The 144,179-nt window shown below is 39.3% G+C and overlaps 1 protein-coding gene and 1 pseudogene across 2 annotated transcripts; one reads left to right on the top strand and one right to left on the bottom strand.

The window, feature by feature from the left end:
• Window positions 1-71,211: 71,211 nt before the first annotated feature.
• Window positions 71,212-126,316, bottom strand: LOC125172712 (60S ribosomal protein L13a-like; annotated as a pseudogene).
• VCAM1 (vascular cell adhesion molecule 1) lies at window positions 117,751-136,076 on the top strand. 2 transcript variants are annotated; one of them, XM_047871150.1, is made up of 9 exons: window positions 117,761-117,989; window positions 118,519-118,794; window positions 121,017-121,337; window positions 122,595-122,861; window positions 126,209-126,484; window positions 128,302-128,622; window positions 129,501-129,767; window positions 131,262-131,528; window positions 135,021-136,076. In XM_047871150.1, exons 1-9 carry the CDS (start codon window positions 117,899-117,901, stop codon window positions 135,179-135,181), a joined length of 2,247 nt encoding a protein of 748 aa, XP_047727106.1. In that variant the 5' UTR covers window positions 117,761-117,898; the 3' UTR covers window positions 135,182-136,076. The 2 variants fall into 2 exon arrangements, with proteins under 2 accessions (XP_047727107.1, XP_047727106.1); XM_047871151.1 differs by lacking the exon at window positions 131,262-131,528 and having other exon boundaries at window positions 117,751-117,989.
• The last annotated feature ends 8,103 nt before the right edge of the window (window positions 136,077-144,179 follow it).

Here is a 144,179-nt window from a genome sequence, read left to right as displayed (position 1 = left end):
ACCTTTAGATACTGTGCTTTCCAATTTACTTGAACAAAAATTTTGAAACTCCTCAACTAATAAGCACTGGAATTGCCTGGTATTAGAATATGGAAATGATGCCATTTACCCTCCATTTTACTAGGAGAGAATCGGCTTTCTTTTTTATTTTCATCGTTATTGTTGTCATCACCTCATCATCAAAAGCATCATCCCAAATTATCGGCCAACAGCTCAACGCAGAGCATTGAGCTACATATAAATTAGCTTTTGCTATTTAACAAACTAGCCCCAAATCTAACCTGTGTGTTAGAAATTTGGATGGGGTCATCTGAGTGGTTCTTATTCTGGTCAGCTGAACCCACTCTTGAGCCTGCCCTCAGCTGGCGGCCCATGGTCCACACACCTGTGTGACATTTCACTAGCCATTGGCTGGGCTAACAGTTGGATAAGTGGGCTAGTCTAGGTTTGTTCACATGATGGTGATCTCAAAGTCAAGTTTCTGCTTCAGCTACATTTGCTTGTGTACATTATGTACAAAGCAAGTTACGGGACCAACCCAGATTTAAGGGGTGGAGGAATATAATCCATCTTTTGGTGAGAGTATCTTCAAAGTCACATTGCAAGAGTGTGGATACTGGCAGGGAAAGGATTTGTGGCGCTTTTTTGCAATGGACCACAATCACTGATACATCATCCTTGTTCTTAAGGGTCTTAAAATCTCACTACGGAGCCAGAACATAGGTATGAGCAAATAACTGGCTCCTTTATATATGTGCCAATCATGTAGAACAGAGCAGGGAGAGATCCATGAGGTCAAGATGGCTTCACTGACAATGTGGTATTTAGATGAGTGTAGGTGAGGCAAGGGCATCGCAAACACAGAAAAAGGGTAGCGAAGACATTGCATTAGTTTTCTATTGTTACCATAAAAATTACCGGAAGCTTTGTGGTTTACAATAACTCAAGTTTATTATTTTACAGTTCTACAGTTCAGAAGTTCAGTATAGTCTCACCAGGTTACAACCAAAGTGTTGGCAGGCTGTGTTCCTTTCTGGAGACCATAAGAGAGAAATCATTTCTTGCTAATTTGTGTTGTTGGAAGAATACAGCTCCTTGCAGTTGTAGGACTGAGGTCTGTGTTTTCTTGCTGGCTTTAAACTAAAGCCTATTCTCAGCTTCCAGAGGCTATCACTTTCCCTGGCTTCTGGTCCCCTTCCTTCATCTTCAGAGCCATCAGTGGTAGGTTTAACCCTTCTTACGTCTATCTCTGACCTATCTTTCTGCATTCTTGGCACTTTTTAAGGAATCATGACATTAGATTGGGCCCACCCAGGTAATCCAGGATAATCTTCTCATCTCAAATTCTTAAATTTTGTTTTAATGTTTATTTTTGAGAGAGAGAGAGAGAGCGTGAGCGAGCAGGGGAGGGGCAGAGAGAGAGGGAGACACAGAACCCGAAGGAGGCTCCAGGCTCTGAACTCTCAGTACAGAGACAGATGTAAGGCTTGAACCCACAAGCCATGAGATCATGACCTGAGCCAAAGTCAGATGCTTAACCAACTGAGTCACCCAGGTATCTCACCTCATCTCAAATTTTTTAACTGTAATGTTAATACAAAGTCCTTTTTGTCTTGTAAAGTAAAATATTTACATGTTCTAGGAATTAGAACATGGCATCTTTGGGGAATCATTATTCTGCCTGCCAAATGCATGGAAACAGGACTGTACATGGTGTTCCTGATTGCAGAGAAAAAGTTAAAATAGGGAGCAAAAGGTAGAAGGTAAAATTGAATAAAGTAGTATTCCTTCTACTTATCCTACTTTGGGGCCAATTTTATGACTGGTCTATGCCTTTGTAGGCCTACGCCTTCCTACTGAACATAAAAATGTTAGGACTCCTTAGTGATTCTGAAACTTTTTTTTCATATCCTTGATAATCAAAAAATGTATACCAAGTTTTAATTTTTAGTGTTTGTATTCTAAAACAATAGTTTTAAAAATATAAAATTATAGGGGGCACCTGGGTGGCTCAGTAAGTTAAGAGTCGAACTGTGGCTCAACTCATGATCTCAAGGTTCGTGAGTCTGAGCCCTGTATCAGGCTCTCTGCTGTCAGTGCAGAGCCCACTTTGGATTCTCTGTCTCCCTCTCTCTCTGCACCTCCCCCACTCATACTTTCTCTCTCAAAAATCAATAAACATTAATAAATATATATATAAAGTTATACTTCAAATATTTCAATATATGTAAAAAGCGACACCTCTACTCCCTGTATCAGTCTACCTGATCTACAGGCCCCTCTGTTGTCTTTCCACTCCCCTACACCAGGAAATAGGATTCTCTATGTGCTGATGTCATGTTTTAGCTGACGACTTTGACCTTGTCTATATCACTTGTGATACAGGAAGTGACCTGACTGATAGGAAGTGCACCCTAATCTTTAGGACCTTATATAAACTGCATTTATTTTGTGGACTCATGCAGCTCATTTTTATATGACACAAACATATTTACAAATATAGTTTAAAAAATATGTTTATATGATGCCAATTTCTTATTAACCAGTTGCATCACTGTGGAACATCATGTCCCAGACTCATCATCAAATTTTTGTTTTGTTTACTTTAGGCTGAGTTTCCTCTGCAAGTTCAAGTTTGCAGTGTCTTTACAAAAAGTCTGAAGGACCATCCCTATTCTGAGGAATAGCATCTAGCATCCCTGTAAAGGCTCTTTGAACCTCTGAGTGAGGTGGAGATTAAAGGAGAAATGCTTTGTCTTAAAGACTGTTTTCTTTCTTCGTAAAAGCCATCAGCCTTACTTTACTCTGAAAAATGTTAAGAACAAGAGAACTCATTTGCAAAGATGAAACTCTGAAAGCATAAAGGAATGGTAATTTGCTGTAGCTAAAAATAGACCCCACCTTGATGCATTTACATCAGGTGGGCTGTGAGCAGCGCTGTCCAGGCTTCTGCAAGGGGATGACGTCAGAGCCGGCAGTCAAGAATCAGATTCAGGCGGTTTTAATGTGCTTTGCTTCTAAGTGATACACATTTTAGTGAGTTCTTCTTTAGACTCTCCCCACAGACATAAGGGGAGGCATAATTATTCCATTTTTGGTTCCAGGCATTTATCGTGAGACTACATATGCCTTTGCAAACTATACAGTCGCAGTCCCTGACTCCAGGGGACTTAGGTCCAGGAGGAGAGAGAAACATAAAACAAATAATTACACATTCTTTCTTTAATAGCTGGGATAAGTGACAAGAAACAAGAATGGGAAGTGCCATGAACACTTATAAAAGGAAGAACTAAATTAGTTTGGGTGTCAATAAACGCCTAATAGTGTGGCATTTAAAAGACCAGAACAGTGAATAGAAGTTAATCAAGTGATGCTGGTGGGGAGCCAGATGAGAGGGACGTGAACTCCAGGTACTGTCCAGGCAGCAATCTGCAAACTCTGGGCTGAAGGTCCTATTTCCGCTTTTCACTTAACTTCCATCCTTAACCTGGAAACGGGAGACCCAGGAGATTCTAAAGTGTCTTTCCAGGCAAAGGCAGACATTCCTCCATGGAAAGCTTCCTGGGGGAAGCAGGAAGAGACCCCTTGTGCCACTCTGTTAAATTGCTTACATCATCACTATTCATTCATTTAAAAAAAAAATATTTATTTATTTTTGAGAGAGAGAGACAGAGAGAGCGAGTGAGCGAGCAGGGTAGGGGCAGAAAGAGAAGGAGAGAGAATCCCAAGCAGGCTCTGCACTGCCAGTGCAGAGCCCGACGTGGGCTCGAACTCACAAACTGTGAGATCATGACCTGAGCCAAAATCAAGAGTCAGATGTTTAACTGACTGAACCACCCAGGCACCCCATCGCCATTTTTTCAAAGAATAGTTTTCACTTTAAAGAGATGAGAAGTACAGAGACAATATCTCAAATCGTGTTCAATTCCAATAAACATTTCACATTTTAAAAATATATTTTTAAAATTTTCAAGCCAATCTTTGGTGTGATTGCTCACCTAGCCTATACTACACTTTGACTCAATGGCCACATCCTGAAACTTGTTTTATTCACCTGGAATAAAATCTTAACATTCAAAGAAGCTTCTGTTTGACTACAATCTTATGTCATTCCAGATTTCTCCTTGGACACTATGTCTATGCAAGTTCTTTTATTTTATTAAAACTTCCCTCCATTCCTGGAACTCTCCATATTTTCCCAATAGCCCTTCCTCCTTCAATTTCTTTCTGACCCAGCTTAGACAACATGGTCCCTCATTTCAAAACCCCTCGACAACACCCTCATCTCAGCTTGACCCATTGTATTCCTTTGTGCTCACCTGGCATGAACTCAACCATGCCATCCAAATGTTGGCTTTCTACAGCCCTGTATGTAAGCTGACAAATGTTCATGGAAGGAATCACACAATCATATATGAATGCTATTATGAATCCATAATCTTAAGGTCTGAGTCAACTATCAGACTGACTAGGCAATCTGTCTATTTTTCCAATGTCAGCCTTATTCACATTTCCCACTTCACCTTCCTATTTGTTCTAAGCCATTTTTTTTTATAAATTTTTTTTCAACGTTTATTTATTTTTGGGACAGAGAGAGACAGAGCATGAACGGGGGAGGGGCAGAGAGAGAGGGAGACACAGAATCGGAAACAGGCTCCAGGCTCTGAGCCATCAGCCCAGAGCCCGACGCGGGGCTCGAACTCACGGACCGCGAGATCGTGACCTGGCTGAAGTCGGAGGCTTAACCGACTGCGCCACCCAGGCGCCCCAGTTCTAAGCCATCTTAAGGGGACTCTTGCTTCCTTCCGATCATTTCTACTCATGCAACTGCAATGAGCTTTCTAAACTTAACCCTGATCATTGCATTTCTCAGGCAAAACACTTTGAGGATTATCCACTTTCCTGCCTGAATTCCAAAGACCTTAGCATGACTTACAAAGCTCTTCATGATCTGGTTCCTTCTCCAGCATCTTTTTCTCCCCACTCAGCACATGCCTTGCCCACCATGGCTCAGTCACATGGATAATTCACAAATTATATCATTCATTTAGAAATCAGGCAACTCCTCCTTCTCTACATTTTCTGGCTTTAGGAAATTGTCTCTGACCTCCTAAAACTGAGTTAGGTACCCTCTCTATGTGTTCTCATAGTCCCTTGGGTTTAAGCTATAACTCCTACCTTGCTGCTTAGCAATATCTTTTTTTCTTACTGTTTTGTATGCTTCTGTAGGCCATAAATTCCTGTAAGTCAAGGGCCATGACTTGTTCAATGACACATCACATACTACATAATAGACACTAGATAAATGCTGGAAGAATGAAAGAGAGTCAGTTGACACTGGGACACTGATCTCTTCACTGAAGCCATGTAATCAGGTAAGTTCCCCATTCCCCCTTCCTGTGTCTTCAGCCTGGATCCTTCACACCAGCACTTCAATATGTTCAAGCTGATTCCATGGCAAAAAAAGTCTTGTGATAAGGTGTCTCCATTTAGCTACTGCTTTATTTCTCTTCTTACCTTTGTAGCCAAGCTTCTCGAAAAAGGTATTTTCTCCTGCTTCTCTCCTTTCTTTTGTTCACCCAACCCACTTTTTGTTCCTCGAGTTACCTGACTCTCTTGCTTATCAATGACATCTTTGTTGCCAAATGCAGTGATCATTTATCTCACTTAAATTCTCTGAAGCATTTTACACCATTTCCATACTTTGTTGCCATTCTTTCTGCTCCTTTGCCTCTTTGGTGACTCCTTCTTTGTCTGCCCAACCCTTAAACACTGGTTCTCGCAGTGTTTTCAGCCTTTGTCCTCTTACATTCTCAGTGCACACAATCTCCTTGAGGGGTATTGTCCATTTCAGTGATTCAAGCAACCATCCATATCCTGCTGATCTTAGCCCAGATGTCTCTCCAGAATTTTAAATCTCTATTTACCATTGATATTGAATACACACTCTTGGATGTTCCACCAATCCTTAAATTCAAATTGTCCAAGGGGTGCCTGGGTGGCTCAGTCGGTTAAGTGTCCGACTTCAGCTCAGGTCACGATCTCACGTTCCGTGAGTTCGAGCCCGGCAACGGGCTCTGGGCTGATGGCTCAGAGCCTGGAGCCTGCTTCCGGTTCTGTGTCTCCCTCTCTCTCTGCCCCTCCCCCATTCATGCTCTGTGTCTCTCTGTCTCAAAATAAATAAACGTTAAAAAAAAAATTAAAAAAAAAATTCAGGGGCGCCTGGGTGGCGCAGTCGGTTAAGCGTCCGACTTCAGCCAGGTCATGATCTCGCGGTCCGTGAGTTCGAGCCCCCCGTCGGGCTCTGTGCTGACAGCTCAGAGCCTGGAGCCTGTTTCTGATTCTGTGTCTCCCTCTCTCTCTGCCCCTCCCCCGTTCATGCTCTGTCTCTCTCTGTCCCAAAAATAAATAAAAAACGTTGAAAAAAAAATTCAAATTGTCCAAATCTGAAATAAGGAAAATTCCTCCCCAAACTATATTTCCTATGTTTTCATCTTCAGTAAATAATATCACAGCTATTAACCCCTCATTCTCCTTCACCTTCTATTCCTGTTCCCACAAACAATCCCAAGATTGTTTCCAATCCAAGATTTGTTTATACCCCCCCCCCAAAAAAAATTATCTCTATTTTTTACCCCCTATGGTTTCCATCTCTCTAATGAGATTACGCATCTGATTTTGCATGTTGCCCATCGTTTCTAGTAGAGACTTTAGCATCTTAACTATTAAGTTTTCAGTTTCCGCATTGCTTTTGTTTCTTGGCAATGTGTACTTTTTCCTATGCTTCATAATTTTTCTGTTGAAAGCTGTAAGACAGGAGATGCTGAGGCAGATTGTTTTATACCTGGAAATGGGCATACCTTTCCTTTCTGCTAGGCCTTTGGCATGGAAATGTGAATTAATTTAGTTAGGAATTAAGCTAGGTTTGAGGCTTGCTGTTCCTAGAGTTACCCTCTGCACCACAGACTTCAAATTCCTCTAGTGATACCTGTGTTTCTGGTGGGGCTGCTTTGTCGGTAGGTTTTCACAATGTTTGCTGCAACCTCAGCTTCAGGTCCTCCCTCTGCACTCACGGTGGGCCTGTCTCCATGCTCTTGCAACTCTCCCAGTGGTTTTCTGCTGTTCCTTGTTACCCAGCGTAACAAACTTGAGTGGGAGATGAGGGGAGTTTCCTGTTCTGCTGATTAAGCTCCAGGTTTCAGCAGGCAGTATGTCCCTGGGTCTTAAGGATGTCATTTTTCCAGCACTCCTGCCTCTTCCTTAATTGTCATTCTCAGGGGCTCCTTCCCTTTGCCCTGGAGTAGCAAGTTTTTCCTATAGCCTTCCCTAACTGCAGTGTGCTTTCACCAGAGCCCCAAGGGCGACATTCCTTCCTGCCCCCTGGGACACCAGGAACTGTCAGCTATTTTTCTCTTACTTTGATTGTTCTTCTTTCCTGGCTTATGTTTCATGGGGTTTTAACATGCTCACATCTTTGTCCTGACAGCCAAGCTTCTGAAATGAGTAGTCTGTACTCCCTGAATCCACTTTCTCAGCCCTCCCTCGCTCCCGACACTTTCCAATCTGTGACATTTCTCTTGTCAAAGTTTCCAGTGGCCTTGTCACATAATCAAATAGACTCTTGACTGTCTTTATCTTGATTGGTCCATGGTCAGTGTTTGGCACTGTTGACTGCAAGCCTCACAGACTATACTTGACTTTTTGCACCTTTCCCAGAACATCTCTACAAAATAATAACTGAGGAGTGGGAAAACAAGTGCCAAAAGTGTAACCAAGCCAGTCACACTTCAGTAAGGAAACATCTCAGTCCAGTATTTATAATGCGGCATAAATCGTTCTTGAAAGTTAAAGATGCAGGTGATCGGAAACATCTGGCTATAATAAGCAAGTACTACACGGTGGAGTCCAAGTGGGAGGGCTTTCTTTATTTATAGCTACTCTCATTTACTTATCATTCATATGTGCTATGTTAATTTGAAATTTGAATTTGAAATTCTGATGTAATGTGCTTTTTTTGTAGTTTGAGTTAATGTGGAGTTAAAGTCTTCTATGTTTTCCAACCCGGAGTCAGTGGCTTAAGTTTCAAACATGATCTCTTTGCCTACGAATTCTTCTGAAGCCTTATGACTCCTGTATGTTTGTTTGGCTGTTAATCTCTAGGGGTTCTTTCTGAATGTCAGTGACCAGAAAATAATATTTCATTGAGCAAAGCTGCCATTATTTATTCCTTTTGACACCAATGACCACAAACTGCCTCAGCACATAAAGATATTTTTTCTGACAAAGAAGATAATTAACAGAATGGGTTTCATGTTGAATGCAAATTAATATATAATTTGAGAATACCGTTATTCTTTTGTCTGTGAGTTGATACTTCAAAAAAAATAGATAGGTGGGACAGTGGCTAAAAACACTGCCTTTTGAGTCCAGTAGTCCCTGGCTTCAGCACTTAAATAGCTGTGTGACCTTAGGGAAATTACTTAACATGTCTGAGCATCATTTTCTGATTTGTAAAAGCAGTAATTTATGGGATTTTTATAGTGTCTGAATAATAATTTTGCCCAGTGCCAGACATATCATAAGCACTAAATAAATGGTGCCTATTATACCTCAAAAGACAGATATCTAGTATATATCATAAGGCATTTACTATACCAAAATGAAATGGCATGAATGGTCAGGGATAATTCAGCAACGCATCCCAGCCTCAGGCTTGCCAATTCCTCCTGGCTTCAGGTTAGTCAAATTTAGCCATAAATATTGTCTGGGAGAATTAAAGCTAGTACTTCCATTTGTTCACAGCAAAATTGAGGGGGAACAGAGATTTCCTGTATACCCTTAGCCTGACACATGCATAGCCTCCTCCATGGTTAACATCCCCACCAGAGTGGTACATTTGTTACAACTGATGAACGCACATTGACACATCATGATCATCCGCAGTCTATAGTTTATGTTATGGTCCACTCTTGGTTTTGAGCATTCTATGGGTTTGCACAATTATATAATAACATGTATATGTTACTATAGTACTATACAGAGTATTTTCACTGTCTGCTATGCTCTTCCTATTCATCCCTCTAATCCATCCCCAAATCCTTGGCAACCACTGATTTTGTTATTGTTTCCGTAGCTTTGCCGTTTCCAGATTGTCTTAGAGGTGGAATCATACAATATTTAGTCTTTTCAGATTGGCTTCTGTCACTTAGGAATGTGCATCTAAGATTTCTCCATGTCTTTTTATAGCTCGATAGCTCATTTCTTTTTAGTGCTGAATAATAGTCAATCGTTTGTATGTACCACAGTTTATCCATTCACCCCTGAAGGACATCTTAGTTTGCTTCCAAGTTTTGGCAATTATAAGTAAAGCTGCTTATCAACATCTGTGTGCAGGTTTTTGTGGACACAAGTTTTCATCCACTTAGGGCGAATACAAGAAGTTAAGCCTGACCACAGAGAGGGCTTACACAGGATGCAAACCAGCCATACATCAGTGGGAAGAAAGCAATTATTACCTTTTTTCTATTCCAGGCAGTGTGGTGGCTTAACACAATCCATTTTAAAAGTTAAGAAACTGAAGCTCAGTGAAGTTGTCAGGAAGCTAGTAAGTTCAAATTCATGTTCACTGACTCCAAACACAGTGCTCTGAAACTTCAGTGAAATGGCAAGAAAGATTTGTCAAGTTTCTTTCACTTCTGGCTTCCTTTTGTGATATAACACATTAGTCCATTTGCACAGACAGTCTTCTCACTAAAACAACAAAAGGCTTCATGGCGGTTTTGATAGGCGTAAGCTGGGAAATAACAATAATTCTGAGATTTGAACTCTGGATGAACTTCACATATTTTTAGCAGACTTTTGTGGGTATTTAGCAGAGGCTGTTACTGTTTTTGATTAAGACTGGAATTTCAATTGCATTTTGGATTGTAAAAATGTATTTTCATAATTTCTTCCTTCTCCCACCCTTCCCCCCTCATTGCTGCCCATCTTCTGCACGATAATTCTTTCATGGCCGATGCTATGGGTTACTTGGCCAGAGGCCATACCTGTTAGAGGCTGTGGCATCGGCGGCTCCGGCAACAATGTGCCAGTTGGCTGGCCTTCCCTCTGAGACCTTCCCACATAGATTAGTTTCAGATGGAGCACTGTAAGTGTAGGCTCTGGTTGGAGGAAAGTTGTAAATAAAAATGGCAGCCTGTAATTTCCTCCTGTCTTTTGTTTTGAGATTTGCAACAACGTTATGTGAGATGGACCTTTACTTTCTTTTCAAGAGTAGCTATGCTCTCCTTACCAATGTATTTTTTCAACTGGGTTCCTTACCACAAGTGCTGTCTTGCATATCACCTTAGGAGTAAAGTAACTTCATTAATATTGCACTTTCGGAAAAGAAAGTCTGCATTTTACTGGTGTATAAAAGTAGGCATTAGCTTATAGTATTGAAGGATGCAGAAAGTTAGATGCTCTATGTAGAGAAAGAGTCTCACAACGAAGGTTATAAGATGGCTACACACACACACACACACACACACACACACACACACGTGTGTGTGTGATGGGCAGTCATAGATGAAAGCAAATTAAGCAATTGCCTATACCACCACATCTTGCTAGACCTTAAGAACACTCGCTTCCTCACTATGGAAATACTGACTTTCGATGATTGTCTGTGGACATGTCACATTTTATTTATATGAATACAATTAAGGTAAATTTTATCATAGAAGTGAAAGTGATTTTTTCAGTTGTTTTTAAAGTGGAGACATTGTGTTTGGGGATTTTCACCTGCAGAATCAATGGAAGTGAATATTATAGATATTCATTTAGAATAAATAGATAAGAAATTATTTATCTAGATAGAATATAAAATGTTTCTTATAGAAGGCTCTCTTACAAATGTGCCTGCCAAGCCACTGTTTAGGCCAATTAGATCCCACAGGAATATGAACATTTCAGTTTGTCATTTCCCTGGTCCATCACTCACCCCTGAGAGGCTGGTTTACCACAATTGCTGAAACTTGGTAACTAGAGTTTAAGGGAAGCTTCATAAACACATCAAATCAAACGAAACCCAGTCAATCAAATCTTATCAAATTAAGTAAAATTGTTCAGTTAGTAACTAATAGTCAACAATAAGGATATGGCCATTAAAAAGATGTTCAGAAGGAAGTGAACATGACATGAACATGACATGTAATAAGACAAGAAAAGGAAATAAAATATATACAGACCAGGAAAGAAAAAATAAAACTGTTTACAGTTGGCATGATTTTTTTTGTAATTCAACATTTTAATAAAATCAGAACACATATAGCACAATGTAATGCTAGCATCTAAGCTCATACAATAAGCAGTCACTACAGCTACAGTAACTTGAGTTTCAGTCTTTACATTCAGCAAGCTTAAATCCATTCTTACATGATTTTTGAAATCTTATTTATTCACTGAAAATATTTCTTGCTGATAGAGCTTGTTCTAATGCTATTGTTGAATGTAAAAATCACTGATTATGCCAATACAACAAAGATAATCACGTTTGAGGATTGAGATATACCAGGAATTCACTGAAAAACAATACACACAATGAAACAAAACTCATGCAACAAACATTTGAGAATCTGGACACTTCAGTGTTTTGAAGTGTTTCATTAATAACCTAAAACAAGGGTATCAAAACCTTATCATGATTTAATTCTAAGTTGCCAATTTTGTTTTTACTAACATCAAAGTTATAGCTACACTGTCAATACCAGGTCTGCTTAATTTGACTTAAAATTTTAGTGTGATTTAACATTGAAAACTCGTGCTACCCTGAAATATGTAATTTGATGCATATGGTAACATTTGATATTCAAGTACCAGTGCTTTGGGTCAAGTTTCCTTAAACTTTTAAAGAATAACTTTTAGGCTTACAAAAGTAAATATTTGTCAAGATGCTCAATAAATATTACATAAAAATAACAGCAAAACATATCAAGAAATCTGAAAGAATTCCCAAAGAATTGGCAAAACAAAAAACAAAAACTCCTGGAACTAACAAGTAATTATGGCAAGGTTGCAGGATATAAAGTTCAAATACAAAAATCAATTTCTTTCTTATAAAGTAAAACTGAACTATTAGAATTTGAAATTAAAACACAGCACTATATATATTAGCACTAAAAAATGAGAAACTTAGGTGTAAATCTAACAAAACTCTGATGAAGGAAATCAAAGATCTAAATAAATAGAGAGATATTCCATGTTCATGGATAGGAAGACTCACCGTTCTCAAGATGTCAGTTGTTCCCAGCCTGATCTATGGATTCAAACACAACCTCCTCATACCCCCAAATCTCAGCAATTTATTTTGTGAACATTGACAAACTGGTTATAAAGTTCATGTGGGAAGGCAAAAGACCAAGAATAACCAGTACATTCTTGAAGAACAAAGTTGCAGGGCTGACGCTATGCAACTTCAAGTCTTCTTTCTATAAAGCGACAGCAATTGAAACAAAATTGGTATTGGGGAAAGAATAAACAAATACATCACTAAAACAGAAAAGAGAGTCTAGGAATAGATCCACACAAATATAGCCAAATGACCTTGGCAGAAGACCAAAGACAATTCAATGGAGAAAGGATAGCATTTTCAACGATTGGTGCTGGAATAATTGGTCATCTGCATGCAAAAAAATTTTTGTCTAGACACAAACCTTATACTTTTCATAAAACATTAACTCAAAATGGGTCATATGCCTAAATGTAAAACACAAAACTATAAAACTTCCAGAAAATAATATAGGAAAAAAGTCTAGGTGACTCTGAGTTTGACAATGAGTATTTAGATAGATATGGAAATCAAAAGCCATGAAAGAAAAAAAATTGATAATAAGACCTCATTAAAATGAAAACAATAACAACAACAACAACTTGTTCTGTGAAAGACACCGTGAAGAAACTGAGAAGACAAACTGGGAGAAAATATTTGCAAAATATATATCTGACAAAGAACTTGAATCCTAAATATAGAAAGAACTCTTAAACTCAACAATAAGAAAACAAATAACCCAGTTTAAAAATAAACAACAGATATAAATAGACACCTCACCAGAGGATATACAGATGGCAAATAAGCATATGAAAAGATGCTCTGTAGCATATATCATTAAGAAATTACAAATTAAAATAACGAGATACCACTACACACCTATTAAAATGTACATAATCTGAAACACTGATAACATGAAATGCTGGTGAGGATATGGAGCAACAGGAACTCTGATTTATTGCGGGTTTATTGCACAGCCACTTTGGAAGACAAATGGGCTATTTCTTATCAAACTAAACGTATTCTTATCAGATGATCCAGCAGTTGTGCTCCTTGGTATTTACTCAAGTAAGGTGGAAAATTATGTCCATTAAGAAAGTTGCACATGAATATGTATAGCGGCTTTATTTGTAATTGCCAAAACTTGGAAGCAACCAACATGTCCTTCAGAAGGTGAGTGGATAAATAAAGCGTGGTCCATCCAGACAACAGAATATTACTCAGGACTAGAAAGAAATGAGCTGTCAAGCCATGAAAAGATACAGAAGAATCTTAAAGGCATATTGCTGAGTGAAACTAGTCAATAAGGCTACATACTTTATGATTTCAGCTATATAACAAGCTGGAAAAGGCAAAACTATGGAAACATTAAAAAGAGGAGTGTTTGCCAGAGGTTAATAGGAAGGAAGGGAGGAATGAATGGATGGAGTAGGACATGTTAGGTCAGTGAAACTACCCAACATGGTACAGTAATGATGGACACATGTCATTATGCGTTTGTCAAAACACTACAAAACTGTACAAACAAAAGTGAACCCTAACATAAATTATGGACTTTGATAGTAATGTGTCAATATTGGTTCAGTTGTAAAAAAATTTACCATATTCATGCAAGAGGCTAATAATAGGGGAAGCTGTGTGTGTGTGTGTGTGTGAGTGTGTGTGTGTGTGTGTGTGTGTGTGTGAGTGAGTGAGTGATAGGGGGCATAGAGGTAGTATATGAGAACTATGTGTGCTCTCTGATCAATTTTTCTGTAAACCTAAAATGTCTAGTCTATTAAAAAAAAGGTATCAGAGGTTGTGGAAGGACAAAAGCAGGTGATTTGGAGGTGAATGCAGTTTGACTTAGAGGCTCACTAGCTCTGACTGTAGCTTACCTCACGGCCTTAATTGGCAATGTGGCTACTGCTTGTGCCTGGGAAGCTGACCTTGCTGCTACCAATGGCCACCATAATCAAGCAACTCTCCCTAGTGATGAAGTTCCTTTCAGGAAGTCTGGGGAGAATCCTTCCCCCACAGGTATCACACTGCTTTGGGTCCTTGAAGCTACTGGGCTCCTGTCCTTTCTTTTTTTTTTTTTTTTTTTTTTCAACTCTGGATGAGTTTTCCAAGGACGGGGTCAGAATGTCAAGATGACTCTAGCCAAGGCTGCTTGTAAGAGCCCCTGTCTCTTCTGAAAATTAGCTATACCCCAGGAAGCTCTTGGTATCTCATCCTCAAAAGGTTAAGTTTATTTCTCCAACCAAAACTCTCCTTCACTTTTGTGCTACAGTTTTAATTCCTGGACCTAATTGTCAGCCAAAAATATCAATCATCCTTTACAAAAAGAGGAAAAAAAGTTTTGAAAAGGGGTCATCTTTGCTGTTTCTTGAGAGAAACCCTAACATTTCCTAGTGGCCCTGGTCACTCCTATGGGGACAAGTTGATTTCTCTCCTCCTTGGACCCTCTCAAGAGACACCACACTTACACACTTACACCTTTAACCTTTTATCCTTTTAAAAAAAAAACAGGTCTTTTCTAATAGCATCAAGAAATATTTTGCGTGAATTCACAGAAACTGCCCTTGGCCATTGAACTTCATGATTCTGGATGCCCCTGGGTCTCTTTTAATACCCTGCTATAGATTTATTATTTGTTAATTAACTTACACTCTTCCTAAACTTAATTCCTGTGTGGCTTCCATTGTACAATTATGAAACTCATCTCAACAATACAGATCAAAGTGTGGAAGCCGGCCCTGGCCTGAGACTTGGTTTACTTCCCCGAGTATACCAAACTAGTATCATCTTTCTGCTGTAGACTTCCTCGTGGGAGATTTTTATCTCTAAAACCTGACTATTGATCCAGGGGTTAAATCAGAGGTGATCTGTAGAAATATGGCCCATCTCTTTAAACACTTCATTGATATTTTGGGCAGATTTCTCTCATCTAGGAAATAACAGGTTGTGAAATACTGTGTTTGTAAAATCACATATTTGTTTGAAATTCAAATATGTATGCAAAAGTGAAAGTATAAGGATGTAGGGTGACTTTTACGTGGCTGACAGGTGGAATCAAATGGAAAAGTGAAACAGGGCCCTCCATAAAAAGGGCATGACATAGAAACAGGGTTTCAACACCTCAACAGGTGTTGAATAAAGTCACCAAAAGGGAAAGGAAAGGAGGAGAGAGAGGTCTGGTGGTCCCTAGGAAACAGGCCAAGACTGCAGGTGTATGAAGAGCTGGGGGGCCCAATGGGGGGGGAGGTGCTGAAGGAGGGGGACCAGGCCGCAGTCCAGGTCATAGAAGAGAATGGAAGAGAATGGAAGGTAAATGCTCTAAACATAGAGCGGCTCTGCCGTCAAACATAGGGCGTTGTGTTTGGTGTAACGCAAAGCTCCTGGATCCCAAGAGCGGGTAGGAGGCACGGCCTGGGAAGGGGAATTGGGGGCGAAGTGCATGGGGTTATGCCTGCACCCCACCCCCAACCAGTGCATGGCTATTCAGAGATACCAGACGTGCCAGGAGCAGGAGAAGGGAAGCAGGCCGCATTGAGGGTGGGTGGAACCGGCCTGGGGAGATAGGGGGACGCGTCTTGTGCTGTTTGCAACTAGGTAGATACTGGGCGTGCTAGCATGACTATGTAACCCGAGACACCCACAGATGTCTAGGTTTGTGGATTTTGATTTGTGTTTCACAGTGAACTCAGGCACTCACTCCCTGATATTTCACTCCTCCCCTCACCCCCACACCATCACCTCCACCCCTTCCTGGGCCCCACTGCTGCCAGTGCTGCATCATGTCACATTGAACCTGTGTTTGCCTCTGTCTAGCAGGAAGGACAAGTTGCCAAAGACAAGGGGGCCCAAATAAGGTTTCCCTCTAAGTGAATCAGAGATCTGAAATGCAGAAACACTGGAGAGGAAATACTGCGTTGAAGAAAGACAGTAGGAGGTCTGCCGCGTTTCCCTTGTTCTCTGGGCCTGCTCCTCTGAGATGGGGGAGGTGATCCCGGGTCCCATGTTTGTTTGGATGGGGAAGCTCTAGGGACCTCTGTTGAACAGGCTGTTCCCAATTCTAGGGCAAGACTGCTGAGACTGCAAAGCTCAGCCTTTAAAATAACATCTCTCTGGACAAGGATCTCTGGGCTGGGCACAGGGCCTTGCATATTGGAAGGGGACAAAAGGTAACCACGAATTTTGAGCTTAGCAAATGGGGAAGGCTTGTGAGTGCCAGGAGTTGCTTTGCCAGTTTTTAATTCTTTTTTTTTTTTTAGGAGAAAAATGGACAGTTTTTATACGTTGACTTAGTTGTTAGCAGATTCTCAGCTATTATTGTCACTTGTGGAGAGTGTCTAGAGAAACTGAGAGCTGATCAAAAACTAATGATTGCCAGGGGCTCTGGATCCAACCTGGTATCTCTTTCTTAGTCACTTTTGACTTTGCAAAGAGATGTTTTATTTAGGGTAATTGGAATGCTATTATATAATCTGTGAAACTTTGGGCAACTATTTACATTTCTGAGTTGGTTTCCTTTCCATAAATTGGGACTAAAAAAGGTTTGGTGTGAGAAATAAATAAGATCTGCAAGTAAAAAACCTAGTACATATGAGGCACTCAATAAATGCTAGTGTCTTCCTCCCTCCATCTCATATAGTAGTGGACTTCTCCAATCCTTTCTCTTTGTGAAGATTTGCAAATAAGAACGACAGGAGGAAAGTTGATCTACAGATCTGTCTATCTGTCTGTATGAAAGAGAGAGATGTTATTTAACTTTGTTCCCAGTGCTTTTCTGTAAATGTGCATGGTAGGTAGTAGGGGAATGATGAAATCACACACTGAACATTCAATGCCTTCAAGGAGCTTCCAGTGTGGTAGAGAGGATAAGGCAGGACATGATGGGTGTTCCATAAGTGGGTAAACACTAAACAGTCTGGGAGTGTGTAGGAAAAGTAAGGTCATTTCCGGTTGGAGTGAGCACAGGAGAGGGACAGAGGGAACCAGTATTTACTGAGTGATCACCAAGTGCCAAAAGTGTGGTATGAGCTTTTATATGTTGTTGTATTAATCCTCACAAGAATCCTGTGTGGTACATATTTGTAGAACCATTTTATGGGTTAGGAAACTGAGGTTCTGAGAAGTTAAGGAACTTATCTGAGATCAATCAATTAGTGACTGGTGGAGTTGGGATGCGAAACCAGTTTTATCTGATGCCTCTGCTCTTTTCTTTACTCTGCCTGCTCTGTTTTAAGGTATTAGGGACAGATGATAATTTCAGACAAAGTGGCCCTTTTTCCTGGGTGGAGATGGTAGAGACAATAGAGGGTTCCCTCTCTTGAAGGGGAGAAAAGAACAAGGAGAAAGTTGTGGACAGGACAGTGTATTCTTACTTCTGCTCATGGAATTTTATCAAGGTACTATTTCCATGAGGCAGACCCATCAACAAATAGGGTGTTTGGACAATCCAGAAGCAGTCTATGGCTTCAAAAGGAAATGCCACTCAATTAAAAACAAAGAAGGAAAAATGAAGGCACTTCTGCCTGGCATAGTCACCTTAGAGCCAAATCCCAGTTCTGGCTCTGCCATTGACTTACTGAGGTTCCATGGCTCCAGAAACCACTTTTGTTCTCATGTGCCTCAGTCAACCCTTCTTTGTATTTTTTATGCTCCAAATGGAAGTGGGTTTTGTTTTGTTTTGTTTTGTTTTGTTTTGTTTTAAGGAATCTCGTTGACTTTTCTCCTCATTATTGTTGCTATTTAGACTGCAGGAACAGAGAGTCTCCCTGGACAGTTTGGAGCCACTCCAGGAATGCTATCCTTCTCTGAAGGGTGTTGCTCTGAGGAGGGGAAATGCTTGCTTTTCAAAAATACCTCCTTTGAGAGGCCATCAGCTGCTTCGTTTTTGCTCAGTCAGGGAAATTTCATCCTCAGATAAGGGATTTGAGAATAGTTGGCTGTGATTACCTAAAACAGTCCACAAAGACAAATGTCCAGAATATAGCCACCCCCATTACAGGAGCCAAGGTCTCTTTGTTTTCACCTGCTTTTCCTGCATTCTTATTCTGTCTCAATCTCCTGCCTGTCCTGCGTCTGGAAGGAATCACAGCCATTGGAAGTATGCCTGGAATAATCTCTCAAAAATCAATATATCCTGTGCCTTTTTCTTTCATTCATTAATTTGCTAGTTTGTTCATTCATTTATTCACTTATCTGAGTAGAATTTTCTATTGTTAAGAAATATGTGTTACATAACATCATTGTTTTTCTAACCACAAGTCATGGAGAGGATGCTGACTTCCTTTGTTTTGTTTCTCTAAAGACATGTGGAAGCAGAGTTTTTAAAGAATTAAGTACTTTGATGAATGGCATTTTTACCTCCCTCCATTATGAGGTGGTTGGGGCTCATTTAACTGGAAACATTTGATACTAAGTATGAGCCAGACGGTTTTCCAGCTTAGCTCCTGCCTCAGGATCTGTGGAAGATCAGGAAGAATTAAGAGTGTATAAAGTGGACAACTAATAGGTTCAGGCTCGAGTGTGCCAGCTGGAATCCACATCCATCCAGCCCCCAACTAAGAAGGGAGCCATCTTGGGGTGCTTGAGTGGCTGAGTAGGTTAAGCATCCAACTTCAGCTCAGGTCATCATCTCATAGTTCGTGGGTTTGATCCCTGTGTCAGGCTTTGTGCTGACAGCTCAGAGCCTGGAGCCTGCTTCGGATTCTGTGTCTCCCTCTCTTTCTCTGCCCCTCCCCCTCCCGTGCTCTCTTTCTCTCAAAAATAAATAAACCTTAAAAAAATTAAAAAGAAAAAAAGAAGGGAGCTCTTTTTCTGGCAAATGCACACCCCTGAGGGTTGTGGGCCAGTCTAGTCTGGGCGTGGATTGGTCTGAAGATGCAAGGCCCCTGGTGTGTCTTTCTCATTCTCCACATCTCCATTAGTCAAATAGTCACATCATGTGGTGTTTCTTTGTTAAGAGGTTTTCCCTTAATTATGTCCCTAATACATCCTCAGGGAAGATGTTGTTATAAAGACTGTGAAGAGAGTACATCAAGTTCTTCATTATCAATGGTATATTATATATAAAGAGAGCATTTGCTTATACCCTGAAGGGATGTAAGGGAGATTTTATATTCATTTATCAAATCAAATGTCAGCCAGAATACCATTTTGAAATAGAAGTGACTCAGTGCAGTGAGCAGGCCCCAGGCGTAAGTGTGAAGTAGCTAAAGTTGCTATTTGATGTCTTCCATCATTTCTGCTTTTCTCTCTCCCCCACTTTAACAGTACCCTCTCTTCCCACACTACCCTGTACTCATCTCTTTCTCTCATCTTTTATATCAAATCTCCAGTATCCAGAAATGACCCCAAACCTATTCCCTTTAGGGGGTACAAATGACCCAATTTGATTTTTCACTCCTGGAACTTGGAATGTAATAAGATGGAAAAAAAGGAATGAAGACTCAGATGTAGACGTTCATACCTCTTGGAACTGGGTGGGAAGGTCTTCAAGGGAGGAGAGCTTCCCCAAGTCCCCAGAATCAAGTGGTATAGGTGATCTGACTCACCCTTGCTGTTTGCTTCTCAGCAGCATCTGACACATTGACAAGTCCCCTTTTTATAAAACCCTCTCTTGCCTCAGATTTTCCATTACCATACCTACGGCTCTCCCAATTTACCATCCAGAGCACCTCAGATTCTTTCAATGGATCCATCTCCAATCAACCTCATGTCAGAGATCAGTCTCAGACCTTCTTTCTTTCTCGATACTCTCCCTCCAGGATGCCTTGTCCACTCTCATGGCTTTTGTGCAGATGCCATGTAAATTTTTACATTCAGTCCCCTGAGCTCTAGACTCATTCAAATGTCTAGTTGACATGTTCAACTTAAGATACTAAATCAAAACCCTTGCCTTTTCTCTCTAAAACTTGTTTCGCTTCCCTACCGGTTTTTCTTATCTCAATAAATGGCACCACCAAATGCCTGGTTTATTGCATATGCCTAAAATCTAAGAGCCATCTTTGATTCTTCTCTTTTCCTCTTCTTCTATAGCCATTGCATCATCAAATCCTGTCAATTCTACTGTCTTCATGTATCTCAAATCCACCAGCTCCTATCCATCTTCATTGCCACCATCCTAACTTATGCCACTATTCTCTCTCCTTGGCCCCTGTGATAGGTCTCTAGCTGACACCTTTGTCTCCTCTCTTATCCCCTTTCCCACCCTACCAAATTCTTACTTAACTGAAAAGCAAACATGTAGTGGTTAAGAATGAATACTCCTGACTCTGCTGCTTTACGCACCATGTGAATTTAGGCAATTTATTTCAGTTTTCTGTGTTGCAGTCACTTCAGTTAGAAGTAGTAATAGCACCTATCTTATAGAGTTATGATAACTAAGTGAATTTTTTTTGCTCTTGAAGTGAGTAGAATGGTGTCTAACATAGAGAGATTTATTAATATGTAAATAAAATCATGTTACTCCATACTCGAAATCCTTCAATGGTTTTCTCTGTACTTGATATAAAATCCAAGCTCCAAAACAGAACCTCTATATCCAGGGTGGCCTGGGCCGGCCTTCCACTCTGACTTCATCTCAGTTCACTCTCTTCTTTCCTCACAGCGATCCAGACCCGTGGGTCTTCTCTCAGTTTCTCAGGCATGCCAAGCTCCTCGTTTCCTCAAGAAATTCTCATTTGCTGGTCCCTCTGCCTAGAAGCTCTTCCAATGCCTGACTCCTTCACCTATTTCAGACTCCGCCTGAATGACACGCTTCTTAGCAATCTCTTCTGGCCACCCTATTTAAAGTAGGTTCCCTTTTCTCTACCACAGACACCTTGTTTGTTTCCTTTGTATCATTTCCTTTGTTTGCTTTGTATCACAATATTTAGCAATTTTATTTATTTTTGTTTCCTCCCACTCCTACCAAAATGTAAGCTCAGTGAAGACAGGACCATGACTGTTGTTTTCATTGTTGGAACAACCATGCCTAACGCAGTACCTGTCATACAGTAAGTGCTTAATATTTACTGAATAAATGGAATGAACCACTGTTAAGCCAACCTTGACTTTCAGTAGAAAGTCCAGTGTAAACTGGAATCCGAGTTCTGCAGGATCGATCAGATAATATGCCAACAAGTACTGGCCACCTGATTTGCTTTGTTGTTCAGTGAAACAAGCAATACAGTGTAGAGTTGTCAGCTAGTGAAGGAGAGAGTCCTGGGCACAGAACCAGAAGCTTTGAGTTCAGTCCAGGATCTGATACTGGCCAGCTCTGTGACCTTGAACAGGCTCTGAGCATCTCGGAAACCTACCTTCCTATTGGAGAATGAGAGTAATTGGAATCAGCAACCCTTTATTTTCCTTCAAGCATAAGCTTTCTGTTTTGGTTGCCACATTTTCTGTGCAGAGAAGATAAAATCAGCATGCCATTTCATTGCTGTGGAGGAGATAAATCACATGCTAAGTTTTAGGAGAATCAAAGAATCATCAACAGGTGCTTGGACAGATTCTCTTTGGGGGTATTTTAAATAGGTGGGAATTCACCCATTCAACAATTATTTATTGACTATTGTATGTTCCCTGAAGTCAGGCTCACTGTACCTTGTCTGAAAGCAAGACATTTTTTCTGTCCTTTTCTTTGTTTCTGTAGAGTACATGCACACACACACATACCACACACACACTCATGTACATGTACCTCCTCTTTAACCCTAAGCTTTTTACCCTTTTCTTCTTCTTTTTTTTTAAAAGTTTATTTATTTTTGAGCAAAAGACAGTGTGAGCAGGGGAGGGGCAGAGAGACAGGGAGAGAGAGAATCCCAAGCAGGCTCCATGCTGTCAGCACAGAGCCTGATGCCAGGCTCGAACTCATGAAACCATGAGATCATGACCTGAGTTGAAACCAAGAGTTGGACGCTTAACTGATTGAGCCACCCAGATGCCCCTACCCTTTTCTTCTTGTCCAGCAAAATCTTTCCTGAGTTATACAGCCGGTTACTGGCAGTGGGACTTTATCGTAAGACTTCCAGTTCATTGTTATTTGTGATACATCCCAGGATATTCTTCTTGATATAATCCCTAGACTAGACCTTAGAGATCATCAGTTTTTTTTTTTTTTTTTTTTTTTTTTTTTTTTTTTTTTTTTAGTCTTGGCAATCTTTTTTTTATTTTTTTTTTTATTTTTTTTTTTTTATGAAATTTATTGACAAATTGGTTTCCATACAACACCCAGTGCTCATCCCAAAAGGTGCCCTCCTCAATACCCATCACCCACCCTCTCCTCCCTCCCACCCCCCATCAACCCTCAGTTTGTTCTCAGTTTTTAAGTCTCTTATGCTTTGGCTCTCTCCCATTCTAACCTCTTTTTTTTTTTTTTTTCCTTCCCCTCCCCCATGGGTTCCTGTGAAGTTTCTCAGGATCCACATAAGAGTGAAACCATATGGTATCTGTCTTTCTCTGTATGGCTTATTTCACTTAGCATCACACTCTCCAGTTCCATCCACGTTGCTACGAAAGGCCATATTTCATTTTTTCTCATTGCCACGTAATATTCCATTGTGTATATAAACCACAATTTCTTTATCCATTCATCAGTTGATGGACATTTAGGCTCTTTCCATAATTTGGCTATTGTTGAGAGTGCTGCTATGAACATTGGGGTACACGTGGCCCTATGCATCAGTGCTCCTGTATCCCTTGGATAAATTCCTAGCAGTGCTATTGCTGGGTCATAGGGTAGGTCTATTTTTAATTTTCTGAGGAACCTCCACACTGCTTTCCAGAGCGGCTGCACCAATTTGCATTCCCACCAACAGTGCAAGAGGGTTCCCGTTTCTCCACATCCTCTCCAGCATCTATAGTCTCCGGATTTGTTCATTTTGGCCACTCTGACTGGCGTGAGGTGATACCTGAGTGTGGTTTTGATTTGTATTTCCCTGATAAGGAGCGACGCTGAACATCTTTTCATGTGCCTGTTGGCCATCCGCATGTCTTCTTTAGAGAAGTGTCTATTCATGTTTTCTGCCCATTTCTTCACTGGGTTATTTGTTTTTCGGGTGTGGAGTTTGGTGAGCTCTTTATAGATTTTGGATACTAGCCCTTTGTCCGATATGTCATTTGCGAATATCTTTTCCCATTCCGTTGGTTGCCTTTTAGTTTTGTTGGTTGTTTCCTTGGCTGTGCAGAAGCTTTTTATCTTCATAAGGTCCCAGTAATTCACTTTTGCTTTTAATTCCCTTGCCTTTGGGGATGTGTCGAGTAAGAGATTGCTACGGCTGAGGTCAGAGAGGTCTTTTCCTGCTTTCTCCTCTAAGGTTTTGATGGTTTCCTGTCTCACATTTAGGTCCTTTATCCATTTTGAGTTTATTTTTGTGAATGGTGTGAGAAAGTGGTCTAGTTTCAACCTTCTGCATGTTGCTGTCCAGTTCTCCCAGCACCATTTGTTAAAGAGGCTGTCTTTTTTCCATTGGATGTTCTTTCCTGCTTTGTCAAAGATGAGTTGGCCATACGTTTGTGGGTCTAGTTCTGGGGTTTCTATTCTATTCCATTGGTCTATGTGTCTGTTTTGGTGCCAATACCATGCTGTCTTGATGATGACAGCTTTGTAGTAGAGGCTAAAGTCTGGGATTGTGATGCCTCCTGCTTTGGTCTTCTTCTTCAAAATTCCTTTGGCTATTCGGGGCCTTTTGTGGTTCCATATGAATTTTAGGATTGCTTGTTCTAGTTTCGAGAAGAATGCTGGTGCAATTTTGATTGGGATTGCATTGAATGTGTAGATAGCTTTGGGTAGTATTGACATTTTGACAATATTTATTTTTCCAATCCATGAGCAGGGAATGTCTTTCCATTTCTTTAAATCTTCTTCAATTTCCTTCATAAGCTTTCTATAATTTTCAGCATACAGATCCTTTACATCTTTGGTTAGATTTATTCCTAGGTATTTTATGCTTCTTGGTGCAATTGTGAATGGGATCAGTTTCTTTATTTGTCTTTCTGTTGCTTCATTGTTAGTGTATAAGAATGCAACTGATTTCTGTACATTGATTTTGTATCCTGCAACTTTGCTGAATTCCTGTATCAGTTCTAGCAGACTTTTGGTGGAGTCTATCGGATTTTCCATGTATAATATCATGTCATCTGCAAAAAGCGAAAGCTTGACTTCATCTTTGCCAATTTTGATGCCTTTGATTTCCTTTTGTTGTCTGATTGCTGATGCTAGAACTTCCAGCACTATGTTAAACAGCAGCGGTGAGAGTGGGCATCCTTGTCGTGTTCCTGATCTCAGGGAAAAAGCTCTCAGTTTTTCCCCGTTGAGGATGATGTTAGCTGTGGGCTTTTCATAAATGGCTTTTATGATCTTTAAGTATGTTCCTTCTATCCCGACTTTCTCAAGGGTTTTTATTAAGAAAGGGTGCTGGATTTTGTCGAAGGCCTTTTCTGCATCGATTGACAGGATCATATGGTTCTTCTCTTTTTTTTTGTTAATGTGATGTATCACGTTGATTGATTTGCGAATGTTGAACCAGCCCTGCATCCCAGGAATGAATCCCACTTGATCATGGTGAATAATTCTTTTTATATGCCGTTGAATTCGATTTGCTAGTACCTTATTGAGAATTTTTGCATCCATATTCATCAGGGATATTGGCCTGTAGTTCTCTTTTTTTACTGGGTCTCTGTCTGGTTTAGGAATCAAAGTAATACTGGCTTCATAGAATGAGTCTGGAAGTTTTCCTTCCCTTTCTATTTCTTGGAATAGCTTGAGAAGGATAGGTATTATCTCTGCTTTAAACGTCTGGTAGAACTCCCCTGGGAAGCCATCTGGTCCTGGACTCTTATTTGTTGGGAGATTTTTGATAACCGATTCAATTTCTTCGCTGGTTATGGGTCTGTTCAAGCTTTCTATTTCCTCCTGATTGAGTTTTGGAAGAGTGTGGTTGTTCAGGAATTTGTCCATTTCTTCCAGGTTGTCCAGTTTGTTGGCATATAATTTTTCATAGTATTCCCTGATAATTGTTTGTATCTCTGAGGGATTGGTTGTAATAATTCCATTTTCATTCATGATTTTATCTATTTGGGTCATCTCCCTTTTCTTTTTGAGAAGCCTGGCTAGAGGTTTGTCAATTTTGTTTATTTTTTCAAAAAACCAACTCTTGGTTTCGTTGATCTGCTCTACAGTTTTTTTAGTTTCTATATTGTTTATTTCTGCCCTGATCTTTATTATTTCTCTTCTTCTGCTGGGCTTAGGCTGCCTTTGCTGTTCTGCTTCTAGTTCCTTTAGGTGTGCTGTTAGATTTTGTATTTGGGATTTTTCTTGTTTCTTGAGATAGGCCTGGATTGCAATGTATTTTCCTCTCAGGACTGCCTTTGCTGCGTCCCAAAGCGTTTGGATTGTTGTATTTTCATTTTCATTTGTTTCCATATATTTTTTAATTTCTTCTCTAATTGCCTGGTTGACCCACTCATTCGTTAGTAGGGTGTTCTTTAACCTCCATGCTTTTGGAGGTTTTCCAGACTTTTTTCTGTGGTTGATTTCAAGCTTCATAGCATTGTGGTCTGAAAGTAAGCATGGTACAATTTCAATTCTTGTAAACTTATGAAGGGCTGTTTTGTGACCCAGTATATGATCTATCTTGGAGAATGTTCCATGTGCACTCGAGAAGAAAGTATATTCTGTTGCTTTGGGATGCAGAGTTCTAAATATATCTGTCAAGTCCATCTGATCCAATGTCTCATTCAGGGCCCTTGTTTCTTTATTGACCGTGTGTCTAGATGATCTATCCATTTCTGTAAGTGGTGTATTAAAGTCCCCTGCAATTACCACATTCTTATCAATAAGGTTGCTTATGTTGATGAGTAATTGTTTTATATATTTGGGGGCTCCGGTATTTGGTGCATAGACATTTATAATTGTTAGCTCTTCCTGATGGATAGACCCTGTAACTATTATATAATGTCCTTCTTCATCTCTTGTTACAGCCTTTAATTTAAAGTCTAGTTTGTCTGATATAAGTATGGCTACTCCAGCTTTCTTTTGGCTTCCAGTCGCATGATAAATAGTTCTCCATCCCCTCACTCTCAATCTAAAGGTGTCCTCAGGTCTAAAATGAGTCTCTTGTAGACAGCAAATAGATGGGTCTTGTTTTTTTATCCATTCTGATACCCTATGTCTTTTGGTTGGCGCATTTAATCCATTTACATTCAGTGTTATTATAGAAAGATACGGGTTTAGAGTCATTGTGATGTCTGTATGTTTTATGCTTGTAGTGATGTCTCTGGGACTTTGTCTCACAGGGTCCCCCTTAGGATCTCTTGTAGGGCTGGTTTAGTGGTGACAAATTCCTTCAGTTTTTGTTTGTTTGGGAAGACCTTTATCTCTCCTTCTATTCTAAATGACAGACTTGCTGGATAAAGGATTCTCGGCTGCATATTTTTTCTGTCTAGCACCCTGAAAATCTCGTGCCAATTCTTTCTGGCCTGCCAAGTTTCAAAAGAGAGATCAGTCACGAGTCTTATAGGTCTCCCTTTATATGTGAGGGCACGCTTACCCCTTGCTGCTTTCAGAATTTTCTCTTTATCCTTGTATTTTGCCAGTTTCACTATGATATGTCGTGCAGAAGATCGATTCAAGTTACGTCTGAAGGGAGTTCTCTGTGCCTCTTGGATTTCAACGCCTTTTTCCTTCCCCAGTTCAGGGAAGTTCTCAGCTATGATTTCTTCAAGTACCCCTTCAGCACCTTTCCCTCTCTCTTCCTCCTCTGGGATACCAATTATGCGTATATTATTTCTTTTTAGTGTATCACTTAGTTCTCTAATTTTCCCCTCATACTCCTGGATTTTTTTATCTCTCTTTTTCTCAGCTTCCTCTTTTTCCATAACTTTATCTTCTAGTTCACCTATTAGAGATCATCAGTTTTAAACTGTTTAAAATTTTTCTTAATGTTTGTTTATTTTTAATTTTTTTTTTCAACGTTTATTTATTTTTGGGACAGAGAGAGACAGAGCATGAACGGGGGAGGGGCAGAGAGAGAGGGACACACAGAATCGGAAACAGGCTCCAGGCTCTGAGCCATCAGCCCAGAGCCCGACGTGGGGCTCGAACTCCCGGACCGGGAGATCGTGACCTGGCTGAAGTCGGACGCTTAACCAACTGCGCCACCCAGGTGCCCTGTTTGTTTATTTTTAAAATAGAGCATGAGAAGGGGAGGGGCAGAGAGAGAGAGGGAGACACAGAATCTGAAGCAGGCTCCAGACTCTGAGCTGTCAGCACAGAGCCTGACACACAGTTTTAAACCTTTTAAAGACTTTAATTTCTTCTTGTCTTTACTCAGTGCAAAGTTATCCAGTGAGAATTCCAAGAGAGCTCAATTCAACTTTGGATAAGTTCAATGGTTAGACATTGGTCATCAGATGTTTGAATAGTTGATGCTCCTTGTCTCTACCTCATCTTGCCTTCTTGCAAGGTTTGGGTTGGCATGAAGAAGACCTATGGCTCTAACTACCTGAGTAGTCTGAATGCTATTTCCATAATGATATTTTGTCTTTTCCTCTTTTCTTTTTTTTCTTTTATTGAGTATGCAACCACATGGTTCTGTAATAAGTTTCCATTTCTTATGTTAAAATTATTTCTTGTGAGAGGTTGAAAATTTTAAATAGAATGGATGATATATTTGGGGGAGCTCCAAAATATATGTTGGGGCTAGGGAGATAATTAGCACAGTGCCCCAGGTATTATCAAAAGGAATCTCTGTACCAAAAAGGCAAGCTCTTCATATGCCATAAAGAGAAGCCATCCAGGCCGCATGTTCCTGCACACTCCTCACATCTAGGATTATATCAATTAATATCCTTATTTATTGCTAAGAGATTCACTTGAGCTGAGGAAACACAATCCAGTCACCAAATCATTGAAGGAGAAACCAGCACCATGAAAGAGAGCTCCATATTGGGGGAAAAGTGGGGAAACTAAATCCTGAGGAAATCGAATCTGTATAGGAAGTAGGAATTTAATAAAGACTATTTGTGTCTCCAGAAAGATTTGAGAAGATTTTAAACTCATAAAATAAGAATAGTTGCAAAGGAAGCAGTTAGAGAACACTGAAGAGCTTTAGGAAATTTAAAACTTAATTTCCAAAGCATTGCACACCCCTCAGTAAAAAGGTTGAAATAGCTAACACTGAATTAGCAAGAATAGCTCTACCCAATAGAAATACCATGCAAGTTGTGCCTGGCTGGCTTAGTTGGTAGGGCATTTTGACTCTTGCTATTGGGGTTGTGAGGTCAAGTCCCATGGGGGGCTTAAAAAATATAGAATAAGAAATACCAATGGGAAGCCTGGGTGGCTCAGTTGGTTAAGCATCCAACTCTTGATTTCAGTTCAGGTCATCACCTCATGGTTTGTGAGTTCGAGCTCCACATCAGGCTCTGTGCTGACAGTGCAGAGCCTGCTTGGGATTCTCTCTCTGCCCCTTCCATGCTCTCTTTATCTCTCAAATAAATAAAATAAACTTAATAAAAAAGAAATACCATGCAAACTATATATATAATTTTAATTTTTCTAGTAACCACAAAAGCAAAAAAAAAACAGGTGGAATTAATTTATATAATTGTATAACAATATATTTTATTTAATCCAATATATACAAAGTATTATCATTTTCACATGTAATCAATATAAACAATTATTGGGCATTTATATATTTATTATTAATGAGGTATTAATGAAATAATTACAGATTACTATAAGAAAACTTTTGTTTTCATTCTAATTGTTTGAAATCCGGGTGTGTATTTTATACTTCTAGCACATCTCATTTCAGACCAGCCACATCTCAAGTGCCCAGTGACTTGTGACTAGTGGTTACCATATTAGACAGTAATAGGTCTAGGAAGCTGAATTGAAAGCATTATCCCAGAACACAGTAAAAGAAGTACGAGAGAAAAATTAAGCTCCAAAAGGGATAAAATATTCTCTCGGGAATGAAGAAGAGATAGGGTGAGGTAGAGGTGGTGGTTGAGGTTCAGGTGAGACAAGATGAGGATTTAGCAGTGAGGCAACAATAGAAATGGAGATTCGTGGGAGGATACCAGAGGCCTTTGGGATCCGGGGTTTATTGACTGAATGGATGTGGAGGATTAGGAAGAGGAAATCTGAGGCACAGTTCTTAGTTTTTGGCTTGAGCAATTTGATGACCAAAAGGTTCTTTCTTTGAGGGGATACAACACAGAACATAGCCCAAAATTTGAACCAGAAATATAGGCTGATATTCTGCTAAGCCAGTCTTTCCAGCACCACATAGGCACCATAAAGCCTTTGCTGGACATAGGCAACCTTTCTTCTTACCGTCATCTATTGAAGTCTGAAAAATAATTTGTATATTTGTAAATTAAACTGGCAAAGAAAAGAGAGAGAAGGTTGTCTCATTGTGAATGCAGTTGTTCCAGTAAGTCTGTAAAGAGCATAAAAGCGAAGCATCAGAAACAACAGTGACCGATATGGGGAGAGCTCAAACATGATTCCCGTTAGCCTGTATTTCAAGGACTTTGAGAATTTTTCCCCTTATCCCACTCTCCTCCCTAGCACTTTTCTGGAAATAAGTGCTTTCTGCATCTTTTGTTGTTTTTTATTTTTTTATTACTATATTTTTTTAGATTTCAGTATAGTTGACACAGGGTATTACATTAGTTCCATGTGTACAGCAAGTGATTCAACATCTCCATACATTATGCTGTGTTTACCACAAGTATAGCTGCCATCTGTCACCATAAGAAATTATTACCATATCATTGATTATATTCCCTATGCTGTATTTTTTATTCCCATGACTTATTCCCATCCCAGTTATCCCATAACTGGATGCTTGCTTGAGTTCTTAACATTGTGCCTGCTTCTCAGAAACTTAAAAGTTAAAAGAAGCCAATTCCTAGAAGTTCACCAGTAGGGAAATTTTACCTTTGTTTCTTAAGAAACAAAGTCTTAGTGAATTTGGTTTTCTTCACCTGAATATTCTTTATAATTAGAATATATAGAGATTAAAATGAACACATGTGTAATGTTTTACAGTTTACAACATGCTTTTCATATATAATCTCATCTAATCTTCATTACTGTCCTTCAAAGTAGGTGTTATTATCAAAAGTTTTTTAAGTTTATTTATTTTGAGAGAGAGAGAGAGAGAGAGATTGAGATTGAGTGAGTGCAGGGGCAAAGAGAGAGGGAGAAAGTTCCAAGCAGGCTCGATCCCATGAACCATGGGATCATGACCTGAACCAAAATTAAGAGTTGGGTGCTTAACCAACTGAGCTACCCAGGCACCTCTATCAATTAAAAAAAATTTTTTTAAGTTTATTTGTTTATTTTGAAAGAAAGAGTACAAGTGTGGAAGGGGCAGAGAGAGGGAGAGAGATTGAATCCCAAGCAGGCTCCTCTGTCGGCACAGAGCCTGATGAACTGTGAGATCATGACCTGAGCCGAAATCAAGAGTCAGATGCTTAAACAATTGAGCTACTCAGGTGTTCCTATCATTTTTTTAATAGGTGAGAAAGTGTATTTTGAAAGATTTGCTAACATGAGATAATGTGTATAAAGTGCCTAACAGTGACTGGCACTAATACATGCTGAATACTATTTAATAATACTAATGGTAACAATAATATTAATAAAAATAATGATATCAACTTGCTCAATGTCACAGAAGTGGTGGTGCTGAGATTTGAACTCAGGAATCCCTGATAATTTTGTGAGCAAATTAACCTGTCAAAATGAGTCTATCTTTATTCGTTTTTTATTATACAAGTAATGTACTTACACAGAGAATTTGATAGAGCAAAATAAGTCACTCACCCATAATTCTACCATTTCAATATAATAGGTATTATCACACAAAATGATTTCAGATTTGTAAAGGTTGCTTTAAAAAGTATTGCTGATGCTTTAATTTGCCCTTTTTAGAACCCTTCTACTGAGTAGGAGAAAAACACACTGTATTTTTTCCCCACTGTTACTTCTGATAACTTAAAAATATCTGGATTGTAGATGTAATCATTCTAAATAAAAATTATTTTGGATATTAACCCCTTATCAGATAGATGGTTTGTAAATATTTTTTCCCATTCCATAGGTTGTCTTTTCACTTTGTTGATTGTTATCTTTGCTGTGCTGAAGCTTTTTAGTTTGATGTAGTCCCACTTGTTAATTTTTCTTTTGGTTGCCTGAGTTTTTAGTGTCAAGTCCAAAAAAATCGCTGCCAAGATCATTGTCAAGGAGCTTTTCTCTTATGTTTTCTCCTAGGAGTTTTATGGGTTTAAGACTTATGTTTAAATCTCGAATCCATTTTCAGATGATGTTTTTGTGTATATTTTCAGTTGAATTTTTGTGTATAATGTAAGATAAAAATACAATTGCATTCTTTTGCATGTGAATATCCAGTTTCCCAACACAATTTATAGAAAAGACTGTCCTTTCTTTATTGTGTAATCCTTGATGCCCTTGTCATAGATTGGTTGACTGCATATGTGTGGGTTTATTTCTGGGCTCTCTATTCTCGTCCATTGATCTATGAGTCTATTTTCATGCCAATACCACATTGTTTTGATTGCTATAGCTGTATAATATAGCTTCAAATCAGGAAGTGGGATGCCTCTAGCTTTGTTCTTTCTAAAGATTGATTTGGCTATTTGAAGTCTTTTGTGATTCCATGCAAATTTTAGGATTTTTGTTCTGTTTGTTTTTTTTTTTTTTTTTTTTTTTGAAAAATGCCATTGGAATTGTGATAGGGATCATATTATATCTGGAGATAAGTTTGGGCAGTATACACATTTTAATGGTGTTAATTCTTCCATTCCACCAGTTTGGGGTATCTTTCCATTTCTTTGTGTCTTCTTCAATTTCTCTCATTCATGTCTTATAGTTTTTAATGTACACATCTTTCTCAATAACCCAAACCAAATAACTTGGTTAAAAGATGGGCAAAGAATATAAATAGACATTTTTTCCTGAGATTTTCCCAATGCATATATGAAAAGGTGTTCAAAGTCACTAATCATCAGAGAAATGGAAATCAAAACCACAATGAGATATCACCTCACACCTGTTAGGATGACTATTATCAAAAGGACAAAAGATGTTGGTGAGAGGTTGGAGAAAAGGAACCCTACGGCACTGTTGGTGGGAATGTAAATTGGTACAGCTATGGAGGCTCTTAAAAAAATTCAAAGTGGAACTATTAGACAATCCAGCAATCTCACTGTTGTGTATGTATCCAAAGAAATTGAACTCAGGGTCTCAGAGATATATGCACGTCCATGTTTATTTCAGCATTATTCGCAATAGCCAAGACAAAGAAACAACCTGCAACCTAAGTGTCTGTTCATGAATGAATAAGAAAATGTGGTATATGTATACACAGTGGAATATTATTCAACCATAAAAAAGAAGGAAATTGTGCCATTTGTGACAACCTGGATAAACCTCAAAGACATTATGCTGAGTGAAATAAGTCAGACAGGACAGGGAAGGAAAAATATTGTATGATCTCACTTATCTGTGAAATGTAAAAAAGTCAAACTCATAGCACTAGAGAGTAGAGTAATGGTTACCAGGGACTAGGGGTGAGGGAACTGGTAGATGCTGGTCAAAGGGTACAAACTTTCAATTATAAGAGGAATAAGTTCTGAGGATCTAATTTAGAGCATGGTGTCTATGGTTAAAAATGCTGTAACGTGTACTAGAAACCTGCTAAGAGAGTAGATCTTAAGTGTTTTCACCATACCAAAATAAATAAATAAAAATGGTAGCTATGTGAGGTGGTGAATGTGTTAATTAACTTTATTGTGGTAATCATTTCACAATGAATACACATATACATAGTATACCTTACATTTATACTTTTTGTCAATTATACCTCAGTAAAACTGTAGAAAATTTTTAAAAATAAGAAGATGCCAAAAAAAAGAATTGTTATGAATGGAAAAGTTTATCATTATAAGGTAAAAAGTGTAAACATGTTGGTAGTTGTGGTTTTGGTAACACCTAAAGCTTAATTTAATTGAAGTCTGATACTAATTTACCTGATGGAGAGAAATACAACATTATGATGAATAATCCATCCTTCCTATATGTTTTTTGATTAGAATTATAATATCACAATGGATCTTGGGGGGGATATGTTTATCAATATTTCCCCCTCATACACACAGTACCAGCACAAATGAGAGTTTACTCATACCCATAACTCTACTTCCTGTCTTTGCCCCCAAATAAGCCTTAGCATTGACTAGAAAATAACTTTGTTCATTTAGACTGACCCTTATTTTTAAATGATAGATTAAAAATCTAATTAGAGATTTAATTAAAATGTGACTTTACTAACCTCTTTTAGATGGATTTCTAAACTTCGGGAATAATATTAGAGCTTCAGCTCATCAAAGACAGTAAGTATGCTCATGAGACTTTCAAGAAGAAAAAATAATTTAACAAGCACTGCATAACTGCTGTCTCAATTTGACTCCTATTCCTCAACGTTTCTTGTTATACCTCTATAATAGCTTCCTATCTAATTATCTCATCTCTATTCTCTCTATCCTAATTCATCTTCCATACAGCCATTGGAGTGATCTTTTTTTTTTTTTAATTTTTTTTTTTTCAACGTTTTATTTTATTTTTTTTGGGACAGAGAGAGACAGAGCATGAACGGGGGAGGGGCAGAGAGAGAGGGAGACACAGAATCAGAAACAGGCTCCAGGCTCTGAGCCATCAGCCCAGAGCCTGACGCGGGGCTCGAACTCACAGACCACGAGATCGTGACCTGGCTGAAGTCGGACGCTTAACCGACTGCGCCACCCAGGCGCCCCTGGAGTGATCTTTTAAGAACACACATGTGAGGGGCACCTGGGTGGCTCAGTTGGTTAAGCGGCCGACTTTGGCTCAGGTCATGGTCTCGCGGTCCGTGAGTCCGAGCCCTGCGTCGGGCTCTGTGCTGATGGCTCAGAGCCTGGAGTGCATTTCAGATTCTGTGTCTCCCTCTCTCTGACCCTCCCCCGTTCATGCTCTGTCTCTCTCTGTCTCAAAAATAAATAAATGTTAAAAAAAATTAAAAAAAAAAAAGAACACACATGTGATCATATTATTCTCCAATCTATACCCTTAATATCCTTCAAAAGCTCCCTGTAACCCTCAGAATAAATCTGGACTCTTTGTCATAACAGAATCCTTCATGGTCTAGAGTCTGTCTATTTCCCTAAACCTATGCCTTTTGTTTGACACTATACATTCACAATGGATACAGCCACATCTTAAAATACACTGTTATTTTTTTTTATACCTTTTTGTCTTTGTATCTGCTCTTCCCTCCCCTAGAACACTTTTCCAGGGTAAGTTTCTCATCCTTTGAAAAATAGCTGTACATTGCCTGCTGGTTACCTCTCATGGCAGATACTACTATGCTGTGGGTTCACCACGCCCCACTTCCTTTCCCTGCTGGAACATTTTAGAATGCTTTCCCAGGCTCCCTCAAAGTTAGATATGGCCTCATGACTGTGTTCCAATGAAACCTGACCCCTATAATCTCCTGGGTAATACTCTATTGTCTCCCTAGTTTCTGATCTTCTGAAAGATGCAAAGGATTCAGTGGAGGACTCCAACATCCTAGGGAATAGTGGAGGCACTAGACTGAGCAAACTTGCTCACCACTTGGGCCATCTGACTAGGAACACCCAGGAGGGCTACAGCCTGAGCGAAGAATAAACCTTTATTGTGTGAAGTCCCTGAAGCTTTAGGGTTGTTTGTTATTGCTGCTATTCCACAGCAACTAATACACTTCCCTTGATGCCCCCTGTCCTCCAAAGTCCCTACCATTTGGACATAGTTAAGTGTGAACAAAGTGCAAACAAAATGCCTCTTCGAGTGCAAACTAGGATTGGTTTGTTGATCTAAAAGAAGGAGAAAATTTCTTCCATCATAAAGTTCACATTCAGGTTGGGAAGACAGATAATAAATATTTAACAAAAATTTGGAGGATAATTTCAGGCCATGATAGTGCTGTGAAGCAAGATAAATTTGAGGAAGGGAAGGGGAAATGAAGGGAGAGGGGTCTGTTTTATAATGTTTTTACAGAAGACCTTTTTGAGGATGTTATATTGAGCACTAGGTTGAATGGAGGGGGAATAAGCCACATGAAGCTTAGGAAACTACAAAGGGAACTAGGAAGTTAAGGACCTGATGTGGGAAATAGTGTGGCTGTTTATATCAGGGATAGCAACAGCATGAGGAAGAGCCGGGAACCTGTAAGGCAGGAGCAGAGTGAATGAGAGGGAAACAGGAAGAGGAAGTTCAAGGAGGTGGGGAGCAGCCTCCAATCACAGAGAGCCTTGAAGGGCCTGGGATATTCAATCATGGAAATAAGGACTCCATAAGGAGTCACATGGAGGATTGTGAGCAATTGAGAGACATCTTAAGATGATCACCCTGGGGTGTGCCTGGGTGGCTCAGTCGGTTGAGCGTCATACTCATGATTTTGGCTTAGCTCATGATCTCACAGTTTGTGAGATAAAGCCCTGAGTTAGGTTGTGCGCTGACAACACAGAGACTGCTTGGGATTCTCTCTCTCTCTCTCTCTCTCCCTCCCTCCCTCCCTCCCTCCCTCCCTCCCCCCCCCCCCCACCCCTCCTCTGCTCACTCATGCTCTCTCTCTCAAATAAATACACATTAAAAAAATAAAGTGATCACTCTGGATAATGTGTTGAGAACAGTGCATGTCTTGGATGTGGGCAGACCCTCACCTGGATTGTGCCTGGGACTGAGTATAGGCTTTATCTCCAGTCCCTTCTTGGCAATGAAAGGCAAAGCCTCAACATGTCTGATATGCTCCACTTGTCTTGTGGTCTCATTTCAGATACCATCTCATTTCCCTAATTTTCTTGCCATTTCACCCAATTATTTGCAAAGGATTTTTTTTAAATTTATTAAGCATTTTTAGATAGCATGTGGAAGGAAGATCTCACAGTTTCTGGTTAACCAAACTGCCAGAAACCCTGATTACATCTATTTTTCAGAAGCAAAATCTTTAGTTGCGAATGAGGGTGGGAGTGTGGTTGGATGGGAAAAGGAGACTTCTTATTCTAGAGAGTGGAGAATAAATTCACTAGGGAAATGTGGGTTTTATGCTTGTTTATTTATTTATTTTTAAAAAATAGGGTCAAAAGGGATTAGGCAGGGATCATTCATTGTGTTCAGAATTATGACAATGGAAGAATTAAAAGATAAAGTCCTTCCACAAGAAATGTTGGGGCACCTGGGTGGCTCAGTTGAGTGTTGGACTTTGGCTCAGGTCATGAGCTCATGGTCTGTGTGTTCGAGCCCAGCATTGGGCTCTTGACTGACAGCTTGGAGCCTGGAGCCTGCTTCAGATTCCATATCTCCCTCTCTCTTTGCCCCTTCCCTGCTCACACTCTGTCTCTCTCTCTCTCTCTCTCTCAAAAATAAATAAACATTAAAAAAAAAAGAAATGTAGACTAGTTGGAGAAATAATGTTAACACATTAAATAATTCAAAAGCTATATTTCATTCTTTCAATACTTATTTACTCAACAATTTATTGATAATTATTTTAAAGCAGAAGCCTAAACACAATGCCTGCTTAGAGTCTAATAGATCGAGGGAAAAAATGAATTGTCTAACAGAGGTGATACACTAAGGAGGCAGCATATCGGTTTATAGGGAGGAGGGAGTGTGTGGTCAGGAAGAGCTGCTGATGGCTGAGCTGAGCCTTGAAGGATGAGTAGGAGTCCTGAGGTATGGGACTGGAGTGGGCAGGTAGGGGCATGCAGAGTAATGAAAGACACAATGAAGAATTGAGAACACAATGTAACTCAGAGATGAGACCATTACTGGAGTGTGGTGTGGTTAGGGAAGGCTGCAATGGGAAGTAGGACTTGAATTTGGAAGGATCTGAGAGGGGGAGGAGTAGGACTTGAATTTGGAAAGATCTGAGAGGGGGAGGAGTCTTTAGGCCAGGAGAAGCATTTGCGACAGAGGTGGGAATATTGATGGCGTGCGTTGAGGTGTTCAGGAGAAATTTACTGTGTGGGTAGCCACTGCCACGAGCACCTTGTGTGTTTCAGACCACATTCTCCTCCTGCAGAGTTGTAGGTGATGAGGTGGGGAAAGCTTGGATAGGGCAGTGGGCCTAGATTGTAGGGGATCTCGCCTAACTCCAGGGTCCACCTCTGGTGGTCAAATGTCTTTGCATGAATATGAAAGGATACATTTTTCTCTTCATCTGTTTCTGTCTTCTAAAGCCTTAGCCCATTGTTGAGCCCAATCTAATTACTTCAGGCATTTGAGAACATTTAGTGATGGACAAATATCCCTCAGAAGGGAAGCTAGGTGGCACTACATTACTGCCCAGCCACTGCTCTTTCAGAGCCTAGGGCACCCTGACTTTTAAATAAGTTTTGATGAATATAGAACTCCTTAGTGGAGCTTGGAGATAGATGGCCTGGAAACCTTCTAGAGAAAGAAAATTTGTCCTTTTGTGAATTTTTATGTAATGAATCACTGTTACTTGGCTCAGAATTAGCTAGCTGATCTGCCTGAATTCTGCTATGCGGGACAGAATTCTGTTTGTAGATGGAGATCACATTGTATTTTGCTATTTGAGAAATTCTTTATTATATCCTGTAAGTAAAGCACTGAAGTGATCAAAGATATATCACTCTCTCCTTCTAAGCTTTAAAAATAAAAAAAATGTCCTTTAAGTTCCTTAGTTAGAATTCAAAAGATGGAGATGAGACATAAAGCTGCCTTCTTTCGCCCTTAGTGTCAGAATTTGGATTCCTCACGGAGGGCTAATGACAGCGAAATGAGTGTTTGCCTGCATAACCTGCTGCTGTTTTGATTTCCTCAAAGTTTTCCTTTCTGGGGAAAGTAGCAGTGAGAGCTAGATTAATTTAATAACCCTTTATGCATGATGTAGCCAGTCAGCAGGCTTCAAAAAATAAGGTGCTTGCCTTTGCAGGGGGGTGAAACCGGAAAGCTGTCTAGACATCCTCCACTAATAGAATACTTCGGTCTGAAACATAAATGTGCTGTGGAAGAAGTGCGGGGGAGAGCAGGAGGCAAGTTTATCTCCCAGTGAACCTCTTTTACAGAGGCTTTGTAGTTCACATGAAAACTTTGACCCCCCCCCCCCATGTTTTCTCTTGGCTTCCACTTCTTATTGTAGGAAATTATGTATGTTGCCTAAGTTAGTAAGATTGAACGAAACCTTTAACCACAGTTCTACTCAATGCATCGATTTCGGAGCCACCCCTTGCAGGAAATCAGAGGGCTGTATGGGCCATTGGCTGGCAGTAGATGAGTTTGTTCTGGGTCAGTGGGAGCCAGCTGCAGTGACATAGGAACTCCCCAAGACCATACAACGTGGAGAGGCTGGGAATTCAACTGTAAGCTAATATTTGAAGTGTAGCAGAAAGCAGAGGAGCTTGGGAGGTCAGATGCAATCCCAGGTCACAGGGCAGAGTAGGTCTGTAGTGGGTAAGTAGAGCCAAGAGTCTGATGGTGGTCATGGATTGATGTGTAAACCAGACAGGACAAGAAAGGAGAGCCTGTGAGGGTACAGACTTCCTGAGAGGGACAGGATGGACTGGTGAAAACCGTGTTTGGTGTCCTATGTTCCTTCCTGGTCACATGCTGGTATAATTTTTACACAGCTGGAATTAAACCCTTGTTTAATGAACCTAAACTCTCTTCTCTAGGGATATGAAAAAAATGATTGTATCCACACACTTTCTGACTTGCCCTGAATCATATTTTTACAACCATAAATTTTTACAAACCATAAGTTTTCTATTTCCAAAATTGTATTAAAACGCATGCATTTGGGCCCTTGTACTATGAATAGGTGGAAATATCCTGTTCAAAAATAATTATAAAAATGACCATTCAGAACTCAGTAGGTTGTCAGAATACATTAAAAAATGACAGTTAGTGAAATAAACATGGTAGGCAAATATAATCAGGTTTTTAAAAACCTGGTTGGGATGAACTAGAAAGTCAGAATGAAAGGCATAGCATGTTTCCTGCTGTGTGTTTATATGCATATTGTGATTACCTTAGGCTTAAATCAATCAGTTGTGGTTTTGAAAAGTCCTGAATGTTTCTTCACAGAATATGTAAACCAAATTGGTTAAAAAAAAAAGAACAAAAAACAAATTCAGCTCTTTGTAAAATGACTTGTTTCCTTGTTTACTAACTTTTATTGTTAAAATATTTCTCTTCCCCCCAATCACTCTATTTAATCCCATTGAGGGAACAAATTTCTTTACTTCATATAACCATGAAAATCTCAGAGATCTGAACCAGCCGGTAAACCCTGTGGCTTTATAACAGCCCCAAATCATCATAATTCATAATCATGGTAGCAAACACTTCTAGAGCACTTACCCTGTGCTAAGGTCTGTATTAAGTTCTTTATGTATGTTAATCAAATTAATTGTCATCATAATTTTGTTAGGCAAATTATCAATCATTAAAAATTCAAAGCAGTTTTCTGGTATCATGTAAGTATTGCTGGGATCTTCTGAATATTATGAAGTTACTGGGGTTTTTTTAAAGTTTATTTATTTATTTTGAGAGAGAGAGGGGAAAAGGAGAGAATCCTAAGTAGGCTCTGCACTGTGAGCACAGAGCCCGACGAAGGGCTCGAACGCACAAACCTTGAGATCATGACCTGAGCTGATACCAAGAGTCAGATGCTTAACCCACCGAGCCACCCAGATGCCCCTATTGTGAAGTTATTCTTAATGTAAAGTATTCCTTTCAGTTTTGCTTTGAAGATAATGTTCTAGGGATCTTTGTTTCTCCCTTGTGTTCCAGTTTCCCAGAGCAGAAAGCTGATTGGGGATTTGAGAAGAGCATCTTGTTCCTTGATTTCTAGGTTAGACATATTAGTGTGGCAAGGCTGGGATTTATTGCTTTTCTCAGCAGCTTTATTGAAAAGCACATTACATCCTATTGACTGGGAAAAGGATGTTTGTTTTGTTCTTCTAAAAACATGCATAATTATGCATTTTATTAATGCCAAAGTTAAAGAATTCTCTCTTTTTCAGCAGGCCAAAGGTAGGCAACAGTCTGGGAATAACTTTCTGTTATCCCAAGTGTCCTGTTGGAAGCTTAGATTAGGACTGAGTTTTCCCCCTGATATATTCCTGGGGTCAGGGATGTGTTTCATGTCAACCAGATGCCCCTCATTTTCTCCAGAAATGGGAGGAAGACCAAAATCTCAGTTACTAGGGCTATAACAGTTTCCTCATTCAGCATGACCTTGGTTTCCCGTTTTGATAACCCAGTACCGTGTGTTCTCTTTCATTTTGGCAGAAGCAGTACATGGTTGTTGTCAGTCAGCTTTGTTAGATGCTTGGATCCTTTGGAGGCCTGTTTTGGTATTTATTTCTTACATGAAGATCACAGGTTTGAGACCAGCTGAAAATATGCAGTCTTTGCGAGATGTCCCAGGGCACACCACTTTGATGTCTTGAGACAGTCTGGAAGTCCAAGGTCCACATGCCAGCTTCAGTGATCATTAGCTTTGGGACCATGTGACAGTCAGTCAATCTCTTGGGGCCCCAGTTTCCTCAACTTGAATCAGGACGATTAGATACAATATCAAAATAACATTAATATTAATAATAACAGCTGACACTTATTGAATGTTTTTCATTTAATCCTCATAACAGTACAATGAGGCAGAAACTCATTGCCCCATTTCACTGAGGAGTTGACTGAGCTAGCGAGGGATTAGATCATCCACTTGTTTAACATCATGTAGCCAGTAAGTGCTGGAGATAGTACTTAAGTCCAAGGCACCTGACTCTATTTATTCTCAATGTGTGATCTGTAGACCAGTAGCATTGACAATATCTGGGAACTTGTTAAAAAATACAAATTATTGGGTGTGCTCTAGACTGACTGAATCCAAATCTTTAGATGTGAGGCCTAAGAATCTGTTTTAATAGGCTTTTTGGGTGATTCCTATGCATACCAAAAGTTTAAACACTATCCTAGAACCTGTATTTTCAATCCCCATATTACAATTTTATGCATTCGGTGAATTTTTCAGAGTGTCTAGAACATTGCCCAGTTGACTCTGTATGGTTATGTGGTTGTCTCCTTCCTCCCCCATTGTTCTGTGTACACCCCTCCCTACTGCAGCTGGATGCCTTATCCAGAGAATGGCCTGTGCCTGCAGAAGAAGCAGTCAAGGGCATATGTAGAGTGTATTCTTCTGTTGTGGCTGCCAGTATCCTTACTGTGGCTCATGCACTGTCAAAGTCAATGCATATTAGTTTTATTGCCAGAAACCTTCCTATTTTACAATTACAAAATGTACAAACTATTGGAAATTCATTTGAATATGAGAACTTGGTCCTGTTTAATGAATAAACTTCCCCTCATTCCTACCAAAGGGACTCCAATAGACTTTATTTGTTCCAGGGAATTTTGAGGGTTTTAGTATATGAATTAATCAGAGAACACTGCATACTTCCCTTCCTCTTGGAAAAAAAGTCAAGTTATGTTTATGTCCCCCAATGATAACAGATGCTGTAAATACAAAAATGTGATGTATAGTCAGATTGTTTATAAACCCTTAAGAGGCTTTAAAAATTCTTCTAGGAAAAAAAAAAACCAGATGGAATTTTAATTTTTTCTATGTAGCCTCCAATTGATCCAAGTCACCATCAGATACCATGCTGGTTTTTTTTTTTAAGTTTTATTTATTTATTTTGAGAGAGTGTGTGTGCTTGTGCACACATGGGAGTGGGGAAGGGTTAGAGAGAGGGAGAGAGAGAATCCCAAGCAGGTTCCGTGCTGTCAGTGCAGAGCCCAATGCAGGGCTCGGTCTCACGACCGTGAGATCATGACCTGAGCTGAAAGCAAGAGTCCAACTGAGCCACCCAGGTGCCCCCAGATACCATACTGTTAATACATTGTTTTCAAAGAGTCTGAGTTCTTCTCACTTAGTTGCAAAATAGTGAAGGGTATGAAGGTAAGTTTTGTTATTTGCAGAGTGTTAAGAGAAACATGACTGAGGAAAAGAAAGAAATTTCCAGCAGAAAAGAGAAAAAGTATGTTTACATATATCTTTTAAGTTTCTAAAAAGTACTATTAGAAAAATTCAGAAAGTATAATAGAGTACAAGAAAAAAATAAAGACCATTCGTATTCTCCCTATTCAGCACTGTTAACATTTTAGTGCATATATCTCTCTGGACATTTTTGCATATATAGACATTCATATTATAGATATATATTTTACCAAAAATGAGATCTTACTTTGTACACTGGTAAGTGTAGTGATTGGCAACTATAGTGGATCTCACTTCATGTCAACGTGTGTAGATGTGTATAGCTTTCTAGGGGGACTCTTCTTGCTGGGAATAGTCACCCATGTAGTTCTGATGTCATTGGCTTCCGTGTTGTGTCTATGGAGACATGCCAGTGTCACTTGTTCAGAATACATGGAAATAATTGGGCGGACGTGATATGCCTCTTCTATTTGGTCACTTCAAGACCAAATAAGATGATTAATGTGAAGCTCCCGAGTCACTCATTCTATTGCCCGTGGCTTGCTTGCATTCTTACTAATTTTAATAAATGTATTTTACTTTTACCAAGTACTGTGCACTTTTGCTTTAGAAAGTTCAACTTTAAGACACATTTCTATGATTAATACCTCCCTTCCCTTACCAACGCAGATATTCCAAAATAAAGCCTGATTTCATTTCTTTTGTTCTTTTTTTTTTTTCCTCAGGGAAATTCTGCCCTAGGGAAAGCACTTTTAGGGGGATTCCAGAGATCAAATTCAGGCCATTTGAACTATGTCTTAACTGTTTACTTATTGGCAATACTTAAGGATAAAAAACTTTACTGTAAATCTTAAAGGGTCTAGACTTAGGCTCTATCCATACATACACTGGCTTGGGGAAAAAGATAATTGAATTCAGTGAAACAGGTAGTGATGAACTAGTTACCAATTGGGTGCACTTTGCTGCATTTTTTTCCTAGCTGATTCTTCTGGAAGGCTAAAACAAGATATTTCTTTTTGGTGGTGGATTTTTCCGTCTCCAACAGAAAGGCTTTGCAAACACGGTATGTTTTGCCAAGAGATGTTTACTCTAAAGACTTGCCAATTCAAAAGCAGGATAATCTGTCTGGTTCTGATGATAGGTGGTGGCAAGTTCTTTATTTGGGGAAAGTATATGAACCAAAGAACATGCAGTGCTGGAACTCATGGAGGAGAGTTATCTCCTTCTGCTCCACATCATGGTGTTCAGTAATAACATGTACTGAGTGGGATGTGGCGAACACAAGAACGAATCCTTGAAAGTCACTACAGTGTTCTCAGATGGTCAGAAAACATTGGTGCAACTTTAAGAATAAATGAGCCTTTTCTTAACTGATAAGAATTCCCTCTACCACTTCTCCCTAGACAGATATTTATAAAATAGTAATTGTCTAGTGTGTTAGTAATTTTCACTTTCTGCTAATCTGAATCATTAACATTTAAATTCTTTTGTTTCTCTTCTTTCTAAAGAATGGATGGCATTCTCCATTATTCTCAGAGATTAAGTAAAGATTATAAATTGTATATTGAATATGTAAGAAGTAATTCTAGTTTAGAGAATAGGTATTAAAAGGAAATTAGAAAACTTAACCATACATCTACCTCTTACCCTAATTCTGTGACTATCCAATGTCAAAATAATCCACTGAATATAAGCCAAACTGGTTATTAGAAACCTGTGGGTAAAAATAGGTATGAAAGAGAACAAAATGTTTTCAAAAATCTAATTTGATAATATATGTAGATGCTCTTTCCTCAAGGAGGTGAAGCATAACTTCCCAGCCCTTAAGTATGAGCTGTATATAGTAACTTCTTTCCAAAGGATATAGCATGGGAAAGGGTAGGGGGAGTAACTTTACAGAAGAGACACCTGACAAATTCTACCCCAGCCAGGTGATCAAGGCTAACCTTAACAGTGATAAGACATGTTGATAGTTATTTATCCTTGGTATTTGATGAGAATGACACTTTGTGGTCTTCTTCCCCCAAACCTATAATCCCAGTGTAATCATGAATAAACCACGAGACAAATTCTAGTAGATGGGTATCCTACAAAATATCTGGCCAGTGGGGTGCCTGAATGGCTCAATCAGTTAAGCGACAGACCCTTGATTTTGGCTCAGATCATGATCTCACGTTTCATGAGATGGAGACCCATGCCGGGCTCTGTGTTGACAGTACAGAGCATGCTTGGGATTCTCTCTCTCCCTCTCTTGATATCCCTCCCCTACATGTGTGCTCTCTCCCTCAAAAATAAATAAATAAACAACAACAGCAACAACAACAAACACCTGGCCAGTAGTCCTCAAAATAGTCAAGACCATCAAAAAACAAGGAAAGTTTATGAAACTGCCATAACCAAGAGAAGCCTTGGGAGACATCAAAATTAGATATAATGTGACATCCTAGGGGTACCTGGGTGGCTCAGTCACTTAAGTATCCAACTTCAGCTCAGGCCATGATCTCATGGTTTGTGGGCTCGAGCCCTGTGTCAGGCTCTGTCCTGACAGCTCAGAGCCTAGAGCCTACTTCAGATTCTGTGTCTCCCTCTGTCTGCCCCTCCCCACTCACGGTCTGTCTCTCCGTCTCTCCATCTTTCAAAAAGAAATAAACATTCAAAAAAATAATATGGCATTCTGGATAGGATCCTGCAACAGAAGAATGAAATAAGTAAGAACTAAGGAAATAAATAAAGTATGAGCTTTAATTTATATACTGAATAAAGTATGGACTTCATTTAATAATAAGGTATCAATATTGGTTGATTAGTTATGACAAACGCATCATTGCTAACACGAGATGTTAACAATAGGAAAAACCGGGTGAATGATTTATGGGAACTCTCTGTACTATCTTTGCAACTTTTCTGTAAATCTCAAACTATTCTAAAGTTAAAAATGTATAAAAATATGATTTGACAAAAATATTTGTTTTGAAATCTATACTCAATGTGGAAAACCCATGCCAATATTGAAAAAGGGGAGAAAGGTTATCCCTGGTAGAGGGAATAGAATGGGTGGTGGCCCCAAGTGAGAAAGTATGCAGTGAATTTTCCCACTGGGAATCGCTGGAACCTAGAGCCAAAAAAAAGGAGGGAGTAGTGTGAGATGATTCAGGACCTGTCCATTTGGGACATGAGGGTTTTATTTCCATGCTAAGAATTTTGTCCTTTCTATTGGCAATGAAAAGCCATCAGAAACTTTTAAGAAAGGAAGTGGCATGATCTGGTCTTGCTATAGAGAGCTGACTCATGCCAAATCAGGAGAATGAATTAGCACAGGGAGGCTAGAGGCAGAAAGAACACTCCAGCCCTGCTCAAGTCAACTTAGGAAGGCATAAGACTAAATTAAGGCAATGAGATGGATGTAGGGAGAAAAGGCTGGTGACAGAAAGTTAGTCCTTCTCCATCTGTACATTATTTACTCATTCAGTAGGCCAACCAACAAATCGTGAGGTCTCTGTACAGCCCCAGTGGTAGCACACCACTTGGGAGGCTGTACCGTGGCTGCACAATCTATGAATGGCGTCCTCTAGAGCAGAGCAATGGCATGCCTCTAGGGTGTGCACTCTGGCAGGCACAGAGCTAGATGCTGAGTGGGCAGTCTCGAACAGAAGAGCTGTAGCCCTGTCTACACTGACCTCTCCCTCCAGCCAGAGCCACACCAAGACTGGTGGCTAGCCTGGGCAGGGTAATAATCTGGGGCATAACCTGACATTCTTTCAAACTGAGAGAGAAGGATTGTTTTTTAGTGGGAGCATTCTGCTTCTTCTCTTTAGTCCAGAGCCATTTAGCTGTCCCCGAATTTGTAAGTCTCATCCAGCAAAGCAAAAGCCCTGGGGCTAACCCTGGCCAGCTCCGTAGAAGGCGGTTTAACTTACTCCTTTCATATTTTCCTTCTCTCTGGGAGGCACTTAGTGTTTCTTCCGTTCATATTTAGTGCTCTAAAAGTGGTAAGGTCAATACACGCCTTCTTCCTTCTTATCTGTCATGTCCTGGCCAGGTTTTAGTGATAAGTGGTTTTGGCTCCCCTTTTAGATTGGTGTTTGGGATAGTTGACTGGCTAGGTTATTTCTTAATCTAGTCTAATGTGGAAGATAGATAATGAATAAACCTTATAAATATTTCATTGGAGTTAACTTGACTTTGTGACTTAAGGAATAGAATTCCCTCAGTACTCCCAGGCAAATCTTTTTCCCATTATTCTCTCAGCCGATTCCCAAAGCCTCTAAGGGAATAAATAGTTTAAGCCCACATGTGACCCCTTAGAGAAGATGTAAATGAGGCCAGTGGTGCAGAATAGGCCACCTGTGATTACCATTCTCCAGATCTAGCAGAGAGTGCTATTTTCTCGGTGCGCAGCAGAGCAGCATGGGAGTAAAAGCCCTAGAGAAACACTGATTTATACCAGTTGTAGATTTTTGTCAAGAAATGAACTAATTTCTCCAAATAACCAGATTTTTTATATAAATGCATATAAATTGCAGCAAGAGGACAAGAGGCAAGGTTGGAGGTTGGTTTGGGTGCTGTATGAAGTCCCATACACTGGATGTGTGGGGCTCCAAAGTGGAAAGAATAGACTGGGGGCAAGTAGATGTTATCTTTCATTCTTTTTGGAATGGGTTGATTGGCAGCTTGGTAGGTGAGCTTTGACTTCAGAGCCTACCTACTTACTTCTGAATAGTTTCCTGGTCCTTCCCTGCCCTTTTATAGTTAGCTGCTCTTTCTCCTTTCTTGCCCAGTCTCCTGTCGCTAAATCTAATCCAGATGGATCTGAACACCTGTCATGTCTAGTGTAGTGTGAGTTTAAGCCACCTTTACTTTTTGAAGGGGTATTTGTAAAATCTTTTTTTTTTTAATTTTCTTTAATGTTTATTAATTTTTTTTAGAGATACAGAGACAGAGCTCAAGCAGGGGAGGGGCAGAGACGGGGGGAAGACACAGAATTCAAAGTAGGCTCCGGGCTCTGAACTGTCAGCACAGAGCCCATCACGGGGCTTGAACCCATGAACTGTGAGATCAAAACCTGGTCTGAAGTTGGAAGCTCAACCTACTGAGCCCCCAGGTACCCCTTGAAGGGGTATTTGTATTCAGCTTCATCTTCATGGGGAGATGTGAAGGTTTATGAGGTAGGAGTTGAGAGGGTCTGGGGGCCTGTGTAGGAGGGCTTGCCAGGGAAGTCCTCACTTCTATGCAGAGAAAAAGCTGCTCATTCAGCTGTTCCCTCAGAGGCAGAACAGAAATCTTGTAGCTTCATGGCTGCTGAAGATTCAGGGGGATCAGCCAACCCTCCTAAGCCTCTGGTCTCCTGATATCCTGCTCATCAGTGATGCTGAGAATATAGCAGCTAAGAGATTTTTCTCTGTTGACTGTCTGACTTCATTTTGAACTCCAGTTCTCTTACTTACTCGTTGGGCAGATTACTTAACCTCCTGAAGCAGAAGATACCTCATCTGTAAAATGTGATAATAATAGAAACCACCTCATAGGACCTTTGCTACGAAGGTTGAATGAAATGACACTGAGCATGGTGCCTAGCACTTTGTCAAGCACTCGAGTAAGCTAGTAGCTGTTATTTTAAAAAGAGAAACCACATTAAGATTGCATGTGGTACTATTTTCCAATCGGCTTGAACAAATACTAGTCCTATTTCCACTGAGAAGAGGATGCATAGGTGGGGGAGAAAACATGAGAGTTTCAGCAAGCTCAACACGAGCATGTCAGGCAGCTGGTGATACTGATGCGGTTCAAGCAATTGCAGAGATGCTCTGAGTGACACTTCTCCTACTCCTGAGAGGCTTAATGCTGAAATAATGACATGGGTGACAGGTTTTCATTTTCCCCCCAATTTTCCTGCCTACATGGTTAATCTAAGGGCTCTATCTGTGTGCCGTATCTGATGAAGAATATAAAATTCTAACAAAGATGTCTAAAAGGTATTAAATTGTTGCATCCAAGGATATCGCATTGCAAATCCATCCAGGTCTCTGACCTATCCAATACACATAAACATAATCATACCATATGTTAGAAGTTTTAAGAAGCTGCATTCTGGATCCAATAATTTGAGCTCTTACTATATTTAGACAAATTAAAATAAAAAAAAACACACAAGTGACTGTGGTGGTTATTAAACATTAGAATGAGTTATTTAATGGAGAATGAATTCTTGTTTCCCCGAGGTGATTTGGAAGTGACGTTGCCTGAGGGACGGATGAGATAACAGAACAGACTGAGCTCCCTTAGCCCTACTTTGTTCAGGGCAGGGTCTTGTTCAAATGCTCTACATTAGCCATTTCACGTAGCATCTAGATTTAACCTTATCTAGCATCTAGATTTTAATCTTATCTCCTTTCTCAGGCAGAATATACCAGTGTACCAATATTCAGGTTTAATAGATCTACCTCTATTCACATTTCCTATAATTATAAAAATTGGAAATAATACTAAACTTTTATTATTTTTGCTATGTATCAGGACTGGTGCTAAGCCACTCAAATGCTTTGCATCCTCTGAGCCCCACATTTTATATTTAACCTACTTCTTGACAATGCCACTTGGATATCCCGTGGTCATTTTGAACTTAACAGGTCCCAACAAAACTTAGGATGTGCTCAGGTAACTCTGAAATTTTCCATCTTGGTAAATATCACTGGCCACCCAGTTGTAGAAATCCATAGCAGTCATCTTTGATTTTTTTCATTTCATCCATATTTCATATCTGATCTCTCAGACAGTCCTGCTGTTTCTATCTCTGACATAAATGTAGAATCTGCCCATTTCTCTCCAAATACCCTCACCATCCTAGAACAAGCTATAACCACTCTTTACTTTGGCTACTCTAATACCCTCCTCCCACCTTCCACAGTTGTTTCCTAAATCCATTACACACAGAGATTGGGGCGCCTGGGTGTGGCTCAGTCAGTTAAGCATCCAACTGCAGCTCAGGTCATGATCTTACAGTTCATTGGTTCGAGCCCTGTGTTGGGCTCTGTGCTGACAGCTCAGAGCCTGGAGCCTGCTTCGGATTCTGTGTCTCACATGCTCTCTGCCCCTCCCCCGCTCATGCTCTATGTCTCTCTCTCTCTCTCAAAATTAAATAAACATTAAAAAAATTAAAATACCCCACAGAGATCAGAGTGATTTCCCCCCACAATGTTTTACTATTAAAATCTTGAAATATGCAGCAAAGTTGAGATAATTTTGTAGTGAATATTCATACCTATTGCCTAGTTTCTACCACTAACACTTTATCTACATGTATTAGTTTGCTAGAGCTGCCATAACAAAATACCAACATTGTTGTTTGGGTGCCTCAAACAACAAAAATTTATTTTCTCGGAGTTTTGGAGGTTATAAGTCGAAAATCAAGGTGTTGGCAGGTTTGGTTTCTTCTCAGGACTTTGTCTTTGGGTTGCAAATGGCCATTTTCTCTGGGTGAATACCTAGGAGTAGAATTGCTGGGTAGGTGTATGTTTATTTTTAAAACAGAGTGATCTTTTTTTTTTTTTTAACATTTATTTATTTTTGAGACAGAGAGAGAGAGAGAGAGAGCATGAACAGGGGAGGGTCAGAGAAAGAGGGAGACACAGAATCTGAAACAGGCTCCAGGCTCTGAGCTGTCAGCACAGAGCCTGACGCAGGGCTCGAACCCACAGACCTCAAGTTCATGACCTAAGCCAAAGTCGGACACTTAACCAACCGAGCCACCCAGGCGCCCCCAGAGTGATCTTTTTAAAATGTGTCAAATAATGTCATTCATCTGTTTACAATTTTCCAATGACTTTCCATTGCGCTCAGAATGAAATCCACCCCTCCCCAAGGATAACGACCAGAAAGATCAGACTCCTGTCTCCTTTCTCCCCAATCTCATGCTATTCCAGTGACCACATCATCCCCCTCCCTGTCTCCCAGCTTGTCACACTCCAGTGTATTTCTTGCACAAGCCAAGTGTGCTCCAAACTCAGATCCTTGCTGTTAACCTAGCCCAAAACTTTATTCTCCCACCCCATTGCCTGGCTGATTGCTGCTCATCCTTCAAGTTTGTGATAGCTCCTTGCATTCTCCCTCTCAGCTACCTTTCATTGTCTATTTCACTTCAATCTGTTTTATTTTTTTCTTTGCTTTTCCTATTCCCTGAAACTATTCCTACTAAAGTCACCCATGAACACTTAATTGTCAAAGCCGGTGAGAATAGTTTTCAGGTCCCACCTGACTTTGCCTCTCTGTGGCATTTGACACTGTTGACTATTTCCTTTTCTTGACATGTTGCGTTTGGCTTGTATAAGCATATTCTTTCATGGTTTTCTTTGCTTCTGTAGCTCTTGATCTTCTTTAGGGGCTCATTGTTCCATCACTTACCATTTGGATTTTGGTGTTTCAAGGTTCTTCCCCTGGAGTTATTTTTGTTTCGTGCTGCACACTCTACTGGGAGATCTCATCTACATTCATGGCTTTCATCACCACCTACATACTGATTATCCTCTCAGCTAGATCCAAGCTAAGATTTCTTTCTGAACTAGAGACCCATAACTTAAATACCTGTTAAACTTCTCTAATTGCTTGTCCCACAGGCACTGTGTTAGTCTCCAAAGATGGGCCCCAATGAAATATGTTTCTCAGTCTTCAAGCCTTGTGAAGTCCCCACCCCTTGAAGCTGGGCTGACCCTGTGACCCACTCCTAAGCACTAAATTATTTCCAAGGCTAGATTATTAGAATCCTTTAAGTTTCTGCCTCCACCTCTACAAATGCTTTTTCTTTGGACTCTATCTCTTGTATCACAGATATCCTGTTGTGAGAAGTTCAAGCCACATGGAGGGGCCATGTGTAGGTGGAGAAGCCCAGCTTCTCTCCCACCCCAAAACCAACATTAGCTGCCACCCATGTGAGTGAGCCATTTTGGACAACCAGCCCAACTGAGCCTTTAGAAGATTGCAGCCCATCCAACATCTGACAGTAATTATCTGAAAGACTCCAAGCAAGAATTGCCCAGCTGAACCCAGTTGACTCATAGAACCATGCGCAACAATCATAAATTATTATTTAAACTATTAAGTTTTAGGATGATTTACTATATAGCAATGATGGCTGGAATAGGCATTGTTTTTTGATGTTTATTTATTTATTTTCAGAGAGAAAGCATGCAAACGGAGGAGGGGCACAGAGAGAGAGAGAGAGACAGAGAGAGGGAGAGAGAGAGAGAGAGAGAGAGAGAGAGAGAGAGAGAGAGAGAGAGAGAATCCCAAGCAGGCTCTGCACTCAGTGTGGAGCCCAACATGGGCTCGATCTCAAGGTTCGTGAGATCATGACCTGAGCTGAAATCCAAGAGTCAGCTGCTTAACTGACTTAGTCACCCAGGTGCCCCTGGAACAGGCACCTTAAGTAGTATTCCCCAACTAAAGAAACTGACCTTCTCCTCAACCAAGTATTATGTTCCCTATTCTGGTTAACACATTGCTTCTACCCAATCCTGGACCAGCAGTTATCCTTCTCTCCTTTCCTTCTGGATCAGTTTCCACTCCAGGCAGCTCCCCTCCTACTGCTGTACACGCTATCATTTTAATAGCTCCTGTGATTCTCCCTCCCCTTCTCCCTGTTCCTATTCCCTTACCCAGGCCTCTTACCCATTATCACCTGTGCAGTGAAAGTATTGTCTCAACTGGTCTCTGCTCACTGGCTCCTTTACAATCCATTCTCTACCTGCTGTCAGTCAGCTTCAGGAAATGTACATCTGAGCTTGGGTATAAATTCTTTTATGGCACCAGTTGCTCTGAGGACTGAGTAAGGACTTTAGCGGGGGTACACAGACCCTTTCTAATCTGGCCGTTATCTCTTCCCTTTCATTTGCTTCAGATTTCTCCTTCGTGGCCACTCTGTCTCTTCACATCAACTCCCATTTTCCCCGAAAGGACTTGTTCTTTCATTTCTGGACCTGTGCACATGTCTTTTTGTACACTATCCTGGAGTGGTTAAGAGCTCACGCTCTGACTCTCACTGTGGACACTAGTCCACTTTCTAGTTGTGTGAATTAGGCCAACTTACATGTCTCCCTGTATCAGTTGACACAATGAAAATAACAGTAGAGACTACCTCATATAGTTTTTGTGAGGATAAGAAAGATTAATGCAGGTAAAGAACATAAAACAGTGCATAGCACTTTGTAAACACATCAGTAAGTACTGGCTGCTGCTAGTATTTTTTCTTTCCCTGGAATTCTGTCTCTGGTCACCTCCTCTTCCTGCACTTATTTGCTTAGAAACTCCTATATGTCCTGTGAGACTTAGCTCTAGGTCTTACTCTTAGAGCAGGAACTGTTCTAACAGAGTTCTTCTTTCCCTGGCCCCACACATTGTAGATGCCTTTTTATCGTACTTACATTCTATACCTCAAATATTTAATTACTACACAGAAACTCTGGAATTTACTCAGTGCCTGGTACATGACAGAGACTTAATACATACTTGTTGAGTGAGTGATAGATGATCAAAGGACTGAATGACAGAAACCAGGGAAGAAAATATTCCGAGTCAGCTTGAGGAGATGAGAATTAGGGAAGAAACAAATGAAAGAAGTTGCAGTTTGATGAAGAGCATTTTTGGAGCACCTGTGTGGCTCAGTCGGTTAAGCATCTGCCTTTGGCTTAGGTCATGATCTCATGGTTTGTGAGTTCGAGCCCCACACTGGCCTTTCTGCTATCTGCACAGTGCTCTCTTCAGATCCTCTGTCCCCACCCCCACCCTCTCTCTCTGCCCCTTCCACACTTGCTCTATCTCTTTCAAAAAAAAAAAAAGAACATTTTTTGCATCAGTGAAAGTCAATTGTGGGATATTGCAGCTCATTATTATTTTCCTTTCTTCCCAAATCAGTGCGAGTTCTACAGTTATGCTTTATTTTTCTCAGCACACCCCATGATCCACATTAATCCCAAAGTATGAGACATCAAGCAGCTTTCTTCACCCAGGAAATAGCTGAAACCTGGTTGCCATTTATATGCCAAGGAGGCCTGAGGAAAGTGCCCTGGGAGCAAAATGGCTCGCTCACATGGCTCAGGGAACTCAATGCCCCGGGCTTCTGACCAGTATTACTGAGGTTGGTAAAAGGAAGAACTTGACTCCCTGAGATTTGAGACTATCCTTACCTGAGCAGACAAAGTCTATCCTTGTTTTGAGGATGTTTATGAATACATGTGACATTAATGAATATGATTTTCCAGGTTTCAGAGGAAGAAATACGTTTGTTCCCTGCATCAAAAAATAAAGTTACTGATCTCTCCTGTCAGGACTCTCTCTTCTTGGAAGCCAGGAGCACTGGAGTTGGGCAATCCAAGAGCCGAGTGGAGTCCTGCTTACTTATAAATGTGCATTCTTTGTAGAACATTCAGGATGACTCCGGTGCACTTAGGGCTACCGCTCATGCTGTGACTCTCAGAGCAGCTCTTTGGGTCCAACAGTGCACACAGGGTAGGGTCACACTAGAACAGAGGCACACTGCAGCCTCCGTGTGGGGAGACCAGGACCCCTTCAGCAGCTACAGCTCCTACTGTTTTCAAAAGCAATGGTAGCAGTTCTTTCAGGACCTCAGAGGAGGTCCTTTTGTAAAGAACACAAAGAGTTCACAGGATACAAAAATTTCTACAGCCTAGGAGAAAGTCCCACTACAAAAACAAAACTGTAACATATTTTGTGATAAGTTTTTTGTTTAAATATTTGGGACTGTGTTCACTCAGTTTCTTAACAAATATTTATCCAGCAACTACTGTGTGCCAGATGTACCTTATCGGCAGGAACTATTTCTTATTTATGTGTATGTCAATAGCACCTAGCATGGTGCCTCGCCCATACTATGGGCCACAGGCTGTACGCAATGCTATTTCCCTCTGCTTGAGCTGAGTTCAGGGTATGGGTGATGTGCGGGAATATGGAACGGGTCTTCTTTCTCTCCCTGAGCTAATTAACCTTTCATAGGACTTGAAACTTCTGATTTTGGTTTCCTTTATCAACCAAGTCAACCAACTCCAGTCAGGGGGTCAGTGACTATTTGGATTGCCAAGATACTATATAATGAGGAACTTTGTGGCTAAGCCTCTAAAATTGGAACTTAAGCAAGTAATGCTGGCTTAAAAACCTTGTTGGATAAACATTGCTGCTCCCTTGAAAATTCTGGGAGTTCCAGCTTGGTTGCTGACCTTTCTCTGCTATTTATCTATTTGTTTAGCACTAGCATTTCTTAAGCTTCCATTGTGTACAGAATACTACACTTGGTTCTGGGAAATACCCTGAGCTACACTCCCTGTCTGTAAGCTGGTCACATTTTCAGTGGGAATGCAATAAATGACATATTCAAACAGCTTAACCATTATAAACAGAGAAAACAACTTTTATGGGCAACAGCTTGCAACTCCAGATACAGTCTTGCCCAAGTGTTTGGCTATGATCCTGCCTTCTGTCACAGAGAAGAGAAGTAAGATGTGGGAAGATTGTCAAAACATCATGGAATTAGTGGTATCTTTGTTTTAGCCTCTGGGCCTTTGTACATACTGGTTCTCCCTTGTCCCCCCACCCCACTCCTCTATCTAACTTTAACTCATATTTTAAATATCAACTACAATTTAATCATGGGAGCCTTGGTGACCAGCCTACACACACACACACACACACACACACACACACACAGGCACATGCTATACTACATAGCCCTCCCAATAGCACACTACAATTCTCCCATTATGATAGCATTTATTATAAGATATTGGTTTCCTCTCAACTTCTCTACATACCTTCTCCCACTATATATAAGTCCTGTAATTGTTGTGATCATGTCTGTCTTGTTCACCATCATATTTCTTGTGACTACAAATAGTAGCCATTTAATAAATAGCTGCTAAATGCATTAATGTACGAAAGAATAAATGAATGGCAGAAGCAACATTAAAGTCTTCACCTGTTGTTCAATTGCTTTGTGCAGCAAATTTCTAGGTATTTTATGGATCTTCATTTCTATGGACTTATAGATGGGCAACTTTAGTTGTTCTAGGAATACAGTGTTTATTAAATGCCTCACTTACCTGTAAGATTTAGTGCTTGTTGAAGGAGGAAAGGTATGGTGCTACTGATAAGAAAATCATAGGCTTGATCCCTGGCTTTTCATCTAGAGCTCTTTGCCTTAAATTGAGCCACATCTAGATTAGCCATGTTCATCCATTATGGTGGGCAAATGGTTCAGAGCTGAGTGACAGACTAGGAGGGAGGATATGAATAACTTAGAACAAACTACAAAAAGAATTCTAGGAACGTATGACCCAACAAATTCTTTTTCCACTGGAAAAAAAAAAAAGACCAAAATCTGTGGCAAGGATAGGGAATATATTCCAGAATCAATCTGAAGTAAATGAGTTTTGTTTCAAAGGGCAAAGCATGGTAAAATTTATGGTAAATTTTTGTTTTGAAAGTGTCCTTTCTGAAAGTCACCAAAATAAGTTTTGAATTTAGCTTCCTAAATCCGGTTTTTGCTCTGTTGTTTATTAGGGATTTTTTTTCTGAATAAACAATCGACGCAAAGGTCTGGACTCTGCCATACTGTTTTCTACCTCAAAGTGTGGTCATCCAGGAAGGATTTCTTCTCTGGAATAAAGGCTGGCAGCTTAGAGACGCGGTACCACCCGCCTGATGTATCTTACACTTCCCAGAATCTTAAGTGAAATGACCCCAGACAGAGAACTCAGAGGGCTGGCACACGTTTGTTGTAACCTTCCTAGAGAGCTCTTTGTCTCGTTTACATGATCTTGAGAGAGTGCCTTCCGTATAGTGATGAACAAGCCATCCGGACTGCCAGACCTCCCACTGCCTTACCACAAAGCAATTATTTAATCAGAGGTCCTGTACATATGGGTTACCTTTTAATCACAAGCCACATTATCTGTTACAGGTAACTAAGAAACAACCCCCCCGCCTCTCTGAATACGACTCTCTTGGGGTTCTTGTTTATTTTTCATTGTGTGAAAATGACTCTTCTCCTTTTCAGCCTAACACATTTGAATCGGTTGTTCAAACTGACCATGAACTGACAATTACTCACCTTTAACGTAATTTTTTCTCAAATGTTTTTTATTGTGGTAAAAGATGCATAACATAAAATTTACCATCTCAACTTTTTAAGTGTATAGGTCAGTGGTATTAAATACATTTATAATGTTGGGTATTCATCACCACCATCCATCTCCAGAACACTTTTATTTCGTAAAATTGGAACTCTATACCCATTAAGCAATAACTCGCATTTTCCCTCCCCCTTAGTCCATGGCTACCACCGTCTACTTTCTGTTTCTAGAGTTTTGACTACTCTGAGTATCTCGTATACGTGGAATCATATAGTATCTGTCTTTTTGTGATTGGTTTTTTCCTTTAGTATAATGTCCTGAGGTTCATCTGTGTTGTAGCATGTGTCAGAATTTCCCTCCTTTTTTTTTAAGCTGTAAGAATCCAGATTAAATATCAAGTACATCAGTAGAAGAGAAAAATTATATTTCTACAAAAAAATTTAATCTTAGCATTTAGGCACCTAAAAAGCATTTTCTTCCTTCCTTTTTTTTTAAATTAAGTTTTTAAATTTTAATTCCAATATAGGGAATACTATTCAGCCATAAGAAAGAATGAAATCTTGCCATTTGCAACAACATGGATGGAGCTAGAGAATATAATGCCAGGTGAAATAAATCAGCCAAAGAAAGACAAATACCATATGATTTCACTTGCATATAGAATTTAAGAAACAAAACAAACAAAAAAAGAAAGAGAAAGACAAACCAAGAAACAGACTCTCCACTGTAGAGAATTTCCCTCCTTTCTTTTTCATCTGTCAGTAGATACTTGGGTTGCTTCCAGGTTTAGCTACTATGAATAATGCTGCTGTGAACATGGGGGTAAAATTACTACTTTGAGATGCTGCTTTCAATCCATTTGAGTATGTATTCAAAAGTGGAATACCTGGATCATATGGTAATCCTATTTATAATTTTCTGAGGAACGACCATACTGTTTTCCACAGTGTCTGTACCATTTACATTCCCACCAACAAGGCAAAAGTGTTCCAATTACTCCACATCCTCACCAACACTTGTGCTTTGTTTTGTTTTGTTTTTATAGTAGCCGTCTTGATGAGTGTAGGGTGGTATCTCATGGTAGTTTTGTATACTCTTACAGAGACTATTGAAGTGAAAAGCCTTTACATAGTCACAAATTAGGTATGTGAATGATTTAGGCATTTGTTACCTCAGGCAACAGCTTGGTCTATCAGGTATTCAAAAAGAAATGGGGACTGTCTTCCACTAATGTGAGGTCCATCTGCTACCATTGATAGTGACAGAAACTGTGGATTATAGTTGATAAATTCCAACTTAAGGGTGACCTAGAGTCGAATCTCATCTCTGCTGCTTACTAGCTGTGTGAACTCTAAGATTCAGTCTCCTTAACTGTATAATAAGGATAATAATATTCCCTATGTGATATGAGGGATATTCCTATGAGATAATGAGATTTACAATGAGTTAAATCATTTAAGAGTTAAATGAGGTAATGCATAAATGCATGGTGCATACTGGACACTCCATAAATATTATATGCATGCATGATGAAGATTCTTATTTAAACATGTCCTGCATTCTAAAAATGAGAAGCAGCTTTTTGGCTGAAACCAAGCCTTGAGTGGTAACAGGGAAATGTGTTCCAACAGGGGCATGAGGGGAAAAATATACGAGGGGATTGAATAAAGTTTCTAATCTTAGAGTTTAGGAGAGAATACATTTTTCATCATTTGGCAAATCACAGACATTTTGGGGACACGAGAAGGAGGCACATTCAGAAAGAATTGCAACAATTTCTCTCAAAATGAACAAATTTCCCCCATAAAAATTTTTGCTTGGGCCAAGTTGACAGGACATGTTTTAAGAAATACACTTTTCATTTTCCTGGGGTCATGCAACAGGCAATCGGTCAAATATCCTGGAACCGCCAACTTGCTAAATGTGGCTGCTATTTGTTAAAAATGTTATTTTTTTATCCATTAAAATACTATTTTTTTTTATTAAATATCATTGGGGTTCTACCTCATGAAGGAAACCGTGCTCAGATATAGGGAATCAAATATGAATGTGAGTTAGTTTTGACTTTAAGGTTCTTAAGCGGGAAGACAAAATACACCAAATTAACAAAAACTGTACTCAGCATCAACGGTTAAATGCCTTTTAGCCCAAGAATTACTACTTCTACCTAGGAAAAGAAGAGCTGCGCTCTAGCTTTGGGTTTTAGTTTCCTAAGTTTGTTACCTGGGAAAATTCACTTATCTTCTTTGAGTTTTCAATTTTTCAAAGGCCAGAGATGATATCTCCCCTACCATTTCCATAAGGTTGACGTAAGGCTTAAATCAACTATGGTTTGTGAAAGCACATAATAAATTACAATCTTACTGCAGTGATCTATGGTGTGAGCATTTTCCTTCCTCTGCCGTGTCTTAGAGCGATACTCTAACAAACTTTCTGTTTTGTGTGTTTCCTGTCTTAGCTTATGAAATATCTTCAGGTTGTATCATTGTGTATATGTATTGTCTGTGCATTACCAAGTATTATAGAGCTGAAGCAGCAAAACTAAACACAGACATCTGGACTCCTATATAATATCCCAACACTTTATGCTGAAATTAACAATAGGTTGCACCTATTTCAGAAAAGAGTTCGTGTCTTCCTCAATCTACAGTGGAGGACACTGAACATTCATTCATGTAACACCTATTCAATAAATGCCTGCAAAGAGCCTTCCCTGCACCAGGGGCCCTGCTATCAGCTGAAAGGATGAGATCAAGAAAAGGCAGGGAACTCAGTTCTAACACTGACCTTTGCTGGTAACTTCTTGCCATTGAGTAAATCGTTCATCTTTCTGTCCTTTCGTTTTCTCCTCTGTAAACTGAAGGTTGGTTAAGTGGCAAAATACACAGCCAGTAGGATGCCTGGAGGTACTAAAATAAATAGACAAAGTGAAAAAATGAAGGGTATGAAGCCTCTTTCCATTTAGTTGGGAGAAGGATGGTGGGTGTTACTCTTGGGAGTTAACGAGTCAGCAGTGGGAAAAGTAGTTTGTTGGTGGAGGCCAAGTTGAACATTGGGTGGATACAGGAATTTGAGTCAGTTGGGCAGTTGGGAGAGAGTTAGGCAAGATAAGACCGCCTGCTTCCAGATTGGCAGCTTCTGGGCAATTATTGGGAATAAGCCAGGAGATAACTCTGTGCTAGAATTTAAGAAATTTTAAAACTAAGGTTGTTATGGGCCAAAGGAATTTTTGTGGATGATAAGAGATCTCAAGTTTTGTTGGTAAGGCTAAAAGTAGATGATGAGTCCACACTGGATGATTTGGTACTCTTTTTCACCCTGGATTGTCTACATTTTTATGTACGTGTTTTCTCAGCTTACTGTGAAATATATGAAACATAAGTGAGAGCAATATTTAACCAAGGGTTAAAGAAAAGGAAAGCTAATAAAATAATATGCTAGGTAGGAACTGAAATGGGCTAAGGGGTAGTCCTGAGAGGAAGAACATAAATACAGATTACATTCATATGAGTGCCTGCTGTGCCCTGGGAACTTTCACATCTGCAAAATAACCTCACTACAGCCATGCAAGGTCACCGTTACATTTAGATCTGAAAACTGAGGCACAGAGAGAGTGAGCAACTTGTCCAAAGTCAGGAAATGACTATGTTGCTAACCTCAGGTTTGAACTGTAGAGGATATGAAGTTAGTCTTCTCTCAGAAACTCTGTCAGGGATTTAGTACACTTGGTATACTCACTTTATCTTCACAGAATGACCTCTCCCTGGAAAGGGGAGAGTCAACTTTCACACATCTGACATGGTGTTAGCATGATCCGAAGATACTATGTTAGTGTGGGGCACTGGCCTTCAGGTGTAGATATGTGAGATTTCCATTGCCATCCTGGGGTAAATGGAGCTGGAGCTAGCATTCCACAACACCTGCTGACCCTGCTCTGTTAGGAAAACCATGAGAGTGCAGGGTAAAGACCCTCCTTCCCGCTACCATTTGGAAACATGTCCAGTGAGAGTAGGCTACCCACTTCTGAGAGACAAATATGCAGTTTCATAGACTCACAGAATTTCAGAGCTGAAAAGAATTTAGAGATAATTTTTGCCTATGGTTCCATCTGACTAAGGGAAAGCTAGGACAAGAGTTGGTTTATGCCCTCCTTGTCCTCCTGCATGAAACATTTTCCTGTCTGTGGCACTGGGTGCATGATGAAGCTATTTAGCCAGTTCCTGAATTTGTAGTTTATGAACCCAGGAAAAGGGCACTCATCATTTGAATCATTCTAGATGCATGAGTGAGAGTTAGGGAGGAAAAGATTTCTTTTTAAAAGTCAACTCTAGGCTATTTAAGGTGGGCATCCTTGTCTGCTTTGGGTACTTGTACATGCCTTGCTGATCCTGGACTGAGTTCTCCTAGCCCTGATGAAGTCAGAAGTATCAGCCCCAAAGGTTCTGCTTGATGGTTCCCAACAAGGATAAAACTGAAAATAGGAAGTCTTTGGTTGCTGACTGTGAGATAATCTTGCTTAAGCAGCTTGCCAAAAGCAGCAGATCATATGAAAAGCCACATGACTAACTAGAAATAATTGGAGCTTAAAAGATGCCAGTGTCGATGAGTAAGATTTCTTTCATCAGAGGATCTAGTTAAAGCAAATTCACCCACTCACAAGTTCGTAAGTGCCATTATCTTTTACCCTGGAACATTTCACTTGCCCTGATGTGGTTCCGTTACCACAGAATTATCAGCCTTTATTGATGACAGCTAGCTGTCCATTTATTTCTCTATTTAATACCTACTATGTGCCAGTTGTACTGCAAGATACAAGCAATACTTCCTTCATGCAACTCTTTCTGATTCCTCCAGTGTGATGTAACTTCCTTCTTTTCTGAAACAATAGTAGCTCTTTTTTGCAAGCTTTCAGATAGGTTTATGACATTTTGCATTGTATTGTAGCAACTTGAGAACATGTCTTACTATCCAGAACTAAGACAATTGAAGACAGACATAATGCTTTAGAAATTTTTGTATGTTCCATGGTGCTTAAAGAAGTTTGGCATAGAGTCTGTTCTCAGTGTCGTGGGATGGATGACTGGATATTTGTTGAATTGGATAGGAGGTCAGTTCAGTTTAGGTTAAATTATGCTGCCTTAACAAACAAGCCCCAGATTCCAGTAATTTACAACAAATAGTTCATTTCTCATCCATGTTAAAGTCCACTGTGAGTGTTGTAGCTCCGTTTTCTATCTTTTTCATTCTAGGATCTGGGCAGAAGGAGCAGCCACTAATTGGGATAAGCCTATCTTGCGGCAAGGGGACAAAAGAGAAACATGCCAGGGACCAGAGGTGGCATATATAAAGTGACCAAATTTAATTGGCCAAAGCTAGTCATGTAGTGAAACCTCCCACGAGGGGCAGACAAGAATAATTCTCCTACAAAGAAGGCAGTGAATATTTGAGAATAATAATCCGCTAGAGAAGTCATCCCTATTTTTAAGGAGTTTAAAGTATAGTTAGGATGTAAACTACACACAAATATCAATAATTTTTAAAACAAAGTGCAAGCAATACATTATAGAGGTAAGAGGAAAGAGATTTCTTTTGACAGAGATTAGTCATAGAAGGTTTGACCGAGGATGCATCCTTTGGTTTGGGCATAAAAGAGTAAGATTTTATGAAAAGGAAATGGGGAAAAGTTAGTCTAGGTGCATAGAAGAGGATTAAGAAAGATATGAAAGTGCTCAGGCAAAAGGTGTATTCAGGGAAAAAAGTGAATGTCCACTTTTGATGGAGGGTAAGGTGCCACATGGAGAAATAATAGTGTCTTAAATTCCACTCTAAGGAATTAGAGTCTGTTCAGCAGGGAATGATAAGCCATTGGAGGTTTTGGAAGCTAACTGAAGAATGGATTGAAGAGAACCTGAAGACATTTGTGAGGCTATTTGAAGAGTCCAGGTAGGAGATACTAAAGGAAGTATCAGAGCAGTGACAAGTATAATGAACAGAATAGAACATGGATAGTCAATCTGCAAAGGAAATCAACAAAACTTGAAAACTGACCTGTTCGGAGGAACAAAGGGGAGAGAGAGAGAGGGAGAGAGGAGTTGAAAATGATTAGACAGTGGTGGTATCATAAAATACCAGAATTTTATGGTATTAGAAAGCAATTTTATTGGAATTAGAAAAATAAGAAAGATAATTGATTTTAGAATGGGAATATAATGTTTTATTTTAGTTATTCTGAGTTTGATGGAATTCAGATGGAAATGTTTAATAGGCATGCGGATCCATAGGAATAGAATTTACGGTTGTGATTGAAGATGTAGACCTATGGGGCCCCCTAAAGAAGTGACAGTTGAAGCCATGAATGCCGATACAAATATCAGAGGGGAATAGTAGCTGAAAGGCAGAGCCTAGGGGACTCTCCCTTGGCAGAATATGGGAGACTGAGGGTCACTGCTAGGGAGGAGAGGAGCGGAAAATAAGAATGGGGTAGGATCAGCTCAAATGAGGCAGATAGGAGTCTGAGGAGGATGGAAAGGTCAATGGGGTCAAATACTTTAGAGAGCACCAGGAGGAAGAGAGTGCAGAAAGTGGCACAGAGCTCAGAAGAGAAGATCATTGGTGATGGGTAAGGAAACAACTTTGGCATAGAATGGAGATGTTCTTTTGACATATTTAGTGATAACAATTACAGAGATGGAACTATGGAGGGGTAGTTGGAAGTGGTGGGAACAAGAATATACTGAGTGGGCTAACCTCTAAAAAGAAAATGGACATACTCTGTAAGAGGAGGGCAGAAGGAGAGGGACTAAGAGAGACACTGTTAGTGGGAAGCAGTGATCTTAAGGTAGCTCTTAGCAGGGTAGAGAATAAGAAATGTGTTCATTCTTTGAAATTAAAAAATAATGTGTTATGGGAAGATTAGGTTAGTTTCTTCTTTAAACCATGCATTTTATATATACAATGGAATACTACTTGACAATGAGAAAGAATGAAATCCTGCTATTTGCATGGATGGAACTGGAGGGTATTATGCTAAGTGAGATAAGTCAGAGAAGGACAGATATCACATGTTTTCTCTCATGTGTGGAACTTGAGAACTTAACAGAAGACTATGGCAGAAGGGAAGGGGAAAATTAGTTACAAATAGAGAGGGAAGCAAACCATAAGAGACTCTTAAATACAGAGAACAAACTGAGGGTTTTTGGGGTGTGGGGGAGAGGGGAAAATGGGTGATGGGTTTTGAGGAGGGCACTTGTTGGGATGAGCACTGGGTGTTGTATGTAAGCAATGACTCACGGGAATCTACCCCCAAAACCGAGAGCACACTGTATACACTGTATGCTAGCCAACTTGACAATAAATAATATTAAAACAAAACAAAACACCCATGTATTTTAGTCAAGGGAAACTGAAAGGACCTTCTAAGTGACTCTACTGTATTTATTTTTATATATTCAGTGTCCAGGACAGGACTTACCATATAACCACATATAATAAATAGTTATTGGAGAATATGTTGTTGGGCTTCAGTACTGATAATTACAGGAAAATGTTTTTGTGACTTGGAGATCATTGGTCTCAGTGTCCTTTCAGTGGGAGGAGGGCACTTTAGGCCTCTTTTGGGGGACATATTAGAGATCTTGGGGGACATATTGAGGTTGCTGGTATCTCTTCAAAGTGGCTAGGATGTTTGCAATCCACAAAACTTTGGTGGGAATAAGACCCAATCAGAACACAAGTATGTTATGCTAGGTCACTCTTTGTAATATAAGGAGAGTGTTCCCAGACAGAATAAAACTGGTAAACTAAGCAAAGAGGGGTTTTTAATAATATTTATACCTTCATTCCTTAATTCCTCATTCACATTCATTCAGTATTCCACAATATTTACCGAGCATCTGCTATGTGCCAGATACTATTTTACATGCTGGAGACAGACAGGGCCTCTCTACTTGTGGAGATTACATTGCTATGAACAAATGACAATGTTATATGATGTCATGTAATGATGAGTGCTGTAGAGAGAAGATAAAGCAGGTTAAAGAGATAAAGAATAATGGGAGGTTTGGATGAGACACCGCACAGAATGCCCTTGGAAGGTCTCTGATGAGAAGAACTAAACAGAAATCTGCAAGAGCTGAAGGGAGCATGTCCCAGAAGGAGAGAACACTGATGCTAAGACTATTAATTCTTAGATGAGAGTGAACTTAGCACATTTTAGGAAGAGCAAGAAGTCCAGTGTGGTGGAAGAAAGGAGCAAGTGGGGAGTAATAGAGATGATGTTGGAAAGAAAGACCAGATCATGGGGGATCTTGAAGGCTTTTATTCTCAGGCTGATGGGAAATCATTGGATGGGTTTTGAACAAGAAAGTAGCATGTTAGGGGATTATGTTTTCAGAGGATCATTCTGAGTGCAATGTGGAAATAGGTCATCAGTGGGCAAGACCTGAAGCAAGGATACCAGTTAGGAAGTAACTGCTGCAGTAATCCAGGGAAGGAAAGACAGAGATGTGAATAAGGATGATAATGGTGGTAATGAGGACAGGTGGAAAGATTCTAGACATATTTTTAACTTTTTAAATTACAGCTTTATTGAGATGTAATTCACATACCATAAAATATCTTTTAAATGTACCCAAAGTGTTAAATTCAGTTGTTTTAGAGATAGATATGATAGGACTCAACAATGGAGTTGATTCAAAGTATGAAAGGAAGAGAGAGATATCAAAGATGTGTCTCCGATTAGGGATTAAGTGACCATATGGACACAGGACAAGGGTGGGGGCATTTGCTGAAATTCAGAAAACAGGGGAGAAGAGAAGTCCCTGTATCACTGGATTAGGAGATGACCTAGAAGCACATAGAACAATACCTAGTATGTTGTAAATGTGAAATATATTTTTGGCTCTTCTTTTTCTTAGATACCATTTTCTCTCTATTTTTGGACACAAAGAGAAAATCAAAGGTCCAGTTGCTGAAAGCAGGAAATAGAGTCAGAGAATTTCAGCAGCAGATTGATGTGTTGTTCGGAACCCAAGCTGTGGGTCTAGGTAGTTTTATATTTCTAGTTTCTGGGGGCTGGAATAGTCTTAGTTATGGCAGAGGATTAATTTCTCCTGGAAGCCAGATAACAAACTATCATGCAGGATATTTTCTCTAGGAAGCCAGAGAGCAAATTGTCATGTTGGATATTTTTAGTGGCCATAGAATGGCTTCTGTTGGTATCCTCTTATGGAAAAAAAAAATAAGAGCACGTATCAGATGGTGTATCCTTGTTGCCCAATAAATCATTGATATGTAAAATTTGGTGATCTCCATCGGGATTCCCCACCATTAATTCTACAAGCTCAACTGTGATGTGCCAATAGCTTTTGTGAGTTGTATTTATATAATAAATTTATAAACTTTAAGACTTATATATACAACTCACATATATAAGGCTTAAGTTTAACAGTTATTATTCACATTCATTACTAACATTATGGATAAAACAACTGGAGAAAGGCCAACTAGATTGAATGTGGAGAGAGAAATCCAGAGATAAAAAAATTTTAATTTATTTATTTTTGAGAGAGAGAGAGAGAGAGAGAGAGAGAGAGGGAGAGAGAGGGAGAGAGAGAGAGGTGGGGTAGGGGAAGAGAGAGAGGGAAAGAGAAAATCCCAAGTAGGTTCTTCCTTGTCAGTGCAGAGCTTGACTGGGGCTTGAGCTCAGGAACTGTGAGATCATGACCTGAGCCAAAATTGAGTCAGCTGCTTAACTGACTGAGCCACCCAGGTGCCCCCAGAGATAAAAATTTTTTGATGGGAAGCACTTGGTTTGGACTCCTGCTTTATCCTAAACTTTGGGACTCATTTGTCTGTTATCTACTTTTATGTAATCAACCACACCAATGCTTAGTGGCTTAAGACAACTTATTATCTCTTCTACTTTTGTGAGTTGAATGAGTTCATCTGGGCAGACTTCCCTTGCGGTCTCTCATACAGTTCCACTCATAAAGTTGCTGAGACCGGAGCCATGTGCAGGTTCAACTGGTGGGGTGTCCAAGATGGCTTCTTAATCACATGGCTGGAATTGATTTCTATGATCCTTGGAGTGGTCTTTCTTTCTAGCAAAGTAACTTGGATTTCTGTTATGGAAACTCAGGGCTCTAACAGGCAGAAAGTAGAAACTTCTGGTTCTCACAAAGACCAGGCCCAAAGCTCACGTTGTGCCATTTTCTTTTTGGTCAAAGCAGTCCAAAGCCCAGATTCCAGATGGTAGAGGAATAGATTCCATCTTCAGATAGAGGTGTGGTATGCACATAGGAGGGAAAGAATTGATGACATCAATTTTGGAGACAAACTGCATTTATTCAGTATTTAATCAGCTTGTAACCATTCTCCTCTCAGAGAGGAATTTCCAAGACTTTTACAAAAGACTATTTTTTAAAAAAATAATTAGATCAGGAAATAAATCTAAACTAAATATCTGGTAACTAGTACTAATATTAAGTCCATTCTGTGGTTAGAAAATCAGAGATTTCCAATTGTTTTTGTATCTTACAAAACTTATCCAACATCAGGAAATTATTCTGACACACAGTTCCTTACTTTAGAGATATTATAAGTCATTAGATGCCGTTCCTCAAAAAACTGATAAGCAGATTTCAATTCTCCTGCAACTCTTTATTGGTTTTCAGGATCAATCAGTTGAGTACTCTTTGATTTTATTTGTAAGACTAGATCTATATACCAGTGCAAAGAATAATTTCCAGAATCATCCTGGTCATAACTTTTGGTCAATGTGATCCATTCAATTTAACAATGCAGAGATGTAGTAGATATGGACAATAGTATGTGCCTTGGTCAATCGTGTCCTATGTGTCAGGTCAAGAATAGAGTTACACAGAGTGGGAAAACAAATGATGTGGTACCAGTTTGAGAAGGAACAAGTCCAGAATGGACTGGTAGATGAAATGATAAGTGGGAGGAGTCAGCAAGAGTTGGCAGGTATAAAATCAGGAGCCAAGCAGGAGTACCGCCAGGAGATTCTGGAAAAATGAGAAGAGCAGACAGCCTAAGCAGGACAAGAGCCAACATAAGAATGAAGCAGCCGTCCAGGAGAAACTCCATCCCCAGGGTAGCAGCTAAATAGCAGTATAGAAGCAGATAAGTAAATTATGAACAAGTTGCTTTAAATACTTAATAAGACGGACACAGGGCCAGGCTAGAAGTACAGAAAGCAGCAATTGAGAAAAAACATTCACGAATTGAACCAATAATTATTCAAGAAAGGAAAGTCTTTTAAACTCAGCTGCTCAACTCCTTCCAGTCATCCCCAAAGAAAGTACCCTTAGATTGGGCAAGAATCTGTAAAATCCGTAACACCTGTGGTTAAAGAATTCCCCATTTTTATCATTATGAAGAGTTATTTCACTCCCCTCCTATAATCATGAATTTTCAGTTAACCCATGTAAAATGTTTCCAGAGTGCTTGGCATGTGGTGTTTAATGAATGTTGGTTCCTTCTCTGCTTTTCTTTTAGTGGCAGGGTATGCAGCAGACCACATAGCAAGAAGCAACTCTTGGCCCACCTCATGAAGGTAGAGCTGAGGAGGCTTTGTAATCAGCATGTTGACAGGGCTCACTTTGATGGTGTCTTTCAAGCAGCCCCACACTTCTGACCCATTTGAATAAAATTATAGTCATCATAGTTTTCTGAATTGTGCATGTAGATTCCAAGATAGGAAAAATTTGACAGTCTTGAAGAGTGGTTGCCTACCTAGTGAATAAAATAATCTGCTCTGATCCAAGCTCCTTGGAAACAAAGTTAAACTGGACTGACAGATGTTAAGGCGCTCCAAAGGAAAAGATTTAAAGGCCACACTGGTCTCTATGATAAGGACTCCATAGAATTTTTTTAGAAAAGTTCTAACAGTGACTCCTTCATTTATTAGGAAATCTAAGTAAAGATTTATATGTTAAGGTAAAATGACCTCAGAGGGAACATCATGAGAATCCAAAGTGTAACATCCTGTATTAGCAGAAATTCTCACCAGCACACCCAGATAGAGAAGGCCAATGACAAATACCGTAATTCAAGTGAGGAAAGGCAAAGGCAGACTTAAGTTCCAGAACTGCCCAGTTAATCAAAGAGCCTGGAACTATTCCCAGGATGCTTTTTTCCCTTTCTTTTTTTTTTTTTTAAGTCCAGACAAAACCCCAAGATAACCTTTATACAATTAATCTAATGCCAATGGGATGTAGGAAGGTAGTTAAGAGATCTGCTATAACAAAGGGGTTTTACAGAAAATAAAGTGATTTGTAAAAGGAGACTAGGGCATAAAAAATAAACACAAATCATTTGTGTGGTAGTTGCAGGGCAAGCTGGGGAGGGCTGGGAAGGGCATTTAAGGGAAAAAAGAAACAGTTCTACAGTGTGGAGGAAGTTGATCAGACTTCAGCTTCCCCAGAAGATAAGTATAATTTAATTATTAGCTTGTACTTGGCACCAGATTTATTCCCCACACAACGACTTTAACTCAAACCTAGGAAAAACCCTGCAAGAGAAGAGACATTTTATTTCACGTTGGGTGCTATGATTGAAATAATAAGGAAATATTTTTATTCTCACTGATGACTTCCAAGTGGAAGTTCCACATCCCACAGTGGCCAATAGAAAAGGTAGTTGAGAACATTGTTTATATTCCTGTGGAAAGGTCTTGTCTGTGATTACTTGGGGTCCATAGATGGCTTTGTGTTGTATCAAAGATCTTATAGTTGAATCTAATTGGAGCACTCTCATACTTCAAAGAATTTTTAATGACAGAATATTTTAAACTTTGGCATTTTCTAGAGAATCAAATAAATATTGTAAACAGTTCTCATTGGCCCATATACAATGTATTAGTGAGGTAGTTCAAGTGCTTCTGACTTTACCCACTCACTCCTTGAGAATTTACCTAGAAATACATCTGTTCAATTTGACCAACTACAGCTATAAAATACTCTCTAAGAATGTCATCTAACACAACAGATGCCAGTAGAAGGTATTTTTCCCCCATACCATCAGTTTCTTTTTCAATTATTAAAGATGAAGCTTCCAGACATAGTCTCCTCTATCTTCCTGCAATTCCACTTCTAGGTGTATACCCAAGAGAAATATGTCCACCTCAAAGATATACAAGTATGCTCATAGTTACTCTAGTCATAATAACCAATGACTTAAAACCAAATGTCCATCAATAGTAGAATATTACAAAATAATGAAAAAGATCAAGCTATTGTTATATGCAACAACATGGAATCTCACAGACATAATGTGTGAAAGAACCTAAGCACAAAAGAAAACAATTATGATGACATTTATATAAAGTTCAAGGACAGATAAAACTAACTTATGGTGACTGGAGAACGGTGTGGAGGTTCCTCAAGAAACTAAAAATAGGGGCTTCTGGGTGGCTTAGTCAGTTATGAGTCTGACTTTGGCTCAGGTCATGATCTCACCATCCATGAGTTCGAGCCCCGCATCATTCTCTGTGCCGACAGCTCAGAGCTTGGAGCCTGCTTTGGATTCTGTGTCTCCCTCTCTCTCTCTGCCTCTTCCCCACTTGCACTCTGTCTCTCTCTCAAAAATAAAGGTTAAAAAAAATAAAAAATAAAAAAAAGAAACTAAAAATAGAGCTACCCCATGATCCAGCAATTGCACTATTAGGTATTTACACAAAGGTTACAAAAATACATATTCAAAGGGGTACATGCACCCCAATGTTTATAGCAGCATTATGAACAATAGCCAAACTATGGAGAGAACCCAAATGTCCATAGAATGATGAATGGATAAAGAATGTGGTATATGAGTACAATGGAATAATACTCAGTTTTCAAAAAGAATGAAATCTTGCCATTTGCAATGACATGGATGGAGCTAGAATGTATTATGCTAAGTGAAATAAGTCAATCAGAGAAAGACAAATATATGATTTCACTCATATGTAGAATTTAAGAAACAAAACAGATGGACATAAGGGAAGGGAGGAGGAAGAGAAGAGAGGGAAACAAAACATAAGAGACTGTTAATGATAGAGAACAAACTATGGGTTGATGGACAGAGGTGGGTGGGAGAAGGGTACTATGGAGGGCACTTGCTGTGATAAACACTGGATGTTGTTAAGTGATGAATCACTGAATTCTCCTGAAACCAATATCGCACTGTATGTTAACTAACTAAAGTTTAAATTTTAAAAAAGGAAAAAAAAATCCTAACTTTTGACGACAGAAGAATAGTGGTTATCTTTGGAGGATATTGACTGGAAGTGCACACCAGAAAGACTCTGGAAGCCTAGAAATGTTTTATGTCTTATCGGTGTGGTAGTTCCATGGGTGCACACACATGTAAAAAGTAATTGGGCTGTACTTAAGATTTAAACACTTTACTGTATGTATAATATACCCCCATTTATAAAAAATGAAAAGGGAGCCTTTTCAGAAGTTTATATTCAGAGATCCAAAATTTGTGCTTGTCCTCAAGACACTAGCTCTTCATTGGTGATACAGTGATGGCAGGATCCAATAATTCCCTGAGAATACTTTTGTGGCCCACAATTTTAGAAAAGTAAGGATAATAGGAAATTTTAATCAAAATAACTTTTCAATACACACTGGGCATCAATACTAATGATATAAGCTATTTATCATGCATATGATACACAGTACAGAATGTGGGTTCGATTTTATTAGACTCAGACCAGGAGTTCGTGAATTTTAAGGGCCTCTGTATTTGTTGATTTTCTTCTCCACATTCTTTTTGGCCTGTTTCCATAGCCTCATGAGCTGCTTTTTCTTCTGGTAATGGATCTTGGCTTTCTCCTTCTTCTCCTCTAGGGTGACTGTTACTGCCTTGTATATCCAGCCAACCTCATGAGCCAGGTGCCCCAAGTAAGCAAACTATTGTGTAGGCTTCAGATGAACAACCTTCAGGGCAGGAACCACCATCCACTTTTTCTTGTCATAGGGTGGTGGGATCCCAACACACACCTTGAGGCGGTCCAGGGCAGACTAGCCTCCCTTGGTCTTGTGGGGCAGCATGCCTCAGACCATCCTCCCAAAGATGTGGCTGGGCCCCTGAAGGTGTAGGGGCCATGGGATGGGCTGGTGTTCATCTGCTTGCAGAGGAAAGCCAAGTACTTCAACTTGTTTCTGTAGGAATCGCCAGAAATGATGATGCCCTCACAGCACACAACTACGACCTTCCTGCCTAGCAGCACCTGTTTGGTCACAATGGCCACCAGGTGGCCCAAGAATGCCCTTCCACCATCTGGGGCGACCACCTGAGAAGAGAGGTTCAGTTATTTTTAACAAATATTTTTGCCATTTCTTCTTGTGTTTAAAGAATCCTCTTTAAATATGGTGAAGAGTAGGAACCTGAACCAGGTAAATAGACTCCTTTAAGAGATTCTTATAACAAAGCTAATTTCAGTCAGCCTTGCTATGTCACAAATACATTGCCAAGGGAGATTATGGAAGAAGGAGAGTAATCCCTTTTTATAAAATGGTTTTACCTCAGTTTTCCTCAAGTAGAGTGGTCTCCCACTATTGCTTCTCTGATTCTAGTTAATCTTCAGGAGTAATCAGTAAAAGTATTAGACATCATTAAAAGAAAGAACCAATTTTCAATCAGCTTAAAAAAATCCTTTACCTTGATTTGGTTGATTTTTCTTAATGTTCAAACAAACTGTGTTTATGTCTGCAGGAAGCACATGGTTCCATTTCAAGGAGAAGCTCTCTTCCCATTTAGGTGTTTTGAATCATTTAAGGAATCAATACCTAGTGGAACAACAGAAAGCACTGATAGGCAGGTCCCACTAGGGTGCTATGGACATGAGTCATGATTGGAAATCCAAGAGGTAAAGTCAGTTGGGAAGAGTTTCATTCTCAAATGAATATCATTTCTTTGGGGGACAACTTTGGTTGGATAAAACTTTATTGACAGCTGTGCCCCAGCAGTCCACAGTGCAACCAAATGCCTGTGAGAGTACTTGAGTTCATAATAACCCTTGTCTCTGATTCAATTTCAAAACCAAGTTTCTTGGCCGCTGTTTTGAAACTACGACAAAAGGTCAAATGAATCTCAGTGGTGGTCATGGAAAAATGACAACTTAAAAATGAAGCAGTGAAAACAAGCATCTTGTGGAAACTCAGAAAGCTGGTGCTTTTAGGGTAGAAGTTCCAGCCTGAGGCTTGATGGGTGAATAGGAACCCAGGAGGCATGTGGGGTTGGGGTCTGACTAACAACAACTTAGGTGCACTCTTGTTCGCTGCTTCCCAAGAAAGGAGTCTTACAGCAGCTAGTTGTGAAGATTAGGAGGTAAATTTTCAGTCAGCATTATTGGTTAGTTCCTAGGCAGTTTATGAACATTAATATGACATTGGAACAAAATTCTTTGAATGTTATAATGTAGAGTTTGGCAGGCCGTTATTTTAGTGGTTTAGAATGAATTATTCAATAACTGCTTGTGTTGAACCCCACTAAGTATCAGGTGCTGTGGTACATGTGTGTACAAGGCAGCTTCTAACCTCATGGTGTTTACAGAAATGCTCTAAGCCTGAATTTCTTCATCTAAGATAGTGTTAAAAAGAAATGACACGCCCCCAAATGGAGTCAACTTTTGCTAAGCCCCACCAACACTTGTGAATACCTAACCTAACTGCAGTTTTATCCTTTCCCTGGAATGGGATTTTAGACCAGGCTGGGATTTCCTGATTAGCACTATGAGGTTAATCTGTCTTCCCCTAAGGGAAGGTAAGCTCACCTGAAGTAATGCAGTCTTTTAAAATTCCTTGCCTCACCTCCTTTCTGCCTATAAAATCCTTCCATTTCCAGCAACTCCTTGAAGTTTCCTTTTGTTTGCTAGATGGGATGCTGCCTGATTTATGAATTGTTGAATAAGCCAATTAAATTTTTACATTTACTTGGTTGAATTTTGTTTTTTAACAATAGGAACCATCTTGTGCAATTGAGGGTTAAATGAGGTCATGCATCTCAACTTTTTACATTGTGTGGCAAATAGCAAAGCCTCGTGTTACCTGTAGTCACAGATATAGACAGACTTATGCCTCTGAGAAGGGGTACATCAGTCAACATGAAGGCAGAACATTAGGAAAGGTGTCCTTGAGGAGTTGAGTGCTTATGTATGACCTGAAGGAAGAGGAGAAGAGAGCCAGTAGAAAGAGGAGACTTCCTCCAGATGGAGTGGAGGTATAGGGCACAGAAGTGAGAGACAGTTGGCAGGAGTTCAGTTCTGAAGCTCCCCTGAGCTCCAGCTGGGGAGTGAGAAGAGATGAGGCTGGCTGGGTGAGGTGTGTTGGTCAACCAGCTCTGTGGATATCGGCTGATTTTCACAGTATGAATCTTCCCATTGAGGCTGCTTTCAGCTACTAGCAGTTTAGCAACCAGCACACAAAACTCCTGGATCTTAAAGCATTAGCTCTGCATCAGGTTCAAGTGATATCCAGTATGCTCTCATTGCTGGGTTAAGAGTTTGGATGGTTTCTAGAGCAACAGGTTGTACTGACAGTACTTTGAGCCAGGGAAACAGAGTATCAGGTCAGAGTTTAAGAAAAATTACTCTGGCTTCAGTGAAGAGAGGGCAAGTCTGGACCAGGAAGGCCCGTAAAGTAATCCAGGCCAGAAATTAAGGTAAATTTAGTAGAGGTAGTAACAGTTGCAATACAGGAAAAAACTGGATTTAGAAGATAATAGAACAACCGATGATTGATCAGGTGTGGAGATTTAGGAAGTGGGAGCATCCAAGGAGTAAATCTGGAATTAGGGTACACTTTGTACCAATAGTATACTTCAGTGGATGGCCATTTGGAGCAAGCTGGCCAATATTGTCTGTCAGGAGTGATAAGCATTCCTGCAACCCAGTCATCTGGATCCAGAGGTTTACTCTTGACTGTATCATTATATTGTGCCCCCAAATGTCTGTAGCATACATCAGATAGAAGAAAAATTGCCTTATTAGTGAAATTACAAATAAGAAAAAATGCAAAGGAAAATCTCTAAAAGAGAAAATACTTGAATGAACACTTCATAGAGAAAGAAATATGAATGACCAATAAACATATGAACAAAATGTTGATCCTCACTGACAATTAATGAAATACTTTTCACCTATTACATTTGCAAAGATATATAAAACATGAATACCATAGGATGTATAAAGTGTTGACATCTACTTCTAGTGGAATACTGTATAGCCATGAAAAGAATGAGATAGAGAGGTACCTAGGTGGCTTAGTCAGTTAAGCATCCCACTTTGGCTCATGTCACGATCTCACAGTTTGTGAGTTCGAGCCCTGTGTCGGGCTCTGTGCTGACAGCTCAGAGCCTGGAGCCTGCTTTGGATTCTGTGTCTCCCTGTCTCTCTGCCCCTCCCTTACTTGCACTCTCTCTTTCTCTCTCAAAAATAAATAAACATTTTTTAAAAGTTAAAGAATGAAGTAGAGTTAATGTTCTGCTAGGAAAGAGTTCCTCAATATGTTAAGAAGTGAAAAAAAAAATAAAGGCTTAGAATAATAGCATTCTAAGATACTATTAAAAATAGGCAATGTATATGCAGACATGTGCTTATAAATGGTCAGAAAATGAAGATAACAGAAGAAATCATCTAATGTCTAACTCTGGAGAGTAGAATTTGAGGCCTAATGGGATATAGACCATGGGGAGGAGTGGAGAGTCTTTTTTTTTTTTTTTTTTTAACATTTATTCATTTTTGAGAGTGAGAGAGACAGAGCATGAGTGGGGGAGTGGCAGAGAGAGAGGAAGACACAGAATCCGAAGCAGGCTCCAGGCTTCGAGCTGTCAGCACAGGGCCCAATGTGGGGCTCAAACTGACGGACTGCAAGATCATGACCTGAGCCGAAGTTGGACGCTCAACCGACTGAGCCACCCAGGCGCCCCAAGAGTCTTTTTTAAGATACATTTTGTTATGGAAAATTTCAAACATATACAAGTAAAAAAATGATATAATGGACCATGTACTCATCACCTACGTTCAACAATTATCAATATTACTTGATTATGCTATCCTTTTGTTCTATTTGAAAAAAATACCACTAGCGTGTATTATTTTCATATTGAAAAAATCCAACGTAGTAGAAGTGATTTGCCCCAGTGACCTTACAGCCATGGGCCTGTTGCTCCAAACTTCAGTCCCCAGAACTAGGAGAAGGCTTCATGGACTGAGGAACATTAGCCACTTTGCTTTTAAATTCTGTCAGCTGTGTAGCTAGAGGGACGGATAACTTTATCCAGATACTATAAGATGATCCTTAATTTAAAAAGCAACATCAAAGGAAGACTGTCTGCTCGGTAAGGGGGAATTTAATATGTTTACTACCCTCCGCCGACACTCCCAGTCCATGTTTTTATTAAGGAACAGCTTGATTTATCCTGCAGCTGATTTTTATCTCTGTATTAAGATTTACTTCATTTCCCAGCAGAGCCCAAAGCTAAGAAAACAGTGCCTTCCTCTTCAAGTTGGTGTGTCTTGGGTAACCAGACAGCTGCTGCCAGATGTGACCCATGGTCACAGTGGTCTGGTGGATGCCTCACAACAGAAGTTTAAGAGCGCTTAGAAGAGTATAGAGATTCCCAGGCCCCACTTGGGATATGCTGCCAAATTCTGAGGACTAAAAATGAGGATACCTGCTCCCTGCGTGCATCCATTCATCTACTCCACAGTCACTCACTCCGCATTCCCTATTGTGCCAGGCTCTGTGCTAGAGTTTGAGTTGTAGAGTTGAGCAACGCATGGCCTCTGACCTTCAGGAGCGAGTCAAATCTGGAATCAAACTTTCAAGATTTGCTCTGTTTCCTCTGCCAGGATTACTTTCCTATCTTGTCTAACTCTTCTCACTCGTCCTTCAAAATTTAGCTACGAGTTGCCATCTCTGATGAATGCTTTCAATTTATTGTTTCCTCTGCCAGGAGCACCCTTCCTATCTTGTCCACCTACACTTACTCATCCTGCAAAACTGAGGTCACCAGTCCCCATTGCCCTGCCTGCCTCCTCAGATCCAAGCTAGTTACTATGCTTATCAGATTGCATTATGGATTCTTACGTGTCTGCCTTCCTTTAGGGCAGGGCCTTTGATTCTCCAGTTCCTCTGCATTTTATTTAGTACATTTATTTGGTACATTTATGTAGTCATTGAATTAATTCATAAAGAGGTGCAACAGCATAATTTCTCTGGGTATTATGCTACTTTGGGACTCATAAGTGCTTTCAAAGATAACTTTCTTGGTCGTCGGCCCCTCTATAGCCGATTCTCAATTTCTCTACTCTTCTAAAACACAAATCTTATCTGAGAGGGCTTAAGGCTTTGAATAACAAGAGCAGATATGTGTCTGGGGGCCCAGCTTTAAGCAGCTAACATGTACTACTTGTTCCTTTGAAATAGACATTAGTGTCAATTTTAAAACCCTTGCTTGATCCTTTCTATTTTAAATACTTTAAATATGAGAAGAAATTGGAATTTACAAATATTATCATGATATCTGCATCCTGCTATGAAGACTTTGGACAGTATGAATCATTGCAGGACTTTTGTATGATTGTAGAACTCTTAAGAAAGACTAACCAACATAAGCTAGGTGAAGGATCATCATGTGTAATTCCTAGACCAGGAGACAGAAACTTAGCTTCTACTTCCTTTGCAGAAGGAAGTTTCTTCATTTGGTTTCTTCATTTGCAGAAAAAAAAAAAAAAATATATATATATATACACATACATATACATACATATATGTACATATGTATGTACATATATGTACATATATGTGTGTATATGTATGTGTATATATATACATATATATATATGAAAATTAAAAAAGGAATTGGTTGAGTGTTTTCAAGGATCCTTCTTGGCTTTAAGATCTATGAGTCCATAATCCAGGAAGCAAATATTTTCAGTAAATTGAAACAAAACGTTTAATTTTTTTAGCTGATCTCAGGATCTTTTCTTCTGTCAATAGCCATTGAAACACTGGGAAGTCTTGTAATATTCTTTTTTTGTTACTAGTCTTTTCTGTGAATTGAGACATTTACAGATAACGAGAAGGGAGGGGAAAAATGCCCAGTGGGAAATTGTCTTCAAAAGAAAATTCCAGTGTCCATTGTTTCTCTTGATTTCTTTTTGGCAAAGGTATCTTAATTCCAACTGCCATTGAATATTTTGAATTTAATCCAATGGCACAGATTCCATGCTTACTTATGACTCTCCTGCCAACAGCTCCTGCTATGGGTGGGAACCAGCCATTCTACAGCCAGTCTTAGTACCTGAGCTTCTGGGATATGCCAGGCTCAAAGTCTCCCATGGCACTGCTTGTACCAGGATAATTGTGAGCACCACTGCCTTCCCAGCAATAGGAGTGCCAGAGAACTTCTTTATACTAGGGTTTTTTAAATTTCAGTTCAAATTTCTGTTTAATGTTAATCATTCTGCTGAGAGGAATCAGGTACTACTGATTGATAAGTATCTTCTCAATTTAGATTTATATCAAATACCAGAGAGGAAGAGGTAAGAAACGGGCTTAACCCAAAAGAAAATGAAAATAATAACTACTAATAATTATCATGTGCTAAGTCTTTTCTCACTTATTCCTCACACAACACTATTATATGCCCCATTTTATAAATGAATAAATTGAGATTCAGAGAAGTTAGCATCTAGTCTAAGATTATGCATTCTACCATACTGGTGTTCATATCTAGAATATCTGACTCCATATCCTGTGCATATAATCACTGTGCTGTATTCCCACTTAAGAACTGTGTATGTTCTTCTGTTAAGTTTCTCAATTTCCACATATGAATGAAATCATATGATATCTTTCTCTGACTGACCATAGGGGAAGGGAAGGAAAAATAAGTTACAAGTAGAGAGGGAGGCAAACCATAAGACATTCTTAAATACAGAGAACAAAATGAGGGTTAATAGGAGGGGGGGTTGGGAGGGTGGGGGAGATGGGTGATGGGCATTGAGGAGGGCACTTGTTGGGATGAGCACTGGGTGTTGTATGTAAGTGATGAATCATGGGAATGAATATACTCCTGAAGCCAAGACTACACTGTATGTTAGCTAACTTGACAATAAATTTAAAAAAATAAATAAAAATAAAATAAATAAAATAAATTTTAAATACCTCTGTATGGATGCAGTCAGAACTGGGAGACAGTTTTGAGCAGAATCATTGATATAAGATTTTTTAATGGATTCCAAAATGATAATAGAATCTGATCTTCAGCATGTCTCATGAGCTAAAGTCACAAGAGATAATTTGGATAATACAGAAATAGAAGTCTTCACTAAATAAAGGATAAACTAAAGAAACATCTACTAATGCAATTAATCCAGGAGCAATTAATAAGTGTGTTAGTTATGGTAAATGACTTCAGCTGTACAACAAATGCTCCTGCATCTCAAAGGGTTTAGCACAACCGACAACTGTTTTTCTCAGTCCAGTGTGGTCAGTAGGCAGGCTCTGCTCCACACAGTTATCCAAGACAAGATCAGGACTAGTGTGAGGGGAACAGGGCACTCAGCTCAGGTGCAAAATTTGTGAGAATGCCAAAAAACTTAGAAATCACTATAAATAATATTTTAATGCAATATTTAAAAAAAAAATCAAAACTAGTGCCAAAAATGCATGATAAAGTATCAAAATTTTAAATTAAGATAGAATCCAACAGAGCCGGAATAAGGGTGAGGTGACTGAGACTGAGTCATGCTGGCTAATTAAAGGCAAATTTTAAAAATCCAACTAAAAGTAGATGACCTTTACTCAGGAAATGTAGATTCATACATATGAACAAAACAAAAGGACTCATTATTTCCCCCTCCCACCATGCCTAGGCTCAGAGTAAAGGATAAAAAGCATCCGTAGAACGGGGGGGGGGGGGGGGGGGGCATTGCATTTTTTCATTGTTCCAGGCAAGGCCACAAGGCTGTAGACTGGAATGAGCTTAGTTTTGGCAACCTTGAGATTCCAAGGAATTGGGTTTGCCCGTCTGGACAGGGAGGACCAGGTCTTGTACTTAGTTGATGGTTGCCCTGGAAAAATAGCCCCAAAGAGCCTTTTGTTTAAAGAACTAAGTGAGCTAGTTGAAACTGCTTTTAATGCAAGCCCAACAGACTTCAATTAATTGAAAGCATAGTCTGCTGGTCTTAGAAACCTTTGTTATACAGTGACATATGCTGGCAGGCCTGGGACTCAAGAGAGGACACACTTGTGCAGACAGGTCCTCTCAGCAGCCACGGCCCACATGACTGTATTTCTTTTTCTTCTTGGCACTTCTCACGCTCTGACATTTTCTTATTTAGTTGTTAACTCATTTATATCTGTTCTCAGGGCAAACCCACCACATGTGAATACAGATGGTCCCTGACGTACTATGGTTGGATTAATGATTTTTTGACTTTGTAATTGTGCCTAAAGTGATATGCACTCAAGTAGAAACTGTTGGAATTTTGACTGTTGATCTTTTCTGGGACCAGGGATATGCTGTGTAACACTCTCTTGTGATGCTGTATAGGGGCTGCCGCAGGCTCCCGAAGAGTCACATGATCCTAAGGGTAAGTTGCGGACCCCCTTAGAATCATTCTGTACCCCCATGTAACCATTCTGCTTTTCACTTTCAGTACAGTCTTCAGTAAATTACCTGAGATAGTCAACAGTTTATTAGAAAATAGGCTCTGTGTGAGATGATTTTGTCAAACTGTAGGCTAATGTAAGTGTTCTGGGCTTGTTTGAGATTGCTATGATGTTCGGTAGGATAGGGATATTGAATGCATTTCACCTTATGCTACTCTCAACTTACAATGGATTTATAGGGCCATAGCCCAATTCTAAGTCAAAGAAGAGGTGTACCAAGGGATCAGTGACCTTGTATTTCTTGTTTGTCACCTGGCACATAACAGGTGCTCAATAAATATTGAATAAGTAAGTTAGAACCAATCTGTTGGTTCTGCCTGAACTCCTTTTTCTTCATGAAATTCTACCACAGTGATTAGCACAGAACATACACTCAATACATGGCCACCATAATTACTGTTATTGTGGGGCTACAAATTGCCCTCATAAGGAAGGATAATGATAGTACCACATTCAGGCCTCTGATACAATAAAAGAAACCTGTTTATTTAATTTAATTTATTTTTATTTTTTATTTTTTTAGGAGAAAAAGGACTTTATTAAAAATATGAGGCATTCCCTCAGACTCAGGGGAGAGCTAGACAATGAGGTTCAATCCTAAACTTTCAGAAATAATACCCTAAATTACTCCACAAATCAGTCTGATTAAAAAAAAACAAAAACCTGCCAACGTCAAGCTTCAGATACTCCAGTTTGTGTCTCTGTCTTCTGAGAACCAGAAACACAACTTTATTGCATCCAGCATTGTCCGCCATTCCAAGGCCAAAATTCTGTGGGAATCATGCAGCCATTTAATTATGGCAATCCCAGCTGATGCCAGCTTTACCATAATGTTGATCACTTCTGTGTGATCACTTGTCTGACTGGAGGAGCTAGATCATTTTATTACACCCTAGCTGGGAGGAGAAGCTGGAAAATGAGTTGTCTGACTTTTACCAGGGAAGGCAGCACTCAAAAGTCACCCCAAGAAGCAGAGGGCTTCAAAAAATGCTGGAAAGCAGGAAAACATAATAAATGACCACTATAAATACAACCTGATATCTGTAATATGGTCTTTTAGTTAAAGCAGACTTTCGGTTAAAATAGTCATTTCAGTCAACTAGCTAATGAGTTCAAACAAGGAAGAAACTCTCTATACTTAGAGAGTATACTTAGATGGCTAAGGCCAATTCTTCGTGTCTACTATATCCATCTTCTCTCATTTCCTCAAGAGCATTGCTCCAAAAGGACATTAGGGGTTTTATTTCTTTTTTTTTTTTTCTAATTTGTATCTTATTTCTACCACTTTTTTTTCCAATATATGAAATTTATTGTCAAATTGGTTTCCATACAACACCCAGTGCTCATCCCAAAAGGTGCCCTCCTCAATACCCATCACCCACCCCCCCATCAACCCTCAGTTTGTTCTCAGTTTTTAAGAGTCTCTTATGCTTTGGCTCTCTCCCACTCTAACCTCTTTTTTTTTTTTCCTTCCCCTCCCCCATGGGTTTCTGTTAAGTTTCTCAGGATCCACCTAAGAGTGAAAACATATGGTATCTGTCTTTCTCTGTATGGCTTATTTCACTTAGCATCACACTCTCCAGTTCCATCCACGTTGCTACAAAAGGCCATATTTCATTCTTTCTCATTGCCACGTAGTATTCCATTGTGTATATAAACCAAAATTTCTTTATCCATTCATCAGTTGATGGACATTTAGGCTCTTTCCATAATTTGGCTATTGTTGAGAGTGCTTCTATAAACATTGGGGTACAAGTGCCCCTATGCATCAGTACTCCTGTATCCCTTGGGTAAATTCCTAGCAGTGCTACTGGTGGGTCATAGGGTAGGTCTATTTTTAATTTTTTGAGGAACCTCCACACTGTTTTCCAGAGTGGCTGCACCAATTTGCATTCCCACCAACAGTGCAAGAGGGTTCCCGTTTCTCCACATCCTCGCCAGCATCTGTAGTCTCCTGATTTGTTCCTTTTGGCCACTCGGACTGGTGTGAGGTGATATCTGAGTGTGGTTTTGATTTGTATTTCCCTGATGAGGAGCGACGTTGAGCATCTTTTCATGTGCCTGTTGGCCATCCGGATGTCTTCTTAAGAGAAGTGTCTATTCATGTTTTCTGCCCATTTCTTCACTGGGTTATTTGTTTTTTGAGTATAGAGTTTGGTGAGCTCTTTATAGATTTTGGATACTAGCCCTTTGTCTGATATGTCATTTGCAAATATCTTTTCCCATTCCGTTGGTTGCCTTTTAGTTTTGTTGGTTGTTTCCTTTGCTGTGCAGAAGCTTTTGATCTTCATAAGGTCCCAGTAATTCATTTTTGCTTTTAATTCCCTTGCCTTTGGGGATGTGTCAAGTAAGAAATTGCTACGGCTAAGGTCAGAAAGGTCTTTTCTTGCTTTGTCCTCTAGGGTTTTGATGGCTTCCTGTCTCATATTCAGGTCCTTTATCCATTTTGAGTTTATTTTTGTGAATGGTGTGAGAAAGTGGTCTAGTTTCAATCTTCTGCATGTTGCTGTCCAGTTCTCCCAGCACCATTTGTTAAAGAGACTGTCTTTTTTCCATTGGATGTTCTTTCCTGCTTTGTCAAAGATGGGTTGGCCATACGTTTGTGGGTCTAGTTCTGGGGTTTCTATTCTATTCCATTGGTCTATGTGTCTGTTTTTGTGCCAATACCATGCTGTCTTGATGATGACAGCTTTGTAGTAGAGGCTAAAGTCTGGGATTGTGATGCCTCCTGCTTTGGTCTTCTTCAAAATTCCTTTGGCTATTCGGGGCCTTTTGTGGTTCCATATGAATTTTAGGATTGCTTGTTCTAGTTTCGAGAAGAATGCTGGTGCAATTTTGATTGGGATTGCACTGAATGTAAGAAACCCTGTTTAGATTATACCAAGTTTTGCATGTATATTAACTCCACATCAATAAACTCTTATATTTCAAAGCCAACACATTTTCTAGGACTTTATATGATTCTTGATGGATAATGGACATGGAAAGAGTTCTAGAAAAGTGGCCTTGGGATGGCAGCTTTTGTGAATGTTAAGTACACCACATTAATGGATCATTAGACACACACTGATGTGGTCATGCACACACATGCACACATATACATACATAGGAAGGTAGATAGGCATATATGTAGATATACAGGTAAACCATAGATAGATGTATGTAATGTTCCTGACACAAAGCACTCAACACACAACATTAGCACTCACAGCAGAGTTCTTGCCCATCGATTTCTACATCATCAAGCAGCACTTATCAGCTAAATGGCTCAGAGTAATTTATGACTCAAGTTCAGATAGCCACCACTGATTCAATATTTTAATGACATATATTAAAATCCATGTATTTCCAAATCAAAACCATATTGAGATACCATCTCACACCAGTCAGAGTGGCTAAAATTAACAACTCAGGAAACTACAGATGCTGGTGAGGATGTGGAGAAACGCGAAACCTCTTGCACTGCTGGTGGGAATGCAAACTGGTGCAGCCGCTCTGGAAAACAGTGTGGAGGTTCCTCAAAAAATTAAAAATAAAACTACCCTACAACCCAGCAATTGCATTACTAGGAATTTATCCAAGGGATACAGGAGTGCTGATGCATAGGGACACATGTTTCCCAATGTTTATAGCAGTACTTTCAACAATAGTCAAATTATGGAAAGAGCCTAAATGTCTATCAACTGAAGAATGGATAAAGATGTGGTTTATATATAAAATGGAATACTACTTGGCAATGAGAAAGAATGAAATCCTGCCATTTGCAACAATGTAGATGGAATTGGAGGGTATTATGCTAAGTGAAATAAGTCAGTCAGAGAAAGACAGGTACCACATGTTTTCACTTCGATCTGGAACTTGAGAAACTTAACAGAAGACTACGGGGGAAGGGAAGGGAAAAAAATAGTTTCAAACAGAGAGGGAGGCAAACCATAAGAGACTCTTAAATACAGAGAAGAAACTGAGGGTTGATGGGAGGATGGGGGAGAGGGGAAAATGGGTGATGGGCGTTGAGGAGGGAACTTGTTGGGATGAGCACTGGGTGTTGTATGTAAGTGATGAATCATAGGAATCTACCCCCAAAACTGAGAGCACACTGTACACACTGTATGTTACCTAACTTGACAATAAATTATATTAAAAAATAAATAAGACCCATGTATTTCTCCAAACTATGTACACTTTTAGATATTGGGTCATGTTACTCTGGCCACAGCAATACTTATCAGATATTATGATCAATTTCTACAGACCGACAATAAACTCATATTGTATTGATTCTGAGCCAACTCTACATTCTAACATTCTCCACATCTTAATATTTTAACATTCCCTACATTTTAACATCTCTGAAATCAAGATGTCTTATAATCAACATCTTTATGTTTAGTTATTTTTTTCCTTAAATGCTGCTATTAAAATAGTGTTGTGTCTTTCCATCAAAGGCAACTGAGAATCAAAGAAATGTGGTATTTATAAGAAATATGACAGGCAGGTTTATATTAAGAATTCGTATAAAATGATAACGAAAAGCAGTGAAATCTCAGGAGGTAAATGAGCAAAGGACATGAATCTTTTATCCACCCAAGGAAAATGTTTCTAGCCAGTACATATAAACAACCTTACTAGAACTCAAATAAATGCAAATTAAAACAAAAAGGACACTGCATTTCTTTTTTTCAGATTAGCACAGAATAAATTTTTAAAACTCCAGTGCTATTTAGATGAGATAAAATGGGCACCCATATCAAATGTTGGTGGGTAAATTGGTTCAGAATATCTGAAAAGCAATTTGGCTGTATATATTAAAATTCTTACAGTGGTCATACCCTATTTATTCTTCCAGGCATGTATTACAAGTGAGTAATCAGAAATAGGTCAAAATATTATTCACAAAGAACAATAAGTAGAAAAAAAGTTAAGATTCTAAATTTACATACTATATTTCAGTTACATAAGAACTCAGAAAAAAATGATTATAATAAAATATTCTAAGATATTAATGAGTGATTTTATTCCTGCTCCTTTAGGCTTCATGTACTTTATAAATAAAATGATCATTATTTTAATAACCAGAAAAAGATTTAAAAACTGAAAGGGAAAAAAATGACCACAGGATATTCTTTAAAAAATTTTTTAATGTTTACTTATTATTGAGAGAGAGAGAGAGAGAGAGAGAGAGAGAGAGAGAGACAGAGCACGAGTGGGGGAGGGGCAGAGAGAGGGAGACAGAATCTGAAGCAGGCTCCAGGCTCTGAGCTGTCAGCACAGAGCCCTATGCAGGGCTCAAACTCAGGAACTATGAGATCATGACCTGAGCCAAAGTCGGACTCTTAACCGACTGAGCCACCCAGGCGCCCCAACCACAGGATATTTTGATAGAATTTTTATTTCTTCCCAAAGGAAGAAAGGAAAATCGCTTACCATGAAGTTTGTCCTTATATGAGACTGACAAGGCAAAAATTGTGTGTGGGGGGCTTTTACATATTTGTGTAGCATGATGCACAAGATAAAACATTTCAAGTTTGTTAGATTTAGATGACACAAAAGCCTTGACCTTTGAATTTTAAATTTTGGGACAAATTGTTTTCGACTTTGTTATTACTGTTATTTGACACCCTTGGAAAACACCGGCACCTCATTGGTTAAAGTTACTCTGTTAAGCACCGTCTTCCTGGATGAGGAAGTTTTCAGTGTCCTTGCTAAAGATGGTATTAGTCAGCTATTTATTATCTCTTCCAAATAATAGTCGGATATAGTTCTCATCATATAAATATTTATTTATACCAAAACCCAACAGAGACTATATGCTGCTAATTAACAGTTGTGTTTTAAGAACATTGCAAGATTTCCTTTCAGTAGGAATCCAATTCAATGCTGTGTCCAATTCAATGCTGCCTGTACATGGAACAGTGTCTCCCAGAGGACTTTGGCTTTTTCTTTTTCTCCCCATCACTTGGCCTCATCTCCAACCTTGAAATTTTGTTTCTGCTTATAGATTCTTTAAAAAACAACAAAATATAGCATGCCTTGACTTATGCCTTTGATATCAGAATGAAAGCAACTGGTTAAAATTGATAGTAAATTTACACACTATATTTCTTCTACATTTCAGTAACTTCCTTGTTGTATTTATTGTTTCATGTGTTTACACTTCCGGGATTTTATTTGGGTATGCTGATATAATGGATAGCAGGCCCTCAAGTATCTTTCAGGCTAGTTAGGGGTGGTTGGGTTTGTGGGGCGGATATATTATCAGCATTTACAGGTTTCCTCCACCATCTGAAAGTAGAGTGCTCCTATAGAACTTTTGGTGAGCTGAACTGGCTCAAAGAAGCAATTATCATTAGTTTATATGGAAAATTTTTGAGCTTTCTCACACTCCAAAATAACTTCTCTTGGGCTTTTCTGATACCGTAGGTCACATCTTGCTAACGGATGAACAAAATTAATTGAGATAAAGCACAAATGCTCACAGACACCTTTCAAAGCTCTGATGGCTTGATGCTGACACGCTGAGTGTAGTTCCCGGGGAAGGAACTTGGTGGTGCCACTCACTATAAGGGTTCACTGCTGACCAACCAACCAACCAACCCCTGCATGCTATTTTTCCTTTTCACCTTTTTTTCATAAAAGCAAAAGTCCTCTTAGGATTTCTTTTGGTTAGTGAAAACAGGCACTAATGTAGGTCTTCAGTATAAGCAAAGTAGTGTAATGTGAACTTTCAAAAAGTGGGGGATATCTCTATAGTTTAAGGTGATGAGTACCGTCCATTCTTTCCTCTAATGTAAGTTTATAGAGTGTGTGTCCTTAGCCAGACAGAGTTCTGGACTTTGGGATATAGTGAGATGCAAGGCATCTGCTCCCTGAATAGAAGAATAATTGGATACTCTGAGAGCACAGAAGAGAGGGGGCTTCCATTAATTGTCCATTTCACAATAATCTCTGTTTCTTGTCCCCTGTCCCCATATTCTTATTCCCAAACTCTAGCCAAGTGGGTTCCTCCTTCAGTAGGTCTAGGGTGAGAACTAGAACTTGTTAAAACTCTCCTTGATAATTCTGATAAATGGTCAAGTTTGGGAACCACCATGTGCCTAAACAGCAGTAATGATCTCATGTGAAAGTAGGAGAAATTGTCAAAAAGCAGCAGGAAGTGTTTCTTTGAATCATCTTTCTTCATAACATCTTGCTACTGTTAGAATTTTGGTTTAGAATATAAAATCGTCGGGGCACCTGTGTGGCTTACTCGGTTGAGCGTCCGACTTCAGCTCAGGTCATGATCTCGTGGTCTGTGAGCTCAAGCCCTGCGTCGGGCTCTGTGCTGACATCTCAGAGCCTGGAGCCTGCTTTAGATTCTGTGTCTCCCTCTCTCTCTGCCCCTACCCCACTCATGCTCTGTCTCTCTCTGTCAAATATAAATAAACATTAAAAAAAAGAATATAAAATCGTCAATGGTACTATCTCTAACTCTGTTCAACTATATAGGTAAGACTCTTCTGTTGTTCTTCTGGATGATTCTTGGCTTTCATAAATCAGTGAATTAATACAAAGCTGAAGTTACTTCTTTTGTTCTCATGTGAAATTATCTCCTTATGGAAATAATGCTGTAATCTGTTTCTTACTGTTCATCTGGTTGGTGCAAGCCTGTGTAAAGGGAGGGAGGGAGGGAGGGAGGGAGAGAGAGAGAGAGAGAGAGAAAGAGAAAGAGAGAGAGAAACTCTTCTCTTTAATAGCTTCACAAATGTGCTGTGGTTTCTTGACTCTGGGCCCTTGCACATGCTATTCATATTCCCATTCATTGGCTCGTTCATTTTCAGGTATCGGTATGGAAAAACAATTTTTATGCATACACAGTCTCAAAAGATGTAATCCAGGCATCCTATCATAGAAAGCTATTGGCAATGGGTAAAACAAGAAAGAGGATGACAAGACTTTGGAAACAGCTAGCTAACGAATAACAACCAAGGAAGGAAGTCCCTGAATGATGCTGTGCTGAGGATACACAAATCCAGAAGGAAGAACTCTAGGGGAAACAAAGAAAAAAGAGCTCTCAAAAAATAAATAGACAGACATTTGAGAGATTAGATGGGTAATTAGTCACATAGAAAACTTCGCAAATGAAAAAAGATAGCAAAACAGAAGGTTGTTGATAAACAAAAATGTAATTCTTATATACTCTGGCTTAGCAGTGAATAATGTTCACATCATCAATGTAATATGACTCTTTCATTATTTCTTTTACCACAAATTGTCATGTGACTTTATTGGGATGAGGAGAGAACTGAGTGTTTGAGCAATGGTGGTGGAAGGGCATTCAATCCTCTACCAAAGCAAACACCAAAAAGGAAGATACAAATCTGATAAATCAAAAAATACTACACATACTGAAAAGTAATATGGGAAAAGGTACCAGTAGAAATGGCTATAGGAATTCAAAGTGGTTGCCTAAGTCAAGGTAGGGTGGGAGATAGGGAATGTGTACAGGGGACTGTGCTGTTGTTGTTTCTGTGAAAGTACTTTAAACATTTAGAAAATTTGTGCCATTGTTTGAAAAGTACATCTATTGCTTTGATTAAAAAAAAACAATATGTATATATTAAGTAACTACCATGGGCCTGGCAAAGTATTTAACTGTGCTCATGATTTAAGAAAAGTTCTAAAACATGATTCTGACACTCTGAGACACTAAGTCACTTGGGAGTACATAAGCTAACGCCCATATATAAAAAACAGTTAAAGAAAAAGTTATGACTAAATATGAAAAGAGACACAAGGAGTTTGGTATTCAAATTACATGCACCTTAATGTTTGTGAAAGTGTGTAAAGCAAAAAGTGCTGTGGAACTTATAATTTTTCTCTTAGTCTAAGGGCAGTGAGAATGAATCACTGTACCAGCTTCTTCCTAAGGGTTTACAAATTTGGCCCCATTGAAGCCTCCCTGAAAGCAGGACTGTATTGAAGCACTAGCTAAGCTCTGCATTGCTACCGTCATCGCTGCTTTTGCAGTCTTCAATCTTAGCTCCACTAAAAAAGAAAAAAAAAAGGTCTTAATCACACTTTTTTCTTAGAAGATGAACATTGGGTTCCTCTTCCCTTTTGCCCAATAACTGTCTGAAAGGAAGCTGCAGGGACGACTGAAGAAGGACAAGCAAATAAGAAAATCAAAACAAAGGCAATTTCGCCAATGTATGTCTTGCCATTGTTGCATGTTTTACTTGGACATCCTTTCACTTCCTCTGTGCCCTTTGCGACAGAAATATTTGTTAGGAAGGTTAGAATCACTGAAGAGGTTTTTATGTTTGCGTGTTCCTTGGGCAAAAGACTTGTCTTGTGGTCCTCTGAAAAGTGTTAAATTACAGCTGACATTTAAGCCGACTCAGATGAGAAGGTGTCAAATGTACTTGAATTAGAGAGAAAGAAGAAATCTCTGGAGGAAAGGTATAGCTCACAGATCCACTATGGTGTACATTCTGGAAGTTTTTTCTCAAAGTTAACAAAGCCAACTCTCTCAGGCTTTGAAGGCTGAGAACTATTTACCTTTTTAGACTAGTAGATTTTGAAGATAATAAATCTTTATTAAATAGATCTTGGAAAAATAAGACAAATATCCAGAAGAAAGTAACCAATTCTTATCACATTGTATAGAGTATATTACTGTTAATTTGTTAAGTGATTTACATATATATGTATATATATATCATATTTATGTGAAAAAGAAGTGTCATATTGTGTGCATATGGTTTGCTATCATGCTTTTCTTCCACTGACAATCTGGTCCACTTTTTTTTTTGATGCTGGATTAGGTTGCCAAGAGTTTGGAGGTACATTTCCAGGCCTGCAGGGAATAAGGCAAAGCCTTCACGATACCCAGTTGCTTTCTGTCTGGACCTCAAAACCTGTGGGATTCAGTCTCCACTAGAGTTAAAGGTCAGCTTGGAGACAAATTATTCTATTGTCTAGTCATCCAATTAAAATAGAGAATACATATGTTAAAAAATGAGATGTTTTCTCTCTATATGTGACCTCATCCTGGAAGGGTTTATGCCAGGTAAACATTAGATATTTGATATTTTTATCCAGAGCTAAGTATCTTCATGAAGAATTTTAAATATTTTTTATCGTGGGGATTTGTATAGATATAGATATACCTATATATCTATATATATCACAAAATTTGCTCTTTTAACCATTTTTAAGTGTACAGTCTGTAGCATTAAGTATATTTATACTGTTGTGCAAACATCGCCACTATCCTTCTCCAGAACTTTTTCATCTTCCCCCAAACTCTGTCACCAGAAAAAACAACTCCCATTCCTTCTCCCCACAGCCCTGGCACCCACTGGTCTACTTGTTGTCTCATAATTTGACTGCTCTAGGTACTGTAGGCATAAGGGGAATCATACAACATTTGTTCTTATGTGACTGGCATATGCAGGGCTTTGCATATACTGAGTGGCGATTAGCACCAAGCCCCTCCTCTAAGCAAATGTTGAGCAAATATGAGAAAATATCAGTTTGTAGGAGAGGCAAGTAATTAGCCTACTCAGATTTTCCACATGTCTTAGTCTGGCTCTGAGTTCAGGCCACCAACTTTTCTTACTATTTCTGGACTATTACATTTAATTCCAAATGTTCCTTCTGCCATTTATCCTCCTCACTGCTGCTGGAGTGATCTTTCTGAAGCACGACTCTGGTCATGTTATCTTTGCTTTAAAGCTCTGAGGCTGCTTGTCGCCTAGGGTAGATGTTCTTAGAATGGATCTGGCTCCCCAGCCACTTGGAAGACAGCAGGAGAGAAAGATCACTTAAATGGTGCAGGCGATGATGTCACCATTCCAAATCATGAGTTCATGGCAGAGAATGAGGATATTGTGGACGATGTGACTCACATATGCCCAGCTGTTTCTCATCTCTGAGCCTTTTTGCTCAGACTGTCCCTTCTTCCATAAGACGAGTTATTCCAGAAGAATATTCTCATCTTGCTAGTCTCAGCTCAAGGGTTATCCTTTCCTATGAAATCTTCCCTGACAGGCCCCTCACCCCTCACTATCTGTTCCTTTCTGCCTTCTCTCTCTCTCCAGATCCAGGTAGTAGTTAAGAGGTAGAATAGTTTTTCCACTATTTAATCAGGGTCCCATGACAGCATGAGAATAGTTACTGTAATAGCGGCATTTTAAAGGAGGCCACATGCTCTGGTTACAATGAGGGCATTTTGCAGCTGCATGAAACTCCATGCCTTATGCACAGGGACACTGTTGGTGATTGCTCCCTACTGGACCCAGGGACTATGGGGTACGGAGGATGGGGAACAGGCTCGTCTGGTGGGCTAAACACAAGGGTTCGAATGTGTCCTTTGGCAGAGGAATGCCATTTATCTTTTCCTCTTTCTGAATCCCCTTCTTCATTTGGGTGCTATCAATCATTCTCTGGTTAGGAGAAATAACTTAAATGTCTTACAGTGAGTTTACCTTGTGACTGGAGCAAAACAGAGGAAGACTATTCTTGCACAGGAAGTCTGTTTGCCATTAAAAATGTGACCCAAGGACTTATCTCACCTCAAAGTGGTTGGTTTGAAGTTTGTAGCCAAAACAGGTATTGAAAAATTGTTTTGAAGTACCTCACCACCTGGTGCCATTGCTAGTGTTAATTAACTGTGTCAGGCCAGCAGGCCTGGATCAGCAGCTCTTGGGATTGAAGGGGAATGCCATGACTAATGTAGTTTTGGGATGCCCGGGTTTAATTCCACTAAACAGTCCATATAACACTATGGGTTTCTTGAGGATTTCTCACCAAAGCTACAATAATGCCTCTGTATAGCTACAATAATGCCTCTGTATGGTCTTTGCTCACTTTGGGTTCTACCACTAGCTTTGGCCTTCTAGGCATAGTCCTTTGTTATTAAGCAAATAACCATGCAGCTTACACATAGATCTAGTCCTGTGGTCCACTACTGAAAAGAGATGTTTACTCTCCTGGTTGAGTTGAGGGTTTCTGCTTTGTTTGTTCTTTCTCTCTCTCTCTCTCTCTCTCTGTCTCTCTCTCTCTCTCTCTCTTTTGGTGGAAGTGGTCAGACGCAGATAGCATGGACAAGTGGTTCGTCTTTTAAAAAAAAATTTTTTTTAAATAGTAGTTTTAGGTTCACGATAAAATTGAAAGGAAGGTTCTCAGGGTTTCCGTGTCTCTACTTACATTGTCCATCTGTTTTTGCATGCTGTCTACTTTATCTGTGAGACTCTTTAGCCTGTTACTCATAGTTGTTTCAAATTTCTGGTCTGTTAATTCCAACATCCCTGCATATCTGAATCTGATCTGGAAGCTTGCTCTGTCTCTTCAAATTGTGATTTTGACTTTGGGTATGCCTTGGAGTTTCTTTTCCTTGATCACCAGACATGAAATACCAGGTAAAAGGAACATCTGCAAATTGGCCTTTAGTAATGTGGTGGTGAAGTACAGGGGGGAGGGGAGTCGTCCTATGACCAGGCCTCAGTCTTTCAGTAAGCCTGTGCCTCTGGACTGTGAACTTCACAAATGACCCTCAGTTTTTTTTTATCCCCCCCCCCTTTAGGTGGGACAAGATGAGTAGAGTGGGGTGGGATTGAGTATTTGCCTTCATCTGCATGCAAGGCTAGAGCCGGCTGGAGTTAGATATTACCTTTTTTCAGGTCAGTTAGCCTCTGATAATACCCCAGCAGGTTAGGCTTTGGTTAACTAGTTTGCCCTGAATGCAAGCCTTGTTAAGAACAAAGTACTCTGGCATATTTCAAAATTGTTCCTTTTCTCACCCACCTCCTCTGCCTGAAGCAGAAGGGAATTTTTACTATCAGAACCTGACCGAGCTCCTGGAGGTAAATTTTACAGCATTGTGGGAGGCTCCCACAGTTGGGTCTCTCTGGAGTTTTTAACACTGAACCTCCTGCAATTCGTCACTTGTAATTCTGGTTTTCCCACCCTGGTCCTGGTTCCCACAGTGGTTTCCACTGGTGAGTTTGATCTGGTAAGCCAGGACTCCCTGTGTTTGATGGTCTGTCCTTCCAATCTTGGAGGGTACAGTCAGCTCTATGTTCTCCTCTCTTTTATGGGTCCAAAAAGAGTTGCTGATTTCTGTCTGTTTGGCTTTCAACTTGTTGGGATAGAGTGGCAACTTCCAAGCTCCTTATATACACAATTAGAAACAGGAATCCCAGCCCCCGAGTGGTTCTTTATTTCTACAGAGAAGTTCTCTGGACCTCACAGAATAAATTCTTACATTGGCAAAATTTCCTTCACCTCTTTTCCTACCATAGGCAAATTCATTCAGTCACCATTTCCTGAACATTTGTACCAAGGGAATGGGAAACCCATATGGGTATGTGTACTCTCTCTTCCCCCAACTCATACCCTTGAAAAACAGCACAAGTGGATCACAGCACTCCTTTCCTTGAAGGCTTGGGATCCTCAACACAGAGCTCCCCGTCACTACCAGGAGACTGTAGTGAACAAACAGGTTAAAACCTTTGTGCTGTCCATGGTCCTCTACAGACCCAACACAGTATACAATGGAGAACAGCACACAGTCTTTGTGATCAAGGCCACTGCACTGCCGTGGATAAAATGAATTTAATATCCCCTTACTTCCATTCTACTTCTGCACTTTCTGTTTTTGAGAAATCCATAATGTGGATAACTTTTTACTTTTATAGTTAGAGGTAAAAAAGCTAAGACCTTTTTTTATTCTCAAGTCTTCCCTTCTGCTAAAAGGTCTGAGATTGAAAGGTGTTATTTAATTATAAAATCTCACAGTTAGTGTTTGTTTTTCCCCTAATTCTGGTTTAATTACTCCTGGTCTAAACAATAGCAGAGCTGAAGCCTTCAGTGGGAAAAGATTTAAATTTCCTCTTTGTGGCTGGTAAAATAAATGGCCCAGCTAACGCCGAAAGGGATTTTTTTTCCTTCACTGACAGGTAGCCACAAAATTTCCTTTCTCAAAATCCTCAGCTAGTAAATGGTACACAAGTTGGCAAGTGAGAAGGCAGTTGTCCACTCTCTTGCCCTGCAGTCCTGGGAGTGAAAGTCAATTGCCCTCAGCTCTGAGATTTCATAGGCCATTGAGGACCCTTAGCTTTTTCAGCCCAAATCTCCTTTCTCTCTCCACAGATGCCTTGATGAGGTGAATGAATTTCTCAGTAAACTGTTAGAGATGAAGCTTGAAAAACAAGCATCCCAGAACAAAAGCTTTTATTTTTTACTCTGAGGTGTAAACAATGGAAAGCAGATCGGTAGCCAGAGCAACGGGGAAACAGGAGAAAGCTGGCCAGTAAGGGGAAGGGGAGGTAGGGACTTCTCAGCAAGATTCTGAACTATGGAATGGGGCTGGGGGGAAGGGGAAAGAATTCATGTGGCTCCCAATTTTAATTAAGTTTTGCCTTTCACAAACACCAAGAAAAGACACTTGGCAAGTGCCTTGGGCATCTTCCGAGCAATTCCAACACCCAGACTCTTCTTATCTTCTTGTTTCCGCTGCACACAGATTGTTCTTTCCTGCCTAGAAAGGGAGCAGATTCCTGGAGGCTCTTGATAAACCAGGAAAGAATAGAGTCTGGGTGATTCAGCTGGTTCCACCTTTGCTCAGAAAGACCATTCCTTTGTCTGAGCATCTGGTTCCATTCTCTGCTTTCTGAGGAAACCCTGTGTATAGGAGAGGAAAACATCCCATACATTTCTTCTGAAATAGAGCACCATGTGGAAAAGTTGACGGTATAAGGGCTTTCTGTGCCGGTCCTGGCTGCCCTTGTCAGAGGACTCAGAGAGCTGGATGCCATCACTGCATTTATGACTCCGTAGTTTCTCTCACGCTCAGAGGTACAATGAAAGCTGGCTGCTTCTCTAATTACTTCCGTATGCCCTCCACACCTCTTCAACGATTGAGGGACCATTTCCTATTCTGGTTTTAACTCACTTGAGAGTGCTTTTCACTATTTGGTTAGAATAGTGAATGTCTTTTTATGTATATCTTTCTTTGTAAATATAGTGTTGTTTTTTAACATTGGTGTCTGGAAGATAGGAGTTCAACCATAGCCTCTATACTTTTTTAACTGGATGACCCTTGTCTAGTTCATGGCTCCTCTGAATTACAGTGCCATTGTTTCTACAGTAGAGGTATCAATACCTAACTCTTTGGGTGGTGAAAAATAATGGGAACATATGTGTGTTCAGTGTGCATACATGACAATATTATTTCGTTGGCATGTTCTAATTTTTAAAACAGTACAGCTACATGGTGAGCAAATTGCTGCTATAAGGATAAGAAAAACAATAATCATAGCATATAGAACATTACAGTTTGCCAAATGCCTTACATACTTTTTTTTTTTTTTTAATTTGGGTTTACTAACCTGGTGAGTTTGGCAAAGTAGGTACTTTTACATCTCTACTTCAGAAATTGGGAATTGAGGATCAGGGAAGCAGATTTAAGGACACACAGAGGTTGGCTAGGTGTTGTCCTATTGTCGAGAGGAAGGTGCTGACATTCAAAGGTAAGCCACTTGCTGAAAGGAGTAAAGCCAGTAAATAGAGATTAAAAACTAGAACCCAACAGAGATGATATCAGTTGGAATTGTTATCAAATCCCAGGCTCTTTTCATCATAGAAAGTTAATTTTAATTATCAGGAATTTTCTGCTTCATGTATCACTTTCTGAGAGGAGTGTGTTATTTCCAACTACTATTTCCAACTACTGATTGGGACCTCTTGAATTATTGTTCGTTTTCTCAGCATTATAGAACATCCCTCCTCAACTCTTACAATATTTTTCAAAATGTGTTTTGATGTTAAAATTTCTATCCTGGGGGCGCCTGGGTGGCGCAGTCGGTTAAGCGGCCGACTTCAGCCAGGTCACGATCTCGCGGTCCGTGAGTTCGAGCCCCGCGTCGGGCTCTGGGCTGATGGCTCGGAGCCTGGAACCTGTTTCCGATTCTGTGTCTCCCTCTCTCTCTGCCCCTCCCCCGTTCGTGCTCTGTCTCTCTCTGTCCCAAAAATAAATAAACGTTGAAAAAAAAATGTACGGGAGCTTTGAAATATGTCTGCAAATTTTTTGCACTTCTTCCACAAATGGTAGATCTAATTCTTCTCCCTTTGGACACAAAGCTGCTAGTGTCTTTTTTTTTTTTTTATAGAGGCTCTATTGAGATAAAATTAACGTACAGTAAACTGAGCACGTTTGAGGTACACAGCTGATTAAGTTTTGACATGTACACACCCATGAAGTCAAGACTAGAAACAAATCCATCACCCTAAGAGTTTCCTCATGCCCTTTAGAACCCCTTTCTCTAACCTGTCCTGCACCCCACCCCCACCTTCTATGTCTCCAGGCAACTCTTGATCTGCTTTCTGTCTCTATAGATTTCATTTTTGACAATTTAATCTAAATGGAGTCATACAGTATGTACTAGATGTACTGGCCTCTTAAAATCAGCACAATTATTTTGAGGTTCATATATGTTCTTGTGTGTATCATTCCTTTTTATTGTTGAATAGTATCCCACCATATGAATATATCACAATTTGTTTATCCATTCATCTCTTAATGGACATTTGGATTATTTCCAGATCTTGATTATTATAAATAAAGCTGCTTCAAACATTTGTGTATAAATTTTTATATGAACATAAACTTTCATTTCTCTTGCTAAATATCCAGGAGCAAAATGGCTGGATTATAAGGTAAGCATATGTTTAACTTTTTAAAAAAACTGCCGAACTGTTTTTCAAAGTGTTTGTACCATTTTAAGTTCCCATTAGCAGTGTGTGAGAATTCTGTTTGCTCCCTATCCTGTCCAACACTTGATGTGGTTGGGCTGTATTCTGAATGCAACCCTTTATCAGATACATGATTTGAAATATTTTCTCCTAGTCTGGGGAATGTTGTGGTTGTTGTTTTTGTAATAGTTACCTTTCAAAAAGCAGAAGTTTAATTTTGATGCAGTCAAATTTATCAATTGTTTTTTCTCTTATGGATTGTGCTTTTGTATTGCATCAAAGAAATTTTTGTCTAACCCAAATTTCCAGATTTTCTTCCATGCTTTTTTCTGGAAGTTTTATAGCTTTTGTTCCTACATTTAGTTATGTGATTCATTTTGAGTTACATTTTGTACATGGCGCAAAGTTCCTTTATCCTTTCCTCCTTCCCTTTTTTCCTTTTTCTTCCTCTTCTTCTTCTCTCTTCCTCCCTTCTTTCCTTTTCTCTTTCTCTTTTCCTTCCTTCCTTCCTTCCTTCCTTCCTTCCTTCCTTCCTCCCTTCCCTTCCCTTACCTTCCCTTCCCTTCCCTTCCCTTCCCTTCCCTTCCCTTCCCTTCCTTCCTCTGTCTGTCTCTCTCTCTCTCTCTCTCACTTTCTTTCCTTCTTTCTTGGCATATGGCTATCCAATTGTTTATTTATTGAAAGAATATCACTTCTCCATTAAATTGCCTTTGTACCGCTGTCAAAATTAGTTGCCTATGTAGGTGTCAATCTATTTCTGGACTCTGTATCCTGTTTTACTTATCTGTTTGCCTATTTTTATATGAATACTACACCATCTTGATTACTGTAGCTTTTTAGTAAGTCTCAAAATGAGGTAATGTTAGTCCTCTAACTTTATTCCTCTTTGCAAAGTTGTTTTGGTTATTCTAAGTCTTTTGCATTTCTATGTGAATTTTAAAACCAGCTTTTCTGTTTCCTTAAGAAAAAGCTTGCTGAGATTTTTTTTTAAGTTTATTTATTTTTGAGAGAGAGAGAGAGAGAGAGAGAGAGGGAGAAAGCACAAGCAGAAGGTTGTGGGGGGAGTGGGTGGGGGGGGAGAAAGCACAAGGAGAAGGGGGGGGCAGAGAGAGAGAGAGAGAATGAGAATGAATTCCAAAAGCAGGCTCCACACTGTCAGAGTGGAGCCCGATTCAGGACTTGGACTCACCAACTCTGAGAACATGACTGAGCCGAAACCAATAGATGGACGCTGAACTGACTGAGCCACCCAGGTGCCCCAAAAGCTTGCTGAGATTTTTATTGAAATCATATTAAATCTGTAAATCATTCTGGGAAAATTAACATCTTCACAAAATTGAGTCTGCTGACCAAAGGGCATGGTATAGTTCTCCATTTGCTTAGGTCTCTTACAGTTTCTCAGTAATGTTTTACAGTTTTTAGTATACAGGTCTTGCAAAGCTACCTAAGTATGATAGTTTTTGACAATATTATAAATGGTATGATTTTTATATTTAATTTCTAATCATCTATTTCTAATATATATAAAGAGAATTGTTTTTTTCTGTTAGTCTTGTCACCTTGCAAAACCCACTTGTTGGTTCTGCTTTTGTACATTACATAGGATTTTCTACAAGACAATCATATCACTTGTGAATAATGAAAATTTTACCTCTTCCTTTCCAATCTGGATGCCTTGCCTTACTGCTTGATTTAGCACATAGGGCCTCCAATTCGATGTAGAATAGAAATGGTAGGAGTAGACATCTTCATGCAGTACTGGATAACTGAAACACTGTTCATAGCATCCTTCTGGATTTCCTGCTCTTCTGGCTAGAGCGCTTTCTCCAGAAGGTGTTCTTGTGCAATAAATTTCTGAGATCTTATATGCCTAAAAAGATTATTTGTTTTTCTATCACATTTAAATAATACCCTAGTTGGTTGTGAAAGTATAAACCTAAAATTCTTTTCCTTCCAAAAAATATCTGTTGTTTTCTTGCATCCAGGTTACTGTTGTGAAATCTGATAGTAGTACATATTTCTTTGTGTCAGCAATATTTTAGACTTTTTTGTGTTCTGTAATTTTTTTATATTTCATTACAGGATGTTTAAATACAGGTTTTTTCTTATTTATGCCATTTTGTACTGTATGAGCCCTGTCATTTCAAGGTTTTACATCTTTTTCTTATTCTGGGAAATTCATGTCTTTATTCCTTCAAACATTCCTTTATCTTTTGTTGTTTTTCTCTCTTATTCCATAAGTCCCATATAAATGTTGGTTATTATCCATCCTGTCTCTTACTAAATTTTTAAAAACTATTTTCCACAACTTTACCTCTTCTTAGTGCTTTCATGGGTCTCTTCACTCTCATCTTCCTGCTCACTAACTTGTTCTTCAACTGTGTCTTTTTTTATTTTATCATGTATTGAGTTCTTTATTTCAAATCTTGTATTTCTACTATAGTATTTCAACTTTTATATTTCCAAACTATAGTATTTCCACTTGGCGATATAATTGCTAGGGCGCTTGGGTGGCTCATTCAGTTAAGTGTCCAACTTCAGCCGAGGTCATGATCCCACAGTTCATGGGCTTGAGCCCTGTGTTGGGCTTTGTGCTGACAGCTCAGAGCCTGGAGTTGGCTTCAGATTCTGTGTCTCCCTCTCTTTCTCTCTCTCCGCCCCTCCCCCACTCGCATTCTGTCTCTCTCTCAAAGATAAACATTAAAAAAATAATATATAACTGCTATTCTATGTTATTAATATCTCCCTCATCTTTTTTTTTAAGATTTAATTTTTTGAGAGAGAAAGAGTGAGAGAGAGAGAGAGAGTGAGAGAGCGTATGTGTGCATGTGAGCAGGGGAGGGGCAGAGAGAAAGGGAGAGAGAGAGAATCTCAAGCAGGTTCCACACTCAGCACACAGCCCAACAACACGGGGCTGATCCCATGACCCTAGGGTCATGGCCTGAGCTGAAATCAAGAGTCAGACACTCCACTGACTGAGCCACCCAGGCGGCCCTTCATCATCTTTTTGAAGATAATTATAGTACTCATTTTAAATCATTTATCTCTGTGGCTACTTAGGCCTTATTTTTTTTAAGGTATAGCTTTTTCAGTTTATTTCTTAATGCTGATATCAGATGTCCTAGAAGTGTTCCTGAGAGCTCATATTTTCCTCAGAGTATTAACTTACTTCCATGGAAAGGCTAAATTCTAGGTTAACTATGATCTTTGTGGTAAATTAAAAAAAAATAGAGATTGGGTAGGAAAAGTCTTCCCAGGAGGGGAGCCAAGACTCTGCCATCACCTGTTTGCCATTCCTCTTCCCCCACTAATAGTTGACTCTGTTCGGCAGTAATCCTTGTCCTGCCTTCACCTAGGGGTCTGATGATGCTTTGTTTCTGAAAGCTTTTTCTTTTGCTCATAATATGCTAGATCATTGTATGGGTGTAGGCAGAATCCCTGAAAGGAAATCCATCTATATTTGGGATTTGTTAATTTATTAACAAATATTAATATATTTGTCTACGTTAAGGGATTTGTTATTGAAATTGTACAGCCAAAGGAGTTGGTTAAACAGTCTCTATAAGGCTCTTGTATTCATTTCTGATGTGGGAGTTTAGTCCGTAGGGAAGTCAGTCAGAAAGGAAAGATGGATGTAAAGTCAGAGAAAGCAAGAAAAACTGGAATGTATGAGGATGAGTTGGAACTCGCAGTGATGAACTAGAATCCGGTCAGTTCTCACTGCCTTTAGCCTCAAGGCAGTGACAAGCCGGAGCCCTTTCTCATGGAGCTAAACACATCCCATGACCCATGACTCAGAAAAGTTCAAGGAGGTTCCAGAGAAATTTGGATCATTTGCATATCTGTGAAGTAAGTCAGCAAAGTGACAATGGACATGAGCTTCAAAAGTACCTGCTTATCTTGCTCTAACATCCTACATATAAACAAAACAAACAAACAAACACATACCAATGTAAGTGCTGCTTCACTTCCACCCTCCCCCCATGCCACCCCACCCCCGCCATATTGCACAAAAAAATCCTCCACTCTAACAGGAAATACAGGAAAATTAATTCTTGGAAATGTAGTTTATCCTAGCCAAGCCGACACACTGCAAAGTCACCACAGCCTCAGCGTATGGAAAGGGAGGAGAGGAAAGGGTAGGAAGAACTCCCAGGGGTCCCTGTTCTGTGTGCATCTGTTGTTACTCACTTCTCCTCTAGCCGGGTTCTGGCACCGCCTTATTGTTTCTGGCCAGCACTGCATTGGTCTGGCTATTTTTGCCTTGCAGTGGCAACACGGCAAACAGAAACAGTCCTTCTCATGCAACAAGGGAGGGTAGAAAAGAACACAACTCCAAATTGCTCCCTCAGCTTGTTTCTCAGCCATGTTTTCCAGGTCTCTTCAAGCCTTGAATGATGCTCTTCCACTCTCCCCTCCACCACCTGCCTCCATCATCTCCATTAACTACAACACAACTACCTTCCAGCTGGGCCTTCGCCTAGTTCTTATATTAGTGTTTGGCTCCCTCTTCTTCTCCATCACATGTGTGGTGACACCATGGCGTGGGGGAAAAGCTAGCAACCCATGGATTTGCTATCACATCAGCTGTAATAACATTTGAAATTTTGATCTTGGATTTTCTTGTAAGAAATTATTAAGGTAATATAAAGAAATGATAAAAGAAATAGCTGACGTTGTTGGTTATGTTGCTTAGTTTTACTGGAGATTTGTTTGTCATAATTCTTTTCTGATAAGTCTTTCTGAAGGGAAAGGGGCAATCGAGATTTTGCTTTGAATTACTAGAGTTTTTAATGAGTTGCATATTTTTGGTCCAGGTACCAGAGTAGAAATGTATTTAAGAAAAGCTGTTTATCTCAATTCCTCCTAAAGATAATAAAGGAAGGCTTTACCATGACTGACATCTGTTCTTATTATTCTGGAATATTACTCATCTATCTAACTCTTCCCTTTGGGTCCATAAACTGCAGCAATATTTCCTTAGAAACCGAAAGGAAAAAAAAAATCCTTCCTGTACCTTTAATTTCTAATCCAGTCCTATGATTGGTTAGAATACCTGGCAGTATCCAGCCTGATCAACATGTTTCTGTGTGTCTTTGAGATGAATTTTCTGGTGCCCTGAAATACTAAGCCACATGAAATTTAGACAAACAATATAGACAACATTTTACTTTTATTTGGACATAATAATAGAATTTAAACTCCTATCAGTGACTGAAATTAAATTCAACCACTTAACACAGAATACCAGAAATAATTGTGTCTTAAAATTGTTTATTTTTTGAGCAAGTGACAACACAATATCTGGATCTTTCTTAGAAGTCATAGAGCAAGTTGGTCAAATAATTATTACAGAAATGCTCCTAAATGAAGTAAAAGTTGGGGAGAGAAGAGGAGACATCAACACTCTTTAAACAAAAAAAAAATGTTTTTTAATGTTTATTTATTTTGGAGAGAGAGAGTGAGAGAGACAGAGTGCAAGCCAGGGAAGGTCAGACAGAGAGGGAGACACAGAATCGGAAGCAGGCTCCAGGCTCCGAGCTGTCAGCACCGAGCAGAAGCGGGCTCAAACTCAGGAGCTGTGAGATCACGACCTGAGCCGACGTCAAATGCCTAACCGACTGAGCCACCCAGGCGCCCCGGCGTCAATACTCTTGTTTGTAAATGCTCTTATTATAAACTATTTTGGAAGATTTTGGAAGATAAACTTATTGAGGGCAGGCCAGATATGCTCTTTCATTGCCTTATGAGACCCGGAAGACTGACTAATCAAGATTGAGTGAAGAACAAGAAGACTGTCTTAATACCTTAAACTTTACAAAGAAGTTATCAGATAGAAAACAAGTGCAGTGACTGATCTTCCTGACAGTGTCTTGACAATGGCTATGAAAGCTCGATGACCCTTAACATCTTGTGGAACAAAGGAGTCAGTTAAACAAGGTGAAAATGTTAAAGAGGGAATATAAAAAACACAAAAGAAAGATGACAAGATGACAAGTTAAACATAATCCACAGAATAAGAAACGTCAGAAGCCTCCTCCGCAGCACACCTACAAACACCTGCCCTTTTGTTAATACATAAAAGAGAGCCTCTCACTGTAACCCCTTCACTCCCTTGGTAGGGGGAACCCGGAAGTCTAGGCAGCTTGACGTACCTGGTGGGAAAGATCTTACTGTAGGGCAGCTCTCTGGACAATGCATCCAGCAAGCTCTATTTTTCTTAATCAGTCTTTTATTTAGTATTGCTAAAGCCTGGGGCTAACTTTTTTGCTCCACCTACAAAGTCTCACAGGCATTAGTAGATTAAAGTAGACATAGTCACTGAATGATCCCTGTGTGTCTTGGGGAAGAATGATAGGGGGACCGCCTTGAGCTGAAAACTTCTACTCTGAACCAACTTTTAAAGAGAGAAGATGGGGCGCCTGGGTGACTCAGTCCATTAAGCGTCTGACTTCGGCTCAGGTCATGATCTTGCGGTTCATGAGTTCGAGCCCTGCATTGGGCTCTGCGCTGACCGCTCAGAGCCTGGAGCCTGCTTCAGATTCTGTGTCTCCCTCTCTCTTTGCCCCTCCTCCACTCGTGCTCTGTCTCTCTATGTTTCTCTCTCTCAAAAATAAACATTAAAAAAAAATAGAGAAGAGAATAATCAGCCTCTTATGGTATACTTTTTTTTTTTTTTAATCATATGAGGTCTGATTCAAATTTTCAGTGTATAGTCACAGATCTCTGAGGACCGTTGATGTCTGTGACCTGGTACCAGTGGAATACTGCCTATGCTCCCAGATAGTTCACCCTTTTGCCTTGGCCTTAAATTCCACCATAAAGGGGAGAGCCTTTTATTCAAGCATTTCTATCTATTAATAGAAAATTGTATTAGGGTGAATAAAACAATGGGATACAAAAAACAACATGAAAGAGTTATTCATATTAGTTTCTCTAACAGAAGAATTGTTATAGTTGATGAATGAAGATCAGAGGAAGGGAAATTTCTCAATGAAGAGTTGAAAGAAAGAGATGAAGAGTTTGGAGCAAGAGGGCAGCAATTATCTTCTTGACAAATACCATTTGTGTAATAAGTATTTTCCTTTTTCTGGACACCGGATGCAGAAGATTGAGTTAACAATTTCCTCAGTTCATGGCACATTATCATCACTGGTCAAAGCAAGACTCTTCTTTTATTTAAAAATTGTTTCCATTGATTTCTATTCCTCATTCCCATTCCACCTCCCCCCAGATAGCCATTGTAACGTATTCAATGTGTATCTTTTTGTTCCCACATATTCTTGCAAAATGGGTGTGCTTTTATGTGCATTTAATTTACATAAATAACATTGCATTTTATATTTCTATTTAAAAATTTTCTTGTACTCAAAATTTTTTAAAATTTATCCATATATTTAAGATTCATCCATGTTACTTTGTATATATTTAGTGGCTTGCTTCTCACCACCACACAATGTGTACCTTTTCCCTAGGATAAATTTACTTAATGATAAATGCTTTTTTTCCCCTGTGCACTTCCCCAGGGATATGCACCCAGATTTCCTCTGGTTGTCTCACCCTGGAGGATGCTGAAGTCCATATCCGTGCATATGATCTCTCAGGACCTATGTGAGAATCTCTTTGGAGTCTAATTCTACTTCATCAGTAGAATTGCTGGTGATGAGGTTAGAATATATTTGAAACACTCTAGGGTTTTTATTTTTTTTGGCGGGGGGAGGGTGCCACTTTTTCTTGTATGTGAAGTTGGTGAATAAGTGGGGTGATTAGACATTAAAGGATATGCCCACAGTCACTCATGAGTAAGAGTAGACCTTTCTCTTCTGACTACAGGGATTTCTCTGTTCTTTGCACCATATCACATTCCTTCCACTAACTTTTCCTATCCTGACACTAGAAAGTGGGTTAGATTCATTGCATTATATTTCCTGTGGGCTGCCTAACCACTCTCTCTTTCCTGAATATAATGTAACTAGCAGCTCACAGAGCTAGGTTAGTGATGTGGGAAATATAAGTTCCATGTTGGCTAAAGGCAATGCTAGTGATCTCATTGAACTGTTTTCTGATGTACTAGAAATAGTGCCTCTGTGTTAGCATGAGGGACAATCATATGCATGCAACTTGTTGGCACAGGTCTTAGAGGTGAATTTCTAAGAAGATGACTGAATCCTGAAGATCTGTTAAGGAAAAGGCAGTGAAGCTTTAAATTAATACCCCTTGTATGTGAAACATATGGAAAGCTTGACGTCATGGGCTTGGGGAAAGAGAGACCGAGTTTAAATCTGTTGGGAAAAGGAAATAGTGCAAAGCCACCTTATGGTAGATTCCTCAAAAATATTTTACCAATACCTTATGATAAACAATCTGAGTGTTAGGACATCCGTATTTTGTAATCCACTCCTTGATGTGGTATCCTTTTGCTTGTTTTAATGTTATTTCACCCAGCACTGCCACATTCTTCTCTTACTGTCACATGGCAGTCCCAATGACCACACTGCAATACTTCTCCTATCAACACGAGGTTCTCAGTCCCCAAGAAAGCCTGATACAGTCATTCCAGACATTCTTGCACAGACATTTCTGTCTTTTACAGGGGCTTTGAACTTTGATGCTAAATCAGTGTTCTCTTACAAGGGAGAATGCATTCTATAATTCACAGTGGAAACTTACTCCATCAAAAGCAATGATTGAATCTCAACCTGGGGGGAGGGAGAAAGAGACTCCCCTTAGAGTCTTCTGGGATGCAGGTGCATATGTCTGGGGAGTGGGAGGTATAAAACATTGTAAGCCTTTATCTAAGAGATTCCTGTCTTCTCCCCCACCATTTTTGATCCATCTACTACTCACCACCTAACCCCTTAACATTTAGGACAATTTCCTCAATGACTTTTTGGACAATCAGCCTCTTTATAAACAATAACAGTGTCATTAGTCACTTGGGCAAACGGTTTTTACAGAGCCTGTGAGGCCATCATTAGGAAACTGGGTTAAATGATAGGCCAGATTAGAATTTTTGCAGAAAAATTCTCTTAGGTTCCCTCAGTTGCCATGACACTTTTAATTTTTCAAAAAGTAGCATAGTGTATTAGCCCACTGGAAAAACAGTGAGCTAATTTTAGGTCAGAGGCTTGGGTGTTTTTTTTTTTTTTTTTAACGTTTATTTATTTTTGGGACAGAGAGAGACAGAGCATGAACGGGGGAGGGGCAGAGAGAGAGGGAGACACAGAATCTGAAACAGGCTCCAGGCTCTGAGCCATCAGCCCAGAGCCCGACGCGGGGCTCGAACTCCCGGACCGCGAGATCGTGACCTGGCTGAAGTCGGACGCTTAACCGACTGCGCCACCCAGGCGCCCCGGAGAGGCTTGGGTTTTAATTGTGTTCTCTGCTGCAAATAGTCTTATTTGGTAACATGATGGCTCTTTGAGACTCTAGTTGGACTAGAGAAATGCCAAGATCTTGTCCAGTTCATAAGTTATTAAACTACTAACCCTACAGGAAAAGCAAACTACAATGGGAACTTGGAATATTGTGACTCTCTTTGCCTTCATTTTCTAATTTTTTGGATGAAGAACACAAAATTTTGTTTTCTTTCATCTTGACACATTTTTCTATGGTTAACCTTCTCCAGAACAAAACTGTTAACACACATGGAGGCTCTATGTTGAGAAGCAGGTTAGACTACAGAAATGTGTTTCTGGTCCCTTTTATTGGATAGCCTAAGAAGAAAAGAGGATCTCTTTAGGAGGGACTCTCTGGAGAATAGTGGTTTTCATACTTTAGTAGAATCAGGACCACAGACATTGCCGCTCCCCTCCACCCGACCCCTGTTCAGAATTGCTGATTCAGTAGATCTGGGGTGGAGTCTGAAAATTCATATTTCTAACAAGGGCCCAGGTGAAGCTGATGCTGCTGGTTAGGGGACCACACTTGAAGAACCAGTGTTACAGAACATCATTTGTCCAGTGTTGCGGCAGTGATCTGAATCTGTCCATGTCAACCTTGTCACCAGGCTATAGTTTGTGATGGCAGCCTTTGAAATGATGCCTCAACCTTCTGTTCTGGATTCCAGAAGATTCTGTTTTCCAGTAATAAACACCACACACACACACACACACACACACACACCAGCAACACAGAAAATGGAGAATAAGACAAACTTGTATAGTCACTCAATTTCTTTATTCTTCCTCTCTTCATGACTCAAAACTGTAGATAGTCTAGTTCATGTAATTGGCCTAAAATAATTAAAGGAATGATGTATTTTGAATGGTGTATCATCAGTTTTCAACAGAATCCAATAGAGAAAGATCACCAATCAGAGTTCAGATACTATCTCCCTTTCTCTCCCTTTCTCACCCTTTCTCCCTGGAGTAGTGGTATTTATTATTTTCTGTTTACCATGAAATGGTTATTCACTCTACTGTAATATCTCATGTAACCCTTGAGACAATCCCATTGGGTAGGTAATATTTTTATCCCCATGTTATGGATGAGGAAACCAAGACCTGGAAAGGCAAAGTAACTCCTCAGAGGTTGCTGAAAAAAGAAGTCATCCACCGCTATACTGAACTACACTGCCTCCAACTATATAATACTGGAAAGCCAAGCCACAATTTCATTGCTGTTTACATTCTGTAAAATGGGCCTATCTCCCAGGGATAATGTGAGAATGAATAAGGTAATAGGCTTATTAAGTGCGACAGAGAAAGGATGTGTTTGACTATCAGCTATTAATTTTTTAAATATTTTTTTTTATTTTTTGAAATTTATTTGTTTTGAGAGAGAGAGAGAACAAGTGGGTGAGGAGCAGAGAAAGAGAGAGAGACACACACACACACACACACAGAGAGAGAGAGAGAGAGAGAGAGAGAGAGAGAGAATCCGAAACAGGCTCCACACTGTCAGCGCAGAGTCCTAGGTGGGGCTTGAACTCAGGGACCGCGACATCCTGACCTGAGCTGAAATCAAGAGTCAGACACTCAACCGACTCAGCCACCCAGGTGCCCCTGAAATATTTTAGATGTTACCCTCCTTTTCCACAACACATCAAATTCTACATTGTATAAGCTTACTATTTTCTGTTTTATTCTTTTTGCATGTCTGATCTTTAAAGAATTATTTTTATGCTCTTTCCCTCAAAGTGGTCATGCATTCCTTGTTCCTGTTGGCATTCAGTGGAACTACTAAAAAATTATTTTATTTTTCCTGTGTGACCCTAAAAGGCAGATGTTCTGGAGCCACCAGAGATTGGTGGAAAGAGAGTTGAGTTCTAGCGCCGGCTCTGGGGCCCCTCACTGTGATCCTGGCAGTCACTGAATCCTGCTTTTACATCTGATTGGGTTGATTTTGATCAGAGAGACTCTAATTTTTCTCATTGTGGTATAGGATGGATGATTTTAACATTCACAGACCCAGATTTGGGTGAAACCCATTAATATTTCACAAGGATGCAAAACAATATGATTGAACACATTTTTTTTCTAATTGCAACAACTATAATAATTAGCAGCATGTTGGTTATCTTACTCACCCTGTCATAGATAAGACAGACTGAGAGTTATGAGTAAGCCAAGGTGAACAGTCTGTAATCCCACCTCTTTACTCCTAATCAGGACAGCACTTCAGAATCCAAGTGAGTAAGCATGATGGGCTTGTCATGGGAATTACCTACAATCTTATCTATTTTTTGAAATGAATCATTTCATAATAATAATAATAATAATAATAATAATAAACCACTTCCAATTGGCAACATATTATTATTAGTGATTCATTATTGGCAATAGCACTCATACCTGATCACCACTCTTTGGTTGAGAACCACAGGACTAGCTGATTTTCAGATATCTTCCAACACAAACATCTCATTTATGGTCTTGGAACTTTTATCCAGTAGAGCTTCACAGTGGTCTTTCTGGATTCTCTGCTTTGAAGATGAGTTACGTGGCACAATTTCTTCTAAGTTCTGTCTAGTTTGCTGATCTGGAAACAACAACAACAACAACAACTAAAAAACATGTAGTGATTCTTTGGGAAAAAAAAAAACAACAACATGTAAGAACAGTCTTGAGAAGAAACTAAAATTGCCAACTGAAACATTTCTTCTCCAGAATCCTGAAAGGCATGGAAAATGTCAGTTTGCCTGGTGCCTGCTGGCTTCTAAAGATTCCTGTCATCTGAAGCGAAGATGGCATCAGCCCTGGAACGGAGGAATTAATCGAACTCACTGACTCTTAGGTGTCCAAATCCTTCAAGTGGGAAATCTTTTAGGTCTCAGCTGTCTACTTTTATTTTTACATTCAGCATTTCTCCTCACTTACTTATTTATTCCCTTTGGGATTGTTAAAAGACTGCCTAGGGAATTTTTAGAAAATGGTTTAATCTCCATAAGGACGATGTAATATTTGTGTTACAATTTCCCTTTTAAACATTAGAATCACTTAATATTTACCCTGTTTATCCTGGAACAAGGTCTTCAAAAACAGGATATTCTCCTTAAGTCCCATTTTAGTTATAATGTGGCAAATCACAAGCAATCTTTTCTAATTTTTTTATATGGAAGTCTTGGAATTTCCACAGCATATGTTCTGAGCCAAAAAAAATAGAGATTGAAAGCAGGGAATTTTTGAATTCAGCTGATTTATTTCACATAACTTTTTGCAGATACATTTGCTTAACAGGGCTCTGAATCTTGAGTGTGATTTGGAAATGGAAAGTTTTATGAAATCAGAGGAAACAATGGTAAAAATAGTTTACGTCTGACGATACCAATCTCAGGAAAAGGTGATGTCTAAGTTACTTACAAGACTTTCCTGGACAGCTACTGGTACAGGAAGACCAAAAAAGGGCTGAGGTTGAGCTGAATTGAGACTGTCCTGAAAGTCGGCAGTGTGCTAGGGCAAAAAGAACGAGAAACATAAAATTAGGAAACTTCTAGCCCTCAATATCAAGATTACCATTTTATGACCACTACCTCCTTATTTTTTTTCCAATTTATTTACTACAATCCCAAGTTAATAGTTCTTTGACTCTGTTCTTATTGTATGATGTTCCAGACTCACCCTCACTTCCTGTGCCCCTCTTTTGAGCCATTGTCCTAACCTGGCAAACTCCCAACTTTGGTTTATCCAGCATTATGCCTTGCAGAACCTTGCACTCCTCTAGCTAAACCTGGCTGGGGCAAAACCAATGACTTCCTAAGATATTTATTTCATGCCATTTTCTATATCTCAGGCCGCTAACAGCATTTAAGATATGTATATACTGAAGAAAGGGGAAAAGAGAGGAGAAGTTTCTGAAAGAAACTCACCATCCTCTTGTTCAAACACTTTGTACTTCTACCCGGTGTTTCCTTTGCTTCCCTGTCTTCCTTCTTCTAATCCATTTGCCCTTCACGTGTCTTTGTCTCATTACTCTAGAATGGAAACTCCATGGGGCGCTTAAGTGACTCAGTCGGTTAAGCTACCAACCTCGACTCAGGGCAGGATCTTACCACTTGTGAGTTCAAGCCCCGTGTCAGGTTCTGTGCTGACAGCTTGAAGCCTAGAGCCTGCTTTAGATCCTGTGCCTCCCTCTCCCTCTCCCTTCCCCCACTCACACTATGTCTCTCTCTCTCTCTCTCTCTCAAAAATAAACATTAAAAAAAATTAGAATGGAAACTCCATTAAAGTAGGCATAATGTTTGCTTTGTCCCCACTGTATCCCTGAGCACCTAGAACAGTGCTTGGAATGTAGGAGACACTCAATAAATATTCATTTTGTCACCGACCTTAGCTGTGGAGGGAGATAGACATATCCATGTCCAGGGGTTCAAATAGAAACATTGGGGAATAAATAAATCCTAGAGCCCAGAGCCTCAGGCAACCACATAAAGTCTGTCTAAAGCATAAACACACACACACATGCGCGCGCGCGCGCGCGCACACACACACACATACACACACACACACACATATAATAGGAATGATAAAGCCATGAAGTAAGATTTCCATGAAGATCCTGCAAAGGAATATGTGACTTGCAAGATGGCCAGTGTTGGTTTGCTTAGAGTCATAATGCCTGACTAGCAGGTATTTGGCTGATTTGTCTACAGTTCTTTGGCTAGTTATTATTAGCCCAGAAATCATAATGATGAGGAAGGACTTTAAGCCCATCTATCCTGCTCCATTCTTCTCTGCAGTGAAAAAACTTGGACCTTAAAAGTTAAGATTCTTGTCCCAGGTTGCCCTTTTATTTATAAAATAGAAGAACCCCAGTATCTCTCCTCCTGACTACTTTTTTCTTCATGCTACCCTGCAAATGTCAAAATATCTCTCTAAACAGTTTAACAATGCAATGTTGAGTTCTTGAAATGGAACTGGGTTCCAAAGGAAAATTTTAATGTGTTGTTTATTAAAATTGGAACTTTAATTTAGCACAGAAATTTAAAATATTTTAAAGGGAGATTTCCAAAGGTGTTATGCTTTGGGGGGGGGGGGGAGGTATCCATGCTCTAATCAAATGGCAGAAACATCTTCTTTTATTTGTATTCCATACAAAACTCTGATCTTGGTCAATTATGAGATCATTCCAAATTAAATAATTAACTAATAGACCTAACACATTTTGGTTTAGAGTGACTTTCTCTTATGGTATTTGCCTCTTTTATCTTTCCCATGTGTTTATTTGTCCCTATTTACTACAATCTCATAAAAGGTCCTCTCCAAGTCTCCCATTACAATGTAAACAGATGTTTTGCAATCATTCTGGAATGAGAGGAACCGTGAATATTTTCATCTCCTCATTCCTTAGTGTTGCCCATGTTGCAAGTGAAGAATGGAGTTGGATTCGTTTGGGACCAGGAGGTATGGTGACCACCAGGCTGATCTCACAGGCTGACTGCCAAGGAAATCCCCCTTAGGGCTGACTGGAGGCAGCTAGAAGAACATGGGTGGAGAGTGTGCTTTGATGCTCAGGGGCGCCCTTAATTTTATTTTCTAAGCTCTGACAAGAGGCAAAGGGAATTCCTTTTTTGGAGTTAGATCTTGGGCTTCTAAGAGAGAATCTGGACAAGGGGCTCCCATACTGTCTGCTCATTCCTCTCTTTCTTGTACACTGGCAGCAGGTGCCAAATGCTCAGCATAAGTTGTTCCAGTGTTCAAGCTTCAAAAATGGTCCTGAAAATGGTATTGAGAAGATTATACTCACCAGCTTGAGAAGTGGGTTCAGTCTCCTGGATCACCTGTCATATGCATTATGTCAAACTGGAGTTAGACTCATGAGCTTCTGGGTTCCCTAAATGACAGCATCAATGGGAAGGTATGTTTCTCAACCAACACCGAGACTGAGACACCTTGGTGTAGTGCACTGAGTAGTGAACTGTGAATGAGGAGATCTGGGTTTAAGACCCAGTTCACTGTCTGTGTGATCTTGCCCAACTAAACTTCTCTGAGCCTCAGTTTTCAGCTCAACACCATAAAGATAAAAACAGCCACCTCACCCCTCTCATAGGGCTGCTGTGAGGCTCACAGACAATAATCTCAAAACACTTTGGAAAACTCTTTAGGGAAAGAGTTACACAAATATGAAGGGTTATTAATAACAGAATGAAATGTCCTGAATTATTGCCTCAATAGTTATCTGGGGATGTGATAACGCCCAGCAGCTCAGAAAGCATGCACTCGTTTGCTATCACTTCACAGGCACTTGGGGCACTCAGAGCATCAGACCCAGTAATACGTAAAAATAGGCAAGACTTCTACCCCCACAGTGTTAAAATCCATTGAGAAAGCAAAGCCCGTGCTGGAAATAGCAAGCAATGGAACAAATACAAAGCAAGGTGTTTAAGAGGGCCAGAGATGAGGATTAGCAGAGAGAGGGGAGGGTCATCCCAAACAGGAGCACTGGAACACACCAAGGCATCTTTGTCCACATGAAATGTGAACTTGAAAACATGTGATAGTCAAAGCATAAATGATAAAAATTCTGAACTTTTAATTTACAAAAGGGAAAGGAGAAATCATTTTTATGGTCAGTCTTTTTCCTACTATTATTTTATGTAATAATTCAGTGCTAGATTAGCAATTCAGTCAGTCACTCATATCAGGTGCATGTGTATTATTAAATAGATATTTTTTACTCCTAACGATGAGTAGTATTTTTCTCAAAATTCCAGAAAGTTACAATAAACCCATGGTGAAATAGGCTTTTAACCAACGATTCTTCCTGTAGTTTGCTTTGCAGAAAATTTCAAACTTCTATCAGCTTGCTAAAATACAATTTATTTCCTAATTATAGATAAGTCACAAGTTGAACTTTGTGAAGCTGTGAACTATGTGAACTGTGCAGTTCTTCTCCTACAGGAACTGAGTCTGTGTCTTCTTTTATGTGTTTTCATGGCTAGCACAGTGTCTGTGTAGTAGCTCCTCAGGAAACACTTATAAATTGAACTGAATTAGGAAATTGTGACAGACACTGCTAGCCACCTACTCATTATCCATTCTTCCCTTTTTCTTAGAAACAGTGTCCTGATTTATTTGGGGGCAACTATGTTGTATTCAGTTAAAATATTCAATCTCCCACCTTTCCAATGAGCTGTAAGAGAAAGCCACCACCTGGAACTTATTGAAAGCTCTTTATTTATTATTTTTTTAATGTTTACTTATTTGAGAGAGAGCGTGCAAGTAGGGGAGGGAAGAGGGTAGGGGGGAGAGAGGACCTCAAGCAGGCTCTGTGGTGTCAGCAAAAAGCCTGATGTGGGGCTCGATCTCACAAACTGTGAGAGCATGACCTGAGCCAAGATCAAGAGTCAGATGCTTAACCAACTGAGCCACCAGGGACCCCTGAAATCTCTTTAATAGGGGATAAACTCCACTGGCTTGGCTTTGTCCTCTTCCCCTTCATTTTTCTCTCATTTTCCTGCTTGAAATACAGATGTCATGTTTGTAGATGGAGCAGCCATCTTAGGATCAGGAGGATTGTCCACATGCCAAGAATGACAGAACCAGCAATTAGAATCAGTCTTGGTCTTTGATGTTTTCTTCAGTGTTGAACTGCATTGCCTTGCACCTCACGCTAGTTTTGCCACTGTAAAAGATTTCTGTTACATAGAGCCAAATGGAATAATAAACATAGATCCTTTGATTCTTAAAGCGGGGAGAAGTTGACATGATAGAATGTACTGAAGTACTTTGTCACTTTCCCAATCCCATTCTGATGTGCCCTCCAAAAAATGAATTGCTCTTTCTCTCACCTGGGTGAGAATTACTGTCATAATGAGCCGCTGTTATTACTGGGAATGTCACTTCCCTCAGATGTGTTAGGTCACCTCCAGGGAGGATCATAATAATTTGCCTACTTGAAAGTCGTGAAAAGGTTGGAGTTGCTACAAACTCAGTAATTATTAAATAGGCTGAGAAAAATATGCCTGAAGCATCTCAGAGTCCAATGAGAGAAGTTACAGAAGATGCTTTAAATTTTCATATGGACGATAGGGGAATGATGAAATTAGGCTAGAAAGGATGGATTGTACTGCCTACAATTAAAGAATCCTAACAGTGGAAGGCACCTTAGTGGCCATCCAATTGGATACCTTATATGAGGCAAAACTTGACCTCTGCCATGTTGTTAGATGTCATCCAACCTTGCTTGACCACTTCTAATGACGAAGAGCTGGTGAATTCATGAGGTGACCCTTTTCATTGTTGAAAAGATTTAATAACTGGAAAGCCCTTTTTTTACAGTGAGCTCAATATGGCTGTATCTTAATGTTTTTACATATATATGACACTTTATATATTTAAAGAGTTTTCACATGATCACATTTAATTTGATAGTCATAAAAATCATGTGAATCACTTGAAATGGTACTGTTACCCCTATTTGAGCATGTGTAAGTGAGTGCAGAGAGGCTACCTATACTTATGCAAGGTTTTACAATTCCTGAGTAGAGTAGCTGGATTTGAACTCAGGACTATTGGGTTGTGAGTCAAGTTATTTCTCAAATTGTTATTATTTTTCCACTTGGTATTGTTTTACTGAGCCCCTAAAGGTCACTATGTTAAGTGCTGAAACTCTCATGGGGAAAAGACACACGTATTCCTAGTCCTCCCCAAACCAATGGGGGCTACTTCTAGCCCTTGGTATAACACAGAGTAACAAGTGTATTCTTTCCTCTGCATGTCAGTCATTCAGTTATTACATAGCTTCACAGGCATCTCTTATCCAAACAAAACATACTGTTCCTTCAACAGCTCCTACTAGACCAAGGATTTTGGAGCTACCATCTTCATCACTTTTCTCTGGACACTCTCTACATTTTGTCTCTATCATAAGAAATGGTATCCTGAATCAGATACCTCTGTTCCCAGTGTGACCTTGGATTGCCTCAGGTGATTAGAAAGTTGAATGCTGTGAGTACAGCTTGAGCTTGTTGCATCTATTTTGGTTTCTCATGATCAATGTTAGCTTGTGTTCACTTTATGGATCACTGAAACCACCAGAAAGTCTTCCTGTGGATTATGGTCAAGTCGACTCTCCTCTATCCTGTACTCAAGTATTTGATGTTTTACATCTAAATACTGTATTTTAATGCATTCCCATTGTTTCACTTCACTAGCTCTGAGATCTCCTTTATCTTGATTCTGTCATTTCTAAGGTTAACTATTTTTTCCAGTCTTCTGTCATGAATAAATTAGATAATCACATCTTATGATTATTGATAAAAATGTTGAGCTGAACAATTTCAAAGACAAAACACAGGAAGATTAGTCCCAATCTGTCAAACATATACTTGCAGCTCTCTTCATTCATTGATTCCACAAAATTTAATGAATTCCTTATCTTGGTCTAGATGTAAGATGAAAAAATAAATAAAACCACCTGAGTTTATAAGTTGGGAAAGATAGACATGTTCACAGATAAATGTAACATGACAGGTGCTCGGCTACCGGCATGCATTAGTGTACAGAGGCCGTAGAAGAGTGCAATCAATTCAACCTGGGAGAAGCAGGTGAAACCTCAAATGGTGTACAACTCAAAGATATAATGAGGGACTTTAGCAAATATTTTGCTGAAAGCACTATAAACTAATTCAATAGATTAGGTATTTCTTCAATGTTCAAAACTTGGAATCATATCCAAACTCCAAACTGAAGTTATTTACCATGACTTGGTCTTCAGGATCCCATCTTAGATCCCATCAGTCGCTTGTTTTTGTACTTCAGAGAAATGCATTAAAATTCCTTAATCCCCTTTAGATTTCTTCTGAAGTTAAGCAGACAACATAAATGGTTCGGATCATCTTCTTCCATGACGCCAACTTTGTAAAGGGCCATTAGGTTACTTGTTTACCAACCAATTTTGCCTGAAGCCGCTTTTCTGATCCCTAGATATTTGGTAGGTGAAGTCACACATATCTCATCACAGCCCCAGAAGAACTTCTCTTACTTCTCCCACTTCTTTTTCTTTCCTTGTCCATTATGACTCTATCCTCATCAGTATCCAGAAGGATGCCCAAAAGCCTCTGCAGCCATGAAGGGACAGGTGTACTTTCCAAACCTCAGTTATGGCCTTTGTTACATAGCACTGGGCTATTGGTTATACACATCCCGAGGAGTCCATGAGCTTGGGGATTTTCTTGTAGAATCCAACTTTTTCTCATGCCATATTTACATATTATTTTTAGCATTTTGAAAGTTTCTTTTCCAAATTTTAATTCATAGTATCTATTATTGTACTTTTGTTGGATCTGCTAAGAGCAAAACCATGCATTAGATGCTGGGAAGGCAGAGGTTGATACAATGATGTACAAGAACTGCTCCCAAGCATTAAAGGAACTGATGGTCCAGTAGAGGAGGTAGACAAGTATGTATATAATACAAGGAAGTGGCTATTCCGGTTTCTTTTTGATTAACAAGCATTTTGCAAAGACTTGAGCTATGTGTGTTCAAGGCTAAAGCAGTCATTTTAAAAATAGCTTAAAAATATAATTTCACTGGACAGGGTGCTATGGGGTGGGAAGGGCATAAAATTGGTTATCATCACCTCCCATATAATGAAAACAAATTATTTGTCACGTTTTAACTGTGTCTGTGGTCCAGTGCAAGAGATTTACCACTTCGGATGAATTCCATACATTTAAGTCTGAGAAGGACTTTCCATTACCAGGTAGTTGAACCAAAGGATTGGTAACTTATCTGAAACAAGAGGGAAAAATGATTTCTCTTGCCTTTAGTAGTATTCCTTTACTTTCCACTCAAGAAAATCATTTCAGAAAGTTGATATTTGTTGTTGAAAGAATTATTTTATGAGTATTTTATGAATAGAAAGTATAAAACTAAGAAGTAATGCTGTCTCCCTCTTAAAAAATAGCTCACAAAAGATAGGACCTTTTCCTTTTTCTTGTGAGAGAAAAAAATTAGACCTTACTTTGGAATTTGCAACTACGTCTTAATGGAGAAAAAAATCAGTTCACATGATGTAGTGGTTACTAAGCCACTTCAAAGTCAAGAGTAAAATTTACTATTCTCTCTCTCTCTCTCCCCCTTTCTTTCTGCCTGCTTGTCTATTTTTCCCCTTTCTGTCTCTGTTGCCCTCCCTTTCTCTCTCTGGCTTTTTCTTTATTCTGAAATGAGCATTATTCTGAAATGCACATTACCTTGCAAAGATACCCTTTTGGACTGAAAACGAGGAAAAGCTTTAATTTTATCACCTTGGAAGTGTTTCAGTTTTCTGTGGCAGAGAGAGTAGCTTTAGCAATGAGAGCAAATGAAGGGGTTAAAACTGGACTTGGCTGGGTGTCAGTGAAACTTTTTTTCTGGCTCTGCTCCGGGTTTCCCCTTGAAGGGATTTCCCTCCGCCTCTGTGCCTCTGCAACAAGACCCTTTATAAAGAGCAGACTTTCTATTTCACTCCTCACTGAGCCTCACTGGCTTTAGGAGCTAAAGCCTCTTCCAGGGCATTTTCAGGTGGGACAGAAAGAAGAGTTTTGGGACCATCATGTTCTCATCACAGCAACAACTAAAAATGCCTAGGAAGATGTTTGTGATCTTTGGAGCTTCAAATATACTTTGGATGGTGTTTACAGTTTGTAAGTTCTTCTCTTTGATCTGTTTCAAATGCTCACATTCCATTTCAGCCCTGATTTTGGCTTCAGTCAGTTTTGCTATGGTAGTAAAGAAAGGCACTAGGATTTTTAAGCAGTGGAAAAACTTAATTTAACATAACATGTAATGTGCTATTGAGTATTGCTATGTACCATTGTATTGTCATAGTTGGAGCTGCAAATTGATGTTTTTCAGATACATTTTTCCAATGTCAAGTAAATAATTGGATTTATCTCTAGTAAGGTCTATCTCTTCAGTTTCCTGTACTTGATAATGATCTTAAGCTTATCAAATAACAAAATAATTTTGATAAATGGGCATCAAGGTTGGAACTGACACTTCTCCAAGATTCTAACACCTTTGGCAGTGACTCCAATTATTTTTGGCTTCTTGCAGTTAGTTTAAAATTTAGGAAACAGATCAGCCAGACTGTATTTTGGACATTATACTAGGACAGAGAAGAGGGAGTAGAATACTAAACAAAGTTTGCTTTTCTCTTTTTTGCCTTCACAGCTCAAGCTTTTAAAATAGAGACCTTCCCTGAAAACAAAATTGTTGCTCAGATTGGTGATGTCGTTTCACTGACTTGCAGGACAACAGGCTGTGAGCCCCCATCTTTCTCTTGGAGAACCCATTTAGATAGTCCACTGAATGGGCAGGTGAGAAATGAGGGGTCCAATTCCACGCTGACCATGGATCCCGTTGGTTTCAGGAATGAATACTCTTACCTGTGCACAGCGATTTGCGGATCTGAGAAACGGGAAAAAGGGATTCAGGTGGAGATTTACTGTGAGTACTACAGAGAATCTTTGATTTTCTCTTAATTTTGCTTTAAGTTAAGTTTCTTTAATGGATAGTTTTAAAAGAAAAAACATCAAAGGATATTCATGTACAGATTCTTGGCTAGAGGACATACTGCACCAAGAAAGTTAGAGGCAGCTGAATCTAGCTCTAGAAAAGGAACCCACACCTTGGTCTTTATTCTAACTGCCACAAACATAGTGACCGTGGGTAAGATACAACCTCTGGGTTTTTCTTTTCTTAGCCATAAAATGAAGCTCTCTGAAGTTTTTTAATTGTATTTTTCAGCAATTTCTATTTGATTATATCCTCACATGTTTACTTGGTCATACATCCAAATGATTTATGAATTCCATTCTTCAGGGATTTTCCACTTATTTATTCTTACACAATTTTGTGCTTAAAATCAGCTTAAGTAGGAGATCTATAATTTAGTAATAGGCTTCAGTACAAGTTTTTCCTTTGACATAAGAAAAGTATCCGCAAACATTTCACCCATTTGACTTTGGTATAGATAAATTTAGGAGGGTTGTTTTTGTTTTTGTTTTTGGTGCCATTAAGCCTTAATGCTCAACCACTCAACCTCAGGATAATTTGTGTAATGGATTAGAGTTACCTGATGCATGTTAATAAACACCCCGACGTTGCCATTCTACCAAACTGCATCTCAGTCCATTCTCAATCCAGCGTATAAAGTTAGCAAGAGGAGTTAAAAACCAACCTGAAATAAAAATCTTGCCTTTGGTTGCTGACGACTACTCTTTCAGAAAACCAAACCAAACCAAACCAAACCCTGGAAACCTTTATGGCCGTCTCTTCATGAAGGTCCCATCTGATTATCTTATAATTATTTTGGTTCCCTTCTGCTATGGCGGAGCTCAGTTTTGCCCAGTATCTGTAATTGATTCTTCAGTAAGCCCCATGTGTTGCTAATGTGGCCCAAGAAACTGTGCTTGGCCGGCTGCTTTCAATTATGCTGGTTGTACATGCATTGTTTGTGCAGCCTCCTGAGCTCCTTGAAAGGCCCCCTTATGTAAATACAGGGGAAAGTAACAAGTTCTTGTATTATCTGACAGCAAACCATGTGGGTTATGGGCACATTTCTTACAGAACAGGAGGGATAGAAATTATTGGTGGAAAAATTAAAAATACTGGTTCTTTCACCCAGCAAAGCATTTCCGATTCCTTTGCCTTTGCTCTCAAGTATCAAATAGTTGAAGATTTAAAAAAGAGAAATAAAGACCCTTCTGGCTTTAATTATCTTTCTGGAGGTTTTTTTCCTTCAAAAATATCTGGCTCTCATTATGTTGAACAATCGTGTCTCCATTCCACATTTGATTGTAATATTCTCCAGAGCTGGGACTTTTGTGTCCTTATTACACAGAGTCCTGAATCCAGCCGATGTGTTACCATCATGACAGTTTGTAATGAAAAGGTAGCCCTTGCAAAGGAAGCAACGGCTGACTGAAATAGCACGTTCCCTTGGCACTGAAAGGTTCAAGTGGTGTGCTGGTTAGGACATTGAGTTAAGCATTTCAAGAGGCAAATCTGCCTTCCAGAATTTAAATATTGCACCTTCCTGGTGGATGAATTCTGGTCAGAGGCATTATTTTCAGAAGCCAATTATTTAACGTTGCTCTTTTCCTTTCTTAGCATGTGTTGCTCAATAACTGTTCTTTGCCATGACATTCTGAGCCTCAGTTTTCTTACCTATAAAGTGGACTTATCTCTGCTCTAAGAGAATGTGGTATAATGTAAATCTTCAGTAGCAGTACAGAATAATAAAAGTACTGAGTTTAAATCCCAGACTTGCCATTTCTGAGCTGTGTGGCCTCAGGCAAGTTATGCAAATGTGCTAAGGCTATGTTTTCATACCTGTGAAACATGGTCTCTGTGTGTTAGAGTTAAAATAAAATCCTTTATATTTAATGACTAGCACAGTGATGGGCATATGTAAGTATTCAATAAACATCAATTTCTTCTCTCTTCTTTTACTCTAATAATATGCAACCCTTAGTACATGCAGGCTCACAGCTGAAGAACTCTCTAAAGGGTGAACCCACCCCAAACCATGAAAGGCTATTTAAACAATGAATTAAGACTGTATTAACAGAAACATTAGACTTGGTTTGCATTGCATTGAATCAGTCAAAGACATTATATTACATGAACAGAAAGCCTGCTCATGTGTATTTGTTTGACCTTTGCAGCTTTCCCTAAGGACCCAGAGATCCATCTGAGTGGCCCCCTGGAAGTTGGGAAGCCAGTCACAGTCACATGCTTGGTCCCTGATGTTTATCCATTTGACAGGCTGGAGATGAATTTGCTGAAAGGCAACCATCTCTTACAGAATAAGGACTTTGTAGAACCTATGGAAAGAAAGTCCCTGGAAACCAAGAGTTTGGAGGTAACCTTCACTCCTACCAATGAAGATATTGGGAAAGCTCTTGTTTGCCAAGCGAAATTACACATTGATGAAATTGACTTTAAGCCCAAAGAAAGGGAGACTACGAAAAAACTGCAAGTCTACAGTAAGTACTTGGGTGATGTAGTCTCGTCTTTATGGGAATTCAGTCTTGGATGTAATCAGCATTAAACTTAGCAGCTAAAGTCAAGAAGTCATTTGTTTATAGTTTTTACTCCATTTTTATTCATTGAGAGCACAGTATTTGCCAACAGGATAATTCAATGAAAAGAGCATTGGATTTGGATTGGGAAGACTTCTGGCTCCATTAACTGTGTGAACTTGGGTTGCTTAATTTATTTATTTCCCAGTCTATCAAAGGAGAGTAATAATACCACCTGGGTAGTATGTAGTAGGCTCAGAAGATAAAATGTTTTCAATTATAAGTTCTTGTAACATACCTTGAAATATTAAGTTATAGAGATTTTACAAGGTGAGTGCTTGTTCTGTGTGTGTGTGTGTGTGTGTATACACACATATGCATGTGCTCACACACACGTATATGCATTGGGCAGGAGAGTGGAGATGATTACCTCCACATTCGCTGAAACTGTGGGGGACTTGAGGCAAGCCTGTAGTCCCAGAATTGTGTAGGAGTGGACTCACTGTACTCCGTTCTAGACCCAAATGCTGTGTTTTTCTTTGGACGCTACATTTAAAAGGAGTACTGCCAACTATAGCATGTTTAGCTGAAAGAGAATGAGATGGGAAGGCATTTATCAATATTTTGAAAAGAGTAGTCAAGACAGGGGATATTTTTCCTAGAGAATACAAAACTGGGAAAAGAGAGCTATCATTAAGTATTTGAAAGACATGTGGAAAAGGGATTTGATTTATTCTGTAACAGTGAAGGACTGAACTATGGCCACTGCATGAAATTTACTTACAAAGAGGAAGGTTTCAGCTCAATTGTTCTAGTAACTAGAGCTGTTCCCAAATCAAAAGGACTGCTTTTTAAGGCAGTGATTCCCTCAAGCAGAAGTGTTGACCCCAACTTATATGAGCACTTGTCAAGTATTCTAAGATAGGACTGCTACCTTATCTGGGAGATTGAACCACATTATTCTAAGGGTCTTTCTTAATTTCTGAGTATCTAGGGCCCTCTGAAAACACCAAACACCAAAAAAAGTACCTCAATCAGATTAGTCAGAAATTGGATCGACTGACTTTTGTGACCACACAGTACTAATTTTACACTAATTTGGCAGATTAAGTTTGTCAAATTTGTGAAAGCATGTAAATACAGACTTGCAGAGAAATACGTTATCCTTGTGGGATCAAGATGATGCCTAGCAGTTACTAATGTTGTGCCCTGCCTTTTCAGTCTCACCTAAGAACACAGTTATCTCTGTGAATCCCTCCACAAGGCTGCAGGAAGGTGGTTCTGTGACAATGACATGCTCCAGTGAAGGTCTACCAGCTCCACAGATTCTCTGGAGCAAAAAATTAGATAATGGGAATCTACAGCTCCTTTCTGGGAACTCAACTCTCACTTTAATTGCTATGAGGACAGAAGATTCTGGAATTTATGTGTGTGAAGGAGTCAATCAAGTTGGGAAAAATGGAAAAGAGGTGGAATTAATTGTTCAAGGTAAGTAATCTGTGAAAAATGAATGGTAAATGTGCCTTGATTGGGGTTTGTGCAATAGTGAAACAGCTTCAATGCCACAATTGCTTCCTTAGGTTTTATTGATGACCCATCTGATGTCATGTACTTTAGCACAATTGTATGTTCATCTTGCTCAGACTTCTCAGAAGTCTTTTCTCCCATGGCTCTGCTTTTCTGATTCTTTTCCATCTCTCACCATTCCTTCCCTGCTTCCTTCTTTGGCTTTCTCTTTTCCTCCCGCCCCTTGAATATTAGTATTCTCAGGTTACCACATCTGTCCTCATCTCTACTCATTCTGGACTCTTAGTATTTGGGCCACCATACTCTGCTTACTCCTAAATTCATGTTGCCATTCCATATCACCAAATCCTGTCCATTCTTCCTCAGAATAATCCTTAGAATTTGAGCTCTTTTTTTTTTCAACCCTCTTGCCATTGCCTTAATTTATCACCTCTGACTTGGACTCTTGCAAGATGTTTTTAAATAACAGCATTCATTGAACACCAGCTGTATGCTAGGCGCTTTACATATGTTAGCTATAATCTTCAAAAATCAACTAAACAGTAGGTATTTTATACTCATTTTATAGATGAGAACATATTGTCTCCTAGAAATTAATAGAGGCTCCTACAGATCATACACCTGATATTTGCTGGGAATTCTACTTTCCACTTTATCTATGTTGTCTTCCTAGCCTTTACCACTACCTTATGAGGTGAATAAAAACTGGGGTTAAGCATAGTTTATAATTTGCCTAGGTCAGATCACTCGCTAGTGGCATTGACTGTGATTTTAATACAAGCCCATTTTAATCTAAAACTCCATGACTTTTCAACTAAATAGCTAAATTGTCTTCAAATGGTCATCCTGCTATCATTCTGACCTCAAGACAATCAATCCTGTGCAATGCTACCAGAGTATATACCTCAAACAAAAAAAATGCTCATTATATATGACTTCAACCAAGCCCTAAGTGCATGTAAATTAAAATTCACATTTAAAATAAAACTCTTTATAATCTGGTCAGAAACTACCTTTATAGCTTCGGTGGTGTCTATGTTGTTCCTTCTGCCTGGAGCACCATTCCTTCACCTGGCAAAGTCGTAGCCATTCTTCAAGACAAATTTCATGTCAGCCTTCCAATTCCAGATTGTGTTAGGCAAATCTGGCTATTCCTCCCTTTTTCTACATTCAACACTTCTTATCGAAGTTTATGTACCTCTGTTAGGTCAGCATACATTAATTAAGAGCCCTTGTCCAAGAATCCAAGAATTGTGCTTGGTGCTGTGGGGGCAGACATGAAAAAGTTATGGCGGCTGCCCTTGAAGAGCTTATAATGTAGGGGGGAAAGGCAGGCATGTAAGTGATAATTTAAACATACTTTAGTAAGAGCCAAAATAATGTATTTATTTAAATGTGGCTTTCCATTAAACTTTAAGTCAAGAATCGTGTGCATGTGTGTGTGTATTTTAATATTTGGGTGTCTGCCACAAAATAGGTGCCCAGTATATGCCAGTTGCATAAACTATAAACATGAGCAACGCAAAATTTTAAAATATGAAAATATGATCTAAACGTGATGATTAAAAAAAATAAAATTGGAACTCACCATCAATAGATTAACTCAGCTGGGTGTTAGGTTACCATTCTCAAGAGACCAAGAAAGTATTACACTAATAAAATCATATGCAACTAATCACCCATCCTGGAAAAATTCCACCTGTAATAAATTAGATCCCATTTCAGTGTGAAAAGAAAATGCCCTGTGGGGTTAGGGAGGGTTGTTTTGAATTTTGCAACACAGTACTGAAGAGAGAATGGAACTTTGAAAAGACCTTTCAGTGACCTAAGAACTACTCCACAGGGGAAAAGTGTTCGCCTGGTAATATACGCAGCCACTGGAAAAAAAATGGTCTGAGAACACTTCACAGGCAGGAAGTGGGTCTATTTTCAAGTTCCCTTTTCTCACACTAGCATATGAGGAATTCAGAAACTCTGCTTATTGTTCTCGGTGATCTTTTTCAAAATCTAATAGCATATCAGTGTATTGAGGTAATTTGAGGAAAGCCTTTTTTGGAAGATACTACAATGTCACAATGAGACAAACCAAACAGAAGAATAACTTCTCTTGGCACAGATGAGAACCTTGCAAAATGTGGTGTATTTGGATGACTTCTATGTTGAGAATTCTTTCCTTCCTCTCCAGTCTGCTACTTACAGGAACAATTTTAGTGATTTTCTGTGGAGTCTCAACTGTCACTCTCGGGATTGTCCAAACACTCCCAGTTTCTTCAGGGAACAGGGAGTGGAGATTTGAAATTCCCTTTCTCCCCAGACAGGAAGGATCCCAACGCAGACTGTGTGTCCAGCAGGGAAAAGGACTGGCAGCCAAAGAGCTTTTGTGGATATTTGAGACATAGGACTCTGCCCTCCGATCTCAGTTTTCAACCCCTGAATTAATTCAAAGTAGTTTTGTATTTCATCAAATTCTAGAGGTGGTTTGTGTGTCATTTTCATGTTTAGATTTTGGCTTTGCTCTCAATGTGATTCTGTGTGCTTTCAATGGTATATAACTATATTGTTGGCACAGAAACTCTAAGTACAGGTCCATTATGGCTATGGCATCTAATCAGAAGACATATTTTTGTAGCTGCTTTCACAACCTCTCTTAGCTCTTGTTTTATCTCCTCGTGAGGATGATTTGATTCAGTTGTTGAAGCAACTGAAAAGCTAGGGTCTCAAATCAGACCCACCTGGCTTCAAGTCCTAGTTTTGCCACTGCAAACTAGATAAAGTTATCTAGCATTTCTGAGCCTAGGTTTCCTTAAGGAGAAAGAGGAGGAGGAAGAGGATGGGAGAAGGAAGAGGAAGAAGAAGAGGAAAAGAAAGAGAAGCAGCAACAGGAAGTGAAAGAGAAGAATTAATGGTAGCATTTCATGAAGTTGTGAGGATTAAATGAGATAATATATGCAGAGTGGCTTACACAATGCTTATACACTAGAACCTCTTAAATTATTTGCCGTTGTCCACTACTGCAGGGATTTGATAAACTACAATTGAGCAGAGACTGAATTAGTGTTGTGAAAAGATGTCAGCTTCTGTCCTAACAAGTCTTAATCCACATTCATTCTGTTAAATGAATGACTCATGAACTCTTGTGGGTTCATTCTTTAAAAATGCCTTTCAGGATCGTCCCAAGGTAGAAAGGAGTGATATTTTCTTACACAGGTGTTAGCTGTAAAGAGATGAGAAAAAAAGACCATATATCGGAATGTGGTGAAGGAAGAAAAGAATCTTACCTTCTTTTTGTCTTGTTCTTTTTCCTCCAGAGAAACCATTCACTGTTGAGATCTCCCCCGGGCCCCAGATTGTTGCTCAGATTGGTGACTCAGTTGTGTTGACATGTGGTGTCACAGGCTGTGAGTCTCCATCTTTCACTTGGAGAACCCAGGTAGACAGCCCTCTGAGTGGGAAGGTGAAGACTGAAGGGAGCAAGTCCACGCTGACCCTGAGCCCTGTGGGTTTTGAGAATGAACATTCTTATCTGTGCACCGTAACCTGTGGCCGTAAGAAAGTGGAAAAGGGAATTAAAGTGGACCTCTACTGTAAGTGGTTTTCGGAATTGTTTGCTGTTTTTTTTTCCCTCAATTCTATTGAAAGAAACAGAATGCAAGTATGATATACAATGCGATCCATGTATTTAGAAAGGGAACTTAGCATTGTGAATTGTTCCTAAATCTCTGGACCGGAATTTTTGATGCAACCTAATTGCCTAAATCTTAAGTATATATTACGTATGTACACAGCATCCACAGTCCTTACTTTGTGTTTTGTTAATACTCTTGTCGTCATGCACTTGAACACACTCCATGTTCACTGCTTCCCATCGCCTCTGTGTATAGGGGGTATTCCAGAGGTGACAGTGAGCAAGGAGAGGAGTCAAGGCCCATTCATATGACTGCCCAGCTCTTTGAACAGAGAGTGAGGCCCAAGCCTACTGTTTTGAAGGCACATTTGGAAAGTTGATTGGCAGGATGGGAAAAAATGAGGCAGTGGGGAGCAAGACAAAGCCAAAAATGAAAATAGGTAGTAATATTGGCCATAGGGAATGGCCCGTGGCAGCAGCTCAGATGAAAAGCAGAGCCAGGACTTAGCACGAGATCTTAATACTGATTTACACTACATACACCCACCACACTCTTTCTTGCTGTTCCTGTCACCTTAATGAAGAGCCTTTACAACCTCGAACCTCTATGAATTTGACATTGCTAGAATTCTTCATTGTATAATGAATGAGGGACAAAATATTCAAAGTGCTCTGAAAATTGATTACGTTGAGAGAGTTATTCTGGCTTGTGTTATTCAGCAGAATTCAAGAGAAAAATAGAACATTCTCTACCAGAAAACCTGCCCAAACTTGTGTTACCTATCAGGATTTTGTTCAGCATGAGTTAGAGTATGTCTGTAAAGGGATTTGAATGTCTCAAAATAAGGGTGAATTTTGTTGTGTTATCATATTACCTGGAGTCCAAGATCTGCTGATGTAGGCACATTCCCAGCAGAAATGAGAACCAGCAGTACAGTCTTACTGCAATATGGAAATAGGTGAGAATGTATCACTTTAACAGCATTTTGCATAAGAAAAAAACTTTTTAGCATTGCTCTTGCTCTTGATAACTATTTTAGTCTTATTTTTATTGGTTGGCCTAAGATGCATTATACATATTATTCAGAATGTCAAGCTCATAGTTTTTTGTTAACTGCAAGTATTGCCTGAGAAATACTTAAAATTTGGTATCTACACTTGGCCATTGGAAATGAAAATGTCTAAATTGAGAACTGCACTGTGGGTCTTATTTGATACCCAGAGGCTTCACAGCTCTCTGGGTTTCAAGCTCAGAGAGATATGGGTTCTGATCTCAACTCAGTGACTTAACATAGATATGATGCCTAATGATGGTCTCTGAGCTTCTATCAGGTTTGTAAGTTTTCCCACCTGTAAAATATGTTCACTAATACCTATTTTATCAGGCTGTTTTGAAGACTGAGGTAATAAATATTAAGGGATTAACCCATAGTTAACATTCAATACAGCATGGGAAATAAACATTTAAAATACATAGCTAGAAATAAGATGGTGGAAACTCATGTTCCTTGAAAAAGATCAGTCCAGGGCTGTCAGAAAGACTGCATCACTAAGAAGAGAAAAATAGGAAGTATATTTATTTCTTGATTCATTCAAGTGCTAAGTATTTTTGTTTATATTTAATATCACAAATGTTTATACTTGATGGCATTATTTATACATTGGTGATGATTCTATCCCACGTGAGTTAAAAATGTCATTTTGAGACCCTTGCATTTAATAGTTACATTTTCCTTAATGTCACATATAAACATCCGTTTTCTATGATATTTGCAGCATTCCCTAGAGATCCAGAGATTGAGATGAGTGGTCTGCCAGTGAATGGAAACCCGGTGACTGTAAGCTGCCGGGTTCCTAATGTGTATCCTTCTGACCGGCTGGAGATTGAATTACTTAAGGGGGAGAGTATTATAGGGAATAAAAATTTTCTGGAGAACATAGACAAGAAGTATCTAGAGACTGAGAGTTTGGACATGACCTTCATCCCCACCACTGAAGATACTGGAACCGTTCTTGTTTGTCTGGCTAAGTTACATATTGATGAAATGGAATTTGAACCCAAACAAAGGCAGAGTACACAGACACTTTATGTTAATGGTAAGTACATGTGTGATGTATCCGCACCTGAATATGGGTTTCTTATCATGTTTGCCGGGCAATAGTTAACATGAGGTTAATAGTTAAAACCTCCGTGGAAAAAAAAATAACTGGAAAAGAAATTTTAAAATAATTATAACAAACCACTCCCAACACTTCAGACAGCAATCATTTTTTATCTCATGATTCTATGAGCTGGCAATTTGAGAAAGTTTCATCTGCTCACTGTGGTACCAGATGAACTCACTCATGCATTTTCAGTCATTGGCAGGTCAGCAGGGCATGGCTGGTCCCAGATGGACTCACTCATATATCTGGGGCCTCTCTGGGGGTTCTGGACCTCCCTTTCTCCACGTGCTGTTTCATCCTGAAGGAAAGGAGCACAGGCTTAGTCACCACAGTGCAGCATTTTGAAAGAGTGTTAATGAAAGGAGGCCTTTGAGACTCAAGCCTAGAAGTCCTATGGTGTTACTTCTTCCATGGTACATTGGTCAGAGTGAGTCACAAGGCCAGCCAGGTTCAAGGGGTGGAAAAATAAACTCCACCTTCTCGCAGGAGAGTCAAATAATTTCTGGTCATGTTTAACGTACCATAAATGTTGATACACACTATCAGTGATCATCCATTCTTAGGTAGTCAGGGACTTTCTACAGAACTTATTTCTATTAGAAAATACCCATGCTGGGTTCATATTCTACTCTCTATCATTCTATACTTGCTTAAGTAAATGGGGACAGAAATCCTCCTTTGGTAAGGGTATCAACATTAATAAACTGTTCCAATCCATTGAACCATAGCTCAGTTTTGCCACATTATTAAAACTTTTTTGGAGCTCAAGGTATAAAGGGTCAAGCTGACAAGTGTTCCTGCCTTTTCAGTTGCCCCCAGGGATACAACCATCTTGGTCAGCCCCTCCTCCATCCTGGAGGAAGGTAGTTCTGTGAATATGACATGCTCCAGCAATGGCCTTCCAGCTCCAAAAATCCTCTGGAGCAGGCAGCTAAACAATGGGCATCTACAGCCTCTTTCTGAAAATTCAACTCTCACCTTAACTTCTACAAAAATGGAAGACTCTGGTGTTTATGTGTGTGAAGGGATTAACCAGGCTGGAATAGACAGAAAAGAAGTCGAATTAATTATCCAAGGTAAGTAAAACATGATTAATGAGTTATTTTCACTAGTATTATTTTGGTTGTCACCGGTTTTCAACAAAGCCCTCTATGAAACCAACATTTTTACTAAAAACATATATTGAGGGTTTTGAAGAGCCCATGGTGTTTTCTATGCTTGGAAATTTCCTGGAATGGAACTTCCTCATAAACAATTTCACGTCAGTTATCCTAAAATTCTTTTAACCTCCAGCGGAATGCTGGCTGTGGGAACGGTGCCAGAAGTTTCTAATACCGGCACCGGTTATGGTGTGAAATAAGGGTAGGAAGAGGTATGTATGTATTTGGAAATTAGCTAAGGTTAAAGCCACCATATGTACTGAATTGGACTCTGAGTGGTAATCTCACAAGGCACATACTAGTATTTGCTTAGAAGCCCAAGAAGGCACGTAAGCCTTTTGTAAATTTTGAGGTTGAGTAGCAGTGACCATGCCCTCTGGTTCATCAACTTTGGGCATACAAGTTCCTTTTTTTTTTTTTCCTTCCTGGAGCTGTCATTTCCTGTCTTATTCCTTGGTATTATTTTCACTAAGGCATTAGTGACTTTCTTGTTACCTCACCTCGGTGATCATTTGTATTTTAAAGAAACGACCTTGGAAGGAAGGGCAATGCACAACTTTAACGCAAGTCTTTAGGATAGATGTCATGGTACTATAGCTCTTGTCGGGGAAAGAATCTCAAATCAAGTCACAAAAATAGATGGAAATCTCACTTATAAAATGGTGATATGAAAGCTTCTTCCATGGGCTGTGTATTAATAGCGATGTTGTACTTTAAATACTTAGCCCAGTGCCTGGCACCTAGTGATAATAGTCGTGGTTGTTAGAATAGTAAGAAAGCCATCTCTGTACAACTTGATCCAGGAAAATCCGACCCAAACTCAGAAGCCTGTAAAGACTTTTTACTTCAAGGAAAAACTGCACAACATTGTCGCAAAAAAATTTTTTTTCACGTTTGAATTCTATTGCTGTTTATCAAACACCATTTTTTGACTAGTCTGGGTAAAGAATTAGATTTAGGGACATGAGAGAAGTATAAACATGTATTGTCTCATTAAAAACATGGCCATTTATGTGGGCACCTGGGTGGCTTAGTAGGTTAAAGGTCTGACTTTGGCTGAGGTCATGATCTCGAGGGTCGTGGGTTCAAGCCCTGCATCAGGCTCTGTGCTGACAGCTCAGGGCCTGGAGCCTGCTTTGGTTTCTGTGTGTCCTTCTCTCTCTGCCCCTCCCCTGCTTGCACTCTGCCTCTCTGTCTCAAAAATAAACATCCAAAATAAATAAATTAAAGACACGGTCATTTACAAAAAAACCAGTCAATGCTTGACTTCTTTGCTTGCCTCTGTAAACACTTAATGCAAACAGTAAGCACAAATAGTTCCTTGACAGCTAATTGTTGCTGTCATTAAATTAATATGGAATTGGTTTATATTTCACCCAGTCAGAGGTGCATTTTAAATTCTCTTTACAGTTGCTCCGAAAGACATACAACTTACAGCTTTTCCTTCTGAGAGTGTCAAGGAAGGAGACACTGTTATTATCTCCTGTACATGTGGAAATGTTCCCAAAACTTGGATAATCCTGAAGAAAAAAGCAGAGACGGGAGACACAGTGCTACAGTCCAGAGATGGTGCATATACCATCCACAAGGTCCAGTTAGAGGACGCTGGAGTGTACGAATGTGAATCTAAAAATGAGGTTGGCTTGCAATTAAGAAGTTTAACCCTTGATGTTAAAGGTTAGTTAGAGTTTTGTTTTTATTTTTTGATTATTTTTTACAGTAGTCAGAGGTTAGATGGATTGTAAAGATTTTCTAGGATTAGGTGAATGAGTTGGCAAAATGGACCTGAATTCCATGTTGATTGTGGTTATTGCTCAGTGTTTCCTAAAATAATCATGCACAGCTGCCCTATCCTATGGAGTTTAGCCAGGAAGTTGACATTAGTCATTAGTGAGTACAGAATTCCCATTTGCTTTTCTCAGAGTTGACAATTCATCATTGGTCTCTGAAGTCTTGCGTTTCCTAAGCGTTTAAACATACTTCTAAAACCTTTCCCTGGAGGTTATAAGGAAACTAAAGTAGGATTGGCACATGGAAGACAAAAGTTTCTATCCAGATTCTTGTCACTCCTATCACAAGAGAACGCTATTCTCTGGACATGGAGTAACTATGTATTTTCTGGATTGACTCCCTTCAAGATAACAATTAAGAGTGCCAATCTTGATGCTGAACAACATAAGAGAATCTCTAGACTATAGAATTGCCTTCTTAAAGATCCAAGCCCTTGTCCATCCTACCCTATTCTGATAGTGGGTGGGGGTGCAGAGCAACAGCCTCAGCAGAGAAACTTCGGGGACCCTTTCGTTTCCTACCCCCTCTTGTGAATGCCTGGTAGGATCTGCTGATCTTAATGGTGAAAGCAGAATATGTTAGCCTGTACTGATTAGTCTCCATGCCTTGTGTGCTAATGAGCTCTCACTGTGTGTTGGGAGCCAGGCTTGGAGCAAACAAATGCAAGTCTTGGAGCCTGTGGCACTTGGCTATCAGAGTTTGCAACCACGGGTCAGTGTGAAGAAAATTTGAACTTAGGTCAGAAAATGGGTAAAATTGTTGCTCATCTGGCAAAATTTCTCGACATTTCAAGGCTTACCATATGTTTTCTGTTGTCACAGTACCATAACAATACATCTATCTAGAAGTGTTAAAGAATGGGAAAATACCATGATTACCTGTAAAACTTATAGTCATCCACCTGCAGTGATTATCCTGAAAAGAGTTGATCTGGCCAAAGAAATTACCATGTGCTCAAAGAATGGAACATTTGCCTTGTGTCATGTCACTCAAAATGACACGGGGGTGTATGTAATCAGTGCTTCTAATGAGGTTGGGGATGATTCTGGATGGATTGAGATCTCAGTTATGAGTAGGATGGAGTCCACTCATTCCTATTTCTTTTAATCTTTGATGCCTCTAGTCCACTTTTAATTAAGTCTAGCCCTGGAAACTTAGACTCCTAACATTTTTGTGATTCTGTTTGTAGTTAATGATTCTCTTTTAAAGACATATCAAAGCGCTTTCTCTACTTTTTAACTCTCTCTCACACCTTGTCTTTTCTAATTGCTTTATTAAATTAGTGACTTACATATTTGCCATTTTTCACTCATTACTTACATGAACTATCCAAGCACTTTAGGCACTCAGCTAAGAAATTCAGGCCCCCAAACTATGGTTTAAAGTAACTGCAAATGAATGAAGACAAAAATTTGACATTTTTCCTTGGTATGTGAATTAGCTTACCTTTCTGTGTAGCTGAGTTTTAAAATTAATTTTGTTTTGTTTTGTTTTGTTTTGTTTTGTTTTGGCTTGAATGTATTCCAGTGATATAGGAATGGTTGGGAGTCTTTAGGATTTTCAGTGTTTATACAGCTAATGAAAATAGTGTTTGAAGGTTGCCCTGGTAACCGACTCAACAGCAAATTTGTGTTTGACTGCAGATGCCTCAAGGAAAAACTAAAAGCAAAAGATAATATTTATTAAGTTGAAAAGAAAACAATAGGAGTATAAATACCATTGTCCATCATATTGTCAATATTGATGCCTAACCACAGTTATGATAATGGACAGCCCATTAAAATATTATACTTTGGGGGCACCTGGGTGGCGCAGTCGGTTAAGCGTCCGACTTCAGCCAGGTCACGATCTCACGGTCCGTGAGTTCGAGCCCCGCGTCGGGCTCTGGGCTGATGGCTCAGAGCCTGGAGCCTGTTTCCGATTCTGTGTCTCCCTCTCTCTCTGCCCCTCCCCCGTTCATGCTCTGTCTCTCTCTGTCCCAAAAATAAATAAACGTAGAAAAAAAAATATTTAAAATATTATACTTTGACTAGTTCTACTCTAATAGGGAAAAGTAGAAAAATGAGGCAATTATCATTATATTTAGGGCTAAGTGCTTTTATCATCAATAATTTGAAAAGATCAACTTCCCATCATCTGATTATCATGATCCTGTTCTACTTAGTTGACCTCCAGTGATTAGAAACTTCTAGAAGGAATGTGGTAATCTCCAAAGTCAGATTTCTTCAAAGACAGGAAACATACATGCTACTTTCAGAAATTTAATACTTGTGAGGTCATATGATTCCAGGCAAACATTAGTATAGATAGAGATGAGCCTCTAGTAAATTTCACTCTATCTTTCTCAGATGTTCTTATAAGGTTAAGTGTTAAATAGTATTGCAGTGATCACATGATTTTTAGTAGACTAGAAAGTAGTAATTTTTGCTTTTGTAAACTATTACCTTCTGTATCCAGTTACAACGCAATGACAAAGTGACAGCATGTAGAAAGAAATGCATTACTATTCAAAAAATATTTATTGGGTATCAACTACTCCAAGCAATGAGTCATTTACTACCTATTCAGTGGTGGACTAAAAAGAAATTGATAGGTGGTCTTATGTAACCTATAGACCAAAGTTAATAGATAATCATACAAATAAATGTATAATTACAAGCAATGATAAGAACTATGAGAAGGAAATTGCAATGAGTTGTAAAAGTATATCAGGGTTCCTAATTTAAGCTGGGGAAGATGTGGGTCAGAGAATGCTCTGAGTAAGTAATATTCAAACTAAAATATACTATTCAAAAAACTTAAGTTTATCAAGAGATGATATAAATGCTGAAGATGAATAACATATTAAGATGTCCTACTTCAGAGATACAAAACATAAAGTTTTTTATATATCTCTGGAAAAGCCGTCAGCAAGAATTTTTTTTTTTTTTTTACTATCACATATGCTGTTTGACTATAATGATTACACTTTAGATGTTACAAAGATTTTCTTGGAGAACTGGTTAATTATTTCAGTTCATGGTCATCAGAGTCCTAGTTCTTCAATAGATTTTTGTATTTTCCAAAGCAAACACTCCTCTCCAATTCTTGCTTTTGTAAAAGAGTCCTAGAATGTCATGCTCTTGTTTCCATTCTACAATTGAACCTGATTCTATTTGGACGCAACAACTGTCGTCTTAGACCCATCATGGCCATAGCAACAGCCAACTGAGTATTTGGATAATTGAAAGAAGTGTGTATTTGGTTCCTGTTAGCCCTTATCACTGCTTTGATTCATTCCTATTAAGAGAACTAGTTGTACTGTTAGAATAAAATATATAACTATCAAAAAATCTTTTTGAACTAGACATTAATTGCATCCATTTTGTTATTTTCCAGGAAGAGGAAATTACCAGGACTATTTTTCTCCTGAACTTCTCGTGCTCTATTGTTCATCTTCCTTAATAATACCAGCCATTGGAATGATCATTTACTTTGCTAGAAGAGCCAACATGAAAGGGTCATACAGTCTTGTAGAAGCACAGAAATCAAAGGTGTAGCTAATGTTTGAAATGTTCAACCAGAGCCACTATTTATCAGTCCACATTCTTAATACTGCTCATCATTCCATGAGAAAAACAACAAGCTCAGAGTCCAGACTTCCCTGAATGTAGTGACTTCTTGGAAAGAAATGGCTTCCTGTGCCCCATGCTGTGAGCAAGAGGCCAGAGGAAGACTTTCTGCCTAAAAAATAGGCACTACCATTGAGATGTGTTGACTGGAGTAGTTCCTTGATGTGTATATACAATAACATGATGTGTACATATGTAAAATAAAATTATGCCATAGCAAGATGGCTTGGAATAGCAGCCCTCTGTAGTCAGATCTTCAAAGTAATTTAATAGTGTTGCCTGGGCTGATTGTTATAACTGAATGCATCTTAAGAAAATTTAACATTAATATTGACTGGCAGCTGACCTATGTCACCTTTTTAATATTTTCTTTTCCTTAACAAAATTTTATTTCCATAAACTTGATTGATAATAACTTCATGTTTTGTAAAGATGCCAAGCTTTTATCTTTTTATAGGCAAATGATAAACCAGGAGGGCACTGGGTTCACTTTCAGGTACTAAACACTTCAACCTATGGTATAATGGTTGACTGGATTTCTCTGGATGGTACTTGCATGGTACGGAAATGTTTTAGGATGTTTGTTTATCAGACTCTTGTGTAACTTTTCTGATGTGGTCTAAAAATGCAACGTCTTTTGATTTTCTTTTGTAAATGTTTAGAATTTTTTTTTGTACAGTAAAGTGATAATATCTGGAATTGGAAGAATTGCGTGTTTATTTACTGTAAACTGTCATGTTTAATCATGGTGTTTAAAATGCCAAGTTCCAAAAGTATAGAGTTCAAACCCATAGAGATAATAAAAGATTGCACTTGAAGTACACTCCTCAGACTACTTCTATCAGAATCATTATGGGAACTTGATAAAAATTCAAGTATTTTAAGACATGCTATCCTGTTGAAGTTAAATGTCTCATTTTGTGTCCTTGGGATCTGAAATGAAATTTTTTTGCAATTAAAAAAATGGAATACACAAAAAGAGTGAATGAAGATGAATGTGCACATGTCAAAGGGTGACAAGCAAACACGTATGTACGTACCACTACGACCAAGAGATGGAGCATTACTATTCCCACCAGAGCCCATCTGGTCACTCATGCAGAGAAGTCAAGTAAGTTGTCTTCACGGGCCTTCTAATAAAGAGCTGTCTGTAAACCTTGTTTATTTTCCAGAAGGATGCCTAAATATGACCTGAGACTTCACTGAACCCCAGCCCTTGTCAGTAGCCCAGGCCACTTATAAAATCCCTTTAGGAAGAGTTGTATTATCTACTCCAGAAGTTCAATAATGACCTGGGGAAAAAACAGTGATTCTTTCTCCCCTAGAGACCAGAGAGGTCCCACCTCCTCTTCCTGATCTTGTTTGTGAGCATTTTTAAAGGCAAGTGGCAGAAATGAGATCAAAGATAGGTAAGGAAGACAGGTCTTACACCTTGAGAGTAGGTGCCAGATCTTTGGGAAGAAGGGAATTTTTCATCTGACTCCTGGTCTCTGAAGTGGGTGTGGTTTGTATTATACACTACTTCCAACTTTTTTCTGGCTGACTGGCTGACAGTGAAGCATCGAAGGCAACTGCCAGGGCTTTTCCTCTCAAGTAGATATCCTTCCTATTGTCTATAAATCTGAATTTGAACTAACTCATTCATTTGCCTAATATTCTGGTGAGAAGGAAGCAAACGGTTGATTTGGGGAGGTACATAAGCACTTTCAGGATATTGGCAAACTTTCATTTCCCTCATAATATTTCATAGTCTGATTGTCTTAGAAATAGGTTCAAATCTGACTTTTGGTAGTATTGGTTCTCAGCAACCAGAACATTCTTTGAATTTCCGAGACTGGCAAGGTTGCCATCTCTTACACTGATACCGTGATAGTCAAACCAAGACTAATTAACAGGTTGAAAAAAAAATCAGGACAGTTCACCTCTGATAACCGTACCATCATCTTTCCTGCTCTAGGTGAATGACATAGGGAAATTATGAAGTAGAACTGAAGATCATTTACAAATAAAGGTAGGGACTACTTTGAGGTCCCTACCAGCTCTCAAGCACAATGGTTCTTTGAAAATTTACGTGTGCCTTGGGTAATTTTTTGTCACTTCTTATAGAGATTCTTTTTGTATTAAGCTAAACAAAGACCTAGGGATCTTCTTTTTATCTTTTACTTGCTCAACTTTAACAGAACTAGAGACCAAAAACAAACGTTTAAATTAATCCCAACATTAGGAAGTAGTTTCTGCAAAGATTTTATAATAGCCACTCTTCCCTGCAAAGAGGAAAGGGACATTTGTAATGTCTTTTGAAATACCTTTTATTTTAGCCATAATGATAATGAAAATTTCACTCCTGAAAAAAAAAATGTATGCGGTGGCTTTTCAAGCTTTGCTGCTATTGAAAAAATAATTTCTCTCAACAGACTAATCTTTAAGTCTTACTTGAGAAAAGTACAATGAATTGACTGGAACTCAGTGTTCCATTCTCTTGTCACTGGCAGGGACTCTTGGGGGTATTGTAAAGAAAAGAAAAGGTTGATTCAGTGATTGAAAAGCAATAGTTCAGAGGCACCTGGGTGGCTCAGTCTATTGGGCCTCTGATTTGATTTTGGCTCAGGTCACAATCTCACGGTGCATGGATTTGAGCCCCACATTGGGCTCCACTCTAGCAGTGTGGAACCTGCTTGAGATTCTCTCTCTCCCTCTCTCTCCCCCTCCCCTCCAAAATAAATAAATAAACTTTAAAACAAGAAACAGCAGTGGTGCAATCCTGAAAAGAATGAGCAGATGACACCAACTTGTGGGGCAAAGGCTGGAAGGTGAATCAGTCCTACTTTGAATTGTGTTGTGAAGAAATTCAACTCACCTTCTCAAATGAACGTTTCAGTCTGTGAAAAGGATGTTTAAAATCACAGTTTGTACTTAAGAATGCTATTACTATCTTTCTTTAGTCCAACTTGCATGCAACTAAAATTTATTTAAGTACCAGGACATTGAATACAATCATGCTGAAAACCCAAAAGAAGCGGTAGTAAATACAGAATTTCGAACGCATGGCAAAAACGAACTTTAATGCTCCTTCTCAGGTCATATTTAATATTTAGATATTTAGAAATAGTCACGTGAAAGCCACTTAAAAAGCAGCAGATTCAAGGAGTTGTTTTTCATAGAAGTTTCTGTCATTGTTTTGTCAAGGTGTGTGGATGTTTTCTACGTTGCCATGAAAATCACTTTATGCTCCCGGGCAGAAAACTGAACAAACAAGTTCATTTTTCCCTTGCTACAATCTCATAAGGGCCTGCTTCTCCTTATTTGTTTGAGTTCCTCTTATTTAAGTGGTCTAGTCATTTCAGAGTTAACCCTTAGTTTTCCACTTGCATGATCTATGGTGGTGTTCTAGTAGTATTTCCCAAACTCTCTTCATCATGAGAATCTCATAAGGAACTGTAAATACCCAGAGTCAAGAGCTCTATCCCAGACCTACTGAATTAGAATCTTCAAAGTAAGACCTGAAAAATCCAAATTTTTAATGGATATCCCTGATGATTCTTATGTCTGTATCTGGGAAACATTCTTCGAATAAAACTATTTAGCTATTCAGTAGGTTTTCATTCCCAGAAAGCATTGACTGAACCCTGAATTTTTGGAAGAGTTTCTCCAGTCTGCAACCATTTTTCTCACCTTTTCTGGAAACTTGGTCTATCATTCAAACACTTTTCCTGTCTTCAGCCTCCTACTCTACTAGCTCCTATAAGAGTCCAATCTCTTCCACCTTGAAAAAAAAAAAGCTAACAAAAATTTATTTCTTAATCCTGTATCTCCTGCTAGGCACAGCCTTATTTCACCTCTTTTTTTCACAGCAAGATCCTAGAAGGGATAACCATCTAGCTCTCTCAATCCCTGTGCAACAAACTCTTATCTGGCTTTTCAATCTGCTCCTATCAAAGTCAGTACTAATCTCTTCACTGATATAATAGGGGTAATTTTGAAATATGAAACCAGCATGTTTTTATTTCTAATGATCTCTAATTCCTACTTGTCCCAGGGCTTCCCCTCTCAACAATTTCTTGTTTGTGGAGACAGAGAGAACCTAGGTGAGAAGAATGAATTATAGCTCAGTTTCAAATTTCAAGCCAGGTTTATCTGAATCCACAGGAAGACCATGGTTTTAGAAGGCAGACTATGTAAAGAAAGTAAAGCACTTTCCTGCATTCCAAAAATTCCCCTAACACAGCAAGAGCTTATAGTGTGTAAAAGACAGAGGATGGAAGGTAAGCCCAAGGCACACAGTTGGGGGGAAGTCTGTCCTAGAGCAGAGAGGAGGAACCAAGAAAGGAATGGCAAGATATTGGACACAAATATCCTCGCCACTTTCTGCTTTGGGGTCAAATATTATAGGAGGATCACTGCAGCAGAATCACTCAAATAAGAGTGCAGGAAAGAGGGAAGCATAAGGGTTAAGATCTCCCTTCCCCCGAGGTTCTCACAGAAGACGGGTTCAGCATTCTCTCATGAGGTGTGGGAGCGGAAGAGCAGCATTGGAAAAGAGGACTGAGGAGAGATTAGTGAAACAGAAGTGGCCTAGAACAGGAATTAGGGCAACAAAAGTGTGGGGATATTAGGACCAGACACAATGGCAGATCTACAGGTGTCAGTAGTTAATAACATGATACCTAAAAAAGACAAGGACCAGGTATACCAACTTCACTGAGCAAAGGTCATCCAGAAGACCTCCAGCCAAAAGGGACCAACCAACAGCATGGGGACCACAAGACACCTACTGCGTCCAAATGACACCAGAGGAGATGACAAAGGGCAGTCTGAAAGGCTGAGTAAATATGAAAGTACTTAAACTAAAAAGAAATGCTTTCAATTATTAAACATTTTTTTTCTGTTATCAGCAGAAATGGTGACTCAAGCGCAAGAGTAAATCAATATTAGATAATAAAGTTAACTTTTTTGTGCATGTGAATTATAGTATCAAAATCTCAGCCTTGTTACAGTACTAAATGGGGTGAAAAATTCAATCTCTTTTCAGCATTGACAGTTGACCGTTCCTTAATTCTTAAGTCTCTTGTGGTTTCATTATATCACATCATATTGTTTTTCCTCCTATTTCTCTGGCTCTTCTTTCACATTTTTAAAAAATATTTTTTAATGTTTATTTATTTTTTTGAAAGAGAGACAGATGGGAGCAGGGGAGGGGCAGAGAGAGAGAGAGAGGGAGACAAAGAATCTGAAGCAGGCTCCAGGCTCTGAGCTGTCAACACACAACCTGATGCAGGGCTCGAACTCACAAACCATGAGATCATGACCTGAGCTGAAGTCAGACACTTAACTGACTGAGCTACCCAGGCTCCCCTCTTCACGTTTTTTTTATGCGATCTTCTTCCACATGGCCCTTGCAGGTTGTTATACCATGGATTCCATACTGACTCTTTTTTCATTTTAAATACTTTCCCCAGTGACCGCATCCTTCTTATGATTTATATGGTCATGATTTCGAGTATACATTCAAAGACTCAACCTGTTTCCTGAGGTCCACTTGTCATCTTCAGTAATATCTCTTAAGCAGTTCCATTTAGAGTTCTTTATATTTCTGTCTTCCTGTTCTATTGCAAGAGGGTTATTGAAATTTCCAATTATAATTTTGGATGTGTCTATTTCTCCTCTCAGTTCTATCTATTTGGCTTCATATACATTTAAGCAAAAGTATGCTTTTGCTGCACCAAACTAGTCTGCCTTCAGTTTCTCCCTCCTTTCATCCTACACTCTGCTACCATTGGTTTATGTTACTAATCTCTGAAAAGTTTTCAGTGATTCCACAAAACACACTGAATAGGGATTGCATTGAATGTGTAGATTGCTTTGGGTAGTATTAACATTTTAACAATATTTATTCTTCCAATCCATGAGCACAGATTGTTTTTCCATTTCTTTATGTCTTCTTCACTTTCCGTCATAAGCTTTCTATAGTTTTCAGCATACAGATCTTTTAGATCTTTAGTTAGATTTATTTCTAGGTATTTTATGCTTCTTGGTGCAATTGTGAATGGGATCAGTTTCTTTATTTGTCTTTCTGTTGCTTCATTATTGGTGTATAAGAATGCAACTGATTTCTGTACATTGATTTTGTATTCTGCGACTTTGCTGAATTCATGTATCAGTTCTAGCAGACTTTCGGTGGAGTTTATTGGGTTTTCCATGTATAATATCATGTCATCTGAAAAAAGTGAAAGCCTGACTTCATCTTTGCCAATTTTGATGCCTTTGATTTCCTTTTGTTGTCTGATTGCTGATGCTAGAACTTCCAACACTATGTTAAACAACAGCGGTGAGAGTGGACATCCCTGTCGTGTTCCTAATCTCGGGAAAGCTCTCAGTTTTTCCCCATTGGGGATGATATTAGTTGTGAGCTTTTCATAAATGGCTTTTATGATGTTTAAGTATGTTCCTTCTATCCCGACTTTCTTGAGGGTTTTTATTAAGAAAGGATGCTGAATTTTGTCAAATGTTTTTTCTGTCTCGATTGACAGGATCATATGGTTCTTATCTTTTCTTTTATTAATGTGATGTATCACATGGATTGATTTGTGAATGTTGAACCAGCCCTGCATCCCAGGAATGAATCCCACTTGATCATGGTGAATAATTCTTTTTATATGTTGTTGAATTCAATTTGCTAGTATCTTATTGAGAATGTTTACATCCATATTCATCAGGGATATTGGGCCTGTATTTCTCTTTTTTTGCTGGGTCTCTGTCTGGTTTAGGAATCAAAGTAATGCTGGCTTCATAGAATGAGTCTGGAAGTTTTCCTTCCCTTTCTATTTTTTGGAACAGCTTGAGAAGGATAGGTATTATCTCTGCTTTAAATGTCTGGTAGAATTCCCCTGGGAAGCCATCTGGTCCTGGACTCTTATTTGTTGGGAGATTTTTGATAACTGATTCAATTTCTTCACTGGTTATGGGTCTGTTCAAGTTTTCTATTTCTTCTTGTTTGAGTTTTGGAAGTGTGTGGGTGCTTAGGAATTTGTCCATGTCTTCCAGGTAGTCTAGTTTGTTGGCATATAATTTTTCATAGTATTCCCTGATAATTGCTTGTATTTCTGAGGGATTGGTTGTAATCATTCCATTTTCATTCATGATTTTATCTAGTTGTGTCATCTCCCTTTTCTTTTTGAGAAGCCTGGCTAGAGGTTTATCAATTTTATTTGTTTTTTCAAAAAACCAACTTTTGGTTTCATTGATCTGCTCTACAGTTTTTTTAAATTCTATATTGTTTATTTCTGCTCAGATCTTCATTCTTTCTCTTCTTCTGCTGGGCTTGGGGTGTCTTTGCTGTTCTGCTTCTAGTTCCTTTAGGTGTGCTGTTAGATTTTGTATTGGGGAATTTTCGTATTTCTTGAGACAGGCCTGGATTGCAATGTATTTTCCTCTCAGGACTGCCTTTGCTGCATCCCAAAGCATTTGGATTGTTGTATTTTCATTTTCATTTGTTTCCATATATTTTTTAATTTCTTCTCTAATTGCCTGGTTGACCCATTCATTCATTAGTAGGGTGTTCTTTAACCTCCATGCTTTTGGAGGTTTTCCAGCCTTTTTCCTGTGGTTGATTTCAAGTTTCATAGCATTGTGGTCTGAAAGTATGCATGATATGATCTCAATTCTTTTATACTTATGAAGGGTAGTTTTGTGACCCAGTTTGTGATCTATCTTGGAGAATGTTCCATGTGCACTTGAGAAGAAAGTATACTCTGTTGCTTTGGGATGCAGAGTTCTAAATATATCTGTCAAGTCCATCTGATCCAATGTATCATTCAGGGCCCTTGTTTCTTTATTGATCCTGTGTCTAGATGATCTATCCATTGTCGTAAGTGGGGTATTAAATTCCCCTATAATTACCACATTCTTATCAATCAGGTTGCTTATGTTTTTGATTGTTTTATATATTTGGGGGCTCCTGTATTCGGCACATAGACATTTATAACTGTTAGCTCTTCCTGATGGATAGACCCTGTAATTATTATATAATGCCCTTCTTCATCTCTTGTTACAGCCTTTAACTTAAAGTCGTTTGTCTGATACAAATATGGCTACTCCAGCTTTGTTTTGACTTCCAATAGCATGAGAGACAGTTCTCCATCCCCTCACTTTCAATCTAAAGGTGTCCTCAGGTCTAAAATGAGTCTCTTGTAGACAGAAAACAGATGGGTCTTGGTTTTTTATCCATTCTGATACCCTACATCTTTTGGTTAGAGCATTTAGTCCATTTACATTCAGTGTTATTATTGAAAGATATGGGTTTGGAGTCATTGTGATATCTGTAGGTTTCATGCTTGTACACATTCAATGCAATCCCAACCAAAATGGCACCAGAATTCTTCTCAAAGCTAGAACAAGTATTCCTAAAATTGCATGGAACCACAAAAGACCCTGAATAGCCAAAGTAATATTGAAGAAGACAGAAGTGGGAGGCATCACAATCCCAGACTTTATCCTCTACTACAAAGCTGTAATCATCAAGACAACATGATATTGGCACAAAAACAGACACATAGACCAATGGAATAGAATAGAGACTCCAGAATTGGATCCACAAAACTATGGCCAACTAATCTTTGACAAAGCAGGAAAGAATATCCAATGGAAAAAAGACAGTCTAACAAATGGTCCTGGGAAAACTGGACAGCAACATGCAGAAGAATGAAACTAGACCACTTTCTCACACCATTCACAAAAATAAACTCAAAATGGATAAAGGACCTGAATGTGAGACAGCAAACCATCAAAACCCTAGAGGACAAAGCAGGAAAAAAACCACTCTGACCTCAGCCACAGCAATTTCTTACTTGACACATCTCCAAAGGCAAGGGAATTAAAAGCAAAAGTGAACTATTGGGACCTCACGAAGATAAAAAGCTTCTGCACTGCA

This window comes from Prionailurus viverrinus, chromosome C1, assembly GCF_022837055.1.
Source record: "Prionailurus viverrinus isolate Anna chromosome C1, UM_Priviv_1.0, whole genome shotgun sequence".
Classification (NCBI taxonomy): Eukaryota; Metazoa; Chordata; class Mammalia; order Carnivora; family Felidae; genus Prionailurus; species Prionailurus viverrinus.
This window is presented reverse-complemented; position numbering and strand designations above follow the sequence as displayed.

Coding starts and splice junctions, on each gene's coding strand:
- VCAM1 (XM_047871150.1), top strand. CDS start 117,899: ATGTTCTCATCACAGCAACAACTAAAAATGCCTAGGAAGATGTTTGTG. Junction 126,485..128,301: donor AATTAAAGTGGACCTCTACT/GTAAGTGGTTTT, acceptor TGATATTTGCAG/CATTCCCTAGAGATCCAGAG. Junction 128,623..129,500: donor ACAGACACTTTATGTTAATG/GTAAGTACATGT, acceptor CTGCCTTTTCAG/TTGCCCCCAGGGATACAACC.